This window comes from Perca flavescens, chromosome 18 (assembly GCF_004354835.1).
Source record: "Perca flavescens isolate YP-PL-M2 chromosome 18, PFLA_1.0, whole genome shotgun sequence".
NCBI classification, from domain to species: Eukaryota; Metazoa; Chordata; class Actinopteri; order Perciformes; family Percidae; genus Perca; species Perca flavescens.
The window spans coordinates 27604748-27721780 of NC_041348.1; the positions used below are offsets into that span (position 1 = coordinate 27604748).

General features: G+C 40.3%; 2 protein-coding genes across 2 annotated transcripts; one reads left to right on the top strand and one right to left on the bottom strand.

Annotated features, from left to right (window-relative positions):
- The first annotated feature begins 3610 nt into the window (after nt 1-3610).
- LOC114572864 (probable serine/threonine-protein kinase kinX) lies at nt 3611-48544 on the top strand. The gene is made up of 34 exons (XM_028604644.1): nt 3611-4038; nt 12196-12408; nt 15297-15347; nt 18140-18265; nt 18388-18414; nt 20115-20141; nt 21764-21895; nt 22457-24169; nt 24952-25083; nt 25918-26124; nt 26818-26880; nt 27187-27225; nt 27652-27693; nt 27779-27847; nt 28955-28996; nt 29765-29812; nt 29958-30011; nt 30106-30153; nt 31160-31561; nt 32824-32871; nt 32967-33005; nt 33185-33217; nt 34189-34236; nt 34316-34366; nt 34484-34531; nt 36019-36066; nt 36190-36240; nt 37049-37096; nt 37247-37369; nt 39452-39487; nt 40530-40574; nt 40668-40694; nt 44527-44571; nt 45652-48544. Exons 1-34 carry the CDS (start codon nt 4020-4022, stop codon nt 45795-45797), a joined length of 4290 nt encoding a protein of 1429 aa, XP_028460445.1. The 5' UTR covers nt 3611-4019; the 3' UTR covers nt 45798-48544.
- A 12842-nt stretch (nt 48545-61386) lies between these two features.
- Nucleotides 61387-95036, bottom strand: clvs2 (clavesin 2). The gene is made up of 5 exons (XM_028606078.1): nt 94648-95036; nt 91478-91652; nt 63780-63890; nt 62265-62497; nt 61387-61588 (listed from the first exon to the last, which is right to left on the bottom strand). The coding sequence occupies exons 1-5, from the start codon at nt 95034-95036 to the stop codon at nt 61495-61497; spliced, it is 1002 nt and encodes a 333-aa protein (XP_028461879.1). The 3' UTR covers nt 61387-61494.
- Between the last annotated feature and the right edge of the window lie 21997 nt (nt 95037-117033).

Sequence of the window (117033 nt, forward strand, 5' to 3'; positions counted from 1 at the left end):
GTCATTGGTTGTGAAGCGATACCTTCCTATTCCAATGTAACATATTTAGTTCAAAATTCACAGTTATCATTCTGTGAAAAATAATCATTCTGAAGTTCAGTTCCTAATTCTGATTTAAAAATCAATTGGGTATTTTCCAAAGTTAAAGTCTTTTAGTACCAAAATCCCTATTTGTATTTTCTTAAAGAGCTGCAGTGGAGGTAAGTGACACAGAGCTTAAAGCTATATTCTCATTAATGGACTGTACCTGTGGTTTCATGGTTTAAAGCCAAGAAAGCACCACAGAATAGAGTCTGAATAAGTCGGCCTTATTTTAATAGTTGTGGCCATCCTTTGTGTTAGAAAAGTTAGCATTGGACTCCTAGAGTTAAAGACATGTAGGACAAGCATTACATGCTATCAGCCAATTGGACAGGTCTCCAATGAGTGAGTAATAAAATATGTATGTATGTGATGAGTAGTGAGAATTTAAATATGTTAATTAAAAAAAATATTTGGAGGAGAAAACGAATGTGGGGTTGGATCTAAGGTCTGTCCGCTGTAGGCCTTCACTATCTTGAAGGGCTATTTCCTGGTTTAAATTTTCACCAAACATATAGTGCAATGAGGTATTTTTTATGGACATTTTGAGTCATGTATCTTCTCTAAACATGACTAGGCTAAACCTACTGGAGACTGATTTAAATGTATTATAGTGTATACAGTACATTGCTTGTGTTGCTTTTAACAGTGGCCATAATTGTAAAATTGTATTTAGTGGAGTTGCTGTGTTATTATTCTAATATGTTATATGCAACAACATTATTTTAGGGTTGTTTAAGTCTTAAATCATGACATGTTGCTCTGCTTTTCTTTATTTTAGTGATCGGGGACTTTTGGACTTGGTTTGCTTGTGGTGTAGGGTTGGCCTGTGTCATATTGCTCATCTTTATTTTAATCTACGTTCCGCTACAAATGATGTAGGAAGATCTGCGAGGGCTGTCACTTACATTGATCAGAAAACCAAAAGTAATATTTGTTTTTCTTTTTCACAGTATTATCACAATACATGATTATTGAAGGGACAAATTAAATGTGCTGTGTAATGCATGTGGGATCATCTGCAATAACTTGACAACAAAAGGATTGTAGTATTGTTGTGAAGGATTTTAAGCTTTAACTCACTAATATTTTATCTGCAGCACAATACAGGGGTAAAAGATAAAAGAATAACAGATCTGCAGATACATTAAGTGACTGGACTTGAAAAAGATGGAAATCCTTCCAAAAGAGATTTTAATGTAAATGATTCTTGTATTAAGATTGTAAGGGTTACTTCAGAACCCCCCAAAAAGTGTGTGCACAAATATCTGTCAAATTATGATTGCTGCTGCTTTGCTTTTCTCATTAAAATATCAACGTTTTTCCTTCATAAAGAATGAATCAAAGTGATCATAACCGACTTGTGTACCTTGTCTCATTGCTGACGAACAAATGTGATGTATATTCTTATTTCCAAATTGAGGGACATGTTTCATAAGTTTGGCTCACACATTTTTGATTTGGACACCAGGTGGCTGTGGCTCAGTGGTAGAGCAGTCACCTACTAATCAGAAGGTTGGCAGTTCAATCCCTGGCCCTGCAGTCCCATGTTGAAATGTTCTTGGGCGAGACACTGACACCTGAGTTGCACATCGGAGCGTGAATGTTTATCTGATGAGCAGGTGGCACCTTGTACAGCATCCTTGACCACAGCATATGCATGTGTGTGAATGGTTCCTGTACTATGTAAAAGTGCTTTGAGTAGTTGTTAAGATTAGAAAAGCACTAATAAAATACAGTCCATTTACAATACACAAAAGTTTAATGGCTTAGTGTTAAATTATTGATATATTCTAACAGGCAACAATACATTTGGTCTATGCAGTGTGTCCAGATGAGCTGCAAGTTTTGCACAGCCTTGTTCGATGCCCTTCAAACAATATAATACAATTGTTTCACAAGATTATACCTTCTCAGTATTTGCTGCCAGATTTAAGTCTGGAAACATCCAATTGAAAATGTAATCAGCCCAGATTAATAAGCAAACATTTTAGATAATGTCACCTGCCACCTAGTCTCGCTTTGCCAGACCCTCCTCCAAAGCACGCTGTAGAAGGGTCTGGCTACTCCACATAGCATTCGGGGATGGGAGGTAAACATGTTCTGGTTTAATGGCATTTCTTTAAACCAATCAGAATCGTCACGGGCAGCGCTAAACTCCGCACAGAGCCGCTGCAAAATAGTCGTGAGAGAGAAAACTCAGATTGGAGAGATAGTCTAGCTAGCTGTCTGGATTTACTCTGCAGAGTATCAACCATAGTCCTCATAAAGCCACCGAATTTAAAATTCTAACACAAAGAAAGCGGAAAGAATAGGAAAATACATGCATCCAGCGGAATTTCCTGCGGCACCTGAGCAATCCTGGAAGTGGAACGTTGTGGATATAGACTTCCGTCTCACTTCGTAAGCAAATATTAAAACTAGATTCTGTAGAGACAGTTTTAAACAAAGCAGGAGTCAGCAACTGCATGGCCTATTTGTCAGAAAGCAGTTTCGGTTGATAGTCCAAACTTTTTTAACCCCGCCCCTCTGGCAGGAGACTGCGGTCCATCAGGACCAAAACTATGATGGCAGGCTTTTTGCCCCACCTTCAAGTGTGGCCATTTGGAACAGGTATGAACACTTTCCCCTTTAGATGTGGTTGGATAACATGCCTGTTGTACAATCTGGTTAGTTTGAAGCATACTTTGTACCTTTACTGGTCCTTTACTTGCAGTGCCATGACAACACAGCAAATTCGACTCAACTTAAAGGAATACGCCACCGTTTGTTGAAATAGGGTCTACCTTGGCTGTAGGTAGGGGGGCCAACGCACTTTTTGTCTCAGTGCAAGTAATTAGGTTGTTTTTTTGTCTTTTGTTGGCTCACTTTTACTCACAGCATGCTAACCGGCAACATAGGATTCCATTCACTACGCTAAGCTAACTAGCGGCGGCGCTGCCAGTGTTGCACCGGACTAAAACAATGCATGCACAAAAAATGCGTTGGCCCATCTGTCTACAGCTAGGGGAGACCGTGATAAGCCCTATTTCAACAAACGGTGGCGTATCCCTTTAAAACTTAAAAAAGTTTGTTTCCCGCACTCAGCCTGATCTTGCCTCTCTCTCTCCCCTTGATGACAGTTCTGCACTGAGCAGTGGAGGTCTGGAGGAGGGGGATTAGCTAACATGGGGGGTGGGAGTGTGTGTGTGTGTGTGGGGGGGGTGGTGGGGTGTTAAGGTCACGCCTCAGGCCTAAAAAGGCGAAGCAGAATACCAGCGGCAGCGAGCCACTCTAAGAATAACTCGGGGCCTGAGGCTCAGAAACATGGCACGAATGTAACAGTATATTAAGATTCAGACTTTAGTTTGACTAATACAAACTAATAAACTTGATTGATTGATATATTTAGATCTAATAGCAGCATGAAACCACTGTGTATATACTGTAATCACGTTACTCCAGCAGCAACACTGACTGGTAGGATAAAGTTACCTTGAATATCTCTTCCCTCTTTCCCTTCCATCGTCCGTCAGGCCCCGCCGTTGATCTAATTCTGTCCGAGCCGGTAGAGGGAGGGGGCAGGCTGCTCTTTCTACAACCATTGCTCCAAACCAGTGACCACCTTAACTTGGTCTCCGTCTGTCTCCCCTGCCTCATCCACTGGGACGGAAGTCAACTCTCTTTGGACCCATGAAACTTTTTTTTTCGACTTCTGGAACAAGAAAGGAAAATGCACATTAAAGTACTGAGAATGGAAAAAGAGGTGTAGAGTTTCCAGAGGGGGGTCCGGATTTTCCACATATCCTCAGCACCAGCCATACACGAGACGTTGCTAGGTTGGAATTAAACACTGGGATTAAATCGCGCAGAGGAATTGAGGATCTACCAAGAGTATTTGTTTTCATGGCAACTTAATCTGCACAAAGAATTTACTGTTGGAATTTTTCTTTAAAACTATGACTGAAACAGTTGAAGGTAAAGTATTATCACATTAAGGATTCCATTCCAACACTTTATCACATAAAGGGAGCTTTTCATAATGGCGATATGAAGCTCTTGCAGGGCTCCGTATGTTTTGTTTTTGCACTCTGATGTCTAGTGTGTGGAAGAATTTCATGATTGGAAGTATCTAAAAATATGGCGCTATCATGTATCGGCTATTTGTAATGCAACTTTGTGACAGCTAAGTGACAGTGTACAGCGTCGTATACGATCAATCAGCATCAACACTGTGCTTTTTGTTACATGTACATCAAAGCTACTGTAGTTATACAAATATATAAAACATTTTTTTTTACATTTGCTGTGGTTTAATAATGAACTGAGACAAATAGGAGGAGGTGAAGGAGTTGTCACTTAATTTTGGTTGATTAAATGTCTTCTCACAGAGTGGGCATGTGCAGACTGTACTTGATTGGCAGCCCCATCACCTGAATGATGTCTTTTTTTAACGGAAGACATGTCACAGTTGGAAAAACCCTATATTCTCAAAAGTAAATGGAGTTTGGTGATGTGACCATAGCTCTGCCCACCTTCGACTTGACAAGAGAGCTAATCAACCAGTAAGACTAAAAACACCTGTGTGTGGGCAGGCCTCGTTAAGGCTCTGACACACCAACCCGACGGCCGACCTTCGGCAGAAACGGCAGTCGGACTGACTGTGTCCCCGAGTTGGTCAAAAAAGTGCCTCAGAACACACCGAATAACGTACTTGAGCGTACGTTCTGCGTGTGCGAGAGACGTAATAAATCTATATAAAAGAAGGCAGCGCTAATCTGTATTGTCGCCCAAAAAATGAAAACCAGCAGCTGATTGGACGAACACGTCACGTGGGTCTGGCTGCTCCCGGATTTTACAACCGAGCATAATGGCGGCTCGTTCGGAATACGATCTCATATTTTACGAAGATAGTTCACCGAAACGTCATTTTTAGGCGAGAAATAGGCCGTGCAGTTACTCAATCTGTCTTCATTTCAGATTGACAGAGTTCAGTTGAAAAGATTTTCATCAGATTTTGAGAGGCGTTAGTCAGGCTCATCCCGCTCGTCATTTCTGGGTTAGCGCTCCACCAATCGCAAAATTACGAATCCCACTATGGCCACGCCATTTGGCATGGAACACACGGAACAGACTCTAGTCACTGACCTCGCCATACTGTCCGACGGCCGGTTATCGGGTTGGTGTGTCAGGGCCTTTAAAGCTAAGCTGTGGTAGGCAATTTGTTTTTGGTGTCGATGGGCTGAAGTTCCATTACAATCTTTTAGCATATTGTAATTCAAGTGATCTGAAATAAAACTAGACTTCTGCATCTCCTCTTGGCTTTGCTTTCAGGCTTTAGAAAATCCAGCCTCTGACGAGAGACTTTGGCCAATCACAGATCATTTCATAGAGAGAAAACGTTTCTATAGGGTGTTCTGCGATGGAGAGCAGGAAGAGGTCTCACTCTAATTCAAATCCTGGCACATTTCTGCTTTCCAGCTACTGCAGCTTTAATCACAATAACGAGAGATTATCCTTGAGCAAAGAAAAAGTTTTCCTGTGATCACTATTTACATGTCATCACTGTGTTTTCTCATCAAACATGATGTTTTTACAAAATCCACTTGCTAGGTTTTCAAACACATTGTGTAAGGTCTTCATCTGCAGATGTAGTTGGAGATGACAAATGAGAACAACATGACAACTTAACAAACTCCAGCCGCTGATAAAGACCGTGACATTTGGTTGAAAAAGTTAGTGAGTGGAGAGAATGATCTAAGAATGAACTTCCACAACTCACAAGTTATGCTTTCATGGTGTTTGTTTATTACTTAGGAAAGTTTTCTCATATAACGTGTAATTGTCTCATCGTCTCAGGATTTCCAATTGTTGTCATATGATTACCTTTTAATCTCCTTATAACAAGAAAAACAAATGATGGTAAGAGGCTTACGTAGTTTATCCTCTTTAATTTTTATTAAAATCCTCCCTCTGACGGCCAGGACGCTGGAAAAATATAAATATGAGAACTGATTTGAGGTAATAAAGTCCAATTAGTTAAGTAAAGATAACATAATCAGAAATGTTGAGATAATTGATTTGTTATCTCATGATAACAGACGTTAAGAGTTTACTGGAGAATGGCACTTGGCTTTTTGAACATTATTAAAATGTTTTGTTTCATAGCCTGACTTTGCTGTGGAAATATTATATTGCTGTTACTATGGCACTTCTTGCATTTAATTTAAAGACCTTGTTTTCAGTTATTCCGGCTGATTAGACCTCTTCCCGGGACTCTGTTGGTGTGTATAAACTGATTGATTGACATCTTCCTGAGCCTCCGGTTAGCTCTGTTGCACCTGTCAGGGCAGGACACATGACATCTTTATCATTCTTATTGGTTGATACATTTTGTGAAGTAATAAATTCCCATCTATGCTCCGGCCCACCTTTATCCTGGGCAGAAGTCTAATCAGCTAGAATAACTGAAAACACCTTTGTGGGTGTCCAGGGCCTTTAAAAGATTATTCACGTAAAAAAGGCTTTTGAATACATAGCCTAGTTTCTTATGTAGTTTTTGGCAGCAAGTGTGTTTAAACATTATCATGGGAGTTATGACAGGTCAGTCAGGAGTGTTTACAATCCTTTTGCTATGAAAATGGTCCACATTTGGGAAAGTGAGTTGATGTCTTTGAGGCAGTAAGCAGATCAAATATAAATTTGTGACTGCAAAATGGAAATGGAAAATGGTTGTTTTCCAAATATAGATGACAAATCTGTGGCATTTGTGACTTGTTTCTGTATGCCATCCAGACCACGCTCATAGTCATTATTACACCCTAAACTGTAAATGAACAGTTTGCAGTGTCAACGCTGACATTACAGCAGATGCACGGCACCTATGCTAGCTGGAGACATGGAAACAGTGGTTTGAATCCAGCTCCTAATCTGATTAATAGCACCGCCGTGCTCAACCAGCCGGATCGTAAAGGTCTCCGCCGTGCTTAGTTCAGCTCTGTGCACTCATTAAGGAAATATTATGACAACACTTCCCTGTAATCTGACTGAACAGGCAACCACTAGCTCCTAATGACTGCTCCGAGCGGAGCTGTCATGGATACCCAGTGAGAGCAACAACACAAATGTCATCCACAGTGTGGAGACAGGTCAGCCATAAAAGGAGGAATCGTACACGGATGGCTGGTCAAACCATTTAGAGGTTGGTTTTAAAAGGTGGTGGTCAACAGAGCCAAAAAAGGGTTTATTCATGTTTTGATTCCCACTGATTATGTCTAAAAAGTGCTCACCACATATCATCCAAAACCAAAATGAAGAGTAAACAATCTGGACATTTAGAGTTTGATATTTCTTTTTGGCCTGATGTTGGGACCTGAGGAAAAGTCCATCAGTGGTTTATTGCTGTATTATAAGAAGAGAAATTGGTGAGTGGATTATTGCCTTAGTGCAGCCAAACCTGACAAAAGCAGGAACATAAAAACCACAACACAATATTTCACAAGATGGCCACAGAGCAATAATTTGACTTGACAGTACATACAGTAAAAGGTCACACACTCTGCAATATTAAGGACGGCATATTCTACTCATAACGAATTGTATGGAAATCTGATCAAGATATGTTGTGATGACCAAAGTCTTGGATGGACCAGGTGGTATTCTTAGGCAAAATGTGTGGTTTTTGTCTGATGGCAGAATTCATATATACATGATACAGCAGCAGGTTAGGAGAAGTGGATATAAAGGATGACTGGGTTGCAACATTACGTGGTCAAACCTATCCATAAAAGCCTGGAAGAGGAAGCAAAACTCTCTCTACTCAACTACTACTAATGTGTCCTGTGAGCGATTACGCTCCGTTTACTCCAGTACATCTACAGCTAGACAACCGTAGACCGTGCATGGTTGTACTGGGTAGTTCCCAGTGTAACAGGGTGTATAACCACAGCAAGACCTCAGTGAATACCGTAGTTGAACCTGGAAGCCTCCAATCAGACTGGGGTCTGTTGTTTGAATTACATTTGAGTTGTAGTCTTGCTGTTAATGAGTAGGCTACAGGTTTAGAAGAGAAGAATATTAGAAGAAGATGTGACTGTAATCTGTAAGACTTTTTTTATTCAGTAGTTTGAGGAACTTCACAACCCCTTCATTGAGACGGAGCACATTTAAGTCCCGCCCCCCAGCTGCCGACAGCTAGGAAGACAAAAGTCAATACAGACATGAGGACTCAGCAGAGAGAATGGGGAGACTTTGGGATCCCACAGCATCATCACACTAACCTAATATTTCCGATGTAACGTGTCTTTAGCTTTGTAGCAACTCATTTGGCAATGGCTTGAATGTAACGGACGCTCATTAATATCAAAAAGTTACGCGCTAAAGCTTTAATTATGATTACATTTAAAAATTAACAACAGTGAATGATATTCAATAGCTTTTTCTCCCTTCCAAATATGTCTGTGCATTGCTTTATGCTGTTATGTGAACTGCTGATGTCTAATGTATTAGGTTACACAAATTATACAAATATTTGTTGTTGTTTTTGTTTCAAGCAAACATCAGTCTTGGTCAGGGGGGAAAGGTCTTGGTGATGGTGACACTTGATAAAAGTTTAAGGCATATCAAAATCTTCAGTAAGCATCCTCTCAGGAGCTGGAATATTTTTTAATAAACTTCATTGCAGTGTGGTCGGTAGTTGTCAAAATATCTTCAGTACAGGCGGAAAGATGGACATCAGCATGCTAAAGCCATAGTGCAAGTGGTTAAAAGAACAAAAATTCATACAGCAGAGAGGCCATTCTGGGATTTTTTTCTTCATGTTTGTCTCTGAGAAGGATGTTTTGTACTCTTTCTAACTATATATCCTTGAAAAAAAAAAACACATTTACTTACTCAAACCAGCAATCCACTGCCATGACAATCGTCCCACAGCAGCCACCGGCAGGTTTTGTAATGCAGTCACTCATATTTTGAACTGACCTGTTGGAGTAAGAGTAATGAGGTTAGGCAGAGAGAGAGTGTGCATATGTGTGTGTGTGTGTGTGTGTGTGTGTGTGTGTGTGTGTGTGTGTGTGTGTGTGTGCGTGTGCGTGTGTGTGTATGTATGTGCATGTTTAGAGTTCTGCCAAGCTGTTTGAGTCAGCAGTAATGGAGCAAACCTACTGTAGCTGCCAACAGTGAGCTGAAGAGAGTCAACAGGTGGCCTGAGCTTCCCTAACACACCCACAGTGACTTTAGCAACTACAGTGTTTCTGATGTTACCTGACAATCCAAACCATTATCTTGCATCAGTGTTTACAGGCACCAAACTTGTTGTGTCTTACGAAATTGTATTATTGTGAACCTTATAACTCTCATTGTAAAGTAAGTGAAAAAAAAAAAAAAAAAAAAAGATTTCCCGTTTAGTAAAGTGGCTATAATAACAAGACTGTGCAAGACTGAAGGAGGCTGTTGGTAACGTGGTCCGAAATGAAACATTTGACCGGACCATAAATGGTACTTGACTCACTTTCAGCACATTTTCAGGTAGACACTTTCTCCCTTTAAAATGTGTTTCCCCGTGGCATAAAATGTTACTTGAAATATGGATTAAAGTGCTTGAAATGAACACATAGCCTACTGAAAAAGTGCTTATAGCCTACTGAGAAAACTACACTATCTAATGTATTTGCATTTATCAAAAGAGAAAACTAGCCTTGTTTGTTTTCTCGTTTTTCTAAAGCAAATTTTCTATACATTTACTGATGGGTTAATGTAATGCAGGCAGCCGATTACAGCAAAAACGGCTCTAATAAACTCACTGTACCCTACCTGCCCAGTACCAAATAGGAGACAAATACAGCTATCAGCTAAGCTAGCTTGAGAAGAAAGTGGAGCATGTAATGTTAGCACCTAAGCTAAAGAGCCAGACATTTTACTCAGGAGTTGGTGGAGACAAATATAGAGCTAAAATATTGGTCTGTGTCTAATGAATATGTATGCGTAAGGGACTGTTCGTTATTTATTTAAGGGGCCACCGGAGGAGTTTTGGGATCCCTAGTCAAAACAGACTTGACCCTTCAAAATGATTTGAAAAAAAGGCATGACCCTCCCCAGCAATTTATTAATGCCCTATGTGCTAGTTTGCACTTGGCAGAGATGTGCAGACGCCCTTAGATTTATAGCTTGACATACATGCGTTAACCTCGGCTTTCTCATCTTGGGTCAGACCCGTCTGGTAGCGAAGGAGGTTTGAGAATAAGAGCTACAAGGAAAAATATTTTTTTCGTTTTATGAATACAAAAGTTGCATATCGCTCACTGTCTGTTTCACCATTTATACAACCATTTTCTATAATTAGTTTTTTTAGGCTAAGCCATGTCATTCCATTGATTTGTGTTTGATAATTAAGTCCTTCTGATTGTAAATTCTTTAAAAAAATACCACAAAATGCTACAAGAAACAATATCCTCACCACTCTGCAAGAGCTAAACATAGGTTAATACAGCATATGTATCTGGCAGTATACGTGAATAAATAAATTAAACTATTAGTTTTACTTACAGTCAGTGACCAGAAAACATTAACTCCAGTTTATTGGAAGATCATTTGCACCTTATTAACAGCTAATAACAAATCAATTACTTTTTGAAGTTACTCTATTTGAGGGAACCATTATGGCTGTAATTGGATAATCCTGGTCTGCTACAATGGACCTTTTTCACAGCAGACATTTTGACTTGTCATAGTAGGAAAAGCACAGCAGAAATTGATAACCTTAACGATGGCTCAGTTCCATCAAGTGTCCCAGTAAGCTATTTCAGTGAGTCAGCATGCACAATACCAGGACCTCTCCTAAGTGGAATGCAGCCATCATTAATGGGTTTGAATACACTTGTGCTTTTCCTACTATGACATGTCAACATGTCTGCCATGAAAAAGGGTTAGTATTAAAAAAGGATTTAACAATGCAGTGTCTCTTATTGTTTTATTGTTTTATTCTCCAGTTTGACCTTATCGGCCCCCTGCCGACCTGGTGATAGACAGATGGTTTATCCAATCAGCTAACCAGTATTTTCAGACAGCGGTAGCCCTAATTCTGTTAGCTGCTCGCTAATGCTTTTTTCTCTTGGATCCTTCTTTTGGAATATGGACCAGGAACCTGAAACGGGGCCTTTTATTCATAAATTCTTGTTACACAAACGGCAAATATCCTTTACCGAGATGTTGCTTGCTGAGCTACTGAGCTATGCTTTGCCTTCAGCAGCAGGGGCTTGTGGTTGTATTTTCATACGCTTCGTGGATCTGATTGGTTGATTTGGCCCGTCTATCACCAACAAAGGTGATAGACAGATGGTTCATCCAATCAGCTAACCAGTATTTTCGCCCCTTCCCAAAAGTTCTCCAACGGAAAGTTCCCAGATGGATATGCTGAGCAAATTATCTCTCTTGATAGTTTTTTTTAATTGGTACCTGCTGATTTATTGTATTTTATTTCATCAATTGTACTGTTGAGTCTTTTGGTAAATATCAATTTCTTGTTGCTTTCTTGTGATCATTAGAGAGCCCTGATTGTGACGTCCAACTATTTTTCACAGCTCAATATCACAAAGGCTCTCTTAATGTTCATAGAATTATAATGTCGGGAAAACTAAAGCAGAAAAGAAAACATGAGAAGGTTGTCAGTTTGATTTCACTTTATGGTCATTTGTGGTGCTGTTGTAATTGTATTGTGTTCATATTTAGTCTACCGTTATCGATATAAATGAGCAGCTGACAACATTATAACTTTCATAAAGGAAACATTTATTGCAGGACTGTTTTATTAGACTGCATTAGTTTAATCTGTCAATTTACAACAATGCTCTCCTGACAACTACTACTCTACTTCTAATATTAATAACGATAATCATGTTGATAATAACATTAATGGAGTAATATTTATATGTTGATATTTAACCATCAGGTGACACATTGTAAATACCCTGATGTCATTTCCCTGTGTTTGCACAGGGCAGCTCCCAATGTTTTGTGGAAAATGTATTGATATGAAATAATGTGTTGAGTAGTAGAATATTAGGGATAGAGAAATAAGAAGTGTTCTATGGAAGGCCATATATTTATGCCCTGTATCTGACCAGTGTCTTTGCTCCTCAGCGCGGTCATCGACCACCACCACCATGGTCATCGACGGTAAGCATGTAGATGCCGGGTCGGCGTCTTCACGAGGACACAAGAAAACTTTTTCAGATGAGCTCCACTCTACCTTCAGCTCCCCACTAGCCTGGATCTTGGTTCTGGCTCTCATCATTACATGGTCTTGTGTTTTTGTCATCATGTTTGATCTGATGGACTACAAGACCGTTTCAGGTAAGGAGAGGTTTGCTGTTCATTGCGCTTCTCCTTATTGTCCCCTCGGAAACGGATGTATTGTGGAACATTTGTATGCAAATGTACAAACATTATAAATATATTTTTTCATACCTGCTTTTACTCAGCCAGTCAAGTCAGGCAGATTGTGGCTAAGTGTTGGCACACTTTGTCAGATTGGCTCGGTTTTAAGGCCTAGAACTTGGGTGAAAATTAAAACGAGACAAAGCAGTTTTGGGGATGATTTGCCTCAATAACAGCTCAATATTTGTGTGAATTTTTTTTTTAAATCCAGGCTACCAATATGCTGTGCACATGGTGAGATTTATTATTGTAGAGATATAATTTGGTTAGAGATTTTAAGTAGATCAGTTTTCTACGGTCACGTGCCAATTATTGAAGCAATATAATGCATTACTGAGTTCAAAGGGCTTTTGACTGGACTTGCAGATGTAGGTTTGATTTCAGAAGTGGGTGGGTGGGTATGTGTGTGTGTGTGTGTGTGTGTGTGTGTGTCTGTATGTGTGTAATATACACACACATACAGCAAACAGCTGTGGTATAGAGTTAATATAACCTTTGCACATTTCACACATTATCTCCTCTCTCTTTAAGGGTTTAAGTGGAAATCTTGTACACTCTGTCAGCATTTCTTGTAGTCTTCTTGCACTGTTATCAACCCCAGCTCTGAATGCTAAAGTATAAGACGGGATTAATGTGGTTAATGTCAAACATTGGGATTGCAATGTTTCAGCGTAGAGGGTAGGTTATTTTTCAAAGATAGATGTGAAGAATAACATAGTGCCAATAAGGTAGTCTGCTGAGAAGGTGTTCATATGATCAGCAATGTAACAAATGATCAATAATTGTTCAGTTTCTAGAAATTGGATAAATGACTTTTTTGCCTGCACATGTCATGCAAATGTTCTTTTGTATCTTTCCTTTTCCTCGTGTTAGCATGATTATCTTAATCTTAATTATCTTAATATTTTTTGCACAACAAATTTAACTGGTATAAAATGTACTAATTTTCCCATGTTTCTCCGTAGCAGTGGCATTATGTAGTTGCAAGCATTGGATACATTTCTCCTCACAACATTAAAACAAACAATTCTTCCAAAACTTCATTAATTTTGGTTGTGTTCAACTCAACTCAATTTTCTAACCCTAACTTCAACATCTTACTTAATTCCTCCTTCATTTCCTAAACTATTACATGTAATTCTCACTGTAAATCTATAAAATAATAATGCAAGAAACTGGAATACCATAGCAAAACCAAAACATAGCAGTGCATACATTTCCCCTAGACTATAATATTGCTAATAAGATATCATTCATAGTCACAATTTCATCTTGAAACAAAGGAAAAAAAGATCATGAGGACAAATCGATTGATATTAATAGAAATTAGGGTTGCACAATATGAGGAAAATATGCGATATGCGATAACATTGTTGAATATCACGATAAACAGATATTAAAGTGTACTCGGTTCTTCTTATTTCAGTATTCTGCTAAAATGAAACACATTGCTTGTTGAATTTAGAACAAATGAAAGGAAATTGAACCAATTGAACATTGACTTGAATATAAAAGGCAGCACTAAAAAAAGTATGAGTGTGTTTTGTGAGATTTTGCGATATGGTTATTGCGCCAGTTGATATAGTTTCTCTGGACTAGTTTGGAGGACGAAATCGAGTTGAGTAAAAATGTCATACAGTTTAAAATGAAATACATAAAAGCAATTCTAGAAAGGTACAGTAAAGAGGACAGAGGTTGTAACTCATGAGTAGAGATGGTAAAATTATTGACAGGTCGTGTATCATTTTTAAAAAAAAAATATATATATATATATATATATATATATATATATATATATATATATATATATTTTTTTTTAATGAGGTTTTCAGTTAAAGGAGTGCATGGTTGTTTATTTAAAAACAATATATTGAAAACACTTTGAGAAGGGTATGGGCATTTCAAAAAGGGCATAAGACCAGAAAAGCATGTTGTTTCTAAGAGTATTTATTTAAGAATAATCCTTTATTTTGCTTATATTTTTTTTAATTGAAATACTTTGTGTCTTGCTTTTTAAGTATCTTGTTTATTTCTTTTTTTTGTATGTTGTTCGAAATAGAACTATTCATCCAAAACTATTAATTTTTATTGCGATGACGAAAAAAAATAAATAAATAAAAAAACTGATATGTTGTGCAACCCTAATAGAAATATCAACTTCTTTTGTTCTTTCTGACAGTATTAATTACATTTCATGTTTGGTTATAATGTCACAGGCAGTAGTCTCATATGTTTCATTTTAACCCTTGTGTTGTCTTGCCGTTGACCATGAACTTGTTGTCTTTCTGGGTCAAAATTGAAAATTTACCTTTTTTTTCACTTTTTCAACGTTTTTTTTTTTAATTCATGGTCAATAAACCTAATGAATATAATATTATACCTTCATTTTTTTGTAAAAAAGCGGAAATTAAAAATTATTCTGACTAATAGCCAAGATCAGAGTTTTTTTTTTTAAAACCTTTTTTTCAAATGCTATAAATTCAATAAAACACCCAATATTCAATAAAAGTAATCATTTATTTTACCTGTGAAGAACATTGTATGGGTTCCATACAACGTACTGTACATCCATGTGTCGAAGTTATTTTTGGCCAATTTTGTTGAAAAAAACCTACATATCTGATATAAATAAAGTTTAAAACGTGTCACATTTGACCCGAGGTCAACACCAGGGTTAATAGTCATCATGCCATCACAGAAACATTTTAATTTCCCTCCCTCTGCCCCTCTCCTCTCCTCTTTCTGCTTCACCACTCTGTGCTAAAGTTCTTTGCTTATTTCCGCTGTGTCTCTCATCCAACCAGGTCGCCCACCTCCTCTCGTCAGGAAGGTTTTAAAGGATTCAGGCCGTAGAGGCAAGGCACCTTATCTGCTACTAACACCAAAGACCAGAAGCTTTTTTTCTAAAAACTACTAATTACCTAACATTGACTGCTAATATTAGCTATCAATGTTAGAAGCTCCTTCACAGAGTACAGTACCAGCGGCTTTATTTCTGCATCTCTGTCTGATTCTGACTGAGTATTTTAATCAGCTATACAGTAACGTGATGAATGGAGTTTAGTTTGTGTAATAGAAATATTTCTGATGTGTATTTTGTCTTTAGCATGTTTGTCTCCTGTTTTGTATGTTGCATATATTGTGTGTAAAGAGAAAAAAAAAAACATTTTGATTCCGACCAGGAAATTAATAAAAACTTTTAGAATATTTTCTTCAGGTGAGCTTGACTTACTAAAGCCGTCCATGAAGAAGTCTTGTGGGAAAAATAAAGTAAATCAATCTCATCTGAAGTCTTTAAAGTGCATCTTACTGCTATATTTTATTCTGTGGTATTGTTGTTCATTTATTTATTTATTTATTTAATAGGGACAATGCTCATTAATCAACAGCAAAGCAACTGTAAATGAGCCAGATTTAGCTCAGCAGGCTCATTTTCATCTGTTGTCCCTGGCCCTGGTTTGAAAATGGCAACCTAAAAAAAGAATGAAATACAATAAAATGACAATACACATAAAAGCACCACACACAGACCAACATTCAAAAAGGCACGATGCAACAACACAACAAGTAACGAACACGACACAGACTGATCTCATGAAGTGGCGAATGTATGACCCACCAATTAGTACGCCATTATTGGCGTGTTATCAAGACGCATACTCACTTTTTAGCGCGTTTATCAACGCCGTTTGGCCTCCATTGACTTACATTAACTTGCGATTGTTTGTGAATTGACGCTGTAGCGAGTAGTATGAAAGGGCGAAAATCCGCTTAGGGAGGTTGGTCGGGGTGGAGGATGGGTCAAACACAGGACTTTCACCCAGGAGAGCGGGGATCATGTCCCGCGTGTCAACGTTTTGTTTCCACGTTTGTTCTTTTCCTAAACCCAACCCTGTTCTTCTTTTCCTAAACCCAATCCTGTTGTTCTTTTCCTAAACCCAACCCTGTTCTTCTTTTCCTAAACCCAACCTTGTTGTTCTTTTCCTAAACCCAACCCTGTTCTTCTTTTCCTAAACCCAACCCTGTTTGTCTTTTCCTAAACCCAACCTTGTTGTTATTTTCCTAAACCCAACCCTGTTGTTCTTTTCCTAAACCCAACCTTGTTGTTATTTTCCTAAACCCAACCCTGTTGTTCTTTTCCTAAACCCAACCCTGTTGTTCTTTTCCTAAACCCAACCCTGTTGTTCTTTTCCTAAACCCAACCCTGTTGTTCTTTTCCTAAACCCAACCCTGTTCTTCTTTTCCTAAACCCAACCCTGTTGTTATTTTCCTAAACCCAACCCTGTTGTTCTTTTCCTAAACCCAACCTTGTTGTTATTTTCCTAAACCCAACCCTGTTGTTCTTTTCCTAAACCCAACCCTGTTGTTATTTTCCTAAACCCAACCCTGTTCTTCTTTTCCTAAACCCAACCCTGTTTGTCTTTTCCTAAAACCAACCCTGTTCTTCTTTTCCTAAACCCAACCGTAGCCTCCAGATAACACGTAGCCTCGTGATAACATGCCACGTGGCTTTAGAAAGTGGCATGGATGTTTACGCTGTGACGTTGCAGACTGCCGTCCGCTGTATACAGCGTACACATACACGCGGATAGCTCAAAATGCGTACAGATAACATGCCACTTGGCTTTAGGAAAGTGGCGTGTATGTTTACGCGAAGTCATGATGTCATGTTGCATCATCATACAGCAAGCAACATGACAAAACCAATGTGCAGGCAGGCAGCTAAAGTCAACAGGCAGTCAGCAGTCTAATGTGTACATATCTGGTTATCAATAAGCCAGTTCTTCAGCTGACCAGTAAAAGAACGATAAGTATTTTTTTCTACATTTTTCTGTGTTTGCTTTTTGTGTAGCTCTTGTTACATTCAGGGCTTGATAAATCACAAAACATGCTAAATTATTATCTGTGGACAACCCAGTTTAGGTTCATTAATGAACAAATGCATTGGATACAGAGATACTATGTATTACATAATGTCTAAATAAGAAGAAACAATATTTAGTTTCTTTCCTGTCTCACCAACTTGGGTCTACAATGATTCAGATCTGTTCAACTGCCCCGATTCAAAATCAACCATGTTTCAAAAGTGTTTGCACTGGAAACACCGGTCCTCCTTCATCAAACTGTCTTGGAAACAAGTTCATATTCAACTACTGGGAGACTCAGTCTGTTTAACTTGAAGCAAAAATCCCCACTGTAAAAGTGACATTAAAACTTAAATGTGATGAGAAAAAACAATATTCTCATACGTTTAAAAGCATGATCAGAACCCATGAGTAAAAAGTTGATGAAAGAGGATCAATGTGATTTTTTGAAATGCTTTTTGCACAGCAATAATGTAGAAGGCCTTTTGATGTGGTTAAACTGGACGATGGGTGATGCCTGGTGCTAATAGAATATTGATCAATTCCTGAAATCCAGAAGTTCGGCTCCTGTAGCCCCACCACAGTTTAACCATTCGCTCTATGTTTTCTGACATTTCCTCAATGCAGAGGCATATCTGCATTGAGGAAATGTATGGGTAGAAGTTCAGAAACTCTTACTGAAATTGGATATGTTTGGCTTGGTCAAAAGGAACAAGGGAAACAACTTCAATCAGACTAGACTGAGTAACTGAATGAGTGTATTCGTGTCCCTGCTCCACCAGGAGGCCTCACCAAGATCGGCTCAGACCCCATGAAGGTGGTGAACGATGTCGTGGACGAATCGACCAACGTGATGAGTGCAATTGTAAGCTTTGTTGCCAACCTGGTTGCTCCTGAAGACGAAGAAGGTACAGTAGATCTCAACAACAAACATCCAATAAAGCTAGCTACAAAAAGCTGAGCTATTACAGGGTTTGATTAAATTATGACATTACAGTGCTTTTACTCATTCTCCTCTCCTCTCTCTTAGGAACTCTATCTGCAGTGAGAAAAAAAGGTTTGTATTGACAGAAGTTTTTGATGTATTTCCTGTGGCAGTTATCTTTCTGCTGCACATAAGGAGATGAAAAAGCCTTGCTCGCTGCTATGAATGTCTTCTTCATGCTGCAATGCATTACACGTGCTGTTCTTTATACGCATAAAAACAGCTCATGAAGCTGTGCTGCTGTTTTAAAGGAGCAGTGTGTAGGATTTAGGGGGATTGATTGGCAGAAATGGAATATAATATTCATAATTAAGAATCATGTTTTCGGTAGTGTATAATCACCTGAAAATAAGCATTGTTACTTTTGTTAGCTTAGAATGAGTCCTTCATATCTACATAGGGAGCGGGTCTTCTACTACAGACCCCGCCATGTTGCTTTGGACTGAATCCCACTGGGTTAGAATTGGCCAGGCACTTATTCTGGCACGTTCAGGTCCTGTCCCCTGACCAATGGGCTATCCTAACCCAAATCACTCAAGGTCAATGCCTAAACTCAACCCAACCACTAAGTTGCTAAGCAGGTCGGGTCTTGACAAGAAATTCATAATAACGCCACTATGTTGCGCCGCCATCTTTCTACATTAGCCCAGAGCGAACAAACTAAACACTGGCTCTTTTGCGTATTCATGATACCTGAAGGCCACCGTAGGTTCTCTTACACGCTTGAAAAGGAGAGAGATATTCAGCTGGTTGCAATCTGCAACCTCATTGCTAGATACCACTAAGTCCTACACACTGCTCCTTTAAATTTAGTTTAGTTTATTTGTACATTCAATTAATGGATGAACATTCTTAAAGGTCCCATATTATAGAAAATGAGATTTCCTGTTTTTTCTATTATGAAGCATGTCGAAGTGCTACATAAATACTGTGAAAGCATCAAACCGCTCAATCCACAGAGAAATGCACACAGTCCGTATTCAGAAACTGTGCCTTTAAAAGAGCCGTAAGGACTTCCGTACATTTGTGATGTTAAAACTATTCTATATATAGGTAGAAAGCCGCTACAGTACTGTTACAGTCATTCCCCAGCTGCAACGACGGTGCAAAGACGCAGAGAGCACAGATGCGAAAGATAAAAATAAAAAAAAAGTATATATTTATTAAGTTTCGTGAACATTAAAGGATGTACACATATTGTTGTAGAAACCCGAAACACAAGTATGAACCTGAAAATGAGCATGATGTGGGACCTTTAAGATGGATAATGATGCTACTGCAGGAATGTTCTACTTTCATAGACATAAAAATTAATCAAAATTGGGACTGAAAGGATTGTTATTATGGAGTTTCAAGCTGACTTTATGTATTAAACCATCTTAAAGATTCAGGATGGTTGGAGGAGGAGGAGAAAGATAAAGTGGAGGTGAAGATTAAAAAAGCAAAAGGTATTTTATGATGACTATTTTTTTACGAACGTGTGGATTAACTCTAGATAGATATAATCAATCCTGTCCCCCACCCTTTTAACAGTAATGGATGCAGTAAATCACTAGTCAAAGGTATGTGTTAATTATTATTTTGCTGCCCCGATAACTTTTCTTAAAAGAAGCTTGCCTGTTTTTCACTAACTTCATATGATAACTGCTTCCACAGAGCTACTAATCTTCTACTAAAACTGACTTTTACTTATGTGTATTGGCATCCAAACAGTGACGTTTAATCCAGTTTAATCTGTAGTTATGTTGCCAATTTCCGTTTCTGTGTTCTAGGAGAATTTCTACCCTCCCGAAGTAAAGGTATGTAGCTTGTTTTAATTTATTTTTTATTTTTTTACCTGTAATAGGTAGATTGGATGCTCATTTTCTTTTCAAAGCTAACTTCACAAACTAAGCTATTATAATTCGGAGATTACTTCACCAGAATCTGCAGCTCCCCTTGGCTTTACAGAGCTTTATAGTGAGTTTTCATATCATCACTCGGGTTTACACTGGCTGCTGACGGGATTGACTGGGAAGCACCGGACAAGTGATGCCTGACTCCTTTTCGGCACCCATGTTAAGCAATTGTGAAAAAACTACTGTGCATATTCAGTGGGCCACATCCCAGGAGCTTAGAAACGTTTTGGTGTGTGTGCCAGGCGAACAATTATGAGGGTCCGTTTAGGCCATTTATCAAGAAAGCATGCACATACTCCACTTATACCTTACACACGCACATAAAAAGCATGCACATTGCACATACACCACTTTTTCTCACACACGCATAAAAAGCATGCACATACACCACTTTCACCTCACACTCACTACTTTTTCTCCCAAAAGGGTGTGCAAGCTAATATGCAAAGGAAGGTGGTTCACTCCCAGCCCTCTGTAATCTACATTTCAAATTGTCCCTAGGAAAGAAACTGAACCCTCAATTGCTCCTGACACTGCCCCATACATGTGTGAATGAGAGTTGCTTTAGATAAAGCATCAACTAAGTGTAATGTAAGCTAATAAATTATATTACTTTTTATCTACAGTCATTTCCTGTTGGTTTATGCATTCACTGTAGTCATAACCTACAGTTATGACTACAGTTATGACTGAGAGTAGAGGCCGCCCCACAGTACAGAATCACTGCACAACAGATCAGTCACTGTCTGGCTATTGGCATGAACTGACAAAGAATGGCATCACGCCTTGGCATAAGCCGTCATACTTTGTACAGACACCAACAATACCTTGGCATTCAACCCCTTGAATATACAATTATGTCAAATGAGAACCTGAACAGGGTTATATTGGTCATGCTCCAGCATACTCCCAATGCTAGAGAATATGTTCTTGGAAGGCTTATAAATGTCCTTATTTTCTGTTGGCATGGGGAACAATGAGGAAATAGCACAGTTCAGCTCCCACACACTTCTTTTTAGTTCACACAGACATCTTCATAGCTTGCACACAGTCATCGTTTTAGCTTGCACAAAGTCAACTTTTTAACTTGCACACAGACAACTTTGTTCGAGAAAAAGTGTGTGAGTTGAAGGTGGTGTATGTGCATGATTTTTATTATGTATGCGAGAAAAAGTGGCGTATGTGCATGCATTCTTCATATATGACCTAAATGGCCCCTCATAGACTATGCTGTACTTTTGGTTGGAGTTAGTCCACAACTGTTGCATATTTATTAGTTCAGTAATTATTAATGAATTGCTTACAGCACTGTAGATATTGATTTGTAACATTTAAGGTGCTCATTCATGTCCCCTTACTTCAGAGTAATTTGTAGTACAGGTGAGAGTAAAAGTGAAGTATCTCTCAGGGTTGTATGAACCCCAAGAAAGTGTGCAACAGTTGTATTGATTTGTTTGATGTTTATGTTATAAAAGAACATTATTATACAGATATTTAGAATAACATGAACATGTTTCATACAGTTGTAGAGATGCAAGCAAGGGCGATACCACCAGTGATTGAAGTTGTGGAGGAGGAAGAAGAAGAAGAGGTGGGAGAGGAGGAGGGAGAAGAAGAAGTGGGAGAGGAGGAGGGAGATGAAGTGGAGGCTGCTGGTGAGGAAGAGGAGGATGAAGAACTAGAGGAGGAAGAGGATGAAGAGGAGTATGAAGAAGATTATGAAGAGGAGTACAATGAGGCATATGAAAAATATTATGAAGAGGAGGAAGCTGAAGGAGAGGAGTTGGAAGGAGTGGAAGAGGAGGAAGAAGAAGAAGAAGAAGGAGAGGAGGAGGAGGGAGCAGAAGCTATGGATGAAGAGGAGGAAGAGGAGGAGGAAGAAGAGGAGGGGGCAGAAGCTGCGGATGAGGAGGAGGAGGAGGAAGAAGAGGGGGAGGGGGCAGAAGCTGTGGATGAGGAGGAGGAGGAAGAAGAAGAAGAGGAGGAGGGGGCAGAAGCTGTGGATGAGGAGGAGGAGGAAGAAGAAGAGGGGGAGGGGGCAGAAGCTGTGGATGAGGAGGAAGAGGAAGAAGAAGAGGAGGAGGGGGCAGAAGCTGTGGATGAGGAGGAGGAGGAGGAAGAAGAAGAGGAGGAGGGGGCAGAAACTGTGGATGAGGAGGAAGAGGAAGAAGAAGAAGAGGAGGGGGCAGAAACTGTGGCAGCGGAAGAGGAGGAAGAAGAGGAGGAAGAAGAGGAGGGGGCAGAAGCTGTGGCAGCGGAGGAGGAGAAGGGAAAGGAAGAAGGGCAAAGAGAGGAAGAGCAAGAGGGAGAGGGACTTGAAGCAGCTGCTGATGAAGAGGAGGATGAGGAGGTGAAGGTAGCTGCAGAGGTGGCGCGAGACGAGGATGAAGACAAAGAAGAGGAGAAGGAACCTGAAGCAGCTGCAGCTGAGATTGATGAAGATGATGAGGAAGAAGTGAAAGAGGAAGCAGCACAAGAAGAGGATCACAAAGATGATGATGATGATGAGGAGGAGGAGGAGGAGGAGGAAGAGGAGGCAGATGCTGCTGATGAACATGATGTAGAAGAGTCTGAGCCTGCAGCCGCTGATGCCGAGGATGATGATGATGAAGAGAAGGCACATGCTGCTGATGAAGATGATGTAGAAGAGACTGAGCCTGCAGCCGCCGATGCCGAGGATGATGATGATGATGAGGAGGAAGAAGAAGAGGAGGCAGATGCTGCTGATGAACATGATGTAGAAGAGACTCAATCTGCAGCCGCCGATGCCGAGGATGATGATGATGAAGAGAAGGCAGACGCTGCAGAAGAAGATGATGCAGTAGAGTCTGAGGCCGAGGATGAAGAGGCCGAGGATGATGAAGTTTCTCCTGAACCTATCTCCACTTCTGAGGATGAAGAGTCTGCGGTGTCTCCTGATTCTGAGTCGGACGCACCTGTTGATGTCCTAGACAGTGACGATGGAGACGAAGAAGAAGACGACGAAAAAGACGAAGACAGTAACGACGCAGTCACTGACTCCTCAGAAGTCAGTGAATCTGCACTCCTTTCCAGCGAGGAGGAGGAGGAGGAGGAGAAAGATAAGGACGATGACGACGACGAAGACGACAGATTAGCGGAGGGCCTCGAGACGTCCGACAGCGACGATGACCTGGAGCTTGACCTTCCTCCTCTTCCTGCTGCCAGCGAGGACGACGAAGAAGAGGAAGATCACAAACTTGCCGAGGAGGAAGATCTTTCTGCTTTACCTTTCGTCGAGGATGACGACAATGACGATGAACACCTGGACGAAGACGTCAAAGTTGCCGAAGAGACTGATGAGGAGGATGATGATGATGATGATGATGGTCTGGACCAATCAGACGAGGACATCTCCGTCGCCTCCTCTGATCACTTCGCGGACGATGAAGACGATGAGGACGATGGTGACCTGAAAGACGAAGAACTCAAACTCGACCAAGAAGTCCTCGCAGACCTCGACGACGATGATGATGATGAAGACAAACCCGATGATGTCACTGAAGAAGACACCCATGACGACGACGATAAAGCGGAGGAGGAGGAAGTCGACGCTTCTCCCTTTGAGAGTACGGACAGCGGAGTCTTAGGCGATGAAGATGATGACGACATTGCTTTTGAAAGTGATGAAGAGACGGTCTTCAGCAGTGACATCTCCTATGCCTCAACCGACGATGACGACGATGAAGATGATGGCGTTATTGACACCAGCTCGTTTGAGTTCACCTTCGATCAGGAAGAAGAAAAACAAACTGTTGTTGACGCTGAAAAAGATGATGATGATGATGATGATGATGATGAAGTCACATCAAAGTCCTTACCTAGTGAGGATGAAGAAGACGACGATGATGATGAAGATGATGAAGATAAAGAAGAGGATGATGATGATGTTGACGACGTCTTGCTAGCAGGTACAACTTTCATTTTCATTCTTATTTTACAGGACTCCACAGCTAGAGAAAAATGCTCGTTTCTGATTGGTCTGGCAGCAGGTGCACATTTCAATTAACTTTATGGACAACAAACAAAGATAATGTCAATTCAATTCCATTCAGTTTATATAAGAAGGGGACAGTGCAAATTAATAATACGCATGATTATGTATAGGTTATAAATGGCAGAATTAGCCAAAAAGCTATTTTTCATTTGCAGTCCCCTGGCATGGATGTTAAAAAAAGAGTTTTTAAAGATAATGTCAACAGTTGAATATACATATTTATATTCATAATATATCAAAGCGAAACATATAAAAAGGAAATAAGTAGATGTGGATGATTGATGTACTATTTTGTACACATTTATTATGTATCAATACATAATATATATATATATATATATATATATATATATATATATATATATATATATATATATATATATATATGTCTTTTTATTCTATTTTATGGTGCCTTTTTTACATCTGGACAACAACAACAGATGGAAATACATTAGCAATAATATTATAATGCTGGTAATAGTAACTCATAATAACTATTTCTTCAGGATAAATCTGACCTCTAAAGAAAGAAATACATTTTATTACTGTGGTGCATCTAAATCTTTTGATTTAGTTGTCTTTTCCTTCTAGGTCTCTAACGTTCCTATCCCTAAATGTTGCCCAGTGTATTTCAATTAATGTAAAAGTCATTTTTGTACACTGGCTGTGTGATTACACTACACTGTGTGTTTGCAGCTACCACTGCAGCAGCGTTCACCGTCCAGGAGGAGGCAGTAAAGGCTGAGGCAGACACCGATGAGGACGAGGACATCAAACAGGCTGCTGATGAAGATAAGACTGAAGAGGCTGAAGAAGCAGAAACAATTGGTACACACTGTTCAACATCACGAGCTTATCAGAACTCATTTGTCATGTCATAAAACTGTTTCTCTTTATTGAAAACTGTTAAGGTCTATAGGCAGTGCATCATTTTAACTTAAGTTAAGTGTGTAAATTATATATTCAGTGTTTTTAAAAGGAAATATGAAGCTACTAATAATAGTACAATTGACACAATTTCTTATATAGCAGGGGCTCACCCCCCAGGATTTAATTAAGGAAAATATCACTTTTTTGTAAAACTGTGAAAAAAAGAACATAAAAATACAAACAGGGTAACTTATCTTTGCAAGTATGTGATATCTCTCGTACATTAGTAGAGAATTATTGATCTAAATCAACATAAACAGGTGCTTCAAATTATGTATTGTAATCTGTAAATATCATTTACACAATTAGCACCAATGCTTTAACGACCAAAGATTGACTACATCCATATGTAGTTAACAATAAACTAAACATCCTCAAACATACTGTACTCAAACCAAATAAATATTAACATAAACATGTTAATAGAACTGTAAATAGTGGATAACTTACGGATAAAGCCGGTTTGTGGACTTTAAGGCACAGGATTAAGCAGATTCGTACAATGTGATGCTCCCTCTATGGGAAAAAGGAACTTTCTAAACATCACTTCCTCCTCCTATTCTCATTAACTGTTACCTCACTTCCTCTTTAGTGCAGCTACTTACCATCACCAGTAGGGGGTGGAAAAGGACACGCAAAAGAAACCACTACACTAATTCCATTACAAATACACAAGAGTGTAATCAGTCACATCACAAATGAAAACCTAAATGGTGCTGCTTTCCCTTTCAGTCACCAGTCAGCCTGCTGCTCTCGAAGAGGAAGAGGAGGATGAGGGGGAAGATGAAGAGCCGACAGCTGAAGTGAAGAAAACTGTAGACGAGCCTGAAGATAAAAAAGAGGAGGAGTACGACGAAGACGACAACGAGAAGGCGACGGTGGATGTGATCAAGCCGGTGCCTGAACCCGCGGAAGAAGCACCAAAGGCTGAACCCACAGGTCAGAGAGCGGGGATTACTACAGCGGTTGTGTCACATTTAAAGGAACACACCGACTTATTGGGAATTTAGCTTATTCACCGTAACCCCAAGAGTTAGACAAGTCCATACATACCCTTCTCATCTCCGTGCGTGTTGTAACGCTGTCTGACAGCTCCAGCGGCATTAGCCCATCACAGAACATGCAGGTGACTGGTTCCAGTAATCCTACTGCTTCCAATAATGATTTGTAGAGTCACAGCGTGTACAAATAACAACGTAACATGAGACACAGCCATCTTCTAACTGTAAGCAAACCGGGAACTATATTCTCAGGCGGAAGAATATAGTACTTGGGTGGAGTGATATGCTTGCAGCAAGCCTGTCTGAGAATATAGTGTGACGTTTTTTGTACACGCTGTTACTCTACAAATTACAACATGTAAATAGGAACATGTTGGCGTTATTTTGTCACTTTTGTCACAATTGGGAGCAGTAGGCTAGTTGGAACCAGTTACCTGCAGGATCTGTGCTAGGCTAAGCTAATGCTGGAACCGTCAGACAGTGTTACAGCACGCATGGAGATGAGAAGGGTATGGATGGACTTGTCTTACTCTGGGGGTTATGGTGAATAAGCTAAATTCCCAATAAGTCGGCGTGTTCCTTTAAATGTAAGCTTACACTGGAACTTCACCTGTATGCTTTGTGGTTTCAGCGTGTCCCTGTATGCACTCTGCAAAGGCCACAGAGTCGGCCACCGAGACTGCAGAGAAAAAAGGTTGGAGATACTCCACTATGTTCATTTATCGTCTTCACAAAAACAACTTGCATTTAGTTTCAAAGAAGTAGGCAAACTTTGGACCCATGTGCTTTTTTTGTTTGAGTTCTTGCACTAAAATTCTGTTTCCTGTCTGCAAGTAATGCCAGGATATTTACTAAATTTGCTGTGATGAATGCAGATTGGTATGCTACTGCGGCGGTAGAAGAATACAAATCCACTACAGCTGCCGCTGCAGATGTACTTCTGTTTAATCTTCCAGTTCTCCAGCTTTAAGTGATCATTATCTCATGTTTGTGTCTCCAGGTGCTCCAAGAAGAGTTTCAGCTGTAAGAAGGAAAAAAGGTACGGACTTTTGACTCAAGAGATTCCCATTAAAGCCACCACACAAAAACTTCTCACTTCTCAGCTCTTTACGTCCAAATACAAATAAAGCTAATGCATGATAACAAAGTTGATGTTTAGTGTTATTCTGTAAGCTAAAACTAAACATTGATTGACGGAGCAAGTGAGAGGCCAGATTGCGAGGAAATACTACATTAGAGGCAGAATTTAGGAAATCTCTAAAATGTGAAATCAGGGCGATGGCAGGTTAACATGGGAATGAGTTTTGGTCATTTTGCTAACACAGGGGATGGCATCTCCCCTCAAAATCACCTTGACTGACTATAACATAAAGTTAGTGATAACTCTAATGGCGCAACGTGAAGCATAGCCAAGTAAAGTTCGCATTTGTATTGTTTGTGATTTTAATAATTGTTTTATTTTAAGAGCGTGAAGGTGAAAAGACTGATGAAAAGCCAATGAAGAAAGGTAAACACTAAACACTAATGAGTGTAATATGTTATCTTTTTTCTCATTGTGATGAAATGAATTAAATTGTGTGTGTTGCATCCAGGTCTGCCCAGAATTGTAAAACTGCAGCCACAAACCACACGGATCAGGAAACTTCCTGCTCCTTTCAGAGGTATACTCACACTTACTACAGGCATATAATTAAGCTCAGCGTTAGTTCATGCAGGAAGTCATACGCCCGCTGATTGAATTATCATTCTGAATTATCAGCGGAGCCATCAATTCAGTTCAATTCAATTCAATTTTATTCATAGTATCAAATCATAACAAGAGTTATCTCAAGACACTTTACAGATAGAGTAGGTCTAGACCACAGTCAATAATTTACAAAGACCCAACAATTCCAGTAATAAGTAAGTAAGCATTTAGTGCGACAGTGGCGAGGAAAAACTCTCGGGTGGTGAGGAAAACGTCCTTTTAGGGAGAAACCTTGGACAGACCCAGGCTCTTGGTAGACGGTGTCTGATGGTGTCAGTTGGGGGTGTGATGAACAGTGGCAATAATAGTCACAATAAAGATAATGGAACTACTGTATGACTAGAAATAGTAGTTGTAGTAGTTCATGGCGTAGCAGGGCACTGCAGGGCATAGCACTGCATAGCAGGGCGTAGCAGGGCACTCAGCTCGCAGCATTACTGTATATAAATTTGTTGCAATAAGTGGTTCAATCTATGACGAGGGTGACTGAAATGGTCTTACTGTAAATCAGTAGGTCAGGAGTGAGTTTAAAGGAAAAAAGTCAACATTTTGGGAAATATCCTTGTTTACTTATCTGTCCGTTAAATATGATGCTACAGCCAGCCAAGACAGACAGACAGACCAACCTAATGAAATGTAACATGTTAAATAGTGAGCTGTAGAGATGCAGTTTTTGTAACGTGCCTGTAGTCTGGAGAGAGCCAGGCTTTGCCCCATTTCCCGTCGCTATGCTAAGCTAAGCTAAGCTAACCGGCTGTAGCTTCATATTTATCTTACAGAAACGAGAATGTTATCAATCTTCTCATCTAACTCTCCAGCAGGAATGGCATTTCACAAAACATGTTGACGTATTCCATTAAATTAAGCTTAAACTGAAAGAAACGTGCAAAGAAAGCTACAATAAGATCATATGAATAAATGCAACATTACCTTTCCAATGACACCTTTTCACAATCTATGTCAGTGTTGTCATAAGTTAAATTAATGAGATGTCTCTATTTTTTTAATTACAATAAAAAAGCAAGGAGAGTGGAGAAGACTCCCACCAAGACTCCCAAAAAAGGTAAGTAAATGAATTAGCCTCTAATAAGTCACCCTTCCACTCATTCTGTGATGAGAGCCATTAAAATGTATTGTACTGGAGATATTAACCTATGAATTTGTGAAGACGTCTGTTGTCAAGTCAGATTTTATTTATATAGCCCAATATCACAAATCACAAACCTCAAGGTGCTTTACAATCTGTACAGTCCTCAGACCCTCGATGCAGATATATACAGTGTGTTGTGTATAAAGAATAGACAAACATAGTAACATTACAATATAGACACTCAGGATGACAAAACGTTTTGTCTCCACAATGGAGACCTGGAAGAGGACAGACTGCACAAACACATAAGACACACAACAGCACATCATTCACATGGACAGGAGAAAGAAACAAATACACAGGGGAGAGAGAGGCTGAATCTCCTGCAGGATGAAGATCCAGAACAGAGAGAGAGAGAGAGAGAGAGAGAGAGAGAGAGAGAGGTCCCAGGATGGCTGATAGTCCAGCACAGAGAAGCCTGGGTGATGAATAAATGAATGAATGAATGAATGAATGAATGAATGAATGAATGAATGAATTACTTTATTGTCATTGCATATTCACATACCTTGCAATTTCCTGTCTGTCATAAAAGAAAACAGTTCCCATTCATTTTGCTCAAACAAACACACACAAATACTCACACATTAAGATATAATAGCTGTTCAAAAAGGTAAAATATGTAAAATATGATATATATATATATATATATATATCATATATATGTCATTTTTTTGACAGAGCCAGAGACCAAAAAAGAAGAAGACGTCTCAGAATCTGAACAAGAAGGTATAACACCTATTATTTTCATGATGTATTATAAGTACCTATTCAAAAGTAAATATACAATATATATAATTAGTAGAATATCTTACATGCAGTAATCTGGAGGGACTTGTTTATTGTAACAACCAACAACCTTCGCCTGTTTCAGTTGGCCCTTGCAGACCTGCACCAGTCTACTGCCCGTCCCCGCCTGGCTGGTACGGTAAGTTACAAAGTTAGCATACAGGGGAAAATACACGTCAGTTTTATAACTCTGGAGATGACAAACCTGCTTCAAAAATCTATTTTTCTTCCAGTTCATCACGTCGTCACGGACAACCCGTACCCTCCTCCGACCATGTCAGGTACTTACCCTGTTGTCCTGTCAACTATGAGTGATAATATCAGTAAAAGACTAATCCTTTAAAGGCACAGTTCAGATCTTTTATAGTGTGGTTGTATGAGCTACTTCTCCATAGTCAGTGTGTTAGCTATAGTAGATGGTGGTCGGCACACCTCCAGTTTGGAGAAGCAGTACCGACACGGAAGCTAAGCAAAGTCCTGCTATGGACGGGGGCAGCAGCTAAAAAAAAAGGACAACCTAAAAATATTAGTACCAGTTTAAGTGGACGATATATTTAGAATATTTTCAACACTTTACTTGCCGTCAGACAGCCCTTTCCTCACCAAACAAACTTGTCGATGGAGGCAGCGGTAGACCAGCAACTCCTATATTCCAGGAGGTACAATTAATGTTTTTGTCAAAGGAGTCTGGTGACTTTGAATAAAGCAGAGACAACAGCTTCAGTTCCCCGTCGTAAAGCTCTGAAAATATTCTAAATAGCGGATACAACCCCACTTGAAAATATCCAAACTGTCCCTTAAAACAAATCTTCAACAGGGGGTCTGTGACCCTTAGTGGGTCCTCGGAGTTAGTGCGAATATGTTTTGAAAGTTTATTTTTTCAAAATTTTAAACATGTCTGAATATATAATTTAATATGATCCATTTACACATTGCACATACGCTTACTATACTGTAGATAAGGTAGCCACTATCGTGGCCAAACAGTTTAGCTTAAGGATTCATAAGGATTCACTGTGCCTTCCACATGTATGTTTAACATTAAAACATGGATGCATAAATTATATATTAATATCCATTCATTTTCGTCCAGTCGGCCCAGTTTATTTTTCAGCTAAAGTTTATATAGAATTTGTAGTAGGGGTGCCCTACTCTGTGTCTCTTTCAGCTAAGGGTACCTTGGCCTATAAAACATTGAAAACCCTGCCTTAAAGTTTGGACCAGTAGGATTTGTCCATATTTTCAGCATCTTCTTCTGAAATATAAAAACACATTTTTATATTTCAGCTCCCTCTGCTCCTGTTCTGACCGCTCACCCCGTCAACCCCGGAGCTCCACCGCCTCTTTATCAGCAGCAGCCACCGCAGCCGATGCACCCGTTCTACACACAATATCACCCATATCACCCATATCACCCATATCACCCATATCCACCAATGCAGCCGGTGATGCAGCCTCAACCGGATCCAGTCCAGCCAGTTGACCCAACCCAGCCAGCTGAACCAGTCCAGCCAGTTGACCCAGTCCAGCCAGTTGACCCAACCCAGCCAACTGAACCAGTCCAGCCAGTTGATCCATTCCAGCCAGCTGAACCAGTCCAGCCAGAAGCCACAGAACCAAAGGCTCCGGTTCAGCCTGAGATCCCGATTCCAGCTGCTGAAGCTAAGCCGGCTGTAGCTTCAGTACAGGGTGAGAAGAGATGATTTAATCACAACTGCACAGCTCTGCAGACTTACAGATGACTCTCAAAAATACGTACCATGCTTCAGAGATAACAGAATGTTACACACCAATAAAAAGCAAAACTATTGCTATTCACCACAGAGGTAGAACAAACGTGCAGAAAGATGCAGCTCCACTTTAAAAACTTTTATTTTCACTGCTGTCTTTGGCTAACCCTCATTATTTATCCTATTTCTTGGCCTGTGAGGTATTTATGTCTCACCTTTTGTCTTTATAATGTCGTTTTAATTCACATTTTGTTTTTCAATGTAATTACTTTTTTATAATCGTAATGCACTATAGAAATCCTTTTGAATCGTCTCAACGTATGATCTTTTATATAGACCTTAGTGGTCCCCTAATACTGTATCTGAAGTCTCTTTTATATAGACCTTAGTGGTCCTCTAATACTGTATCTGAAGTCTCTTTTATATAGACCTAAGTGGTCCCCTAATCCTGTATCTGAAGTCTCTTTTATATAGACCTTAGTGGTCCCCTAATACTGTATCTGAAGTCTCTTTTATATAGACCTTAGTGATCCCCTAATACTGTATCTGAAGTCTCTTTTATATAGACCTTAGTGGTCCCCTAATACTGTATCTGAAGTCTCTTTTATATAGACCTTAGTGGTCCCCTAATACTGTATCTGAAGTCTCTTTTATATAGACCTAAGTGGTCCCCTAATCCTGTATCTGAAGTCTCTTTTATATAGACCTTAGTGGTCCCCTAATACTGTATCTGAAGTCTCTTTTATATAGACCTTAGTGATCCCCTAATACTGTATCTGAAGTCTCTTTCCCGAAATTCAGCCTTGGTGCAGAATTACAGCCACTAGAGCCAGTCCCACAATGAGCTTTACTTAGTGTGTGCCATTTCTGTCTGTAGCTATTGAGGAGGAGAGGGGGGGGGGGGGGCAAGGTGGAGAGTGGGGGTGTGGCCTTGACCAACTGCCACTTTGCTCGTTTGAAAGCCATGATGTCTCTCTCTCATTGGTGGGCTAAGTTCTCTGGGCGGGCAAAGCAGAGAAAGGGGAGGTAACCTTGCTCCTTATGACCCAGGGCTTGGTTTACACCTATCACCATTTCTAGCCACAGGGGGACTCATGCCATGGGACCTTTAATACAGGACCAAAGTCAAAGATTGTAGTTCCCATCAGTCACTTAGACACAAAAATGAGAAAATAGGGTCCAGGTTGAAAAAAATCCATAGTTACCCTTTTTCTCTTCAAGAACCAGAGACTGTTGAGGAGGAAGTGTTGGCTGCCTTTACTGAGAAAGGTACAAACCATTTAATTTGCAGTTAAAATCACACACTTAATTATTTTTCTTTTAATTAATGCTGTGAAAAATAATAAACATGTGACTGTTTCCAGCTGCAAAGAAGAAAAGCAAGGCTGCAGATACAGAAAAAGGTACTGCTTCTCCAGATCCACTAAAAAAGCCTAATTTTAGTCTATAAACTGGAGGATTGCCTGTTAATAAATACAACTGCAACACTTAACATGATGTACAATGACACATAGGGTGCAAGGATGCATTCATTATGGAAAATTAACTCTGCTCGGCCATTTCCCTCCAATTATCCCCTCAGAGCCGGCAGCAGCAAGAGAGAAAACAAAGAAAGGTAATTTATGTTTACGGCTAAGTAATTGGCTTTTCAACGGCGTGCACTTGAGTGTTTTTACAAATGATACAGACAGCAATTTGAGCCGCGCTTTCCTGTAAATATACAGACAGACATTACACACTTCAGTAAGATATTGTTGGGAATTTACCTCCTCTGTGTCCCCAATGGGTCTGTCTCCAATAAAAGACCGATATATCCCCGCGCATTCGTTAAAACATTGATCCTGAGATAAGATGATAAGATGAAGTAATACAAATACATTCATTTAATCAGTCAAGCATCGGAGTTTCAATACACAGATCTGTTGGATCACAAAGCACGCACGAGACTAAGTTTCCCTAGCAACAGACAAAAAGCCGGAGCCGGTCCACGTATCTCTAGACTGTCAGAACTTGTGAGCCCCGTTCTCTTTTTAAAGATAATTTTTTGGGCAATCTCAGCCTTCAGAAGACATGAAAGGGGATGAATTACATACAGCAAAGGGCTGCAGGTTGGAGTTGAACCGGGGACCACTGCGTTGAGGAGTAAACCTCTATATATGGACTCCCGCTCTACCAACTGAGCTATCCCGGCACCCTTGTGAGCCCTGTTCTATCCTATCCCTAAACTCTTATACTATACTTTCTTTCTTGGGCCCGATCTTCTTCTCTGTTATCTTCACACAAAATATGCTAGGGTGGGGGCCACTGTATTATGTCTCGTCCTCATTTGCTCTCACGCGTAGCGGTACATTCTGTTCCTGTTTAATTTTTGTTATTATTACTCAATGTACTTTGATGGCAACTCATGACCTTTAACTACTCTATAGTTATGGCTTGAGCTAAACCTTCTGTGCAATAAGCATACACCAAAACACACTTTGTCTCTTATGGAAACCTTTTACATTCTTATTATATTATTCTGCAAATAGTAAGAACATTATTCTACAATATGAATAACATAATTCAACACTAATCATCCAAATCTAGATGCTGCTGCTTCGAAAGAGAAAACCAAAGCTGGCACTGCAAAGAAAGGTGAATAAACGCCGTAACCAACTGTGGATATCATTTTAACTTAACATACACCGCACTTATTCATTTGCTTTTGTTTCAGAGCCAACCGTGAGAAAAGAGAAAACCAAAAGTCCTGCAGTGGCTAAGAAAGGTAAAGGACATTTTGGTAGAATATACAGTTTCTACTTTACATAAATAATGTGAAAATGGCTTTAATGTGTTCATTTATATTTGATATCTTCGAGTCATTTGCATTTGTTTTTAACAGAGCCAGCTGTAAAAGAGAAAACCAAACCTGCTGCAGCTGCTAAGAAGGGTAATGGACATTTTGGTAGAATATAAACAAAGTTTCCAAGAAAATGACAATGTTGTGGAATGAGACATACAGTAGACATGTTTTTTTTGGGGGAGGAGGGGTAGAGATGCAGGGGATATGTCCCCCCCAATATTTAGAGGGATTAGGATCCCACCCGCATTAGGATTGCTGGTTGATTACATTGTCCCATACTAGCGTTCGAAAATAAGATAGAAAAGAAGAAAAGTATTGTGTGTATTATATACTGCACTGTGACTTTGATTGTCGCATTTTATCTGTTTTTATATTTTTAATTGTTTTTTAACTACTCTTTAATGTTCTATGTAAAGCACTTTGAATTGCCCTGTTGCTGAAATGTGCTATACAAATAAATTTGCCACGCCTTTCCTAGAAGAGGTAGATTTGTCTTCCTCAACCAAATTTGAAAGACAACCCACTCCCCAAAAGAGGTAAACATAACCGTTCATGGGGGCTCAAAACATGTACGGAAAACAAGAACTGTGTCTACATTGCAACATTGGGGGTTAAAGAAAACAACAGGAGCAAGAAAACTAGAGAGTTTCCAGTAGATTTCAACTTTGGAGCGTCTGGCTTAAACAAGGTCTTACTCTCAGTCTCAGATTGGTTTTTGAGATGTACCTGATTCCTAAAAGAAATCCCGAAAAACGTGCAATTTTTTTGAATATGCAGAAAGTTTTGACCAATACAGGAGATATTAAATAATTTCCTTTACATGAATAGAGACATTTGCAACATAAATTGTGTTTATTGGTGTTTTAAGCCCCCAATGTCTCCTTCCAGGCAATGCTGCCTGGAAGCCACTAGGATTAGGCAATGGCTATGGTTAGGTTTGGGTTAAATTAGGGTTAGGGTTAAGGTTAGGGTAAGGTGCCTTGAAGTCAACAGTCACAGCGCTGCCTGGAAGGAGACGTTGGGGGCTTAAAACACCATTCAGCATAAATTGTTGAATAAAAATGTACCAAATTACGTACACAACACCCTAAGGAAGGCTCAAGCCGACACGCGATGGTGTATTTTTAATGTCTTGCCCTATTTATTAAAGGACTTTTTATGACTTTTTGTAAACCAACGTTGAGTGTCTGGACTTGATTTTTTATGACTTGTTTTGGTCATAATTCTTTTTTTTTTAAAGATTATTTTTTGGGCATTTTAAGCCTTTTTTCAATAGGAGAGCTTAGACTTGAAAGGGGAGAGAGAGGGGGAATGACATGCAGCAAAGGACCACAGGTCGTAGTTGAACCCGTGGCCACTGCGTCGAGGAGTAAACCTCTATATATGGGCATGCGTTCTACCAGGTGTGCTAACCAGGCGCCTGGAAATTAAGTGTTTGACGCCCAAACTTTTGATTTTATGGGGCACGACCCCCTGCCGTTATTATGTGTCCCCCCAAAAGTTGAAAAAAATAACCCGTACTTCTTTGGAATAAGAAGACTGAAAAGGAATCACCATTTGTTTGGTTTTTACAGAGCCAGCTGTAAAAGAGAAAACCAAACCTGCAGCAGCTGCTAAGAAAGGTAAAAGCCTTTTATTTAGGCCAGAGGGTGTTATCAGAATTGTCACTAAAGGATCGGCTAAAAATGTACCAAGAAAACAAATGATTCAGGCCACTGATCACGACTCGTTCCTCATTATGTTAGAGCCTGCAGCTACAGTACGACAGAAAAGGAAATCAGCCTCTGACAAGACAGGTACACACACAGTCGGACACACACACACACACACACACACACACACACACACACACACACACACACACACACACACACACACACACACACAACACACACACACACACACACACACACACACACACACACACACACACACAGTGTCTAACACACACACACACAGTGTCTAACACACACACACACACACAGTGTCTAACACACACACACAGTGTCTAAACACACACACACACACACACACACAGTGTCTAACACACACACACGCACACGCACACGCACACACACACACAGTCAGACACACACACACACACATACATACATACAAAGGCAGTCACACACACACACACAGTAAGACACACACACACACACACACACACACACACACACACACACATACAAAGTCAGTCAGACACACACAGTAAGACACACACACACACACACACACACACACACAGTGTCATACACACACACACACACACACACACACACACACACACACACACACACACACGTCAGTCAGACACACACAGTAAGACACACACACACACACACACACAGTCAGACACACACAGTCAGACAGACAGACAGACACACACACACACACACACACACACACACACACACAGACACACACACACACACACACACACACACACAGTGTCTCACACACACACACACACAAACAGTCAGACACACACACACACACACACAGTGTCACTCACAGTGTCACTCACACACACACAACACACACACACACACACACACACACACACACACACGATTGAAAACTAATAGATTTTGCTCCTCTTAGAAGTGCCAGCCGTCAGGAGCAAAGCCAAGGCTTCTACAGCCAAGAAAGGTAAAACTCTTTAAAAAAAGAATGTTTTTATACTTTTATTGTACCATTTAGTACCATTTTCCATTTGCATTGTCTTTTCTGCTTATGCAGATTCTAAACCGGAGTTTGGTTCAAGCTATATCAATTTAAAATCGAGTTGATCTTAAACAGATTTGGATCCAGAAGCCCGCCCACAGCCGATCAGACTGAGAAGGAGACTAGAAGCTGTGAAGAGGGAGAACGTGACCTCTCAGGCAAAGGAGGAGAAACCTGCCCGGTCTTCCTCTGAACCAGGTAACACTGCTTACTGCTTACTCTCTCTCTAATGGGAGATAGGATAGTGTCACTTCCACTTTTCAAAATCCATTTTGTGTCCCCCCCGCCACTTTCAGATTTGTATCATATTATTTTATTCATCTTTATTATATATACGTATATACACACACACACACACACACACACACACACACACACTCACTGTGATAGGCCCCTATTTTACAGTTTTTTCCGATTGCTAAACGACAGTGGGCACAACTGGAGTCACATGTGCAAAACTTAAACTACAGTCTGAACTACCAATAGTCACCTGAGCTAAACAGTTCACATCAGCTGCAGAACTCATTCACAGCCACACAACTCTTCACACACGTCTCAAAACAGGCTCAGTGCAGCCAAACACTATGCACAAGCCTCACTGAGACAACACACACTGTCACTCAGAACACACTGAGGGTAAAAACACTAGCGTCAAACACCAATACAGAAATTACAAACTTTTTCATCTTTACAGTTTGAACAATTTGAGTGACTTGACACTACTCAATAGTTTATTAAAGGAAAAAATATAGATTGTATAACATACCAATTTTTACATACGGTAAACAAGAAGGAATGAAAATCAGCAGTTTTCTTCAATAAAGTATTTTGTCTCTAGTAATTTATGGAATTACTGGGAAAAAAAACTAAAGGTACATAACAGTACCAAAGAATAGTGTGACTAATCCTGCCTCTCTCCAGCATCATGTGACAAGTTTTCTTCATCACATTGGTCTGCATCATCTCTAAATACTAATGAATGTGGTGTTTCTATTGCTTTCACCTCCATTACTTTCTGAAAAACAGTAAGAACACAGTTTTACCATGTAAAGATATAGTGTTTTCCTTTTTTTTTTATAGCTGTGTACATAACCTCAGCCATCTTATCTGGAAATATTGGTATCTTTGCTCTCAAACGTTACAGTGTATAATTGTTTCATTCTTATTTGGTGTTTGCATACAAAAAAGGCTATGTAAAATTGGTATGTTATACAATCTATATTTTTTCTTAAATAAACTATTGAGTAGTGTCAAGTCACTCAAATTGTTCAAACTTTAAAGATGAAAAAGTTTGTAATCTTGTTTGACGCTAGTGTTTTTACCCTCAGTGTGTTCTGAGTGACAGTGTGTGTTATCTCAGTGTGTGTGTGTGTGTGTGTGTGTTATCTCAGTGAGGCTTGTGCATAGTGTTTGGCTGCACTGAGCCTGTTTTGCAGCTGATGTGAACTGTTTAGCTCAGGTGACTGTTGGTAGTGCAGACTGGAGTTTGAGTTTTGCACATGTGACTCCAGTTGTGCCCACTGTCGTTTAGCAATCGGAAAAAACTGTATTTGGTGTTTGTATACAAAAAAAGGCTTTCTGATCTTTCTCTGTATAAATACCATATATGTTCACTAACTTGTCTAAAATAAGACACCTACTTAGGCTTTCAGCTACAATTGCAATCAGCAGTGTTTGATAGGCACCAGACTGAAATCTATTCTGTTTTGAATGTGTGGTTAACAGTTTTGACAGCAGTGTGTTAGCATTTGAACAAAGTGCTGTAAATCTACAGTGTTGTGCACGTTGTGGTTAAAGTCATGGGATAAGTGTGTAGAGTTTTGAAAACTGTGTTCAAGCGATGAAAAACAAACTAGAGTTTGGTCCACATAAACTGCTGCTGTGCAGACTGTAGTTAGAGTTTTGCACATGGGACTCCAGTTGTGCCCACTGTCGTTCAGCAATCGAAAAAAACTGTAAACAACAAAGAAAGTAGTATTAGTAGTACTATTGTTTCTGGAAGAATTTCATTATGATCAACTTAATTAGTTCCGGGCTTTTGTATCACCATAGTGCCTAAGCTTATGTAGAAATGCAGGAAATGGCATTCAAATGGAAAACTTTCTTTTTGGCGGAGGGACCCCCACTTTTGGGCCCCTACCCCACTTCTCAAACCACAGTTACACCCTTGAACATGAGACACAAACGCTCTTACAGCACCTCGAGGCATTTAGGGTTTCACTGGCCTGCGGAGCAGAGCGGGACTCTTTTTTTTCATTTCAATTTCTCTTTGATTTTCAGCCAAAACACGATCAAAATCGTTGGCCGACAAGAAAAGTAAGTGTACGTTTGAACATATGCATGTACGCTTTTATTTGTTGGTGAACGTCTGGATTAAATCCGTTGCACTTAATGTGGTATACGCCTGTACATCTCAGGCCCAAACCACCGGGATGTCCCACAAGTTTCTCATCTTTTACTGAACAATAAACTATTGTACTACTATTTTAGCTTGAGCCTTTTTGTTGGCAAACACTGAAATTAAGCAAAATCCTTTTTTTAAGATAATTTTCTGGGACATTTCCAGCCTTTATTTTGACAGGACAACTGATGACATGAAAGGGGAGAGAGAGGGGTGAATGACATGCAGCAAAGGGCAGCAGGTCAGAGTCAAACCCAGGCCCACTGCATTGAGGAGTAAACCTCTGTATATGGGCGCCCGCTCTACCAACTGAGCTAACCGGGCACCCGTTCATTTTGAAACTTAACAAGGCTACTCCATCTACCTTTTTATCGCCAGTCACGTTCCAATAATTCAGTCCATTTAACTTCCTGCACTGAAAATGGAAACTCATGAGATACATTTCAAGGAAGCGTATATTAAATGAAGATAAGAGTAAACGTGTCTGCAACACAGAGTTATTCCCGAATCTTCTTATGATCAGAGGATACACATGAACAACATTTAGACTTTTGAGACATTAAAGAAATGTTCTGGTCACGTTGAAGAGAAATGCTCGTCAGCATGCGAGCCAGTTTTTATAATCGCTGTGCTCTGCTCTGTGAGAAGTTCGAAGAAGCTGAACGGAGGAATTAATGTCACAAAGTGGAAGAGCGGGCAAAACAAGCAGCCTCGCGTATATTAGGGACACGTTGACGTTAAATCTCTACCGACATCTCAGAACAGATCACTTCTTGCAAACATAGTTGCAGATGATGAGATTAAATTTGTTTTATGCACGATAACGTTCCAATTAGGGACATGTCAAGCTGTATTACACCGAGAGGAGAATAACATGGCCAGCATATTGAACCTACACCACAATTACGGAGAGAGTTATTTGGCAGGATGTAATAAGGCTGTCTCTCCTTTTCGCAGGCAAAGACGAGAAGGCTGAAACGAAATCGGTCAAAGAGGCTCAAGGTATGGATTCACAATTAGAAAGTGGGTCTAATGTGTGCTGAGGGTGTTTAACATTGTTTAGATTCTCTCCTTTTTCTCCCCCCCACATTTTAGATAAAGAGAAACAACCATCACAAGCTAGTGAGTATGAAAGCTCTCTCTCTCTCTCTCTATATATATATATATATATATATATATATATATATATATATATATATATATATATATATATATATATATCTCTATCTCTCCAGTCACCATGATGACTATTAACACTTCTTTGAACTAAAATGTGAATGGTGTTATTTATCCAGAAGTTGTACTTAGGGTGGCACAACAAATATTGTTGGAAAACTGAAAACATTGTGTCCGATCACGCAAATAGAGGCATAAATTCTTGCAGTTACTCGGCCGAGAGACATGACTACTACTACTACTACTACTACTACTACTACTACTTCCCGACCAATCATCGCTTGCCGTCTTTTACGACCTGCGTGATGTCATCGGGAAGAAGAGTGTAAATGAACGTTGGCATCCAAAACGGTGTAGATGTGTTTGGAAAAGCCTAAAAAAAGAAAGTTCGTGTGCCACAGAGTGGGCCTCAGTGTACCAATAACAATGATAACGGGCTATGTTGTGCAACAGCACTAATCGAACAGTTTGGGTGGATGTAAATCAAGCCCGGTTTGTACACAACGTGCACTGTAAGGGCTCAGAAAATGACAGACTTGAACCCAGAGAAGCACGACTCAAAAGGGCTTTGCTGATTTTAAACGCACGGAGCTCGGAGAAACCGCGCTCTTCTGAAATCACTTTGCGTCATCCGGCGGATTTCAGCAGACCGTGGCTGCTCCGAGCTCTGTGCAGTGGCGCCGCGGAGGGAAGGCAAACACCGTTCATATCAACACGGCGCACACGCAGCGATGACATAGCTGGATTGAAATCAGCGAAACATTAACACAATTTGATGGGGGGAAGAGGAAAAACCTTGTCACGGCATTCAGAAAAACATGTCTCCTCCCAAACTCCGACTCTCCCTAACATCCGCTTTTGTAAACTCCTACAGCACTGTGACGCAGGTAAGCCGCACCCAACCAATAGAAATGCGAGAGTCAAAAAACAAGGGTCAAAACCAAGCAAACTTGTCCGAAAAGGGAGAACATGGAGAACAAAAGGCTGGAAAGCTAGCACGTAAGACAACAAGACAATCTGAAAGGGAAAGGGAGTGGAAATGAGCTGGTATTTATTCTGCAAGGCTGATGAGGGAAATGGGAAACAGCTGAGCAGGGAAGGTCAGGTGATGGGAAAGGTGGGAAAAGGGTGTTACCGCAAGGCAGGAGGGTGGTGATTGGCTGACTATATTTCAACTAATGATGCACTGAATCCAGATTTTTGGGGTTCAGCCGAATACCGAATCCACTGGTTAACATTCTGGCAAAACCGAATACCGAATACGGAATCCTACTCCCATCCTCAGTCCATTAACACAGTACACACATTAATGAAGTAAACAACGTCCACAACAGTGTATTTTTCATTGTATTTCATTTTAACTGGCTGCTGTCTGTAGATTCTTCCATGCACTGAAAACTGCAACTCGTATTCTTTTGGATGTTTCCTACGCAAATGTTTTAACAGCAGCAATGTTGTGTATCGTTTAGGGTCCTAACCACCACGAGACAAATGACCATTGCAAATGGAACATGTAGCTCAACTTGAATGGCCTTCTTTTGACTGAAAGTACTGCCAAACTTTGGCAGTAAATTTCTGCTCACGAGTTCCATTTTCACTTCCTCACATCCTACTGCATTGAGCGGTCCACCTACGTAAACACCTTCCCGTAATCAACGGCGGCGTCATTACTTTGACCAGTGGAAAAAAATTCTAAGGTTCGGCAGAAACCCAACCCTGTCAAAAAGCCCAATAATCGGCCAAATCCGAAGCTGAATCCTGGATTCGGTGCATCCCTAATTTCAACCAGTCAATAGAACCGATGAAGCTTCTTGGATGAACAGAGAAAGTACTTCTAGTACTTCTTATTCACCTGGAGGACTAAGACGCAGATAGAAAGCCGAGTTTGTTTACATGTTTTACACCATATGCTTGTTGTTCCTAGAGAATGGAAAAAGATCTTCCCGTAAAGCTTAAGGTATTCAGTTAATTTCCACCATCTCTTTACTGGTTGACTCAATACGAATATGCTTTAATGACATTAGGAACATTAGGGATTAGAATTTAATGAGACGAGCTGATTGAGGCGAGATTACCGGTCTTTTGAGCTGCCTCGAGTCATCGGAAGAGATTATGACCTTTGATGAATTTAGCAACAATAATACTTAGCTGGATTGATTAAATCCATGAAGCAAAACCCATTAAATTGGGGTATTAGTGTTCTGTTCTTATTGAGTCATCCAGTGGAGTATCAACACTCCCCCACTGGCCCCCGAGTGACTCCACATTTTCCTGATATTAATGTCTGACACTGTTTCTTAGCGTGTGATCAAAAATGGCTTGATTGCTTTGGTGCAAAGTTATATAAATTTGCCGCAAGTTTTTGGATTTGGGTTTCTTTCCAATGCTCAATGCAAGCAAGAAAAACATACATGGATCTGTTAAGATGGGCTTTCTTTTTCAGATGTCACCACTTTATGGACACTGCCAACCAATAGTCACATGGTCTGTTTTATGTGTGATGAAGTCCCATCAATGAAACCAACTTACCAACAACATTTTTTGAGAGAAAATGACAATTAAAGGTTAACAGAAAAGGTCCCATGCAGAGTCTTTGAAAAATGAATTCCTGCATAAATCATAGTTAAAGTCAAACTGAAATTGGAAATCTCATAATTTGTGTGAGGAAATATGAATTTGTAATTATAGAGCTCTTGTGAGAATGCTATATAGCTAATAAATGGTGATAAGACATGTATCTACCATCTGCAATGTAACCTTTGTGTTGTCTTCCCGTCAACCATGAATTGAAAACGTATTTTTTGAAAACTTTTTTTGGTGTTTTTTTTTCCGCCAACGTTTTTGCCGTTTTCTTCGATGCTTTTGATTCTTTTTTTAAAAATGTTTTTGTCCCTTTTTTCAACGTTTTTTTTTATTTTTTAAATGGTCAATAAGCCTAGCAAATATGATATTATACCTATTTTTTTGTTAAAAAAAAGCAGAAACTATGAATTATTTTTACTAATAGTTAGGCTCAGAGGATGTTGAGTGGATCACAGACTGGTATATGTCAAAATTTAGTAAGGATGCTGTTTTGAAAGTATTTTTCGCAAATGCTATAAAATCGAATAAAACACCCACAATTTCTAGTAATCAAGTAATCATTGATTTTCCATGCTTTTCCCCATGTTGTTTTGGGGGCAATTTGGTTGAAAGAAAACCATGTTTCTGATATAAAAAAAAAATGTTGAAAACAACACAAGGGTTAATATGTCTCTCCCTTTCCACAGTCAACATTTTTGTGGACCCGTTGGGCTTTTCTTTCCCCCATTTGGGAAGTGGAAGCTAGCCAAGGTTGCTAATGTTATGTGAGCACTGAATCCTAATAGTTTTTCTCTTCATGCTGATTATTTCAACGTCTGCTGAGTGCCACTGGTAAACTTCAGCCTTCATTGCAATGGGAAAACATCAAAATATAGGATGCCAAATTACGTTTGAATGTTTTCTGTTTGTTAATGACAATTGGCACAACATAAGTACGCAAGTCAGAACAAATATCAAGGAGATATATGTAGATTTATGGAACAAAATTAGATTTAAATTATAACGGGACATTTAACAGGAGAGAAAGAACATCACAACCTTTTTGAATGAAACTCTTTTTTTTCTTCTCTTTCCAGGCTGTTTTTCATCCTTTACTTACTTACATGCATGTCATCCTTGGTCTTCTTTCCCTCTCACAGACTCACACCCACGTACCAACTGTATATAATTATGTATTTGATCCCATTTCTTGCAGAAGAGACCCAGACTGACGACAATACGACAGAAAAGAAAAAAACAGGTAAGAGTTGCTGAAATTTCAGACATTTTTTTATAAGTTTTTTTTCTAAATGTAAGGGAAGTGACTTTCTGATGAACGTATCAAATAAATAGGGGTTTTCTCTTCAAACTTGTGCAAACCATGTTTTTTTAAAGATTTCTTTTTACCTTTTTACCTGCATTGGGGAGCTGAAATCCTAAAAAACAGACAGGAAACAAGGGGGAGCACACAGGTGTTCCTGTGTTGGATCTAGAAGTTACATTTCATGGTGATATTCTTCTCATTAAATAATGAGTAGTTGTAATTTGCTTTACTTTTGGGAACAGTAACTCCCTGAGGTTAAAATAAATAAATACTAATGTTAGCCGTGGTGGGATGTAACTAAGTACATTTACTTAAACACATACAAGCCTTCCGTGACCGCGCACCACTCCCCACCGCTCCTCTACGCAGCTGCTAGTAGCCAAGGAGGACACGGAGGATTAACAATACTCACAAGACTCTTCAGAAGAGGTCATTATCTTCACTGAGTATCTGGGCGCGAAAGTCGGTGGACGCCACAATCTTCTGAACATAGCGGGGTCCATGCTCCGCCTCTCTTTCAGTTAAGGGGTTCTTGGTCTGGCTAGTCCACACAACCTTCCGGGATGGGAGAAAAATGTGCTCTGGTTTATTGGCATTTCTTTAAACCAATCACAATTGCCATGGGCACTGCACAGATCCCCTTTGCTGCTGGAAAATTGCTTTGGGAAGGAACTAGTTTTGGTGGGACATGTGCACGTTCAAAAGTTGTTTTAGTCGTGCAACAGAAAACTCAGATTTGGATTTACCCTGCAGAGATCTGAGGAGCAGTTAACCATAGTCCTCAGAAATTCTCCGGAGTCTAAAATTCCAACACAAAGGAAGCGTTAGGTAACAAAAATCCGGTCGAAAAAAAAGAACATCCGGCGTAATTTCCGGCGGCAACGGAGCAATTCTGGAAGTGGAAGGTCATAGATATAGACTAAGGGTTCCTTGGCTTTAAAATTGTTGAAGACCCCTGTTTAATAGAATATGATGCATCGCTGTAGATTAAACCATGTCATATTGCTGTGTTCAAAGGCCAGAGATACTTCCAGTGCATTTACGTCCCTGGTAAAAATGCACAGTACCCCTTGCGACCAGCCATGTCCCCCGCCATGATGTCTCCCGCGATCAAGTCCATGTTGGAGCTGCAGCAGAGAGCAGCGAGGGCGTCGGGCCAATAGGACAACCTGATCCCTCACCTCTTTCTTCTGACAGCACTGCATCTATCGGTCCAGCAGGGGGAGACGCTCTGAATCTGTGGGATCCTTAAATCCTGAGGAAATGCCACAGACAGACAGATAAGAGTGGACAGAACTATTTTGCCTTTAATTTATTCATGTTTTTATTTTTCTCTCGATGTGGTCGAGCTCCTGGGGTTCCTTTTCATATTTCATACTTTTTCTCTTAGCTGATGCTTCACCAGCAGACACTGCCGTGCCTCGCTTGTGCCTTAGCTTTAACGTAATGTCACCAAAATCCAAACACGGACGCTTTTATGTGAATATTCTTAACTCAGTATGTGTAAATAATGCTTATATTTGTAATTTAGGCTGAAATAAATGTGCACACGTTTGGCATGTTGTTTTTGCAGTTTACTCTAGCAGTCCATTTTAATTTAAACTTTTTATGGCACCCCACATTTATACTTAGAGGCACTTGTGCTGACAAAACAGTTATGTTTTTTTTATAATAATAAGTAGAAACTGGGACAGTATTTTGCGTCAACTATTAAATAGGAGTATATATCATCATCATTTTTTTTATTGAATTTGAATGGGATTAAATATTACTTGAGTCAAGCTTTGTTTCAATATGAGAGCTACAATCAACAGTTTGTGTCCCCTTTTATTTTTAATGGTAACTTTAAATCACCTGTATCCTGCATACCGTAACAAGAACCGGTGCGTTTTGCTGCTTTGCTGCATCTGCAACAGATTAGCGTGCTAATGTTTGTAGGGTTAAATCCCGGGAGCTCCCACGTTTGATCAAAGCAGACTCCCTGTCTCTGATCCTGAGTCTCGTCAACATGTTAAATGTTGATGAGTGATGAACAATGATGAGGCATTTTCTTCTTAGATGACCTGATATCAGGCAGGAGTTAAGAGGAAGGTGAGCTCATCTCAGCCTGTGGTACTTCTGGACGTGTTACAGTGTGTATAACTGCATTTTAATGAAAGACACAACGCTTTAAGTTTAAAGAGATACTTTGACATCTTAAATGCAATTGTTGGATGTTTTTCATTCCCCCACACACTGACATGCTCATACGTTGCAGTAGTTTTGGTCATGAAAATAAGGGCTTAAAGTAAAAGTTTACAGTATTTGGTCCCCTCGTCAAATACTAACAATAGTTTAATACTTGAACCCTGTTATTTCTATAATTGGCCTCGCTGTTTCCCATGTAAATCTCCCAAACCTCAAAAGTAATCTTTGTTCTTATATATAAGGTGATTACACAGGATCTCAAACTGTTTAAAGTTGAACTGGTGCAGTTCCACACAGAACAGTTACCAGTTATTTTAGCTTTGTTTAGAGACGGGGAGTCTGCACAGGACAACTCTGATGTGACCAACTAATGAGACGATGTGATGTCTGCTACAGCGGATACATGCCATGTTAATCATCAGCTGATTTAACAAAAAGCCTGATACACATTGTCATATTTTCAGTTACCTCACTCGCTCTGGTTTTGTACCTTATACCGACAAGGCTGCCTTGTTGTCGCTGCAAAACTGTCGCTGAGCATTATCGGCAATTTGCTGTTGTCTTACTGAATGAAAACCTTGACTACAGAGAACCAAAAACATTTTAATCCTGGGATAAGACCCACTTTAGCCTGCTGGAGTGTTGGCCCAAGGCTACCAGTTTATTCAAATGTACAGTTCCTAAGCTGTCATTTGAATTCCTCCATGTTGTGCAGTGTAAGGCACTCACAGTGGTTACCTGCAGTTGAACACCTTGTGGACTGACTTAGAGCAGTTCTTGAACTGTACACTGATGTTTGAGGTGTGGCAATAATGTTTATCCCACGACTAATCCTCATTGTATTGCATGTCTATCCTCAACTTTTTCTGGGTTATCTCCCAAAAAGTCTTAAAGTGTGTTCAGACTGAACCTAAAAGCTAATTTCAGAGGCGATGCAAATGCATCCAAAGTCAAAGGAAAGATGTGAGTGGATACGAACAGTTGCAGATTAAAGACGCAAACATCGTTCAAAAAGTCGTGCAAACATCGAAAAATGCTTCCATTCGAGCAAAATAAATTGCATCCATCCTGCAGCCGTATGACTCCACTGCAGACACAAGAGGACAACAACATAAACTGGGAACTAACCTTAACAGAAAACTGGAGTTCCTGTTATGGTTATGTTGCTGCCAAGCTAGCAGCAACAGCTAGCCTCTGTGGAGTTTGTCGAACGGATATTTGTGGCAACTAATTGCACAGTAAAGTGAGAGAAAAACTCTTTGTGTTCACTCCGAAAGCACATTTAAAATCACTGGTGTGAATCCGAGTCAGAGCCAAAGCAGTCTCAGCATAGCTGTTTGCCGTTAGCATACTGATTTTTGAGCGTGAATATATTTAACCCGAGGCTCGGAGTAAAACTCGGGGTTAATGAGTCTAAGTGTGAAATGAGGTCGAGCTATCCCTGGGCCGCTCTCTGTCGCCCTGCAGGGTTTAGGTCAACACGCTGGATAAAAAATGGAAGTGTGAAGAGGCCTCATGTTTCAGGGGCCAAAATGAGATCCGACAACCATTTACAGAAGCAACCTGCCGAGTGGATGTGGTTGTTGGAGCGGCATTTTAAATTCACCTGGCGTTCGGGTGTTTTTGAGGATTTAAAAAAAAGTGAATCCTATTCCAGTGGGGCAATGCAGCAGTAGGTGTCTGCTCTGCTGTCTGGAGGCCCTGAGACGCAGGCATGTGCACACACAGACATCAAAGGGGAGCTTTATTTTTTATTTTTATTAAATTAAATTATATATATATATATATATATATATATATATATATATATATATAAAAGTTTGGACACACCTTTTCATTCAATGTGTTTCCTTTTTATTTTCATGACTATTTACATTGTAGATTCTCACTGAATGCATCAAAACTATGAATGAACACATATGGAATTATGTACTTAACAAAAAAGTGTGAAATAACTGAAAACATGTCTTATATTTCAGATTCTTCAACGTAGCCACCGTTTGCTTTTTTATTAATAAGGGAAACAATTCCACTAATTAACCCTGACAAGGCACACCTGTGAAGGTAAAACCATTTCAGGTGACTACCTCATGAAGCTCATTGAGAGAACACCAAGGGTTTGCAGAGTTATCAAAAAAGCAAAGGGTGGCTACTTTGAAGAATCTAAAATATAAGACATGTTTTCAGTTATTTCACACTTTTTTGTTAAGTACATAATTCCATATGTGTTCATTCATAGTTTTGATGCCTTCAGTGAGAATCTACAATGTAAATAGTCATGAAAATAAAAAGGAAACATTGAACATTGAATGAGAAGGTGTGTCCAAACTTTTGGCCTGTACTGTATTCCTGTTTGCGCACAGCTTTCCTATCAAACAAGTGTATTTATTGAATTAAAAAAAATCTTAATATCCGGTCGGGAGTTTAGACTTTGTTGAAATAAATTGGTAAGGAAGTCAGAGTTGTGTACATTTAACGTTTTGTTTAAAAAAAAAAAAAGATGAAGAAAAAAGTTTTTTTAAACAAATAATTATAACAAGTGCCCTTTTTTCATTTGAGCCCCTGCCCCCCAAAATGTCTGTGCACGTCCCTGCTGAGACGTCAGCTGTAGCCGATATTAACAGACACTAATTACACCAAACAGCTGCAACTGTGTGCTGCGAATATGATTTTAAATCTAGTCTAATCTGACGAGACGGTATACAATACATTTTGTAGCACTCATAATATCCATGTTTGATTACATGTTCTTAATATAGGTACATATGTCTGTGTGAGGCAGTTAAGGCAGTTAAGTCATTTATTCCCCTGCCTGGCAGTTTCTAAAGGAAACAGTGTGTACACTTGAAGCAACAACATTTTTTACTTATCAGTATGTTTCTCTGCAGTTTTTCAGTAGTTTAAGTTCCGCTTACCGGTTAAACAGAGACCATGTTATATTTGTTGAGCTGTACCTTCTCTGTGTTTATAATAAGACATATTTTATTACAATTACAACCCAGTCTAATGCTCTTTAAGTCAACACAGACTGCTTTCCATTCAACCAACCTGACTATCCGGCCGTACCACTAGTAGTGCTGTAGAGGAATGTTTCCAGGAGCAGGACATACAACACAAATACACTTTAAATCCTTTTTCTAGCTGTACAGTTAACTTTTTCGGACATGCAAAACAGAACTCTTCAGGTGCTAGCTAGGCTTACCTGTCACATTACCGGATGTTCACCGAAATGCTGCAGTGTCCCTTAATTTAACATAATTCCCATTATCAACTGTTGGTGGCGGTTAGGTGTGAAAATGCAGCAATAAAAGCGGAGAACACTGCAAGCTGATGTAAACAATGCAGTTTTTAAAACATTTAAATGTTCATATTGTACATTGACAACTACACAAAGTCGTTAACATACAAACAAAACCAGTCTATATTTAGTTTCATGCAACATTAGCATACAAAATACAGACGTGACTTTTTGGCAACAAGTCCTCCAAACCATACGACGATATTGGACGTACCCACAGGAGGGTTTTCCGTCCTCATATCTACTAACTTAACGGGCAAGGTTTTAACGCTGTGTAACGGTGACAGTTTGGTTACATTAAGGCACCAAAACTACTTTCAATTGTGGTTTCGGTTCAAATCCCTACGTTGGTTGAGTTTTGGCGCTCTTATACTTCGTCACCTTACTTCCTGCTTTGCTCCCGCTATAAATACTACAGCCACTAGAGGGCGTAGTCACTTGAAACGTTAATATGAGTTGAACAAACAACCTATGCGGTCGTTTTTCAGGGGAGGGCGGTCTTCTTTTTTGCTATTGCTCTTCTGAGCATGAGGGTCAATTTAGAAACATGACACAGTGTTTTAAATGAAGTGCAACAATAAAATATGATCTAATAAATAGCTGGATTTGAGCAGTAAGGTTTGCAGTGGAACACATGTAGTTGATGTGAAACCAGCGTGCTTTATAGAGGGAAACAACTCATATCAACTCTGTTCCTCCCCTAACTGAGCCGCTGTAAAAAGAGAGAAACCAGCTCCATGTGTGCCTCGTATCAAACCGTTTATGGCTCTAGTTTAAAGGATCGGTTACACTTTACTTGAAGGTGTCTACGTAAGAGTGACATGACACTGTCATGAACGTGTCGTGAACATTATAAACAAGTCATGAACGTTTATGACATAACGCTTCTTTTAGTAAGTGTCATTCGGTTTTTGTCATGACAAGTTAGGGTTAGGGTCAGGGCTTAATTTGAGCCGGAACACGCCGGGACATGTTCCGGCACCTCCGACATTGCCCTGATGTACACACAGCGTTGTTTAGGTTTTTTTTAAGTCAGAGAAGCTACGTAGGCAGTGTCATTTTTTACTTCTTCAAGTAAAGTGTTACCATAGGATTTCTAAGGAGGATTCAGGGGATTTTAAACCAGGTTTCGGTTAGGTCTAAACCCTGCAGGAAATCACGGAACATGCGGCAGTAGCTGCAGTTCCAGAGAAAATGTGTCAAAACTACTTTCGAATCTTGACTTTGTAAAAGTAAAAAAAAAAAAAAAAAAAAAAAGAGGTGTTTTTTCAGAGGTGTTTCTGAATGTTTTTCGAATGACATCTACATTTTTAGTTTCAAAATTTAAAGTCAGTGGAAAAAATAATAATAATTGTGTTGCAATAGGAGCAGATCATCTGCTAAATGTGGGAGTTGTATTCATTTTAAACACTGAACAAATATGGTTTGAGATTGTTTGGATATTTTAGAAGGATCACGTGTTTTGTTAATGTTTTCTAATGTGACAATGCATGACGGTGTAATTAACAGGAAGTACAGCAACACATGTTTGAGCATCACTCCAGTGTAAAATACACAACAGTCAGTCAGGTGCTGTATAAAGACTGTAGATAATAGTTTTATTTTATGCGTTGCACTCTGGAGATCATTAGGCTGAAGAGATTGCTGAGTAATTTGTTTTTTTCTGTTTTTAAATATCAGACTGTAATGTTTTTAACAATGTACGAACTGCCTGTTACATGTCTGATAAAGCAGAGGTGTATGATGTAATCACAGAAGGAGGCGAGCAGCCTGACTCAATCACAGTTTTAAAACATTTTCGGAGTAAATGTTTCAGTGACATTTCAGGCACTTAAGAGACTCGACTGAGGATGTCTGCTGTGGTAGAATACAATCACCAAAATGCATTTTTGTGAGTCAATAAATCTTTGCAGAAATGTGTGAGGCCATTAGTGTCTTTCTTTGTATATATTTTTTTACAAGATAGAACAATTAGTGCAGTGCTGTTATGGAGACACAGAAGGACATTTAAAACCTGTTTGATTTATGAGGATATACACATACAACCCCTGTCTCCAGCGAGATACGAACACACACTTATTTACCGAATATGTTTTGAGGACGCGCAATTGCTGCCTGGAATACATTTTTACCAACATAAAGATGAAATGTTCATGTTGAACGCATCCACAAGCAATTACTGTTGATGTTTTTGAGTGATGTCCCTAAAATAATTAAAAGCAACAAGCCTGAAGCAGAATCTGAATTTTCAAAGCCAAATGTTTTTGTGCACCCTCTTAACCATCTGCCATTAAATAATGTTGGTTTTATTAATGATTGTAGATTTTGCTCTTCTACAATTAAAGGCAAAGCAAAGACATAGAACTAGATAAACACACAAACACAGCAACCACACAATCAAGTCTTCCTTGCCGGGAAACTCTCTCCAGAACCAATTTTTCTCCTCGGTCCTCGGCTGAAACGGATGTTGCTCTGTCGCTCCTCGGTGAAGGCTGTCTCAAAGCTCGTATTTCTGCCCCGAGGACCGAGGAGGGATCATCGAGGAGGGATCATCGAGGAGGGATCATTGAGGAGCTATAGGCGAGGAAACACGAGAGCAGCCTTCCCCGGAAGCGGCGCAGCTGAAGGAGTTGTTAACTCCGCGCCAAACAGCTGATGAATTCATGTGACGCTTCAGAGGAAAGGACGTCTCATCCCTCTAAAAACACATTTGCTCGTTGCCTCTCTCCTCCGATGATTTCCTCATGTCTCTCCCGTACCTCCTCAGTGGGAGGGACTAAGACGCGAGGAAGGGAGGCAAGTGGAGGAGTCGAGGAGGCCATTTAAGCAACATGAGAAGCACCGTGTGTTCCTTTTCAGGTTGTCTTTGACTCTGCCTCACTCAGGAAACCGGTCAGAGTCTTTTTAGAGTCTCATTACGGAGTCACTGCAGCTGCACTTCAGATTGTTAGGCCGGCTGCACACTGGCTGCAGTCCGTTTTTATTTAGAGCTTGCACACTGCCTGCGTGACACGCACGTCGCATGCTAGAAATAGATCCGACGCCTATTTTTCCCGCGACACACAAGCGTGTTTCCAGGCTAAACAGAATAGGAAAAGATGTTTATATGTCATTTTGACACAAATACATATTAATAAATGACATTTTGATGTTTGAAAGTCTCTAGGTTTTGACATAAATGCAGATATAAATGTAATTTAAAAAAATAATATTGCCCCTGTCAATACAGAACCAAATATTCTGTAGCCTATTTTGCCGTCAATACTGCAGACGTTGTCTTTGCTGTAATCAAATCAGTATATAGTTATGTTTAACATGAAGTACACTACTGCTTATTTCATTTTATCAATGGGAAACATACATGTGTACAGACGAAGCTAGCAGCAGCAGCGCCGCATCAGACACGTTTCTGGTGTGAAAAGACAGAAAACGCCACGCAGCTGACACGAAAGAAACGCCACGCTCACGCCACGCTCACGCCACGCTCACGCCACGCTCACGCCACGCCACGCCACGCCACGCAGCCAGTGTGTAGCCAGCCTTACATCTCAAGCTCCAACACCTGCTGCCAAATAACTGCGTCACTGTGAAAGGACAGCAATAATTGAAGTGCTGAGACAAGGCAGACACAAAAATCAGAGAAATATAAGAAAATCTACATGTGTCCATATTTATTTTTGCTCGTTTTACATGATGCATTTCAGCAAATTGTCTTTGATGACATGATACACATTTAACACCTGCTAACTGAGCAGTTTTTTTTTGCTCCTATAATATAGCGGCTTTCCATAATAACTTCACAATTGCGTTTTGGTCTCCCCTACAGCGCCTATACTGTTAACTATACAATCAAAGAACAGTGTTATGAAAATGAAAAAAATATTTCAAGCATTTAAAAAAAAAAAACGTCATTCAGTGTCCAAATCCTCAAAAGCACATATACTTGATGATAAGAAGCAACACATTGGGTTTGTAATGGAAGAGGTGGCTAAACCAAACATGAGTCAAAGTCAGTGAGAGATGAATCGTGTTAGTTATAAAGACAGTACAGTAAACCCTCTGAGGTCTAAGGGCATTTTCACACATCTTCTTAATTTCACCTTTTTAGGGGATTTGCATAAAATGTATCCCCACGTTATTCACATCAAAATGATCAGAACGAACTCAGCTTTCCGTGTAGTGAGAACCAAAGCCAGTGTAAAGAGATAATTTGGTGCTAAAGCTGAAACTTTGATGTACGCTTTTTGAAATTCTTCACACCTTAACTTATGTGCTATACGAATTGTTACGGTGCTTAAAATGAGTTTAGTCTTTAGGTTCAAAAAGTAGTGTTTTATATATATATGATAAAAAAAATAGTAAATCAAATGAAAAATGAGATTTTGTAATATCGCTTTTTGTCAATCATTGTTTGGACGTGGCGGTGCGTCTTTCGTCCTCAGAGGGTTAACAAATCTTGTGACAGAGAGTTTTTATTCCATAATGATGCATTATTGTGAAAAAAAGACTCACAATTCTCAATTAATTTTTCCATTCAGAAATTATGTTTTTTTTTTTTTATCACCTCACTTTGGAACAAAACGTGAACATTTACATCTACACAGTGCGTGTGTTGTCATTGGTTCCAGCTTTACACATCTGTTGATTTGAAAAACCAAAAGAGGACATTTACATCACTGAAGCTGGACATGGAGGTCAACATTTTCCCTTTTTATGGCCATTTAGTGTATCCCAGGTGGATGAGTCCCTGCACATGTGTCCCATTTCTATGAATAATGGCAATGGCCTCTACAATCTGCCAAACGGGCATGATTTGCCTCCACAATTGGCACCATCATGGCGGTCTACGGGAGATCTACCATAGTTAAAAGTAATTACACATACCAAAAATAAATAGTTTAATCACATTAGCAAATAAAAAAAAATCAACTTTTTCAAATACGGTGTTTTAGTCAGTGTGTTAAAGAGCATGCAGGTCCAAAAACCAACCACAGGTCCGAAATGTAAAGTGCGCTCACTGTTTTGCTCCCGTACCAAGTGATTTAGTCCCTCCAACAGGATGTGATGTTCATGATCAGAAAGTGTTTCCATCCCAGCCTGGTCTCACAGAATTCCGTGAAATGATCACGAACTGTTAACACTGCATTGAATGTGTGAAAATTCCATGTGGCCACCACGTTAAACAATGCCAATGTAAAGTCAATGAGAAGATGACATAGCATTAGGAGCGACTACGGTAGCGAGTAGTATGAAAGCCCAAAAATGCGCCTAAGGAGGTTGGTTGGGGGTGGTGGACACAGGACTTTCACCCAGGAGACCGGGGATCGTGTCCCGCGTGTCAAGTTCCCTAAACCCAAACCCAACCGTCCCGTTCTTCTTTTCCTAAACCCAACCGTCCCGTTGTTGTCCTGCGTTACATGGAAACGTAAGCCCACCCACGACCTTTTCCTTAACTTAAGGGGCCGTGTTCATTTCACGGAATTGTTCTGTTGGCCCATCACGGAATTTTTGGCTATTCCGTGAAACTGCCACAGATTGTTAGTTAAGGGGCCGTGTTCATTTCAAGTAATTCTGTGATATCAGGTTGTTCCATCCACCTGGTTCTGTTTTTCACATTTTCACATTTGTGCATAATTAAAAACCTTTGGAAAAAAGTCTTTACTATTTGCTCAAGTGGAAAACTTTTAGTATTGATAAAAACTAAATTCATGATACACTTTGTTTATTAGTCTCTGAAGCTTTTCATCCACTAAAGGAGACTGTAACCTTCCTCAAATGAATACCCAAAACAAACATAAATGCCATATTTCCATCACATGTTCCCTTTTCTGCAGTGGTTTAGTGGCAGTTGGTGGCGCCACCAACTGTTTATTTCAATACGCTCAACTCCTAATATTCGCGCAACAGTTGTGGATGGAAATGTGCAACACATTCTCACTCCCATCCCGTTAAATACGGACGCTTGGTTTGGCGTTGTTATTGACGCTAAAAGTCAGTTAGGGTCAGATCTAAATGGGCTTTATCTGAACGCGCTGGGTCGGGGCTATTGGCTTCCCTTTTGACGAAAGCAAGTTGCGAGCATGAACGGCAAATGTTGACAGCATCATATTTCAGAAATCTTGCTTGCAAACTGCAGATAAAAATTTGTCCTTTAGGGTATTGCAAGCTCATGTATGGGTCACATCTATGGCATTTGTTTCTGTTTTTACCAATTAGCTGAATAGAATTTCTAGGACTTCATCCTGCAAATGTCAGCATGTGTAGTCCCAGATGCTCCATTCATGCTTTTCTACAGTCTTTGCGTCATCGTGAGATCTTATTTTGCATGGGAGATTAACAGCATGCGGGCTCTACATTTCCCTAATGTAAGATGGTGTGAAAATGTTTGTGTTTACAATACGACAGTGTTGTTTAGCTGAATAAATCACTATAACATGACATTATGCAAATCTTAAGTATCAGTGACAGGAATGCAGCGTTTCCAGTCAAAACCAGCACAGAAATGTATCATTTATGTTCACTGATTTTGAGAAGGTTGAATCAAAATTTTCAAAAATGAAAAAAGAATCACTAAGGGACTCTCGGACGGCTTCCTGGGTGACGTTTAAAATGCGAAAGCCGTCATTACGTAACTCCAGATTTGTGTGAAAGTATTTCATCAAAACTTTGATCCAAGTTCAGCAGGAAAGACAAAACAACGACGACAACAACACAGAAAGAACAATCAAAATGCTGGATTTCTTCAAAATAAAAAACAGATTTCTAATTTCATAATTCTGTTCACAATTCATACAACATATAGCAGTCTGTCACCTGGGGAATAATAAACAAGGTAGATAGCAATTTTAATAAAATACTGACAAGAAAAAAAGAAAGAAAATCTCCAATGTGTGGTTAAGCACACAGCATCACCCGATAAAGTATATTTAGAATAAAATGTAAATCTTTACCTTTGTGTTAGTGTGTTTAAGTTCCTCTACATACAATATGTTTTACAACAGAACAAAGCAGCCTCTGATAGCAACCTCTACTACTTTAGCCTTAAAAAATAATAATCAGTGAACCTGCAGGACATTCTGTGTGAGACTCAGTTTTGCTATATTCAAGCAGTATACAGATGTTTGTTAAATGTAAACTTTGTATCCTAACAACTGGAAGCATCTACTGTGGCTGTGTGTGTGTGTGTGTGTGTGTGTGTGTCTGTGTTTATGGTAAAAATCTGTTTTCCTTCACTTTTCCTCGACCAACATGGATGCTGTAAAAGCTCAACTAATTCCTGATTTTGTGGCCTCTCCGTCCGTATGTGTGTTACTTATAACTGTGAAAAAAAAAACTCATATACTGTATCTACTAATGCACAGAAATCATTTTAAAACACTCAATGAACATTTCCTTGTTTCACGTTGGACCGAGAATTTATTACAGTCTCTCTGACGTGCACAAAACTGGCAGTTCTACATTTCTCCCAAAGTGAAACTGGTACAATAACGCAATAATAAGACACGCCTAAAATGTTTTTTTTTTTCATTTACTATAAAAGATGAATACGATTTGACATAAGTCATCTTAATGTTAATCTTAATGATGTTTTAGGGAAGCAACACAAGTAGTTTTCAGTAGTTACATTTGAGTTTTGATAAAGTTTTGGATTGAAGAAATGTTTTGCTGTCAATGCTCAGACAAGTCAATCGTATCTAGACTAATTCTGCAAAAACAATTATGTGCAGCGATGATGATGTTGAAACCTTTAAAGCCAATATGTGGGAAGGGTTAGGCAACTGAAACATCTTGGTTAATGTTGAGAAAAGATTAACGTTTTGATTTTTTTTCTTAAAGTCAGCATTGGTTGTTGGGGAGTCTGTCTGCCTAAAAATGACGTTCCAATCCAACTAAACTGCATTCTCAATTTTGTTTCAAGGGGATTACATTTGTTTTTGATGTATGAAAGAATACGTTTCTGATCAAAGTCCGCGTAGGGCAGGGGCGGAGCCAAATGTTGGAAACATTCAGGGCTCAGTTCAGACCAGAATATTCCAAGGAGATTTTTTTTCCCCATTTATGGCAGCTATTTTGCCCTATTTTTAAAGCTACTTGATCATAGATAGGCCTTTAAATATGGCATGCAAGTTTTTCCATTTGTTCCCCAAAACTTAGCAAACCGTGGCTAACTTTTGGCTAAACTTTTAGCAAAATTTCCCACCCTTCCCAAAAAGCTAGCATGACTAGCTTGGTTGGTATTAATGAATTTGTTAGATCGTATAGTTTCATATGAAACCAATATCATCTTTTTAGTTTTTAAACAAAGCTTGCTACAGCTGTCTGAAAGACAGTAAAGTAGGCCTAAAAGATTTGTGGCTTTTGAGAAATTATTCAGGGCTGGCATTCAGCATTCCGGGATGGGGGGGAAAAACGTGCTCTGGTTAATTGGCATTTCTTTAAACTAATCACAATCGTCATTGGCTACGGTAAAGCCGCCTACACATGATAAGAGATTTGCTCTCTGCACGCCGTTAGGTAGGGCGCAGAAAGCAAAACGCAGCACAGGTATTCGTCAACAAGGGTGGCAAGGAAGCCATTTCCCGTTGCTAGGTAACGCCACGCTGTTATCTCATTGGTTGCGCTTTCGAGCGCAGCGCAAAGTGGAAAATCTGAGCGGTGCGCGACGCCAAGGGTAGCGCATTGACTAGTTGGGCCTCACTGCGCTGACCATTAGAATTCCATGGAACCGCCAGCGCAAAGCGGTTTTGCCGCCTATCATGTGTAGGCGGCTTAAGCACCGCATGGCGCAACAGCGCCTCTGCAAGATAGCCTCAGGAAGGAACTTGTTTATGTTGAAAAGTAGTTTTAGTCGTGCAACAGAAAACTCAGATTGGACAGATAGTCTAGCTAGCTGTCTGGATTTACCCTGCAGTCCTCATAAATCCACCGAGTTTAGAACGCCAACACAAAGAAAGACGAAGGTGACGGAACATCTGGCCGAAATGAAAGACATCCGGCGGAACTTCCGGCGGCACCTGAACAATCCCGGAAGTGGAACATCGTGGATATAGACTACTGACACTTAAAGTTGTCATTGGATGTAAAACAGATCTGCTCATTGATGCAATCATCTATCTAACCTGCTGTGTTTGCTGTGTGAGAACAAAAAGGTGCAGCAACAGTTACGAAGAGGAGCAAAGGCTTAGAGAAGGCTCTATTAATAAGAAGAATTCAAAATGATCCTTATCTCGTGATGCAAATGAGCAAACAAACAACAATGAAAACAGTTTCCCAGACTGATTTCCGCAGGTATTGTCTGCTGTCGGAGGACTGCCTGATCACATGAGAAATAAAATAAAAATATCACCACCACACGTAGCAGATTGTTATCTCCATCTGAGTAGAACATTGGTGGAACCAGACAGATAACACTGGGGGCCGCAGTCTAACTCGACTCTGCACAGACTCGAGCCTCTGAGCTGTTGTAAGTGAGGTTGACATGTCATGTACGCTGGTGTGATAGTTTAACATTCCAGCTGTCTGCTCTCGTTGAAGCCGGCCACCTCACACATCCTGCCTGCCGGCCTTTCTGAGATCTGCTCGGCTGTCTGCTTGCCAGCCTGGCTGGCTTTTTTCCCCTGCTGCTCTGCCCGTCAGAGTCCCACTTTTCCTGTCTGCTGGCCTGTCTAACATTCAGCTGTAATACCTTTTTGTTTTTGTGTTTTGATTTACCTTTTGTTGATTCGGAAGAGGCTTAACTACAGTATGTCAAAAAGCTTTAGCTGGGGCCAGTGACAAAAAAAAGGCCCTGGCATTTGCAACACACTGGCCCTATTTTTGTCAACATCCTAGCTTGGAAATTAGTAACTTTGCCTTCCGAGTGTATCATTCCATCCACCTCGCCGCTGTACACTCTTGAATATTTGTGGATGCATGCATGCAAAACTTATCAAAATTAACCAAATACCAATTATCAGTAGTGGCCCATAGGGGTTCATGGGGGAGTGGGGGGGAACAGTCCGTCACTGGCTGGGGCCATGAAGAAGTGTTTTTGGGAAGTCAATATTTGCCCAGTATAGTCCATCCATCTTCACTGTAATCTGTAGACTCATATATGAAGAAGAGATGTGGCTGAAAGCTCAGCAGAAGTCTAATAAGTGGACTTTGAGTTAAGATTATAAAAAACTAATACTACACAAACTAATACTGATGAAAAAAAAGTTTTTAGCCGCATTACGAAACAGCGATAATTTACTGAAATAATGCACGAGTGTGATTTGTACTAAAACATGCAACAAAAAAAAATACCAATGCTGTCTTTTAAAGCATCTTTAAATTGTATAATACTGACATGTTTAATAACAGATACTGTGGTAATGTTTGGCCTTTTCAGAAGTAAGATTATTATTGCCAGAAAGAGAAGAAATGTATCACAAAGTCACAGGAGAGGGTGATGTACTTGCCCTTTCTCTGCTTTTCTAAAATTAAATGTGGGCTTATTTTTGATTTATTTTCTGGCTAGAGCTACCTATTAAATTCTCAAAATATATCTTTTAGTCATCTTCAGCCGAACGTGAGGATGTGCGTCATCGCTTAAAAAGAGTCTGCAGCTTCCTAATGGCAGGAGAAATACTGTTTTCCAACATATGGGTCAGAAAAAGGAGAGGAAAAAAACCCCCCACATAATTGATATAGCCAACTCTTACCGTAAAGGGGGGTTTGCTTTTCCAAGAGATAACTGGAGCGAGACCGATAATTCGGACATTATTTTCACAGGAAAGACGCCCATAACCTCCCAGTAAACCCAGTGCCTGCCTGTCTGCCAGTTTTGTGTCCAGGAGGTTGAACAAGCTCATTATTGTCGCTAATCCTGAGCCGTGCTTCTCGTTTTCTTCAAATTACTGTACAAAGAAGAAAAGAAAAAAAAAACTGCAGCCCGGGAACTGTGGCCCCGAGTTCTCTCTGAAGTATGGTTTCCAGTTTTTCAAATCGCCCCTCACCCACATATAATACAACTGTAGGGAACTCTATTTCCACACATACTAGATGTGGCAACTCTTTCTTTCTCTGTGTTTTGTTCTCCTTTCCTTGCTCCACACTGACAGGGCTGGATTGTTCAAAAGACGTTAACTTACAGTTTTTTGGGAATTGGCACTTAGCAAATACCTAAATAACCACCATCAGTAGCTCTTAGGTCTCTGGCTCGTCCGTCTGCTTTCTGTCAGCTCGTTGAGATTTTTCCCCAAGTTCAAGAGAAACAAGAATCCAAATTGCAGCAGCAGCAGCAGTGTTTTAATTGGAGAAAGGTGTTTTCAGAGCGCACATGCGCAGGTAAGTCAGTGTGTTTTTGTGTTATGCTTTTGATTATGCTTGTGAGCTGTTATTGGATGTGTGGTTTAGTCCAGCGAGAGCAGCGGCTGCATGTTGTCCTCTTCACTCTTGACTTTGTCTGGCCGTTTCAGGACGCCTGGTTCCACCACAGACTGAGACCTGCATGGAAACACCACACAACGTCATCAGACAAGTTACCTGTTTGATTTGCCACTTTGTCTATTTGCACGTGCCACTTTCAGTTACGCACGTGATGCAGAATGTAGCCTCGCATTGCCAGACCTTCCTCCAAGACGAGATAACATCTATACATTAGCACCATCATTATCTAACTTGTTTACACTAATTATGCAAAGATAACACAATTAGCGTTGACAATTTCTAGATGTTCTGTGGATACATACTATAGGTAATAAAAATATAAGATAACTTTTTTTGGAGGGGGCAAATTTGGAATCGAACCGGCGGTTGCTGCGGCTAGGACTGAGCCTTTGTGCATGGGGCGCATGCTCAACTGAGGGGGCTGGCTAGGCACCCCAGGGGTATTACCTTTTCACTTGTATCTAAATATACTGTAAAGTACTGCAAAACAAGCAAGAAATTACGGTTTGGTTTATCTTTGGTTTACTTTTTTCATGCATTGCATGTGTTTTTTAAACCTGTCTGGTTCCCTAAGGTTGTGCAGAGTTTAGAAAGACAGGTAACCAGAATGTTTCTGGTTCAAATCCCTGCAGCAGCTGGGAATATTTTGTGAAAATAGTGAACCCATTTCCTTTCATAAAAACAGTAAAAGAAAAGCAGTACGACGGTAAGTTGAGTACAGGGATGCACTGACCTCTTCATGGTTTTCGGGGACAGGTTTTTCTCCAGGTCTCTCTCTAGGTCTTGTACTGACAGGGTGTAGGACTCAGGACAGTAGTCGGTCTCCTCGTCGTAGGCGTGGTCCAGCAGCGTCCGCGCCCACGTGCCCATATCGTACGGCGGCATCATCCCGCCCAGCTCCGACGGCAAGATCTCAGGATGGATCAGCTGGTGGAGGCTGTTCAGGTTGTTGCCGTGCATGAAGATCTGCAAAAGGAAAGGCCACAGACAGTAAAACTGTAAACGGACTGTATTCATATAGTCATATATTCTTTTCTAGTCTTAACGACTACTAAAGCACTTTAACATAGTACAGGATCCATTCACCATTCATACACATTCATACACACTGGCCGAGGCTGCCGTACAAGGCGCACAGCATCGGGAACAATTCGGGGTTCAGGGTCTTGGCCAAGGACACTTCAACATGGGACTGCAGGGCCAGGGATCAAACCACCAACCTTCCGTTTGGTAGGCGATCGCTCTACCACCTGAGCCACAGCCGCTTAGCTTGACTGAGAAGCTTATGTGGATCCATCTTTAAGTTTAAAAAGCTTTTGTGCAGACAAAACAAAGTGGCAAAAAGCTTGATTTAAAGGTGCTGTAGGTAGGATCGTGAAGATCCAGGACTTAGCCAAACAATTTGAACATCGACAACTTCTCAGTCCCTCCCCCCTTTCCGCTAAGGCCAAAACTGTCTCTTAAACCCCTCCCCCCACAAGGGAGAATTAATGCGTGTAATGATTGACACGCAGTTAGACACTCTTCTATGGCATCGCACTACAGGCTGTAGGTGGTGCCAGAGGAGCCAGATTTTTTTTATTATTACCTGCTTCATGTAGTTCTACTCGAACATAGGGTCAGTTTCAGCAAATATAACAGAAAGTTAGTTTTATAAGGCTTACCTACTGCACCTTTAATACCCATGTTTCCTAATCCATCTTTATAGCAATGTTATGATACCAATCTAAATAAAGCTTTTAGCTGCATGTAACTCTGTTAATGTTTAACTATATGAGTCCATATGTTGCTAAATGGGTGATTACATTTGCATTGTCAAAGAAAACAAATAATAATACATCCTCATTTTTGTCACTTTTGTCCCTTCAAAACTAGATAGACATTTTTTCTCTGATTCTTTATCAGTTGAAAGCCTGATTAAACCTGACTTAATATATTTTTTTATCCAAACAGTTGCTTAATTTCCACATCCAGCAGTTATGGAGCAACATAATCATTCATTAGGAGTCTTTGTGTTTTGTGTTCCCACATGTTGGATATAGTCTCTCTCTTTCAGCTCTGTTTTTGGTCTCTACCAATTCCTGATGGAACTAGTTCACCAGCTAGTCTCTAACTGGGTCTGTCTGCTGTTTGCTGCTGAGCAGGAAGCGCATGGTGGCTTTTTGTAGTCATCAATTAGTCATGTAATCCATTGTTAATATAAAAATATTTATTATAGCTGCTTTAATGGTACAGCTTCTGGCCTCACCCTCTTCCTGGTCTTGTCTTTGAGGAAGGGTCGTATCACGGTGTAGAGAGCGTGGATGTACCAGGGCTGATTCACAAAGTGGATCCCTCCAAATCTTGCAGGAAAACTGTCCTGTTGGAAGAAGAAACAAAGCAATATGTATAAAACCCAGGCAAACGAGGATCATCCCATCCAGGTGATCCAAGTGCATTTATATTTGTGGAGATAGAATTGATTTTATTTAACCTTTATTCCTACAGGTAATATCATTGTGACACAGAGTCTCATTCTCAAGAGAGCCCTGGAAATAGAATAGTGAAATGGGATGGGTTAATAAATTTTTTCATCTATAATGGTTACATTTCGAAGGGAAACATATTTTCTCCGCGGTTACATTTATTTCAACAGGGCACTCGTACCAAAGACGGGCTTGTGTTGCGAAACGGTCGCAGTTTTTAAACACATGTTTAACGTTAAAATTGAAACAAATCTTCTTGGTCAGGTTCAGGAAAAGATGAAAAGATTTTGGGTTCAAAATGTACATTCGGTTGGTGGGTGTAGTGCTGCCGGAGCGCACCGGAACCACGTCGGAAATTGAGAGACAATAAAAAGAAATGGAAAAGTCAAAGTTATTATATTGACATTTAATAAGATGTGTTAATTGATTTACAACGTCTACTCATGCATTGAGTAACATGTATAGATGTAAACTTGAGACTTGGTGACTTGGACTTGAGTCAACTAGAGTCATCGCTTTGATGACTTGCGACTTGACAAAAAATAAACGACTTTGGACTTGTAAGTTAATGACTCGAAACCTGACTTGACTTGAGGCGTGATGACTCAGATGTCTTGCGTGTGTTCATAAGTTTGAATGTTAGCTGTTCAATAGATAGATGGATAGATAGATTTGTATTGATCCCAAAATGGGAAATTACGATGCTACAGCAGCAACATATCAGACACACAGCACACATATAGAATATACATGAAATAATGACTAGGATAGAATACAAGAACAAATCTTCAAAAAATGAAGATAATACAAAGTGGAGAATGTAGAAATGTACATACACGTTGGGAATACAAATGTACAACTACTTAAATTGTATTTATAAAGATGTTAGAAAAACCTGTTTGTGCAAGTTGCACCTTGTTAGTCGGACAAGACCACTGCAATTGCTACGTCAGTGCCACGAGTAATTAGATTTTTATTGATTTATTTATTTGACAGGGACAATGCACAGCTCCTTATCAGTACCAGAGTTAGCTATAAGCTCATTTTCATCTGTAGTCCCTGGGCAGGAAACAGAGAGTAACATTTCTGTCAAAAGGAAAACCCTAACACAGAAGTAAAGGACATTAATCAAATTTCACAGTATTAAAACTGGCCCACAACAACAACAATACAAACCACAACACAAAAATAATCACTTTGGATTTAAAAATGTGATTAATTATAATACAGAATATATTCATTGTCATACTTTTTCTACTAGTTATACAAACTAGCCAATCTTATAAGATGGGCTACTAATACCTTGTATTTTCTCTTTAGAAAGACCGGATACCACAGATAAGAGTGCTTTATCTTTGGTGTAAAAAAAAGTGACTTGATTTGGGACTTGACTAGTCTATATCCACATCCGGGATTGCTCCGGTGCCGCAGGATGTCTTTTCGCCGATGTCCGTTTCCTTCCACTTTCTTTGTTTTTAGCATTTTAAACTCTGGTGGATTTCTGAGGACTAAGGTTAACTGCTCCTCAGATCTCTGCAGGGTAAATCCAGACAGCTAGCTAGACTATCTGTCCAATCTGAGTTTTCTCTCGCACGACTAAAACAACTTTTGAACGTACACGTTCCACCGAAACAAGTTCCTTCCCGAGGCTATTTTGCAGAGGCACCGTGCCGAGCTTAGCGGCACCCATGACGATTGTGATTGGTTTAAAAAAATGCCAATAAACCAGAGCACGTTTTTCTCCCATCCCGGAATGCTATGTGGAATAGCCAGACACTCTTCTGCAGCGCTGTGGAGGAGGGTCTGGCAAAGCGAGACTAGGACTTGACTTGCCTTAACTAAGGACTCGAGACCAAATGACTTGAGACTTACTTGGGACTTGAGCAAAGATGACTTAGGCCCAACACTGGTAATATTGACTAATGTATGTAAACCAGCCAATGTAGGAACAGTGGTTACATAACCTTCAAAACAAGGTGCGCTACAGTACTTAAACAAATAGCACTACCACGTCCGTAAATTCATTCTGCTATCTGCTGTATTTAATGCTATTTTCAAACCAGAGGACGAGTCTTAATGACCGCTGCAATCATTACGTCTCATGATAACTAAGATTCATAATCTCCATGTGTTTTATCACAACAGAGAGCCAGTCTAAATCAAGAGGATTTATTCTTTGGCCTTTTTTTTTTTTTTTGAGTTCCAGCAAATGGAAAATTACTTCTGTGAGTGTCCTGTCCCTTCTCATTAGATTAGTTTTTGTAAATGGGCTTTAATCTCATATTCAATAGGAAATGGTCCGGTCTATTTTGGAGTCGCCGCAGCTACAACGCCGGAGGGAAATAAGTCCTTGTTCATACAGGTTAGTGTGTGCAGTCCGGGCCTGACACAGCGTTTCCTCGAATGCTGGACGCAATTATGATAATTGTACTCCACTGTAAGAGTGTGTGTGTGTGTGTGTGTGTGAGAGAGAGTGTGTGGGCTGTGGTTCAGCAGTACGGGGAAATTATATTCTGACATAACAAAGCCATCTGATGAAAAAAGCTCAGACATAAATATATAAACTGTGAGCTGTGTGGGGGTGAGACAGAGACAGTGAAAGTCTCTGAGGTTGGGCCAGGTTTTGAAATTAAGGTTTGACCGATATAATGATATATGATATGATATGATCCAATCCAATATCATCAAAGGCCCAAGTTGCCGTTAGAGGTTTTTGCTCCGCTAGCAGTATGTCGGCTACCAGACTGTCCAACCCTTCGGTCCAAATCAAGATACTGTGTCTGGACACCCATGACCATATTGACATAAAATGTAATGTGAAGATTCAACAGCTCAAGAGGGTTTTGGTAACCCCACTTAACCTGCATGGATCTTTCCTCCAGCGCCACCAATCAGGCCAACGTTTCCATAAGAAATATCCCATTGTCTACACAGGATGTATTTCAGCCACGTTTTCCCGTGCCATGCACGCCTTTAATCATTCTGTCTACACATATCAGATGTATGATGGCCTACATTGTATGCACGTAACTAAAGCCCCAGCTTATTTTTGCTCTTCAAGTCTTCTTTCTTCGAACTTAAGCGTGTATCTACACTACACAACGGTGTATTGTGCAGCGACTGATGTCAAAAAATTCTGCTGAATGCACAGCTGCACTCTGGCTGAATATGTCCAGCGCATGTGGACGAAACAGGAACAGACTCTTTTTTTCTTTGGAGATAGTGAATTAGCCTAGAAATCTAGACTCACCCTAGCGGCAGCAAATGTAATTTGCAGCCAGGTTCGTCTAGCAACTCTCAGTTGGCTTGCGACCTGGAAAAACCAAACTCTAATCAGGCCAATCACATTGTGTATAGAGTCAGTGGGCGGGCTAAAAATATAATGACAGCAGAGTTGCGACAGTTCTTTAAACGGTTGACGGTTTTTAAAAAAATAAAAAAATTATTAAAATAAATATATACTATATAAAAAATAAAATTATACTCATCCGGACTTTACATACCCATGCCCCCACAAAATGTTTCCTGCTGCGAGAACACAGTGTTCAATGCATTTTACATTAAACATGTTCAAGTTTATTTGTCAAAAATATATTTCTGGAATAAAATTTTGTTCCCTCAGGACTAGGACTGAATAAGACTAAGATTTTCTTATAGACTGCACTAATAAAAAAAAGAAATGGTTACGCTTATTAATTTTCAACATAAATGCATACAGATACCCTTTTTAACACAATGAAACAATAATTGTTTATAAAAACCCAATAATCCAGTTATAAATACTAAATATGGGTGCAAAATCTTTCCAAAGTGTCAGTGCTGGTAATAAAGAGAGATATTTTGGTTAGTGTGTGGTCAGACAACCCCCCCCCCCCCACCATCCCAGCTGTCAGATCTGACTCTGAACCTCTGGCCTGCCCTCTGCTCTGACACACATTTTCACTTTGATGAAGCGACCTGCTGCATTATACATTAACACTGAAAATGGAAAATGGGCTGCACAGCCTCTGCTGCACTGGAGGGAGTGTAGGAGGAGGAGGAAGAAACAAGAGCTAAAGGATTGATCTGCTCCCACCCAACTGAAGACGATAATGTTATAAATGGTATACAGCATAGGCGTAATTTACCAATAATCAAAACTGGGCAAGTTTTTGTTCCTTTTTCAATGTTTTTGTCGCTTTTTTCAGTGTTTTTATTGCCTTTTTCAAGTTTGTTTTGGACATTTTTTTTGACGTTTTTGTTGCATTTAAAAATTTTTATAAAAGTCTTTGGCGCATTTGGACGTTTTTGTCTCTTTTTTAAAATACATGTCCTGGGACCTCCCTACATAGTTGGAGATTTTTATATCATTCCTTTATAAATACGTTTTCACATATTGTCTTGTGTTTATTTGTCTGTAACTCTATAAACTGTTATTGTCTCTCTCAAGGCACCACACTCAAACTGCAGGAGCATCAGTCAAAAAGATTATTTATGTGAACAAGAAAGCTTTTGAAAATCATTAAAAAAACGTGCAAAACTTGAATCTCTTTGCATTGCATTACAGGTGAAAAACCGACTGGATATGCTGTTAATATGACATAAATTGGCAAGAAACCTCAAAGGAATCATGTTGAGAGAAATGGAGTCCTTTTACCAAATGATGGTTTTGGTGCCTGCGGTTGCAGTTCTGGCAGTAGACAGCTCAAATATTCAGTAAATATAATCCGTCAATTCCAGAAACCAGCCTCTCAAAACCACTTCAGGATTTTCTTTGATGTTTTGTCTACTGGAGGCAAAAGTCGATCCTAAACAAATGAGCGACTGTGGGGATTTATTTTTGGCCTCTCTCGCTGCAGGTCATGGCTGAGCGGCTTCAGTTACAGCGAAAGGTTGAAGACAACCGAAGGGGACAGAAGACCAGTCCATCAACACCCACAGGACGACGTGCGGAACTGAGGAGTCATCTTTAATAGGGATATACAGATTACCGGCCCTGGGCGATTATTGGGCCGTTTTTTTCAGATTATCTGTATGTGTTTTATTTTTTCTGATAACGGATAAAGTTAATTATTTAAAGGCCCTATGACATGCTGCTTTTTGGATGCTTTTATATAGGCCTTAGTGGTCCCCTAATAATGTATCTTAAGTCTCTTTCCCAAAATTCAGACTTGGTGCAGAATTACAGCCACTAAAGCCAGTTCCACAATAAGCTTTCCTTAGGATGTGCCATTTCTGTGTCTGTAGCTTTAAATGCTATTGAGGAGTAGAGAGGGGGGGCAAGGTGGAGGGTGGGGGTGTGGCCTTGACCAACTGCCACGCTTTGCTTGTTTGCAAGCCATGATGTCTCTCTCTCTCTAATGGGCGGGCCAAATTCTCAGGGCAGGCAAAGCAAAGAAAAGGGAGGTAACCTTTTCATCATAAAGGGAAGATTCCCGATCGGCCCATCTGAGCTTTCATTTTCTCAAAGGCAGAGCAGGATACACAGGACTTGGTTTACACCTCTCGCCATTTCTAGCCACTGGGGGACCATAGACAGGGTGGGGGAACTCATATTATGAGTCTGTTTTTATCATGTTAAAAAAACTCATAAAGAGAAATTTTCATGCCATGGGACCTTTAAAAAGTGGTCTACTTTGGCTCTGCTACAGCTCTGTTTCTGTCCCTCTGCTTCGGTTTCACTCACCACTGAGTCTGACTTAAGGCCGTTTTACCTTCGCTGCAGCCGAGCTTGCGCGTGTAGAGGGCAACCGGATGCCAGGACTCTCAGAGTGACTGCAAGTCTCTCTTGTAATCTTACTGGGTTAAGATTAGTTCTTTTATGGCGAATGAAAGGCTTGATCCGACGAAGTAGGTCATCGAATCAAATCGAAGAATTGACGTCAATGCTGCTGCCAGTTCTGCCGTTTTCTTCTTCTTCTAGTTCGTAGAAATAGCAAAGTCGGTAGCCTTTCCTCATTAGCGCCACTTCTGTTCAGGAGAAGACTGCAACTAGTGTCACGACCACCACGCGCAAGTATAAACAGTACGACTTAAAGATTTTCATTTTCACTGTAAATGCATATCGGTTCAAAATATCGGTTTATTAACTACTAATAATCGGCATCGGCCTTATCGGTCGATCCCTGCTCTTTAAAAACACAATCAGTTTATATTTCAGATTTTCTCAAAGTCTCCCACGAACCCTGCTACTTCACCTCTCACCTCCCGCTCCTGGCTGCACTGAAGACGATAAAAGATTTTTTTTTCTTTAAAGCTTTCTTTGCTGTAGAAACATCCTGCTTTGTGGCACCAAAGCAATCCAGCAGATTTCCCTATAAATCAGACCTGAAGCCACAGAATGTGAAGACGCAGCCAATCCTGTTGGTGATGGTCTTATTTTCTTCTAAGGTAATTACACAAGTGACTCAGAAATCGTTTTACAGTTTCAAAAGGAGGAGACTGAAGATAAGGATTCAGCTACATTTGTTTGGGTACCAATAGCTCACTTCTAATCTGTGTCTTAGTGGTGAAAATTATGAGAGAAATGTTAAGACTCAAAGACGAGAAAGTTCGGGAGTGTGGTACCTTGATTTCCAGGTGTTTTTCTGCCTCCAAACACTGACGAGACAGCAGACATGGTTAATAAACCTTACTCTAGGATTTAAAATGGTAGAAAATATATGATATTGCATAGGTTACAATCATGTTGTTCTACAGGCTGTGATTTATAACACACATAAAGATATACATCCAGTTAAAAAAACTGCACGTTCTCATGTAACATCATGATTTGGAGCTCATATTTAGTGAGTATTTATGCACACTCCAGAAAGTTTATTGAGCAGATGTAACTCTGTGTGGGAGCTTAGTAGTACGGTCTGTTCACATCATGTAGAAGCAATCAACTTAGTTTAGCAGTTTCCATCCATCCATCCATCCATCTTCGTCCGCTTATCCGGTGTCGGGTCGCAGGGGGAGCAGCTCCAAACTTAGTTTAGCAGTTTCCGATTTCGTAAATATCATTCACGTTAACAGCCAAGTGACAACTGTTCTGAAACCTCTGATTTGGCCTCAATAAACCTCAATAATGCCTCACGTCAGCTGTCGTTTCTCTTCAGGATTTCTTTGGCACAACTTTTTAATTTAAAAGCAAACAATGCAGTTTAACCATTTTAGTGTGGTTTTGTGTTGATTACTTAAAGGGATACCTTGCCAATATAAATCCAGCTCTGCGTCATGGCAGTGTGGGGAGGATGTGACGAACGGCGTTTGGCTTCCCTCCGTGTCGGCATGGAGCTTCCATCTGAGCCGAGCAGCGGAGGTCTGGGATCCACCAGCTGACACTAAATGAGTCACAGAGGTCCTCTGAGACCATCGGGCGGATCTCGGCAGACCTCGGCGGCTCCGAGCTTCATGCACTGGCGCCATAGAGGGAAGCCAACCACTGTTCTTCTGAACACACTGCCGGCACAAAGATGACACAGAGCTGGATTTATATCGTCAAAATATGTCTTTAAATGAAATGTGGTGTGAAATCAGCAATTTTTATTTTCTGCTAGCAGGAGCAACTTCTGAGCTCTTCTTCTTACAATAAAACATTGGATTCTGTGAACTGCTGTGATCAGCATCTTCTTGCAGAATGAAAAAGCAACTTTTGAATGCATGAAGATATGGGTATAAATATGGGTAAAATATGTGTTTCAAAGCAACACATTTATTATTCAGTGAAAATTACAAATTGCTCAATTATTCATAATTTCATTCCAACATGACAAACGCACACAGCCCTAGCTCAATAACTATTCATTCATTGTGTAAATGAAGCTTGTTAGTAGTTACACTGAGAGCTGCCATCTTGAACTGTCTGACGTGTGAAAGCTTTTAAATCAGGTCAATCTTTTCATACCTTCTGTCCCACGTGGCTTGAACACATATGCAGCTGGTGTGTTATAAACCCTCACAGATCCAGAGGGGACAGAAACAACACTGCACATTAAACACCGTGGTTCTGTTCAAAGACACTCAGAGACACTCAGCGGTAACGACATGTGATGCGTCGGAATCCGCTCGTCAGATGAAAGTCAGCCGATCGTCAGGAGACACAGCTGCTTCTTTGAATCTGAATACTCGGGCATCGAGTCCACCTTAAGGATACTCAATGTGTCCTTTAACAGATAACCACACACACTACAAGTTTTGCTCTGAGCAGTTTGGTCATTTTGATTCCAGTAGTAGTAATTCCAGTGTTGGTCTAAATCAAGATCAGTACGGGCTGCAGAGGACAAAATCAAAACGTGTTTTGCAACTGAAGTTGCCTAACTGTACGTATAAGTATATAAATTCGACAAGAATTTACGATAAAGTTTAAACAAAACAAAAAAGGTCCGTCTGTTGATGTTGCATCTTACAGAAGTCACTTTGTTTCAATTATTTTCAAACCAAATTTACAAAAAAGTGAGTTTGTCAAAAACGAATATCTGCCGATGCATCATGCATGCAACTTTAAAATGTTTTAAACAACATTATTAGGGACCGTTCAGTATTTATGGAATGAGCCAATTTTTTATTCTTTGTTGATGGAAGGGTCATTTTTTTTTGTCTAGGGGGAGGGTCACCCAACTTTTGTATTCATGAAAACAGCAAAATTTCAAAGTGGCTTGTTTGGTGCATATTTATCCATGTAGCTCCATGTAGCTCTCTCAGTCCCGGCTGCTATCATGGTCAAACAAGCTCATTTCATTAAAATGATCAGACATTGTTTTGCAAGAAACGTTGCTACATCTGCTCTGGTCACAGAGACTTCGCTCCGCTCTGCCGCTGTCTGTCTCCAATTTTAGTGTGATGGACGGCAAGCTTGACTGCAGTCTGTTTCTGTGAGAGGAACACTGCAAGCTGCTACAGTTTGCTGCTCTGCTGCATCACAGATTGCTAAACACACCCGACTACAGGAGACATTAGCTCAGACTGGAGGAGTACGTATAGTTGGTGCGGTTCGAGTACGGATCACGTTCTCACCACAAACGAACCACTCCAGAGTTGGATTGAAAGCGTACCGAGACCACCTCTTCAAGCAGGTCTCGGTACGCTTGTTTTGTCCACTTTCGGTGCGCGCCATAGTTTGATTGCAGCGTTGATCACCTGCCCATACGAACCGCACCAGCGATGCGAAAAACTCTAGTTAGATTTAACTGAACTAAAGGCTGTCGGTGTGAAAAGGCTCTTAGAGAGAAGTGAGTCAGCATCTGATGTACCTGCCAAAAAAACAACAACCAAGCTCTGATTCACACTCATAACCTGACGGTGCCAAAGAAACAACCATCGTAATGATTCATATAACCGAAATAAAACAGAATAAAACCAAACACATTTTCTCCCAGCACAAAGAAGAACCCCATCAGACGCTGAAATCCATCTCAGGTAAAACTGAGGAGGGACCATGAAGAAGAAGACCTCTGTCAGGACCCATTTTTAAAAAGTTTCTATATCAGAAATTTGGCTTTCTTTCAACCAAATTGTCAAGGTCAATAACGTGGATGGTTCCATAGAGCGGTAAGCACAAGTAAAATACATGATCAGTTCACTACTTCATTGACTTTGAGTGTTTTATTCAATTTCATAGCAAAAAATGACAAAAGAACGTTCAAAAAAGTGACAAAAATGTCTTTAAAAATGCAGGAAATTTTTATAACAAAACATTAATAAAACGCTGATATAAATCGACAAAAACATCGGCAAAAGTGTTAAAAAAGAACAACAAAATGTTGAAAAAAAAAAGGTTCTAATTTAAAAATTGTATCCAGAAAATCCGAAAATTGCATGGTCGATGACGGGAAGACAACACAAGGGTTAAACCAATCACAATCCTCTTGGGCGGCTCTAAGCGCCCGACGAAATGATGACGTCTCTGCAAAATAGCCTCGGAAAGGAACTTGTTTTGGTGGAACATGTGTACGTTCAAACGTTGTTTAGTCAGCAACAGAAAACCCGCAACAGAAAACTCTGATTGGACAGATAGTCTAATCTGCTGACCCTGCAGAGATCTGAGGAGCAGTTAACCCTTGATTTGCGTTCCCGTCGAACATGAACTTGTTGACTTTCCGGGTTGAAATAGAAAATTAACTTTTTTGGTGCTTTTTTCGACGGTTTTGGCGCTTTTAAAAAACAACAAAATTTTTGTCACTTTTTTCAACGCTTTTTGAAATTCATGGTCAATAAACCTAAATTATTATACCTACATTAAACCTAATTTTTGAGTTTAAAAAAAGCAGAAATTATTAATTATTTTGACTTATAGTACATCAGAGGATGTTGAGTGAATCACGGACTGGTCATAAAATTGAATAAAACACCACAATTCAATGAAAGTAAATCATTAATTTTACCTGTGAAGAATGTTGCATGGGTCCCATATAACGTACATCCATGCATTCAAGTTATATTTGGGCAATTTGGTTGAGAGAAACATTATTCGGATATAAAAATGTGTCAAATGTGACCTGAGGACCACACAAGGGTTAACCATAGTCCTCATATTTCCCGGAATTTCTGGCGGCACCTGAACAAACACTGAAGTGGAACGTTGTGGATATAGACCAGAACAACGTGCATGTGACAACAACAGGAAGATGCAGTGAGGCTGATCTGCAGTGGGTAAAAATGTTTCTAAAGGCTGAACCTGCTGAAGCTGCAACATCAGGTCGTACAACAGAGCGCCAACCTGTGAGTCACCGGCTGCTGATTCATTATTTAGCGGATCAAATGGGAGCTGTGACAGCAGCGAGAGGATGGTGCCAGATGATCTACTTTATAATCCACCTGGACAGCAATATACAGCAGAGGGCGGCATCAGCAGGTAAAGATCGTGACGAATTCTCCCGGACGACGTCACGCAAAATGGCTGCCTGAAATCCGCAAATTTCAATCATTTCAATCCACGGTTCTATTCTGATCATCCTGCTTGTCAGAATAATGGAAAATGCACCTCAGGCATGACTACACTCTAACTTCTTTCCCCCCTGTGCATTAATTAATGTGTATTACCTTAATAAATATTTGCTGGCAGGGTGCTCTACTTTGTCATACTACACAGTGTTTTATTCTCCTTGGATGTGCCGATATGCTGCTTTTTCAGTTGTTTTTTTTATCAATATCAATGGAATCTCTTTGGCCTCTTGACTGTTTTCCGAACCTATTAGTTGTTTTGATAAGACATCTAAATGTCTTTTAATCTTCCTAAATCATGTTTTATTGTATTGCGCCCTCAAGGGAAAATCAATCAAACTGGTGTTGGTTTATTCATTGGCTCAAGGCTTTATTCTCTTTTTGCAAATTAACTCTTAATTTAAAGGCAAGTTAAAATTGCAAGGGACATTTTTCACAGTTTGTTTTAGGTGTTAGAGCCAAAAAAAAAGGAGTAATAAAATTAATCTTCTCTTGCTAATTAGATTTAAACGTGTTGAAGAAAACCTGCAGACAGGTCTTCGCTTATTGATGGGAGGTAGTAATTTTTTACATATTTTGTACATATATTTGTATATATATATTATTTTTTTCCCCAATGAAGAAAGACCTTAAAGGTGCTGTAGGCAGGATTGTGATGATCCAGGACTTAGCCAAAGAATTTGAACATCAACAACTTCTCAGTCCCTACCCCCCATTTCTGCTAAAGCCCAAACTGTCTCCTAAGCCCCTCCCCTCCACAAGGGAGAATGAATGCGTGTGCATGAGCAGTGATTGACACGCAGTTAGACAACCCCCCTGGCCATGATCGGTGCATCTGAACAGGGAGCTGTGGATGTTTGCAAATTGCACTACAGGCTGTAGGTGGAGAGCCAGAGGAGCCAGATTTTTTTTTAAATGACCTGCTTCATATAGTTCTACTGGAACATAGGGTCAGTTTCAGCAAATATGACAGAAAGTTAGTTTTATAAGTCTTACCTACTGCATCTTAAAAAGCTGCAAACTGCAGTTTTTGAAGAAAAAACGCTGTGACTTGCAACATTTTTGTCAGAGAGCGAGAGTCTATCAGCAGTCAGCGAACAAGCAGCTGATGTTACAAAGTCTGACATGCGTCGTCTACCACTCTATATGTTACCGGGGTAGTGGTGGTCATACACCCCCCCCCCCCCGCTTGGCTCTGCTGCTGTCACTTCTGATCCACAGAAGCATGAGTAAACGTGTCCTCCCTCCATTCCAGTGCTTCTCTCTTTGCCGGATGTAAAGTGTAGCCTGGAGTGATGACGTTGGTTTGCTGCTGGCTTGTTCTTTACAAAAACAAACACCTTTATGAAAGGACGTCTGAATAAAGCTAATGCATGGAAGTAAAAAAAAAAAAAAAGAAAAGAAAAAAAAGGGGTAAATCAATGTTGAATGTTACAGTATGTGACAGAAAGCAGAGCGCAGCGCTGCTTCACTTCTCCTTGTGGGCTGAAATTCTCGACCAGCTGCACCGGTCCCACGAAAATTTCAAAGACGAACCAGACTTACTGATAAGTTCAACCTTTTAGTTCACATTCCCAAAGGACAGCCGCAGCATTAGTTCAACCTTGGATCTTTTATTTCTCTGTAGCTTTTGATCCAATCTGTTACCCTTCAATACATCTTTTGGTTATATCACTTTTATGTAGTCTCGCTTTGCCACACCTTCCTCCACTCTGCGCTGCAGAGGAGGGTCTGGCTAGTCCACACAGTATTCCGGGATGGGAGAAAAACGTACTCTAGTTTATTGGCATTTCTTTAAAGGAATACGCCACCGTTTGTTGAAATATGGTTTATCACGGTCTACCCTGGCTGTAGATAGGAAGTTATTAGGTTGTTTTTTTTGTCTTTTGTTGGCTCACTTTTACTCACAACATGCTAACCGGCAACATAGGATTCCATTCCCTACGCTAAGCTAACTAGCGGCAGCGCTGCCTGTGTTGCACCGGACTAAAACAATGCATGCACAAAAAATGCGTTGGCCCACCTATCTACAGCTAGGGGAGACCATGATAAGCCCTATTTCAACAAACGGTGGCGTATCCCTTTAAACCAATCACAATCGTCTTGGGCCGCGCTAAGCGCCGTACGGAGCGACGCTGTCTCTGCAAAATAGCCTCGGGAAGGAACTTGTTTTGGTGGAACGTGTGTACGTTCAAAAGTTGTTTTAGTCGTGCAACAGAAAACTCAGATTGGACAGATTTTCCGGCGCCACCACAGCAATCCCGGAAATGAAACATCATCTACTTAGACTATCCTGTTATCAAACAAGTTGAACACAGCTTTGGACGGAGGGTACACGAGAAATGTTTGAACAATTGCTTCTGTTACATTTTCAATAATCCAATTTCTTTTTTATTTTTTTAAAGAAGCAGATCTTAAATATTGGCAGACAACATCAGCTGCTGGCAGCTTCTTTTTTCAAAAGCATCTTCAAACCCTCATATCAGTCAAACGTTGCGTCGTAAGTCTTGTTGAAGTGGGAGAACATTTGGACAGCTGCGGTCTTCTTCCAGCAGAGTGGAAATCAATACTGTTGTTCTACAGCTCCATGTCCTGTGTACAGACGCGATTCACTTGATTGAAATATGATCACTGCGATATTATCAGGTAAACTGGGAGGAAATCGGATGGAAGAAGTAAACACTCTCAGTTCACTTAAACCCCATTTTGTTATTAACTGTTTTTCAAATTTTAAAGCATATTATGAATTTGCTGTCTTAATTGTACTGCTTGAGATAAAAAAAAAATAAAACAGTATAGGGTGCTGAGAAACCTTTCATCATCTATTATACATGATAATGATGACGAGAAGGAGGCGGATCAGAAGATTTGATTTAATGCTCCAAGATATCGCGCAGAATTAAAGTGCTTTCACACACAAGCTGCAGCCTGAGAAGAAACAGTAGGCCAACATCTATTACATGTCTTTTCTCGCAGACGTTGTTGACACAGTTTTCCTCCGGAGTTATTCTGGAGGGGTTTGCGTGTTACGTAACGATGCTAATGCAGAGTAAATCCACGGAGAGTTCACTGACTGGTGCTGCACTATCGTCTGTGTTAAAGTGGTCAAAATGTCTGCAGATATTCAGGCTCTATAAAAGGGACAAACAGAGGACTTGCTAGTGGCGAAAAGTTGACGATCGCCAAAGTAATTCCAACTCATCCTTAAATTAGCAATCCATCAAAAACTTGTCGACATGTTGAATAAAAAAAAAAAAATGTCAACTTCATTTTGGATGCCAGAAAACCCCACGAAAAAGATTAAGATGCACTAAAGAAAGATTAGACGGAGAACTATTAAATGTAAAGGAACTATTTCTTCACTCTGTGTCTGTATTTATTTACTGCAACAGCATTGTGTGTATACAGCGAGCAGCATTACACTATTAATATTACATTATTGTTTATCAATCATTTACAGTTGTTTTGTGGCGCGCTCAGTGATCGGCTGAGCAGCGTCTTGGAAGAAAACAAAAAAAGAGGGAGCGAGATGGAGAAATGTGGTTTTGATGTCTCTGCGCAACAAAAGGGAGGCCCATCTGGAGGAGAGGGCAGAGCGGATAGCGTGGCAGTCCGACATGTTGCCGTGGCAACATGGCGAGGGTGGGATGTAGCAGGAGGGAGTGGAGGAAGAAAGGAGTGTGGGGGGTGCGTAACACAGTGTACCCTGCATCTGGCTGCTGATGAAGAAAGATGCTGCTTCTTTTAGGTTCAATGAGGGAAAACAAATATGGAAAATAAACACCATGAAGGAGATTTTTTCTTTTAATTTTGGACTGTATTGTGTTTCTATAGAAGTAACTCTATGATTACTGAGTTCATCTTGAAACAAAACACATGCATCGCAAGCTGCCGTTTTTCCAGAAACTGACAAAACATGAACTGCCCTGCCAGTACTGTGTCTGGGGAACAATAATGGAGGGACTGAATTAAGGGAGAGAGAGAGCAAGAGAAGGGGGGGAGGGTAAAGAAAACAAAAGTGAAAGGCATGGGAAGGCCAGAGGGGACAGAGGAAGAGAAGGAGGAGGGGACACTACATGTGATTTTAAATCAGTAAATGCAGTAAAAAAAAAAAAAAAGTTACAGTTTAAAAAGGAAGATGACATTCCCTTTCTATATTCCATCAATGTTTCATTTTTGCTTTCGTATTTGAAACTCGGGCGGCGAAGTGGATTTGGAAGTCTAAGAAAATGTCAAGATGTCAGGTTTAAGGGCATTAAGCCTACATACTTACAACAGGGAAAGTGCTAATTAAAGAATAATTGCTCACACTTTTGTTTGATGGCAGACTGGCAAGTTTTTTAATCCAACGAACAACGGAGAATAAAAAGTTAGGAGATCATCAACATCATTAGGAGTTATCCTCCGGGGAGCATGGCGTCTGTAACATAATTTCGTGGCAATCCATCAAATGACAGTAGAGATATTTCACTCTGGACCGGCAACACGTTACCAGCCGTACACCCATGCCATGATTAGGTTTTCCTCACTGTTCCTCAAAGCTAAGGGTCACTCATCCGATCTTTCGGAAAATTTGTTTGTCAGTGTCATTGCTGTATAAAATAAGTGTTTAAGCTACAGTATCAGTTACCTTTCGGCTCTTCTTGACACATGATCGACCGCTGTCGTTTGGGGTTAGCCAACGTTACCACAAATGTAGAAAATATAAAAAAATGTGGTCTTTTTGTTGAAGGATTGCATTTGGACCCGACTTGACTTGAGTCTCCTGGTCGAGTCCTGTGAAGACTTCTAATGCATTTCTGTAACCGTGGCGCCATCAGCTTTGTTTTTACATTACACTGATGACTCTAAGCAGCTACTTGATTTGGCTTTAATTACATCATTGAGTTTGAACCTTCCTGTTTGCAAAAAACACAGGAACACAACCCTCCTATTATCAGCCCAGTGAGAAGTCCCACATGCTGGACTTTCCCATGTTGGCTGTAACAAAAACTGTCTAATGGACAAAATCCCAGATCTAATCTAATCTACTGAATCCTGAGTCATGGTCCATGTGTCAACACATTTGAGCCAAATCCTGCCAACAGACAGACAGACGTAAGAATCATCAATTTAAAAACATTAAAAGCTTTAAATGCAGGCTGCACACAGGGAGAAGGTTTTGGCCGTAATAGCCAAAATTTTGTGGCCTCTGGCACATTCTAATGCCACTATTCCATCATATACACTGATCTTAATTATTGCATATTTAAATGAGTTTTCCCGCCTTTATTTTTATTATTTATTATGTTATTATTGCCTATATCTTTATGAGTCTATCAATCAAATCATGGAACCCGAGTAATGTGCACATTCGCCTACTTGTGTGTTTAAATCCACTCAGATGTGTTGTAAGTGTGGGCGACAGAGGGCACAGACAAGTGCGAGGGACATGTCGCCCCATAGGCGTAGATTTTGGGGGGGGGATGCAGGGGATATTTTCCCCCCAATATTTAGAAGAGGTAGATTTGTCCCCCTCAAAAAAATATTAAGACAACCCTCTCTCCAAAAAGAGATAAAAATAACCGTTTGGGGGCATTCAAAACATAGGGTTGCGTTTCGCCAAAAGTTGAATCTGTCTCAACTTTATTACAGCATTGAAGAAAAAAAAAGAAGAAAAAAAACAAACATCATTGAATCCCAAAATTGAAAATCAAACACCTACCCAACAAACGAATATCCGTGTAGTCGGATATTTGGATCCAGTCCTATTTCTTACCAGTAAATATATGTTTTTCAACGATTTCAGAAACAGTATATGAAGTGTTTGACGCTCAAAAGGGTTTGGGGGAGACACAGACCCCCGGTTATAATGTGCCCCCTCTCCCCAATGTTGAAACTCAACCTACGTCCTAAGCCCTTGTGTCCCCAGCGTACTCCGTGCCGTGACTGCAGTGTTGAGTCTGCTGGCTGTCAGCAGCTGTACAGAGATTCGGTACAGCTCATTCATTCCTGAGTGGCAGGTATCTGATCTGAGGTCAGACAGTGGCAGGCTGTGACAGATCACCTTAACGAGGCGAGTTTGCATCACTGACCCCAGACACGAGACATCCATAAAACACGGGTGAGGTTGTTTCTTGAACTCCTGAACTGGAGAAACTTTAAAAGCTGCAATATTAAAATTGGCTACAACATCTTTAATATTTTCTTATACATTACTTTGAAAATTGTTTTGAGAGGACCAACCCAAAAGAAGGTTTTGCAGACTTGAAAGTTTAATCCCTCTGTAATGTTGTAATCCTGGAGGATTACGACTGGATGGCTTTCAATCCCGTCCGCACACTGTCTCACTTAGTGTGTTTCCACAGACTCTTTTATGTAATCTCTTGTATGCGAGTATAAAGAAATGTAACAGAAAATGTGCTTTCCATACAATTGGGAAAAATGGAGCATGTACTGTGCCGTATTCACTGTATCAAAGAAGAATAAGCACACAAGACCCAGACAATACAGTCTCAGGAAGCACATGAAGAGCAAGATTACATGTAGAGAGGGGTCAACTCCAGGACACAAAGCTTTGTTGAGTCAGCTACCTTTTCTGAATGTGTCCCTTGCTGACCATTAGACCTCCACTCTCTCTCACTGTTTACGGATACAAATCACTGAGCAAAGCTAATGACTGCAGGAAACAGAAGAGAATTATTTCTCTTCCTATTGGTGGAGCAAAAAGATAGCGATGCAAGCCAGTCAAATCTACATTAATTACCAAGATTTATTGAGCCGATGGCCATTACATTTACCAAGAACATTCACACTCCCCAGAGGACGAACCCTTTTTATTTCGGAGAGCTTTCCTCCAGCCCCACTCTCACACTAAACTGATTAAAAATAACTCTCAATCTAATGGCCATCTTGTCGTGCTATCATGACATCATCAGCTGATAAACCCTTAATAGCTGGTGCAATGCTCAGGTCAAATGAAACAATTCCAGGATTACAACTGTTGAGGCTCAACAGAATAAAATTTCCAGCATGTTGTTTATTTCTCCTTAAGGGTCCCATGACATGGTGCTCTTTGGATGCTTTTATATAGACCTTAGGGGTCCCCTAATACTGTATCTGAAGTCTCTTTTATATAGACCTTAGTGGTCCCCTAATACTGTATCTGAAGTCTCTTTTATATAGACCTTAGTGGTCTATATAAAGACCTTACTGTATATAATACAAGGTGGAGAGTGGGGGTGTGGCCTTGACCAACTGCCACTTTGCTCCTTTGAAAGCCATGATGTCTCTCTCTCTCTCATGGGGGGGCCAAATTCTCTGGGCGGGCAAAGCAGAGAAAAGGGAGGTAACCTTGCTCCTTATGACCTCATAAGGAGAAGATTCCAGATCGGCCCATCTGAGCTTTCATTTTCTCAAAGGCAGAGCAGGATACCCAGGGCTCGGTTTACACCTATCACCATTTCTAGCCACTGGGGGACCATAGGCAGGCTGGGGAAACACATATTAATGTGAAAAAACCTCATAAAGTGAAATTTCCATGCCATGGGACCTTTAACAGTTACAGACAGGGGCGTAGCACAAAATTCGGGGCCCTGTAGAAAGGCATTCTCTATGGGCTATATACTGTAGCTCTATCTACATCCACAGCTATTCATTCTAGCATCTTTTGGGCCCTCCTCTCTTGAGGGTCCTGGGTACTCAGTCCCCCAGTTTTTACAGATACTGGGGCGCAGGGGTTAAGAGTTTATCTAAAGTTTATCATGTAAACCACAACGTCCCCTGTTCCATCCCAATCCATTCTGTTGTTTTCTTTATTTAACCCTCTCTCTCTCCACATTTGCTGCCTGCCTCATGACGAAATACTTAAGGCAAAAATGCACCAAAAATAATTGTAAAAAAAATGTGTTGCTTATTTGGGGGTATAATAACCATCAAACCCTCTACGGGCCGGCCAGCAGGGTTCCAGAATATCAGCCTTGTTTCTGCTGTGATCTGTGCATCATAATATGCTACAAATGGGGATCCCAAGGCACGTGGCCTACATGCTATTTGTATTTGCTCAAAACTAACACGGTCAGGGTTGCCATGAAAAACAGCTAATCACAATTGAGCAGCATCAACATGGGGGACAAGGCAACAGAAAGGCAACGACTGAAAAAGGGCAATTCAAGAATGTTATTTTATCTTATTTCAGTACGCTAAACTCTGATTATTCCTTATCAAGGGTAAATAATAGATATAGATAGATATTTTAAGGTAACTAATCTTGATTTATCACCGTCATACATTCAGTCTCTTTTTCAGTGGATAAGGAATATGGGTGAAAAGTGTGGATGGCATGATTGTCATATTTAAAAAAAAAATCCCAAACTAAAAATCCCAAATAGGCTATATAGTCAGAGAAAGACGGTTTGGTTTATTTAAAGAATTAAACGTAGCTTAATAAAACAATGCAGGTCAAAAACAACTTGGATGACCTTATATTTAAATTAAAAAAGTCTGTTTTGCAGTGTAATAGGCTACTGTTATTTGTCGCATTGCTGTCAGTTCATACAGACATCAGATAACCGAGCACTGAGCACGATGGAGAATCTGTGGAAACAAAGAGAAACCAGGACAGCAGCAGCAGCAGCTACATATAAAGTTGCTGATGCACACAGACGTTAACTAAGTGATACGTTCAGGAGGCCTGTAACAATTATTAAAGGTGCCACACGTATTTCATTACTTTGTGGTAATGTCTGAAGTTCTACCATGTAAACATTTTTGTGGAAAGAATGCCTTGGTTACCTTGTTTCAAGCCATTCTAGCGTGGAATAGAAAGCCTGCAGGAAGACTCAGCAGCTCGATTTGTGCCAATTCTCATTAATATTCAACGAGCTAAGCTGCTTGACTCTGATTGGCTAACAGCTAGCCAATGAGAGTCTGGCTATCAGCATCCTTTACCCAGCGCAACTGGGCGAGCTCATGAATAGTAATGAGCTCAGGCAACATGATGTCAGACTGACCGGCTTTTGTAATTGGCCACTTCTTTTTTTTCAGTGGCTAGAGCGGACAGAGGAGGTAGCAGTTAATTTTAGAAACTTTCAGAAAACTTAGTCACCGGAATAATTGGAAATCATCCACCGGGGAATAGGGAATTAATATCTATACTAAGTTTCATGGTCATTTTGCTGAAGGTCTCTAGGTGTGTCTGTTAGTCATTCTGACAGTTTGGCTCTTGAGGAGTCACCAAAATGGAAATGGTTCTTCCTATTGGAAGCACGAACATCTACACCAAAGGCTATTCGTTTAAAAAAAATACATTATCACGGTGAAGAAACAAAAGGCCTGACACAAAGTATCATCTTTCTATTTCTTTTTTTGTCTGAACAACTAATAAAAAGGGAGATTTTTTATTATACAGTATACACTGTTTAGTCTATATGCATGACTGAGATTGCTCCGGTGCTGCCGGAAGATCCGACCGTGTGTCCCCCATTTTCGTCCGGATGTCCCTCACCTTCCGAAATAAGAGCGCCAAATTTAGGCGTAAGGAGGCCATTTTTTCGCAGGATGTCCCTAATTTTCGGCCGGATATCCTTCACCTTCTGCTTCCTTTGTTTTGGCATTTTAAACTCCGGTAGATTTCTGAAGACTATGGTTAACTGCTCCTCAGATCTCTGCAGGGTAAATCCAGACAGCTAGCTAGACTATCTGTCCAATCTGAGTTTTCTGTTGCACGACTAAAACAACCTTTGAACGTACACATGTTCCATCAAAACAAGTGGACTAGCCAGACCCTCCTCAGCAGCGCTACGCAAAGCGTGACTACATAACAGTGATATAACCAAAAGATGTATTGTGGGATTCATTAAAAAAAAAAAAATTGTTTGCAAAAGTAACACGTAGATACATATTTTTGAATTGGAATTGTTGATGGCAATTATTTGTGAGACAATTAATTGTACAGTAAAATTTGGATTTGTTACAGCTCCAGCGTTCAGTGTAAATTGGACTACTGAAACTACATCAAACCGTCATACTGGCCTGCAGATGAGTCTGACTCAGCTGCGTTTAAACACTTTCAGATCTTCTGAAGTGACTCACTGTGACTCACTGTGGCTGTTTAACAATATTTAGATCTCAGTGTGTGTGTGTGGTGGTGGTGGTGGTGGGGGGGGGCATGACTCAGGCCCGTTTCTCCACTATATTCTCACATACTGTACAGGGTGAATTAATAGTATAATTATGTATATGTTAATTTAAGAGGGATGATACAGATGAACATTGTTACTTAGGGAAAAATAATGCAACACGTGATCAGGGGCAATTTTTATGAAGCACCCCTAAAAAAATAACTTATAAAAAAGGAAGTCCATGAAAAAATATTGCACAAGGCCCGCGGGCCAAATCCGTCCCCTTGCAAATTTTGATCCGGCCTGCAAATCAATTTAGGTTCACAGTAAATGTTGGCCCGCCCTGTTGTGCGCCAAACCAAAAAGACGGGAAAATGTTTGCAAACTGCAATCACGAGTCACTCAAAGCCGAATTTGGCAGATTTGCCGACTTTGAGACTCCCAACGAGTTTGCATATTCAGGCCTACTTTTGAAAATGTGCTCTCGGAATATCACAAAATTGTGAAACTTCTGATCCATTTTCAGAAAATAGTGCTTGTCAGTCAAATAAACACAAATCTCTAATTTTGCAAATTTATCGATACTGCATATAGGAAATGTCTGCTTATCCATAGATAAATATATGATTTATTTTGTAATACCACCTCACCCTGTGGCTAAGCATTAAAGGATGTTTTCTTAGAATGGTCTTTCTAATTACATAATTCAGTGTTTCCTCTATCATGATGGTCAAAAAATTATCTTAAAATGCAGTTAGCACAGTAGAATAATATAGGGTTCCAGGCCCCCCTAAAGCTCTGATCCCTGAACTGCCCCTGAGTATATTTAAATTGCAGCACCAATCCCATGTTAGGCTTTTCAATTTATGTTAAAACAAAATATTTGTATTGATACGTGTGTGGTTGCATAAGTTTAAGATTTTTTTTCTTTTCCGTTGTGTGATGTAGTGCAGTTCCCCATGATACCATGTCTCACATTTTAAATCCGTTTATGTACCTTTATGTGTTTGATTCCTAGCTGTAATGGTGCAGTTTTTCCTGCTATTGTTAAAGGATGAGATGTTTTTTCTTTTTTCCCAACTAATCCCATGAAGAGATAAAAACCCAGACAGAGAAAAGAAGCTACATCAGGCTTTGATCTAAAAACATTACTTGTTAGTGGATCCATTCAATGTTTTTTTGTTCCTTCGTGTGATTCATTGACAATAAGGAAAATCAATATCATTACAACCTTTCAATTTGTTTTTCCATCCAGAGGGAAACGAGTTTGAATTTATTGCCACATCCTTGATGATTTTGGTAACGTGTTTTGTGCATTTGATTTGTCAAATCAAATCAGATCAAATCACTCTGTTATACGGCTTCCTTCTCTGCACCAAATGATGAGCAGCTATTTGTGTGAGCAGTTGCGCAGTGGGGAATGACTCAGGGCTCAGCTAATAGCTCCCATCAATAATTCAGGCTCTAATCTGTGTCTGGAGAGCCGTCAGAAATGTGTTATATATGGACTATTCACAGTGATGCGTGAGCTGGCGTCAGTTTGTTTTTGTTCCCTAAGTCTGAAAGAAAGGTGAAACATTTGTTCCCCAACATACCATCTCAACTCTGTGCTGACACTCATGTTTACAGACAGTGCAGGAGGCATCCTGCTTATATAAACACACCATATGATATTTATTTAAATCTTACTGGGACTTAAGTAGAAGACAGATTAGAAGAAAGTATATTGCTCAAACTGATTTACATTTGGTTCTGTTTTTGTGATTCATCACTAAAAACGAAAGGTTTCTGTTTCCTGCAGTTCAGGATGAGAAATATTGGAGCTAAGGCCTACATTTCCAAATGTAAGCAAGTATAGCCACTGGTCATTACCCTGAAGAACTATTTTCTACTGAAACTTTGTAGGTTACACATGGTAACAGGTTGCCAAAAAAAAAACACATTACCTAAATAATCAATAATTCAGGCTCTAATCTGTGTCTGGAGAGCCGTCAGAAATGTGTTATACAGGGCTGTAGTACTTGAGTCCCGACTCGGACTCGAGTCCGGACTGGAGATGCTTTTCTGTTGTCTCGGAATCGTCTTGGACTCGTGAGCAACTGGTACTATGAATTCTTCAGGACAATAAGTCATAAGTTCAAGAACGGGAACATTTCCATTTTATATTTTAAGTAGATAATGTGGCCTAATTTGACCCTTTCTTTCTACACTTCTTGACTATCTCTCATTTGGACTCCTTTTTTAAGATTTATTTATTTTGATTAGGACAATGCACATTAATCAACATTTCTGTAAATGCACCAGTGTTAGCCAGTTGGCTAATTTTCAACTGTAGTCCCAGTTGCATGCATGTCTTTTTTCCCCCAATGGCTCCTTCAAGGCAACTAACCCTAACCTTAACCCTAACCCTAACCAGTGCCTAATCCTATTGCCGTTGGGGGCAAAAAACACCGATAAACGACTTGCACTTTAACCTCTTTGGACTCGGTCTTGAATCGCTCTCGACTAGTCCTGGTCTTGGACTTGTCTTGGACTCGACAAAGGTGGACTTGACTATAGCCCTGGTGTTATATATGGACTCGTCACAGTGATGCGTTGGCTGGCGTCTACAGTTTGTTCCCTCAATCTGAAGGAAAGCTGAAACATTTGTTCCCCAACATACCACAGAAGGTTTCGGTTTCCTGCAGTTCATGATGAAAAATATTGGAACCAAGGCCTACATTTCCAAATGTAAGCAGCTATAGTCACTCATCACTACCCTGAAGAACCATTTTCTACTCCTGATTTCCACAGAAATTGAAGATTACACATTGTAACAGGTAGCTAAGCCCCCCCCCCGCATTACCTAAATAAAGACCTCAGGGTCCAGACACTCGATGCTCGCCACATTTCATTTGGTACCAAATAAGTAATACGATTAGACATCAAACGATTAGACATTAAACCTTTTGATTAAACCTTGATGCCGTTCAAATCTGTAATCAGAAATTTCTTTGACAAAAATGATTATAAAACTAAAATGTTTATGGTTGCTATCAGAAGAAATTTGAATTTCAAATACTCAGTAAGTAGGACAGTTACGTAAAAAAAAATCTTTAACCCTCAGGGATACGATTTCCTCCTCTCATTTTGTCAGTTTTAACACAGAAATCTAGGAGGGTAATTTAGTGTAAAATTCAAGTGATGCAACTTTGACAGTTTGGCATCCATCACAAGCACATCAGATAATCTTTTAGACCTTGCTGCGTCTTACTCAACACTTCCCTCTGGATACACTTCCCCTTAGATTTCACTGTGACTAATGGAGCCCAACACAAATTGGCAGATGATTCACAAGGATGTTGAGAAAGCAATAACACGTGCACATGCACGCATGCACGCACACACACAGACCTCCTCCCAGGTTTGGCTGGTTAACAGAGGACACACTCGTCCCCTGTAACTCATTTTAATAATGATGTTAAAGGTGTCCTTGCAACTGAGAGGACTAATGTGTTTTCATGTTATGGAAACTCCTCCACACACAGATAGAAATCCAATAAGCACTGTCACATCCCTGTTCTTTACACGCCACATGAGCAAAACCTGGACTCCGATTAGAGAAAGTGAGAACTTAAGAACACCAAAAATACAACAATTTAAAAAAAAAAAATCACTTTCTTTGCATCATCACCTGCCAAACCAACCTCGGAAAACAAACAAACAGAGGTGTGTAATCAAAATTGAAATGTCATCATTCCCTTAAACGAGCGCCGCGCTTGACTTGCTCTTAAGTGGAACACGTTGACTGCACAGTTGGAGGCTGGAGGTTGGTTCTGCCGCTGTAGATTTTCCTCCAGCAACAACATAGAAACGATTTGTTTAAAAAGACAACACTGCAGATTTCTAGAGGATGAGATAATGCTGGGGTCATCTATAGCTTATTATTAATGTGAGTTAATCTGTCAATTGTATTTCCATTTTTTCTTCTGTCAAAAATGTCTATAAAACACCAGGCCAAGGTGACGTCTTCAGATTGCTTCTTTTGGCTGATCAACAATCAAAAACTAAAATTTACAACAAATCCTCAGATTTGAAAAGCTGGAACCAGCAAATGTTTAACTTTTTTTTTTTTTATAAAATAATTGGTATTATTAAAGTTGTTGTAGATGAATTGCTTACTACTAATGAATTACTGTAACTGACTAATCACTTGCAACTAAAAGTTGTGTGACATAAATTCAGCAAATGAGAAAAATTGGGGTTACACTTTACTTAAGGTATCTACATAAGAGTGACATGACACTGTCGTGAACGTGTCATAAACATTATAAACAAGTCATAAATGTTGATGACATAACGTTTCTTTTAGTGTCATTCATTTTTGTCATGACAAGTTATGGTTACACTTTACTTGAAGGTATCTACATAAGAGTGACATGACACTGTCATAAACATTATAAACAAGTCAAACGTTTATGACATAACGCTTCTTTTAGTGTCATTTGGTTTTTGTCATGACAAGTTAGAGTTATGGTTAGGGTTCATGTGTCATGACTGTGTCATGGCAGTGTCATGTGTTCATGACAGTGTCATGTCACTCTTATGTAGATACCTTCAAGTGTTACCAAAAGAACTTAATTTACAAATTGTAGCTATTTGTCTGCTTTTATATAACTAGTACGGGGCCCGTTCAAAATGTGCCCGTTTGGAACGGGCCGATTTCTTGACCTGTGGTATTGCTGCTTGTAGAATTCTCCAGAACCAAATTGCACCCCAAAATTACTTCCAGAAGAATGTGTAAAATAATGGAGTAAATGTACTTAGTTACATTCCGCCACTGGTTATTGCCACCATTAGCTCGTCTCCCTCTTCATTTTGAATCTGATTCTCTATGAAGAAAGCTTTTGCCTCCCCTGTAGCGATAACAAACTTAGTTTGCTTAATGGGCAGCTAAATAGACTAAAGCACAAGTTAAGTCTACAGCGATGTCTACTGGTATATGGTATATTTTTAAATCAACTATACAACAGTATGATCAGGCCCAGTAAGACTTTGTCTGGATAATCCAAGGCTTCTGAACAAAATTACGAGGCGAAAAAGAGGTGAAATCACATTGAAATCTAGAGTTACTTAAGAAACTAAGCAGGCCTGATCCCTTATTAAAACCACAGGAAATACATCATCCCTATTGCACTACTACCTTTAACCTTAGCTAACCCTGATCCAGTCACTGCAGACTGTGTAGTTACAAATGAGAGAGAGGTGAGTCAGCACTGGACTGAATGGACAGCCAGGGGTCTGGAGATGATTTACACAGAAGGGAAGTAGACAAACATACTCCTGCTACACTGCAGGATACATTTTTTCCTCTAAAATGTGCTTATTTTTTGGTGAATATGGATAGTTTTAACTCGTCTGGTCTCTAAACATTGTTCAAATAAAACAATTTCAAGTCCTTGTACAACACAGGATGGGTGATTCAATGCTGCATTTTAAGGGGTTATAGGGTAAAAAAAGGTTGAGAAACCCTGGTTTAAACCACTCAAAACAATATGAATTATTCAAAAATAAAAGTCAACAGCGATAACATACAGCTCCACAAGTATTTCTGAAATGTGTCGAATAGAAGAAGTGCAGTGCCCGTTGAAAATGTGCCTGTTTGGAACGGGCCGATTGCTTGGCCTGTGGTATTGCTGCTTGTAGAATTCTCCAAAACCAAATTGTACCCAAAAATTACTTACAGAAGGACCCCAAACCACTTAATATGCAACTCCACTACTGACTTACAGTGTACTTCTACATTCTACGTCATTTAAATAGCTAATGCACCTGCGCCCATCTTTGCGCCCATGGGCATGCTGGTCTTACAGGGAGGTGTGTTCAGGTGCATTCTTGGCGTATTGCTATCTTGAGGCAGCGGGAAGTGATCACGCCATTGACAAACAAAAACCTGGTCTAAAGTCAATAGCGCAGCATTTCATTGTTATTTTAACAGCACATTAGTAAAATGCGCCTAGGCTCGTGCACAGCGCGCGCACACTATGCTTGTTACACACAAACAGGGAAGCGCAGCAGCACACAAACGATTACAAATTAAAATATGACTTAGCAAATCCGTCATCATAATAGCAATGCGCCAAGGTCCAAACGCGCCTGGCTTTTAAAGGGAATGGGAGATGATCTCTGATTGGTTTATTGCATGTTACGCCCAAAACACACCTATGAATTCATGAAGACACTAAGTACAGCCCTTTTGAACCATGCGCCCGGACCCTTTTTTCCGCCGTCAAACTAGCAAAAGTGGATTCGGACACGCCCCAAACACACCAGCGCCAATCCGCTTCACGCCGTGTGCTTAGAACGTTAAAATAGGGCCCGAAATCTTTGGATGCAACCCACAGACTCCAGCAAAGTCAGACCCATTGCACACGCCACTAACCAACCACAATAACAACAACGCCAACGAAGCGTTCGGTCAGCAGAGCGGAGCGTCTTACCTGCAGCCCCTCGATGGCCAGCCGCAGCATGCTGGGAGTCAGTTTGGACGCCTGCTTGAAGGTGAAGTTACTCCAGTCGATAATGAGGATGAAGCCGTTGACCTGCAGCTCCGGGTCTTCGATCATAGATTCCAACGACAGCAGGATCGCCCTCAGTATGTCCACAAACGTGTATCTGAGAATAACAGAAGAACAGGGTTGTTTTATTTGCCAGAGCAGCGAAGGGAGAATATTAAGGCACTTAAGTCAATCAACAAAAAAAAGCTAGAAGTAGAGATGGGCGATATGGAGAAAATCAGATATCAGGATATTCTTGATCAAATACCTCAATATCGATATTGCAACAAAGCGTCAACAAAAGCGTCAAAAAGGTGTTCAATCGTCTTGTCACTTCAGCTGTACTTGCAGGCCGTTATATTTTTTGATAGTCTCATTTATACGTGTGTTTTGTGCAACAATCTTAATTTGTAAAGTAACTAGTAACTGAAGCTGTCAGATTAATGTGGTGGAGTAAAAAGTACAATATTTCTCTCTGAAATGTAGCGGAGTAGAAGTAGAAAGTAGCATGAAAAGAAAAGATAGTACAAATACCTCAGATGTGTAGGCTACAGTACTGGAGTAAATGTACTTAGTGACGTTCCGCCACTGGTTATTGCCATCATTAGCTTGTCTCCCTCTTCATTTTGAATCTGATTCTCTATGAAGAAGGCTTTTGCCTCCCCTGTAGCGATAACAAACAGGTTTCTTAGTTTGCTTAATGGGCAGCTAAATAGACGAAAGCACAAGCTGAGTCTACTACAGCGATGTCTACTGTAACACACAGCTCCACAAGTATTTCTGAAATGTGGTGAACAGAAGAAGAATAATGACAAGGATAACAAGTCCGACACGGAATAGATTTCCGAGATTGATTCAATGTTCAGAAAGGAGAAATCAATCAGTAAATGAATTACTAAACTCACATGATCTTATGACTGAAAGGAGTTAAAGCTCTCTGCACCATAGGGCACATTATTCCCTATTACATCATGATTTCATTGTATGGCGTGTCTACTGTAACTGTATGTCTACATTTTCTAGAACAATCATGACAGAGCAATATAGCACCAGGGTTTCCCCCAGTGTATTCCAAGCCACCGGGCCTAAATTTACCCCCACCAGGCGTAAGCCATTGTGGGTGGGGGAAATTCAAATGTATTTTTAGGGCGTTTTTTAAACTACAGTTACAGTGGGGTGGCTCGATTGGGAAATAAGGCGGATCATATTTGAAAATCTCCAGCTAGCTTTTAGCACTGACTTAATGTAGGGCCCTGTTGAGTCTGTCTGGTTTTTTTTTTATTCTTAATTTTGCAATTCTGTCCATTATTTGGTATCACTGAAACTATTGGGCCCCAGCCGGACCCTCGTCGAAAAAAGACACTTGCCTCCGGGCCTAACAACTTTTGTGGTACATGGTATATTTTTAAATCAGATATGCAACAGTATGATCAGGCCCAGTAAGACTTTGTCTGGATAATCCAAGGCTTCTGAACAGAATTATGAAGAGACAAAAAGGTGAAAATGACATTGAAATCTAGAGTTACTTAAGCAGCTAAGCAGGCCTGATCCCTTTTTAAAGCCACATGAACTACATCATCCCTATTGCATCACTCTAGTTCTACCTTTAACCTTAGCTAACCCTGATCCAGTCACTGCAGACTTCGTAGTCACAAATGAGAGAGAGACGAGTCAGCACTGGACTGAATGGACAGCCAGGGGTCTGGAGATACACACTCCTGCTACACTGCAGGATGCATTTTTTTTCCCTCTAAAATGTGCTTATTTTTTGGTGAATATCGATACCCTTTAACTGGTCTGGCCTCTAAACATTGTTCAAATAAAACAATTTCAAGTCATTCTATGGTACAACACAGGATGGGTGATTCAATGCTTCAGTCTACGGTTAGAGGGTAAAAAAAAGGTTGAGAAACCCTGGTTTAAACCACTCAAAACAATATGAATTATTCAAAAATAAAAGTCAACAGTATGAGTGGGAGTATGTGGACATGCTGTCACATGTACGCCTGTCTGGGACTGTTTGTTTTTATTTGTTTGGTTAACTTCTTAGTTCCAATTAAGAGAAATCTAAATGCAACACCATACCATTATATTTCAGACAATACTGTTTCCAGCTTCGGGGCCACAGTTTGGGCAGGACTCTTTGTTTGTTTCAACATGATAATGCGCCGGTGCTCAAAGCCGGGTGCATAAAAAATTAGTTTTAATTGTGTCCTTATGTTTTTGTCTACTTTGTACATTAAACATATATAGCATGTATGTTGATCCTGGATGAAGGATTCCTCCTTCCTCCCCTCTAACAGGTATTTTTCTTTATCTGAATCGAGGATCTAAGCATAGTGGCTGTCATATGATTGCAAAGCTCTTTGAGGTAAATGTTGTGATTTTGGGCTGTATCTGTAATCGACTTGACTTTCCCCCCAGTTTGGTGAAAAAGAACTTGACCGGCCAAGCACCTTTTGAGATGAACTGGAACACCGACTTGTGAGCCAGACCTGATCACCAAACATCAGAGTCTGACCTCCCTGATGCTCTTGCAGCTGTAGGGGGGAGCGAATCCCCGCAGACGAGTTTCAACATCTGGTGGAAAAGAATGAAACCGGAAGACTGGAGGCTGCCAGAGCAGCAGAGGAATGCCCATGGCTGCTGGGTGTCTACATACTTTTGACCATGTAGGGCTTTTTTTTCCAATAAAGATAAAAGCTGAGTTGGTTTCCTGTAGTTTTCTCGCCTGTGGAATTCCCTCCCAGAGGACCTGAGGGCTCCACAAACCACTGACCCTTACAAAAAGGCCTAAAAACCTTTCATTTTACGCAAGCATTCACGTCAATTTTGTATTTTTTTAAACCCGTTTTAATCTCGTTTTACTCTGTAGCACTTTTGGGACTGATTTTAACAATGAAAAGTGCTTTACAAATAAAATGTATTGGTTTTTTATTATTATTATTTTCTAATAAACATCGATGCTGTGGTGCTGAATGGACAGCTCCACAAACCAGACTCCACATAATTACAGTGGCTTTGAAAACACTGACTCTCCTCTGCTCTTTATGTGTCTGATCAGATAACCTGAACGCAGACTGTGCAGCCCCAGCCCTCGGCCTCTTTATTACCTGCTCTGGTCCCAGTTGGCTGCGAACAGGACCAGTATTTTCCTGCCGTATCTGTCCAGATTGGAGAGCACGCCGGGGAAGCCGTCCTTCAGGGCCTGCTTGATCCCCGGGTCCGTGGCTTTCAGGTTCTTGAACATGTCCAGGTTCTGCTGTCGGTACTCAAAATACTGTGCCAGCAGCCGAAACGCCTCGAAGTGGTTGAACTTCCTCGCCCGGAGGAATCGGATGATAAACGCGTCGTCCGTCCGGAGGAAACCGATGTCCGGCCGGGTGATGATCATGTCCCGGACCTCCTGGATGTCCTGGTGTAAAGTCTCCGGGTTTTCTTTCAGCTCCACCTTGGCCTTCTCCAGGGTCTCTGGAGAGAGGCCAGTCTGTAAGTGAGTCATCTCTGGCAACAGCTGTCCCTCCACAACCAGCTTCCAGTCAAACAACACAATCAATTGTTCCCCCAACAGCAACAGGGTGAAGTGTATGAAATTATGAAATGTTTTTTTCTGTATGATTTCACTGCTCACAAGCTGACTCCAGATGGAGGCCTGCTGCTCTGTACACGTAATCCACCCCGAACTGGCACAGACGCTGCTGCTATGGTGCTCCTATGATGCATCCTCAACACACATATGGGCCGTTCACTTTTACGCACAGAAACATTGCAATTCCACAGTCCTGAATTCAACTTTACTTTTTTTTCTCCCCACACCACGTATAGCCTATGTCATGACTCAGGTGCTTCTCTCCAGGCTTCGGGCGGTACATCCAACCTGCTGATCCGGGCGGCCTGAGCTCACAGACACAGACGCGCGGCCGCTTCCCTCCATGTCAAAGCCTCTCCTCTCTGTCTGTGACACAATGACGACGACGACGACAGCATCACCGTCTCCCCGGCGTCGCTCGCGGCGGCCAGGCAATGCGGCACAACCCTGCAGCACCTGCTATATCGCTATCATCATCCCTCCGCCTTCACAACGCATCTCCATCCGCCGACCGACTGATGCTGCTCCTGCCGCCGCCGCCGCTGGTGGTGGTGCTGCTGCTGGTGCCGCCGCTCCGTCACCGTCAATCGAGGCAGATTGGTCCGCTTGTTTCCGCGTCTATACACCCTCCCCCCCCCCCCAGTTTCATTCACCACTGCTTCTCATCAGCACCATCCACGATTTGGTTGTGGATTTAGAGCTTAAATCGTGTTTCACAAAGAGCGCAAAAAAAGGAGAGAGTATCCAGTCCAGCAGCACAGGTGTCCTGCGAGGTTTTGCCACCAGTTTCTAGAAAGGGGTGGGGTGGACTAGTGAGGGTGGTGGTGGGAGGGGGTGTGGTGGGGGGGATTACCTCCTCTTGCTGCTGCTGCCGCCGTCTGTTTGCTGGGAAAGTGACTGACAACTAGAGTCTGGTGCTCCCCGTCGGTGTATGGACGCCATCGGCGGGGGGAGGGAGGGAGAGAGGGAGGGGAAGAGGTGGTGGGAGGAGGGGGTGGAGTGTAAGATGAAAAGGCAACAGATATGAAAAAGGGATGCAAAGAGAGAGAGAGGGCAGGAAGATGGAGAATAGCTGTAGAGGCTTTAAAAAAGAGAGAGAGTGGAAGTGGAGAGCGGATTGGAGGGATGGAGAAAGGATGCTGAGGAGAGGAGAGGCAACTTAACCCTTGTGTTGTCTTTCTGTCGACCATGCACTTGGGTCCAAATTGAAAATTAACACTTTTTTCAATGTTTTTTGTTATACGATTGTTGCTTTTTTACCCACTACCACCACTAGTTGTATAGTATATTTGAATTCATGGTCAATAAACCTTATTTATACGGAATTATATCAAGTTTGGTAATTAAAGAGTTAAAAAAAATGATGATGACATTATTTTGACTAACAGTTAAGATCAGAGGAACGTTGTTGGATAATCTCAGACTGTCAAAGTTCAGTCCGAATACTGTTTTGAAACCATTTACATTTTTTTTTTTCAAAGGCTAAAGAAACTGGAGAAAAACAGCCAACATTCTATGAAAGTGGTCATCTGATCCTTCATTTAACTTGCGAATAGTGTTGTAGGGAACCATGCGTGTTATTTTTGGGGCAATTCAGTAGAAAGAAACCTAAAATTTCAGATAAAGAAACTTTGAAAACGGGTCATATTTGACCCAAGGACAACAGGAGTGTTAAATAAACAGAGGTGAGAGGGAGGAGGGCTGTATTAAGATGAAGGGTGGAGGGATGGAGATTTTGGGAGTGGACTGGGGGAGGCCTGAGGCTAAATAAGGGGCCTCAATTTCACCCTTTTTCTTTAAGGACCATATGTTCGCAGGTTTTTTTCTTAACTCCTGGATCATGTATACTTTCATTTTCAACATGTTCTGTGGACCATTTGTTATCTGCATGCAATATAGTTTTTTATGTGTGTGTGTGTGTACTGTATTTGTTTCTACCATATCTGAACTGTATGTAAAGGAATATGGACTTAATTAAAGCATCATAACAAGAGCATCTTTCACTGGAGACTCTAAGTTATAAACACACAAAGTTTATTAACTGTCATTGACTATAGATGCAGACATTTACTCCATCTGTAAGCATTGATTGAGACGTCAAGACATTCACAGTGGTGGAAGAAGTATTCAGATCCTTTACTTAAGTAATCTTTACATAAGTAAAAGTACTAATACCACACGGTAAAAATACTCTGTTACAAGTAAAAGTCCTGCATTGAAAATGTTACTTGAGTAAAAGTATGTAAGTATAATCAGGAAAATGTACGTAAAGTATTAAAAGTACTCAATGCAGAAAAATCCTCACATTTTAGAAACCCGAAATGGTTGGTCCAATCATATGGAAGAGGATTAGGGCCAAATGTAAAAAATGTATTTGAATTCTGAGAATATATTTTTGACTTTATTCTCAGAATTCTGACTTTATTCTCAGGATTCTGAGATTAAAGTCAGAATTCTTTTTTTTCATCAACTTTTTATCATTTTTTTAATATTTTTTAACATATAGAACAGACAAATAGAATTGAACAAGAACAAAAATCCTCACCCACCCCCCTTACTGTCAGAATTCTGACTCTTTATTTTTAAGTCTACATTTTTTTTAAAGTCAGAATTCTGACTTTTTTTTAAGTCAATTTATTTTCTTTTTAAAAAAGGTCAAAATTCTGACTTTAAACTCAGAACTCAATACATGTATTCACATGTGGTCCTAATACTCTTCTGTACAATCAGCTAAGTGTTTAATGGTCTGATCATCTCAGCTGGACTTGTAGGCCGTTAGATTGTTTGCTAGTTTCATTTATAATAAAACATCAGATTTTATGAACTACATGTGTTTTGTGTGCAAAAATCTTAACTTGTAAAGTAACTAGAAACTAAAGCTGTCAGATGAATGTAGTGCAGTAAAAAGTACAATATTCACTCTAAGATGCAGCAAAGTAGAAGTAGAAAGTGGCATGAAAAGAAAAGACTCAAGTAAAGTACAAGTAGCTAAAATGTGTACTTAAGTACAGTACCAGAGTAAATGTACTTAGTCACATTCCACCACTGCAGTTCAGATCAAAACATGTCTAGGATATAACCATTGTGTACTCAGCCCCTATGAACCAAGGGTTGAAAGACTAAAAGTTAAAGGTTGTACTCAGAGGTGGAATGTAACTAAGTACACTTACTCAAATACTGTACTTAAGTACTTGTAGTTTATTTGAGTCTTTTCTTTTCATGCTATTTTGTACTTGTACTCCGCTACATTCATTAATGCTAAAAAGAATACAATTCTTTTGTCTCTTGCACGGCCCCAGGCGGTTGTCCTTTTTGCCTGATAGTAAAGTCTGCCTCTGGATGGAGACGGAGGGATAAAGTGACAAAAGAATTGGAGGAGGGATTAAGTGAAAGAGGAAGGTCAAGTGTTGGTTGTAAGATGGAAAGATGGAGGGACAGAACCATAACCATCACCCTTAAACTGGCTCCGTGAGATCATAATTCACACAGGGCATACTTACTCTGAGGATTTATTACAGCTCGGCAGTGAAGTGTAGCTGCATGGATGAAATGGAGGGGTGTGTATGGATGAATGGATGGATGGATGGAGGCGGGTGGGGGTGGCACCTGCTCAGCGGTGGCCAGACAGCTGCACTTAAACATGCTGAATTAATTTCTATTGTACCCGCCTACTTATCTCTCTTCTGGTTAAAGGTTTCACTCCCCATGGCTGAGTGGTGGGCTCTGTGTGTGCCATGCAGCGCAGTTACCTTCTCTGACTAATATGCAACGTCTTATAAATCAATACAGTCAAACTTATAGCAAACAAATGAAAGAAGCGGAGGGAATACCAAATAGAGAGGGACACATGTTCTGCAGACTGAAGCTCTTCTCTTTTTTTCCCTCTCTACATTGTTAGTTCTCTACTTTTGCTGCATTTTCTTCAGGCTGATGAACGTAACAGTCAGTTGTATTCAGAAAGTTGTGCCATTGTTATTTCTCATAATGCTGTTCATGAATACAAAAAGGAAGAACAAAAGGTCTTTTGTTATAAGATGAATTATGCTGTTGACTTTTTGTACTATAAATTCTTTCCCTTTGCAAGATCATCCATCAGAACGAAAGTAAGAAAGGACAAGAAGAAAAGTCTTAAAACTTGAGACATGGAACACGATAAAGTTGAGATAGTTGTTAGTGTGGGAGCCACAGCTGCAAAAGGACCATTTTCTCCGTGGTTGTGGTCGATGGTTAAAACCGTCAGAAAACCACACACGCCTTGATGTATCTACAAATTGATATACAACTTAGAAAAAAGAACTCAGGATGGCTCTTAGGAATGTATTTTAGGGTGTCTAGAGAGTGCAGGGCTTTAAAGGATAAGTGGAGGGAATACAAAACAGAGAGGGACAAACACATTCTGCAGACTGAGGCCCTTCTTTCTTTTCTCCTACATTGTTCGTATACTCACCTTTTTAACTTTTTCTGTCTTTTGCTACTGCTGATGACCGTAAAAGTCAGTTGTGTTCAGAACATTGTGGCATTATTTCTCATGATCAGTGTTGGGAGTAATGCGCTACAAAGTAACGCCACTACTTTTAGCGGTAACGAGCATGTAGCTAAATATTTTTTTTTAATCAAGTAACGCAATTACAATTACTGAAATTGAAATGAGTTTGTTACTCGCGTTACTCTCTTTTGTGAAAAATGAACGCCTGCAGACAAGAGGACGGATGGGCCTACTTTAGCTGCTTCTGATCTAACGTCGCAGGACATTATGGTGGCGCCAATCGAACAACGAGCATTAGACCACAGCATGTGCCGATGGCGCGGATGGAATGAGCTTTTCTCTCCTGGAAGTATGGACATTACTTTTCGCTCGTCGAAAATGAAAGACAAAAATGTAGCGGTGAGTCGGTCAATCATGTGCAGGTGTAAAGAACCCATCCACATCTAAGAGTAACAATTCAAATCTTGTGAAGCACCAAAGCTAGCAGCGAAAGAGCCCCGCCCTACGGATGCTGAAGGCGCCACTCCAAGCTAGATTTTACACGGACTGCAGTGCAGCCGATAAGCCAGGCAGAGCTGAATGCATCGATTGCCAGGTACGTTGTCGACGACGTGCATCCTCTGTCATCTGTCGAGTCAGTTGCCTTCAGGCAACTAATGAGAAAAATACCCGTGACAAATGGAGGCTCGGGACCTTTGTACTACTGCTTGATTTGAAGGCCTGTTGTCCTGTTGGTTACAATAAATAGGTCTGAAAATGATGTTTATTGTGTTTGACCGTTCAGTAGTGTTCATATTTACATTTAAAAAACAGACATAAAAGTAACTTAACAGTTACCTTCCCTAGTAACTAATTACTTTTGATATAGAGTAGTTGGTAAAGTAATTCAATTACTTTTAAAGGGATACGCCACCATTTGTTGAAATAGGGCTTAGGATAAGAAGACAAATAAAAACTAAATATATTTGTGTTGTAAAAGTTTGAAAACTTGAAACATGAACACGATAAAGTTGAGATAGTTGTTAATGTGGGAGCCACAGCTGCAAAAGGACATTTTTTCCAGTGGTTGTGGTTTCATGGTTATAACCATCATAAAATCACACGCCTTGATGTATCTATAAATGTTTATTATATTCAGAATAAAGAACCCAGGATGGCTCTTTTTTTATTGTGCCTAGAGAGGTACAGGTCTTTAGATGAGGAATTAATTTGTCAGTTTGCACATTTCCTACTGAATTAAGCACAAATGTAATGACCTCCCACTCACAACATAACAGATCCAAGCATGTTAGGATTCTCTGGCTATAGGATTTTGCTCACATTTTCTTCTTTTCCTCCCTTATTTTTTCTCTAAATACATATAAGCAGGTTATGATGCTTTGGTGCTGCAGGATACTGGGGTTTGGATAGAATCCTGTCAGTGGGGGTGGGGAAAGGGGCAAATCCTGAAAGCAGGGTGGTAGAGAGAATGTAACAAGGTCCCAGGGGAGGCAGGGGGAGAAGGGGCGGGCGGAACAATTGCCCTCAGCTCTGATGGGCCAGTGTTGGAACGAATTAAAGGATTGTGGACACGCATTGGAAATTACCTCTGGATTTCAATGGCGCAGCTGTCATTTTCTGAAGTGCTTCTATGATTTGGCTTTTAGTCTCCGGAGGCTGAATGGCTGATTAACAAACGACAACTGGATATTAAAAATGTAACATGAGTACGTCCTGTGGGTTCAGGGAGTCCAAGGCTCTGTTGATTCTGCAGCTGAATATTAAAACTGTTTCTGGTTCCCCCCCCCCTCCCACAAAATGTGGCATTTATTCGTTGTCTGCACCATGCACTGCTACTTAACTTAATTACTCACTTAAATAATACACATTTACAAGGGTGTAACTTTGGGTTCAACATTGGGGGGGGAGGGGGTTGTGGTCTCCACTTTTGAGCCAAATTGAAATTTTGAATGTCAAACACTTCATTTTTTGCATTCTGGTAAATGTTTCGGTATCAATTTATGGCACAAATGTCTTTATTTATGTAAAGGAAATTATAATAGGTTTTTGGGGTGGGTTGCACTAACTAAGTGATTATTGGGGGGAGTTATAACTCACCCATCCCCCCATGTAAATTATGCCTATACACATTTATGTCCTGTTGCATTAGGACCCAAACTATTGCAGTCTAATACAACAGTCCTGCGAAAACTCATCCTTTTTTTGTTGAAACTGTATTTCATTATGAATAGGTGTTTCTGTGAAAAACCAAAAAAAAAAACTGTCAGTATAATATCAGTATAAAACATATACAAAAAAGATAGTTATGTTTTGACTTTCACTTAAATAATTAATCATCAACTGTCTTTTTTTATTGTGTAATTATATTGCCTATTTGCCTTTTATCCTTTTATTGTCAATCACGTTGAGCTACATCTTTTGTCTGAAAATTACTCTATAAATAAAGATTGTTATTATTATTATTATTTATAATTATGAATCTAACGGGGGGATGAAGTGCAGGTGAAGAGATGGGCAGAGAAGCCCAGGTGAAGGGAATTAGGTGATTAGGTAGGAGGAGGGAGCTGATTGGCTGGGAACACTGTGGGCTCTGGGCAGGACTAAGGAGGCTGACTCAGAGCAGGTGTGTAGATGGGCAAAGGAGGGAAAGGCAGCACGTTAACAAAGGAGGAAAAAAACCCCAACAGAAAACAGAAAAGATACAACCAAGTCCAGTCTTTACAAAAAAGTCAGAGGGCATCTGGACACAGAGCCAGACTGTGACACAGGTGAAATTTGAGGATAAATCTGAGCTATGGTTTGTACAAAAAGGGGATGTATGAAGAGTCACGCTATGAGATTTAGTCTATGGAAAACAAATTAAAAAAAACATTAAGAAATGTAGCCAACTCTGTACGAGCACGTGACGGGCAGAATGAAAGGACTCACCGTGCATAGGTGCTTCTTCTCTGACACAAAAAAGCACGCATGCTAATAGAAAAATAATTCAGATTCAAATTCCACTCCACCTGACTGTGAATTAAGTCACTTTAGGTCACATTGACCCGTTTTCAATTTTTGTTTTATATCAGAAAATATGGGACGTAGAAATGAGAAAAGAAATTAACAATTTAAAACGTTGGAAAAAGCAAAAACAAACTGTGAAATAAAAGGCGTCAAAAACATTGAAAAAAGTGTTTTTTTTTAAGGTTGATGGGAAGACAACACAACGAGAACAGTTAGAAGATGGAGAAGGGAGCAGAAACTGAACCTGGTGATCTTCTTCTGTCAGGATCCACAACACTGAGGCACCATGCCGCCCTCTGCTGGTCCATGGGGCATAATCTCCAAAGAGACGGCAGCATGAATTGAATGTGATTATGTAATTGTGCGTGTTTAAGAACCCGATATGTTTGCTACCTGATTGATTCCCCTTTGCACTTAATTATTATGTGTAAGGCAATAAAAAAAATCAAATAGTTATATATTATGTGTGCAATATTCAATGTTCTGGCTTTTATTGGGAGGAATGTGCAATATTGTTGGTGTGTATGTTCTGGTGTACATGGATCTGTGTGTGCTACTGAATGTTAACTGTAGTTTGATTGTGCATGTATATGATTACATTGTGTGTAAATGGAGCGACTGTTTGCTGCTACGTCACCTGTGTTTTCTCGAATGCCCAAGACAACTTTCTCCCAAAGGAGACACTGATCTAGTCTTATCTCACCTCTTAATGGTTGACGTAACATCCCGAAAAACTGGTAGGAAGTATGTCAAGAATTAACATTTAGTATTGCATGCTCCTTTCCTGTAAAATAGATCTAAACTATATTCCACTTTTTGTGACTTGAAAATGCTGTTCAACAGTTTCCCTATCCGAATATTATGTCTTCTAATAATGGCCTTGGTTTCAGACATTGCTGTTTTTAGCTGTGGCGTCGTTTTGGATGCAGTTGATTGAAAGCATCCCCCACTCCTAAAGTCTACAAACCAGGCGACACTACCAGAGGGACAGCAGATGGCAGCATTGATGCAGTTAGTAAACCAACTTCTAAAACCTGTCCTGTGATCACACTGAAACGACACACAGTATCTAGTGGGAGAACTCTATTATTGCAGATATTAATCTGTTTATAACATTTAGCAAATTGTGCACATTTGTTTAATTTGAACTCCAATAATGTTATTTATTGCTGATGTTTCCTTTAACACAGTTAAACAGACCATGGTTTTGAAATGTTTTGATGCAAAGAGGTGAGAAAAATAGGAACGATATAGAATAGCTCTCTGGTATGTGTTTATGAGACAAGGTAAAGCAACAACAGGACATTTTCAGAGCAACAGAGATACCAGATTTTTTTTTTTTCAGGTTGACAATGTATAATGGAAGCTTTTTCTTTTTCAAATACCTTTTTAAGGTTACTTTTCTGTTGCGTCTCTTTTGTCTTGAGTGTGAGGCGCTGGAGATGATGTATTCTAAATGTTGGATCACTCCCTGTGTCCGCCATGTGGCATTAGACAACTTGCACTAAACATGCATTATGTTGCTCTGTATCAAGAGTATATCACACAGTGTAAATTTCACGTGTGGCAGCACGGTGGCTCAGTGGTTGGCACGTTTGCCTCACAGCAAGTTGGCACTGCGGAGTTCGATCCCCGGTCTGGGGCAGGGCTCTTTCTGTGTGGTGTTTGCGTGGGTTTCCTCCAGGTGCTCCGGTTTCCTCCCACCACAAAGACGTGCGTGCTAGATAACTAGGACTACAGTTGAAAATTAGCCGTCCGGCTAACACTGGCACATTTACAGAAATGTTGATAAATGTGCACTGTCCTAATCAAATAAATACATCTAGATGTAAATCAGATGATGTATGGTCCTATGTCTATAACATTGTCCCAACCTGGCTCATAGGCTGGAACCAAGATGGACCAAAGCCAAAGAAAGCACCTTGGGAACAGTGAGATCTTTTACCATCCTAGTGAAATGTCATTGGTCAGTATGTACAGTACGCAGCGTTACACCTCCTGACCCAAAACCCTCTTAATGTTTACAAAATTAGTAGCAGTGTTAAGTGTTCAAGTGTCCAACCAAGTGATCCGCAGCCAGACAACAACATTAACCTTCAAAATGCCTCGGCCTTTTCAGAATTACAGCTACCCAAAGCACACAGAAGTGGAATTACACAAACAGTACGCTCAACCCAACGTAGCACCCAGAAGGTCTCTCTAATCAAAAAGGCTCACTAGCCAACCACGCCTTTCCAAGACGCGCAATACAGCGGAGACCAAAGCTACGACAAAACTCACCCAACCAAGGCCTGAGCTTTAGCTCCTTCCGCCAGAACTGCTACTTAAAGCTGCAACATTCAAAGGTAAACAACTCACTGTAATAATGGCCCCCAGCTACCCATTTCCCAAAAAAAATTCAAGGGGTCCAAGGTATCTTTATTATCCCCGGAGGGAGGGCAATTTGGTCTACAGCCAGGAGTAATACATGAACAACAAACACAAGCAATAAATAAAAAGCACAACGACATAATTAAAGAAATTACATTTTAAGAAAGCTGATAGCAGCAGGAATAAATTACCTTTCAAACCTAAAATATTAGTTCTGCATTGCGGTAGATTGTACCTGCGCCCTAATAGTAGCAGCATAAATTAGCACCTCAGTGAATGGCCTCAGATCAGGCAAAATGGATTTAGCTTTCTTTAAGGACCTGTCCTTAATATGTCCTTTTATAATATATAAAAAATTGGTCAAACAATCAGCCTAAGTCTGAACATACTGTACATATGCCTTCCGATTTTCATACATAGGTCAAACATATGGTGAGGGCTACTTCATTGAGATTTGTTACGGGGCGCTATCAGGCCATTTTGTTACACCCAAGCACAGGACCCATAAAATCTAACATGTTTTTTTTCTGATGTGATTGCAAATTTTCAGGAGTTTTAACACATCTTTAGCCCTAATAATCCCATAAGCGATTTCAATAGGGCTTTTGCCGACCGATGTGATCGGTGCTCGTGGCCCTAATAATTAATATGCGAGGGGGAAAAAAGCCTTGGGAAAGACAAGGAATTTGTGCAAAGCTTTCCCTGTGCACCTCCACTGAGCCCCAGATGCAGTGGTTTCTCCACTGGGGGTCGGACCACAAGGTCAGTACAGTGTTGATCAGGTGGAATAAAAGGGGTTGTAACCCCCATAGTGATCAAAGACACTGGTCGACATGCCACACCCCTGTAGCCCTCTCTTCCTGTACAAACCTCTCTGAGGGCAAACCCACTGACCCGGCAAACCGAGCGGGGAGAGGAGGGGAGTAGAGGGAGGGGTCTGGGGGTCTGGATGATCCTATGTGTGTCCTGGATGGAGGAAAGGACAGATGGATGAAGGGATGGATTGAGAAAAGAAACAGAGATTAAGCATTAACAGTCAGCTTAACCTCCTGGATTCCCCTTGGAGAATTATTACTTGTTGAACATCTTCGCAATATGGCCGGACTGTTCAGGAAAGGGAATTGTTGGGGTTCAGGGAGACAAAAGGGCTTTCTCTATGACTTCGTACAGTGATGAAATGATGCTCGTCATCATGGCTCTAAATCAAGCGAGTCAAACTGTTGTAGAAACAAGCAGCAATCCTAAAGTTTGCCGGTTGTTTAAAGAGATGGATTAGACAACTTATTTTTATTCTCACCTTTGCCAGTTTCAGATAATTGGCCACACAAAGATGCATCTCTACCTTACAGCTTAATTCATGTCATAAAGTCTGACCAAGAAGCAATGGTTGCCTCGCGTGGGTACAATGTAATGATGTTACGTTCTCTGGAAGTTTTCCGTGAAGTGCCACTTTCCAGTTTTAGAATTAAAACAATCTAAAATTGCCCCTCTTGCTATTATTATATTGTGACCAAAAGAACTGTTTTACACACGTTTGATAGCAGCATTCCTCTCAAGGAAATCCATTTATTATACAGTTTTGTTAATCATATGAGGCTACGTTCAGACTGCAGGCAAAAGTGGCCCAAATCAGATTATTTTTTTAAAATGTAAAATGTTAGTAAAATGGGGCTTAATGTGGCTAAAAATATCATGGAATAATACGATACATCTTCTAGATTGGTTGGTAGGGCGTGTGTGGGAAGAGATTGGAGGATTAGCACTAAGGAGGCGGGTCTGACTCGTTAGGTCGGTGATGCAACACACCTGGGAGATGCTGGGAGTGCAACAGTAAAGGTGTCGACCCCATTTACACCAGGTATTAATATGCAATCTGTATAGGTATATGTTATCAGGATAAGGAAAAAAAATCATTTTTCATACCAGATGTAAATGTAATGGGGCTGTTGAGTTTCACCACGCAGAGACAGAGTGAATTGTTTGTTTCGTTGTTTTGGACTGTGTAACAATTTAGGAACTTTGACGCACAACTTCTTACAGAACCGCAGCTACAGTTGAGTCAAAGCTCCCCCCACCCCAAGACTGAGCACACTCACCATCTTCACATGTGTCCTTAGGTGGCAGGTGGCATGGCAGGCCATGTAACAACTTGTAAGGTTGAAGGGTAACCATTACAGTGGTCAACGTCTGCAGGGAACTATCTCTAACTACTAACTATCTTATCAACCAAACATTTCTGACAGTCTACATTTTATCAGATTGAATTTGCCTCATGACACAGCAGGAAATAGCCACTGAATTGCATTTTTTCCATTATCTCATGTTCCACCCTTAAAACATTGTTCTGCAACACCCTGTCACACTCTAGTACAGTATAATGAGGCACATCTTTTGTGCCCATTCATAAATTCATCACCAGCACAATAAGCAGGGCTTTGTTCCCTCGTACAATAGCTTTACTCCAGTGGGAAATGTACCAACTCCCCGTTTCTGGGTGAAATTTTAATTGGAACTCGACCGTGCAGCCGGAATGTCAATAGCTGGCCTCCATCCAACTCATACTGAAAATACACACACACATACACACACAGATAATGCTTGCCTCAGGTGTCTTGCTGTATGACGTGTATAACCCGCTGATGACCCCATTTGCAAGCAAAAATGGAATTAAAAGTGAGTAAAAAATGCAGGAAATTGCTCACTAGGTCTGTAAATTCCAAATACAAAGAATGGATATTATAAGCATAACCTAAAAAATAAGCAGGTGTGTCACTAATGTTCAACTGTTATTGCATGACAGTGTTCGACGAAGCAAACATATACTGTAGGCTCCTTGATTTAGCTATTCTTAAGGATGAAAATATAAAGTTTGTTATGGCATCATTAAAATTAAAGGTTTTATCCTCTGGGGAGCGTGGATATCTTCAGCTATCTGAGAACTAGATAAACTATTTTTGTGTGCAAAGATGACACGTTGTAGTCCAAAAAAGCTTACAGAGTGACAGAAACTGAAATGGTTCATCGTCTGGGGAGCGTGAATCTGCTCAGTGAATTTTATGGCCACTGGAGTTGAATATTTCTTGTTGGTCTGATGGAGGAGCAAGAAAAAAAGGTCAAAGGGTCACCAAAATATATAAACTATAAGCTAATTTAGAAAATGTATGTGTTTAATTTTGAGTTTTTTTTCTTCTAAGTTCTAAAGGGAACTTTTTTATTTACAAAGTCACACTTTTCATCTTTTTGTCCTGCTTATCCTGCTCGCTTTAAATGAAAAAGCATTTTTCTTTTTTTGGGGGGCGGGTGGATGCTGTTCCAACTGGACACAGCCACCATCAGAGAGTAAAGTAATGGGCTCTGTGGAGTCTGATTGGCTGTTGGGGAACTGCCTATGGTGGGCCGATACAAAGGAGCGATCTGGGCTACAAGAGGCTTAAAGCAAACTCCAATCTGAGGTAGGACCCCCACTAGTACACACACACACACACACACACACACACACACACACACACACACACACACACACACACACACACACACACACACACACACACACAGCTCGTTGCTGTCTCCACTCACTGATGAAGGAGCCCATTCATGCCCCCTGACAAATTACTACTGAAGCATGAGACTAAAGAGACCCCCCCCCCCCTCTCTCTCTCTCTCTCTCTCTCTCTCCATTATAGACTGTGTGAGACTTGGGTGTGAGAGAATATCACACGGGACACCGGAGTTATGAAAGGAGCATTATGTTAACAGTTCTAAGCAACAACAGAACAATGGCTTCATATTTTCTTTTACTGTAAAATGTATCGTTATGCAGCAAAACAGACAAAGTACAGTAAAGTTTACTGTAATGTTACAAAGAGCAGTTTTATAATTCATAAAACTGATCAGAGTGAAATAAAATACTATACTTTTTATTGCATGCAAAACATGTTTATCTTTAATAGTAACAAACCTAATGGCCCTAATTTCTCAGAACTTCTCGATCTACCCTTTACAATATAGCCTACAAAGAGAACAGAATAAGCCTTTTCTTTGTCTTACTTAGATCGTTTAATGAGATCAGCTGCACAGTGGCAGAGTGATTAGTGTTAAATGCAACAAGAATACAACTCAGTACCTTCACCGAAAGTCAATTTGATATTGTCATTAAAAATGTTGCGTGATACCTGTAGGCAGACCTACAGTAACTAGTCATCCATTTCAAATCATCCTGATGCCGTTATATACAGCAGCGCAGAGATCTTTAACAGGGGGTCCGGGACCCCTATGGGGTCCTCAGAGTTACTGCAGGGGAGCCACCAAATTAATTTTTATTAGTCTTTCTAAATTTTAAATGTCTTAAGGTATGGTTAAGGTCTTAGTGTCTATAGGTAAGGTAGTCACTAAGGTAGTCATCCACAAATACAGGTAATCCTAAGGATTCCCTCTGCCACATGTAACATTAAAACATGATTTATAAAATCATGCCAACAATTATTATTTTAGTAGGTTAGTAGTCTATGCATTAAAAAGGTATGTATAAAGGATTTAGTCATTATTGCAGGTCCAGTTTAATATGCAACTTAATTTTATACAATATATTTAGTAGGGGGTCCCTGCGCCATCTCTCTTTCAGATAGGGAGTCCTTGGCTTAAAAACGTTGAAGACCCCTGCAGTAGTGGCAATTCTATGAAAATTACCATCCTGTTTTTTAAGTGCCTACCCATGCTTTAAAATAAGGAATAACACAACATAGTGAAAGGCTACTTGATTTTTTTAAACGCTGTTGAAACGATGATAATCTCACTAATGGAATTTCCCCCATTGAGGATTTAATAAAATGCTTCTTTCACTATATTGGCCAGTCAGCACCAAACAGCACTAATCGCTTTTAGTCCAATCCAGACCAGACGAGGGCTGTTTTACACAAAAGGATTAATGCAAAGTCCAGAAGGAGGAGGTCAATGGTCACAGGCCACTGCTGACCCTGTATGTGAGATGAAAAGATCCTCAAAACATCCTGGTGTATGCATTAATGCAACAAGCCCCAAGGCTTCGTTTGCAAGGGTCTAAACTGTAGGGGAAATCAAGGCAACAATTTAGTTGGTAGATCATATAGAAAGTGGTGACCCTCTCGCCATTAAAGGTTGTTTTATGCTTCTGCGTTAACTCCATAGCTACATTGTAGCTATGGCGTCGTTCCTATGGCGTTGTGACCCATTCGGAGTTCTGCGTCGGGGTTGCTTTGCATCGCGGTGCATTTCACCTCCATAACGCTACGGGGTGATAAGTCTGAGGTTATTTGCGAGGTGTCTGCCAGCCAGTTTGTTATATTAGCAAGCAAACTTTAGCACAACTGCCCACAAAGTACTGCTTGCTGGCGAAGTGCTAATTTCAAAACGTTACTGACATATAGACTCTTAAACGGATAACCCCATCATTGTAACCAAAATATGTCTGAGTTTATTTGCAAAGCTGATGTCAGTGAACTAGCACGTTGCTACTCCCCACAATAGGCTGCTTGAAACACCGACTATCAACACACAGGACGAGTTGGCCAATCACAGTCCTTTTTTGGAGGTGCACGTCGAGCTACGGCAGAGGGCTCGGAGGGGGGCTCGCGGCGACGCAGAGGGGTCTGCCATGCAGTGCCTACATTTGGCAACCCTAAAGACATTAATATGTGTTAAATCTGGTTAAAGAGTAATATTACTATCGTTTCAACAGCATTTAAAGAATAATGTAGCCTTTCACGACATTGTGTCATTCCATATATTAAAGCTGTGGTGGGCAGTTTTCTTTTGGCGTCATTGGGCAAAATTCCATAATAATATTTCAGAATATTGTAATTCAAGTGGTCTGGGAGAAAACTAGACTTCTGCACCACCACGGTTCCATTTTCAGGCTTTAGAAAATCTAGCCCATGACGGGAGACTTTGGCCAATCACAGGCTATTTCAGAGAGTATTGGCTGTTCTACAAACAAGTAAATGTCCCTTCAGAAGGTGAAAGCCGGATAAAGTTGCTATTCCAGCACTGGCGACAACTGCCTACACTGCAAAGCAACACAAAAAAGGAAGAAAGACTTCTCAAAAAGAGAGTCTGAGATAAACACAACACAGCGTGTCAATATGGACAAAATGTTTTAGATAAAGAGAGAAAATCTTGCTAACATAACATAACGTGTACGTTCAAAGGTTGTTTTAGTCGTGCAACAGAAAATTCAGATTGGACAGATAGTCTAGCTAGCTGTCTGGATTTACCCTGCAGAGATCTGAGGAGCAGTTAACCATAGTCTTCAGAAATCTACTGGAGTTTAAAATGCCAACACAAAGGAAGCAGAAGGTGAAGGATATCCGGCCGAAAATTAGGGACATCCTGCGAAAAAATGGCCTCCTTACGCCTAAATTTGGCGCTCTTATTTCGGAAGGTGAGGGACATCCGGACAAAAATGGGGGACACACGGTCGGATCTTCCGGCAGCACCGGAGCAATCTCAGTCATGCATATAGACTAAACAGTGTATACTGTATAATAAAAAATCTCTCTTTTTACTAGTTGTTCAGACAAAAAAAGAAATAGAAAGATGATACTTTGTGTCAGGCCTTTTGTTTCTTCACCGTGATAAAGTATTTTTTTTAAACGAATAGCCTTTGGTGTAGATGTTCGTGCTTCCAATAGGAAGAACCATTTCCATTTTGGTGACTCCTCAAGAGCCAAACTGTCAGAATGACTAACAGACACACCTAGAGACCTTCAGCAAAATGACCATGAAACTTAGTATAGATATTAATTCCCTATTCCCCGGTGGATGATTCCCAATTATTCCGGTGACTAAGTTTTCCGCTAGTGTCTCGAAATGAGTTATGTAACCCAGATAATTTAATAATACCACTAGTACACAGCCTATGAAGTAAACCACTCCTCTTTATTATTATAAAACATTGTATTTTTTCCTTAAATGAGCATAATCACCATCAACAGTCACACCCCTCAGGACCATAGCTAATGTTAGCAATTAACTGCGGTTAAACAAAGAAATGGCAATTATGTAATAAATAATTGCAATCAGACAATTGTTTAAAGGTGCCCTGCCACACAAAACCGTTTTTACTTGCATTTTTGGAAATTTGTTAGGTCCATATGTGTTTGTGTTATGTCGTGAATGTGAAAATGAACTGCTACCTCCTCTGTCCGCTCTAGCCACTGAAAAAAAAGAAGTGGCCAATTACAAAAGCTGGTCAGTCTGACATCATGTTGCCTGAGCTCATTACTATTCATGAGCTCGCCCAGTTGCGCTGGGTAAAGGATGCTGATAGCCAGACTCTCATTGGCTAGCTGTTCCAATCAGAGTCAAGCAGCTTAGCTCGTTGAATATTAATGAGAATTGGCACAAATCGAGCTGCTGAGTCTTCCTGCAGGCTTTCTATTCCATGCTAGAATGGCTTGAAACAAGGTAACCAAGGCATTTTTTCCACAAAAATGTTACAGAGTCCATGGTAGAACTTCAGACATTACCACAAAGTAATGAAATACGTGTAGCAGGGCACCTATAAAGACAATGTAATCTAACCGTTTCTACTAATTTTACATAGCTAGGTTTACCCTAGACATCTAGACATGTTTTGACCTGCAAACCACCAGTTAATGTTCATTGGATCTAAAGTAGTAGTTTCTCCATCTAATTAACAAAAGTTCATGAGAGGTCTTAATTAGCTACTTAGATCCCTTAAGCTTTAAAAAGGTTTCAAGAGAATCAACTTTATTTGCAACATTTACTCAGGATCAAGACCTTTGTGGTGTCTACTTCCTTTGGAGTGACTACATTCATTTGAAGACAGGGAGACACTTAATTGTATATATATATATATATTCTATCCCTCCCTTATTCCTTCTAGTGTGAAGTCATATATGCCACAGGACATCAGCAGGTTAGGGCTAAAGTATGACTCTAAAACTGCAGGAATGAAACTAATTAGATGGGAGATCACTGGCTATTAAAACTTATGGAGAGGGACAGTGTTTGAATCTTGAAGATGTTAAAAGGGATTAGGTGAGCTGGAAGGCTGAAGGGTAATGGTACACACACACAGATTCCAGCTCCCCAGGAGAGGGCAGTTGGATGGCTATACTGTCCTGACAGTAATCCTCAGATTAACTGGTTGTGGGGCACCACCACTCAGCCACCAGTCAGTCACCAGTCAGACAGCCAGCCGGCCAACTGGAACAAAAGCAGAAATGTATGCAAACCTGAACATGTGGGTCAGTCAGCCAAACAGAGAGCCGGCCAGAAAGACAGTCATTAAAGAAGACAGACAGTCAACCAGCTTATAATAATGTTTTTAAAGGATCTCCTCTCTTTGACCCTTTGGCAACCGTCTCCTCAGTTTTTCCTCTAAATATCATTTAATGCCATTTATACTTCACTTTTTCAGTGGGAAATGTGTGTACCTTGCTGCTAAAACTGTGTGTTACTTTTAATGGACTATTTTCCTTTGGATAGTAAAGCTCCAACTCCAGTATAACCTTCTGAAAGATAAACTTCAAGCAAGTTTCGGGAACATGATGCATTTAGATTTAATTTCCGTCCAGATCCTGACACACTTGCAAAACTGCATCAACAAAGACGTGGATCTTTTTCCAGCACGTTAAAAACAATGTCTTGAATAAATTCAGGCTGTTTAGAGGCAGAAAGATAAGTTCATCTGGCCACTCCTTACAATTAGTAAATAATGTATTTTAAATACATGCATAATCATAACAATTTAACAATTTTGACCATTATGCCAAATGCATATATTCTTTGTACCTTATACTTTATACTGTGAACTATTGCACATCCCCATGTCAGTATGTTGCACATTCCTGCACAAACTGTTCAGCTCTTCCACTTTAAAAACATATATATATATATATATTATTTTATTTTTCATGTTTCTTTCTATTGTAAATTTTGTCTTTTATATTATGTCTCTTGACTTTTGCACTCTATGCACCAAAACGGCAAGACAAATTCCTGTGCAAACCAACTGGGCAATCAAACTGTTTCTGATCCTACAAACTGACTTTCAACCAGTTAAAACAACAACTGACTTACCAAAAGTTGACCCTTCCAGATACAGGTGATTTTATATTAGAATGAAAAATTGTATAACAAATTCTTTTATGTGACTATTTTGCAGTGGTGGAAGAAGTACTCCAATCTTTTACAAAAGTAGTAATAATAGTAGCACTACACACTGTAGAAATACTCTGTTTCACGTAAAAGTCCTGCATTCAAAACTTTACTGGGTAGCTTTCAAATTTCCCCCAAGGATCAATAGCCTTACCTTACCTTATCTTCATTAGAATGGATTTGCTCATTACATTTTGTATTATTTTCCTCATAGAGCTGTTTGTTTACATGTGTGTAAGTATGTATATATACACTTTTTTATATACACACTTAAAGTATGTCTGTACATAGTAGTCAAATGTTTATATCAACCTTGTTCAGCTCAAATTACTTGAATGTGTTCACACTTACTTGGCCATTAAAACTAATTCAAATTAGTCTAAATCTCCAAAGTAACTATAACTGAAGATTACCAAATAAATGCAGTGAAATTAAAAGTACAATATTTGCCTCTGAAACGTGGATGGATACATACAGTAAGTATAAGTACAGCACAGTTCTTGAGTAAATGTACTTAGTTACTTTCCACCACTCCCTTTTAAAAACTGGATGGTCATTCAATCACTGCCGTGACAGCGTGTATATAAAAGTGCTTGCAACTTGAATGGAGTTTGGTTGAAAAGCTTGAAATAACTTGTTTTCGTTAAATAATAGCTAACAGTGACCTCATAGAAGGATTCAGAGCTTTACTGCTGTTACCGTGGCGATGGAGTCCAGTCCATCGTCATGCTCACCACCGACTCGGTCTCCACGGTTACCTTCTGTCAGGCACCGAGAAGAGGGAGGCCAGGCTCAGTCGGGAATAATAATGGCATCGGGGGCACATGAGGGGAAAGATTTGAAAACACACACACCTACACACACACACACACACAAACTGCGTAACACTATCTTTGTGGGGACCCGTCATTGACACAATGCATTCCCTAGCCCCTTACCCTAACCTTATACATAATGCATTCCCTAGCCCCTTACCCTAACCTTAACCATCACAACTAAATGCCTTACCCTAACCCTACCCCCCACACACACACACACACACACACACACACACACACACACACACACACACACACACACGATTCACTGCTCGAAGAACTTTTTCTAAACCCAGTCTCTCTTTTCTTCATCTTAAGTTTTGAATAATAGACAGTTAGTGACATATTGTACATATTAAAATATATAAAACATCATTACACTTTTGGGATAATTCTGAGTAGTTTAAAAACTTCACATGTTGTGTAAATGACAAATTAAAAGAGGTTTAGCTACTTTTATTTAGCATAGCTTCTCTCTGGCGGCTCCCAGCCTCGTTGGCTTGTAACCCCTTAAAAAAGGGTTTATGTTTTCTTTGGATCCCCGGGCACATGTTGCTAAGGTACGTTCAGGTTGTGACCACTTTACTAAAAGCTAATTCTTCACTCAAAGTTTGGTTAATTGGATTAACTTGAGTGGTCTAAAGGAATGAAATGATCCATTAATTCACAACAAATGCAGTAAAGACGCATGAAAATAGACTATATTCTTTGAAATGTGTTTTTCCTGCTTGTCCGGCCACCTCACAACCCCTATCATTTATACTGCAGCACCTTGGTGGCTCCCTACCCCTTTCAGCCAAGAGCTTCTATATGCCAAAATCTAATAGGAACAAAACATGGCAAGTCTATTTCTGTTGCAGACCAACTTTTGGTGATTTGGGTGGATGGATTTTTACACAAAAAAAAAAAAGGCTTTCCAGTGGAGCTTTAAGGGAGGTGTGATTAAAAAGGGAGGCACAGGGACAAAAGAGCTGGGAGGGTGGAGGGGGGAGAGGAGGGGAGCGAATGCTTGGAGTGGTGGCTGAGAAACAAGTGGAGTTACTGGAACGTTTGAACAGGAGAAGAATAAGATCAGGGGGCTGACGGTGGGAGGGAGTGAAATTGAAGTGCGAGGGTCAGATGAGGTTAGTCGCTGTTCCTTTGCCTCCCCTGCAGAGACGAGCTAGCCTGCACACGTTCTACCGTGACTTTCCATTTAGCAACTCTTACAGTGTTAGGTTTAGGAAAATGGCAGACCCAGAAATGCATAGACAGCAGGGCAGTGGTGAGTTTAAGGATTTAATAAAATAAAAAGCGATATACAACAAAAGGAGTCCTGAAGACAAGCAGGCAAAAATAGTTCCACAACGCTGAGGAAGCCAAAAGACCAGGAATTAGAGATGCAACGATAGACCGGCCGGTGACCGGAATTGGCCGGTTTTCACGTGCTAGGCCATGACCGGCAACATAAGTTCTACGAGTAATGGTGCGTTGTTTTTGTCCATCGAAGTCGATCTACGAGTCGTTTTCCGGAGTTACGAACTGGAAGTTGCAAAAAGAACGACCCCGAGTCCACTTTCAAAGATGGCTACGTTGTGCATCACACGTAGTAAACATTGTGGTTTTCTACAATTTTAAGCACTTTTGTCTTTGTTGTAACCAAATGAAGAAGTCGTACACATAGCGCTGTATACTGCTACCTATAGGCATGTCTCTACAGTCTTATTAGGAGTTAAACATAGTGCTGTATACTGCTACCTATAGACATGTCTCTACAGTCTTATTAGGAGTTAAACATAGTGCTGTATACTGCTACCTATAGACATGTCTCTACAGTCTTATTAGGAGTTAAACATAGTGCTGTATACTGCTACCTATAGACATGTCTCTACAGTCTTATTAGGAGTTAAACATAGTGCTCTATACTGCTACCTATAGGCATGTCTCTACAGTCTTATTAGGAGTTAAACATAGTGCTGTATACTGCTACCTATAGGCATGTCTCTACAGTCTTATTAGGAGTTAAACATAGTGATGTATACTGCTACCTATAGGCATGTCTCTACAGTCTTATTAGGAGTTAAACATAGTG

Bases quoted from the DNA above. Each gene is read 5' to 3' on its own strand.
- LOC114572864 (XM_028604644.1), top strand. The intron at 21,896-22,456 runs GTGAGGAAGAGG...AAGAGGAGGAAG, and splicing joins AGATGAAGTGGAGGCTGCTG to AAGAGGAGGAAGAAGAGGAG. The intron at 32,872-32,966 runs GTACAAACCATT...GACTGTTTCCAG, and splicing joins GGCTGCCTTTACTGAGAAAG to CTGCAAAGAAGAAAAGCAAG.
- clvs2 (XM_028606078.1), bottom strand. From the start codon at position 95,036: ATGACTCACTTACAGACTGGCCTCTCTCCAGAGACCCTGGAGAAGGCC. The intron at 91,653-94,647 runs GTAATAAAGAGG...TGTTATTCTCAG, and splicing joins GCCAACTGGGACCAGAGCAG to ATACACGTTTGTGGACATAC. The intron at 62,498-63,779 runs GTGAGGCCAGAA...TTCCTTTTGCAG, and splicing joins AAGACAAGACCAGGAAGAGG to ATCTTCATGCACGGCAACAA.